We start from the raw sequence: 144,179 nt of genomic DNA, 5'->3' as shown, positions 1-144,179 counted from the left end.
TGCTAAGGCAGGTGTACTAAGGTGTATTTAGGTGCGCTAAGGCAGGTGTACTAAGGTGTGCTAAGGTGTGCTAAGGCAGGTGTATTAAGGTGTACTAAGGTGTACTAAGGCAGGTTTACTAAGGTGTGCTAAGGTGTACTAAGGCAGGTGTACTAATGTGTACTAAGGTGTGCTAAGGCAGGTGTACTAAGGTGTACTAAGGTGTACTAAGGCAGGTTTACTAAGGTGTGCTAAGGCAGGTGTACCAAGGTGTACTAAGGTGTGCTAAGGCAGATGTACTAAGGTGTACTAAGGTGTGCTAAGGCAGGTGTACCAAGGTGTACTAAGGTGTGCTATGGCAGGTGTACTAAGGTGTATTAAGGTGTATTAAGGTGTATTAAGATGTACTAAGGTGTGCTAAGGGAGGTGTACCAAGGTGTACTAAGGCAGGTGTACTAAGGTGTATAAAGGTGTGCTAAGGCAGGTGTACTAAGGTGTACTAAGGTGTGCTAAGGTGTACTAAGGTGTACTAAGGCAGGTGTACCAAGGTGTACTAAGGTGTGCTATGGCAGGTGTACTAAGGTGTACTAAGGAAGGTGTACTAAGGTGTATTAAGGTGTATTAAGGTGTACTAAGGTGTGCAAAGGCAGGTTTACTAAGGTGTACTAAGGTGTGCTAAGGGAGGTGTACTAAGGTGTGCTAAGGCAGTTGTACTAAGGTGTACTAAGGTGTGCTAAGGCAGGTGTACCAAGGTGTACTAAGGTGTGCTATGGCAGGTGTACTAAGGTGTACTTAGGCAGGTGTACTAAGGTGTATTAAGGTGTACTAAGGTGTGCTAAGGTGTGCTAAGGCAGGTTTACTAAGGTGTACTAAGGTGTGCTAAGGGAGGTGTACCAAGGTGTGCTAAGGCAGTTGTACTAAGGTGTACTAAGGTGTGCTAAGGCAGGTGTACTAAGGTGTACTAAGGTGTGCTAAGGCAGGTGTACTAATGTGTGCTAAGGCAGGTGTACCAAGGTGTACTAAGGTGTGGTAAGGGAGGTGTACCAAGGTGTGCTAAGGCAGTTGTACTAAGGTGTACTAAGGTGTGCTAAGGCAGGTTTACTAAGGTGTACTAAGGTGTGCTAAGGCAGGTGTACTAAGGTGTACTAAGGTGTGCTAAGGCCATTGTACCAAGGTGTACTAAGGCAGGTGTACTAAGGTGTACTAAGGTGTGCTAAGGCAGGTGTGCTAAGGTGTACTAAGGCAGGTGTACTAAGGTGTACTAAGGTGTGCTAAGGCAGGTGTACTAAGGTGTGCTAAGGGAGGTGTACCAAGGTGTACTTAGGTGTGCTAAGGCAGGTGTACCAAGGTGTACTAAGGTGTGCTAAGGCGTACTAAGGCAGGTGTACTAAGGCAGGTGTACTAAGGTGTACTAAGGCAGGTGTACTAAGGTGTGCTAAGGGAGGTGTACCAAGGTGTACTAAGGTGTGCTAAAGCAGGTGTACTAAGGTGTACTAAGTTGTGCTAAGGCAGGTGTACTAAGGTGTACTAAGGAGGTGTACTAAGGTGTACTAAGGTGTATTAAAGTGTGCTAAGACAGGTGTACCAAGGTATACTAAGGCAGGTGTAATAAGGCAAGTGTACTAATGTGTGCTAAGGCAGGTGTACTAAGGTGAACTAAGGTGTGCTAATGAAGCTGTAGTAAGGTGTGCTAACAAGGCAGGTGTACTAAGGTAGGTGTATTAAGGTGTATTAAGGTGTACTAAGGCCGGTGTATTAAGGTGTACTAAGGTGTACTAAGGCAGGTGTATTAAGGTGTACTAAGGTGTACTATGGCAAGTGTATTAAGGTGTACTAAGGTGTACTAAGGCAGGTGTATTAAGGTGTATCAAGGTGTATTAAGGCAGGTGTATTAAGGTGTATCAAGGTGCACTAAGGCAGGTGTACTAAGGTGTACTAAGGTGTACTAAGGCAGGTGTATTAAGGTGTACTAAGGTGTACTAAGGCAGGTGTATTAAGGTGTACTATGGTGCACTAAGGCAGGTGTATTAAGGTGCACTAAGGCAGGTGTACTAAGGTGTACTAAGGCAGGTGTACTAAGGTGTACTAAGGTGTACTAAGGCTGGTGTATTAAGGTGTACTAAGGTGTACTAAGGCAGGTGTATTAAGGTGTGCTAAGGCAGGTGTACTAAGGTGTACTAAGGTGTGCTAAGGCAGGTGTACTAAGGCAGGTGTACTAAGGTGTACTAAGGTGTGCTAAGTCAGGTGTACTAATGTGTACTATGGTGTGCTAAGGCAGGTGTACTAAGGTGTACTAAGGCAGGTGTACTAAGGAGTGCTAAGGTGTGCTAAGGCAGGTGTACTAAGGTGTTCTAAGATGTACTAAGGCAGGTGTATTAAGGTGTACTAAGGTGTACTAAGGTTGGTGTATTAAGGTGTACTAAGGTGTACTAAGGTTGGTGTATTAAGGTGCACTAAGGTGTACTAAGGCAGGTGTATTAAGGTGTACTAAGGTGTACTAAGGCAGGTGTGCGAAGATGTATTAAGGTGTACCAAGGTGTGCTGTGGCATGCTAAGGGAGGTGTACCAAGGTGTACTAAGGTGTACTAAGGCAGGTGTACTAATGTGTACTAACGTGTGCTAAGTCAGGTGTACTAAGGTGTACTAAGGTGTACTAATGCAGGTGTATTAAGGTGTACTAAGGAAGGTGTACTAAGGTGTACTAAGGTGTACTAAGGCAGGTGTACTAAGGTGTACTAAGGCAGGTGTACTAAGGTGTACTAAGGTGTGCTAAGGCAGGTGTACTAAGGTGTACTAAGGCAGGTGTACCAAGGTGTACTAAGGCAGGTGTATTAAGGTGTACTAAGGTGTGCTAAGGCAGGTGTACTAAGGTGTACTAAGGTGTGCTAAGGCATGTGTACTAAGGTGTGCTAAGGCAGGTGTACTAAGGTGTGCTAAGGTGTACTAAGGTGTGCTAAGGCAGGTGTACTAAGGTGTACCAAGGTGTACTAAGGTGTGCTAAGGCAGGTGTACTAAGGTGTACTAAGGCAGGTGTACTAAGGTGTACTAAGGTGTGCTAAGGCAGGTGTACTAAGGTGTACTAAGGTGTGCTAAGGCAGGTGTGCTAAGGCAGGTGTACTAAGGTGTGCTAAGGCAGGTGTACTAAGGTGTACTAAGGTGTGCTAAGGCAGGTGTACTAAGGTGTACTAAGGTGTGCTAATGCAGGTGTACTAAGGTGTGCTAAGGCAGGTGTACTAAGGTGTACCAAGGTGTACTAAGGCAGGTGTACTAAGGTGTACTAAGGTGTGCTTAGGCAGGTGTGCTAAGGTGTATTAAGGTGCACTAAGGTGTACTAAGGCAGGTGTACTAAGGTGTACTAAGGTGTACTAAGGCAGGTGTGCGAAGATGTATTAAGGTGTACCAAGGTGTGCTGTGGCATGCTAAGGGAGGTGTACCAAGGTGTACTAAGGTGTACTAAGGCGTATTAAGGTGTACTAAGGTGTACTAAGGTGTGCTAAGGCAGGTGTACTAAGGTGTACTAAGGTGTGCTAAGGGAGGTGTACTAAGGTGTACTAATGTGTACTAAGGCAGGTGTACTAAGGTGTGCTAAGGGAGGTGTACTAAGGTGTACTAAGGTGTGCTAAGGCAGGTGTACTAAGGTGTATTAAGGTGTACTAAGGAAGGTGTACTAAGGCAGGTGTACTAAGGTGTATTAAGGTGTACTAAGGCAGGTGTACTAAGGTGTGCTAAGGCAGGTGTACTAAGGTGTGCTAAGGCAGGTGTACTAAGGTGTATTAAGGTGTACTAAGGCAGGTGTACTAAGGCAGGTGTGCAAAAGCAGGTGTACTAAGGTGTACTAAGGTGTATTAGGCAGGTGTGCACCAAAAGGTGTACTACTTAAAAGGTGTGCTAGGCAGGTGTACTGGGAATTGTGCTAAGGCAGGTGTACTAAGAGTCTAAGGTGTGCTAAGGGAAGTGTACTAAGGTGAACTATGGTGTACTATGGTGTGCTAAGGCTTGGGTGTACTAAGGTTTACTAAGGTGTACTAAGGCAGGTGTATTAAGGTGTACTAAGAGTGTACTAAGGCAGGTGTATTAAGGTGTACTAAGATTGTACTAAGGCAGGTAATGCGAAGAAGATGTATTAAGGTGTACCAAGGTGTGCTGTGGCATGCTGGGGAGGTGTGCAGGTGTACTAAGATTGATAAAGGCAGGTGTGCTAATGTGTACTAGCATTGTGCTAAGTCAGGTGTACTAAGATTGTACTAATGCAGGTGTATTAAGGTGTACTAAAAGGAGGTGTACTTCTGCAAGGTGTACTAAGGCAGCAGGTGTACTTTAAAAGATTATTACTAAGATTATTGCTAAGGCAGGTGTACTAAGACTAGACAGGTGTACTAAAAAGGTGTATTAAAAAGGTTGCTAAGGCAGATTGTGCTAAGAGTGTACTAAGGAAGTTGTACTAAGGTGTATTAAGGTATGCTAAGGCAGGTGTACTAAGGTGTACTAAGGTGTACTAAGGCAGGTGTACTAAGGTGTGCTAAGGGAGGTGTACCAAGGTGTACTAAGGTGTGCTAAGGCAGGTGTACTAAGGTGTATTGAGGTGTACTAAGGCAGGTGTACTAAGGCAGGTGTACTAAGGCGTGCTAAGGCAGGTGTACCAAGGTGTACTAAGGTGTGCTAAGGCAGGTGTACTAAGGCAGGTGTACTAAGGCAGGTGTGCTCAGGTGTACTAATGTGTGCTAAGGAAGGTGTACTAAGGTGTACTGAGGTGTGCTAAGGCAGGTGTACTAATGTGTACTAAGGCAGGTGTACTAAGGTGTACTGAGGTGTGCTAAGGCAGGTGTGCCAAGGTGTACTAAGGTGTGCTAAGGCAGGTGTGCTCAGGTGTACTAAGGCAGGTGTACTAATGTGTACTAAGGTGTGCTAAGGCAGGTGTACTAAGGTGTACTAAGGCAGGTGTACTAAGGTGTACTAAGGTGTGCTAAGGCAGGTGTTCTAAGGTGTACTAAGGTGTACTAAGGCAGGTGTACTAATGTGTACTAAGGTGTGCTAAGGCAGGTGTACTAAGGTGTACTAAGGCAGGTGTACTAAGGTGTACTAAGGCAGGTGTACTAAGGTGTACTAAGGTGTACTAAGGCAGTTGTACTAAGGTGTACTAAGGTGTGCTAAGGCAGGTGTACTAAGGTGTACTAAGGCAGGTGTACTTATGTGTACTAAGGTGTGCTAAGGCAGGTGTACTAAGGTGTACTAAGGCAGGTGTACTAAGGTGTGCTAAGGCAGGTGTACTAAGGTGTGCTAAGGCAGGTGTACTATAGTTTACTAAGATTATTTTAAAGGCGAGGTGTACTATAGGTGTACTAGGTACTAAGGCAGTTGTACTAAAAGGTGTACTAGGTGTGCTAAGACAGGTGTACTAAGGTGTACTAAGGCAGGTGTACTTATGTGTACTAAGGTGTGCTAAGGCAGGTGTACTAAGGTGTACTAAGGCAGGTGTACTAAGGTTTACTAAGGTGTGCTAAGGCAGGTGTACTAAGGTGTACTAAGGTGTACTAAGGCAGGTGTACTAAGGTGTACTAAGGTGTGCTAAGGCAGGTGTACTAAGGTGTACTAAGGTGTGCTAAGGGAGTTTTACCAAGGTGTACTAAGGTGTGCTAAGGCAGGTGTACTAAGGTGTACTAAGGCAGGTGTACTAAGGTGTACTAAGGTGTGCTAAGGCAGGTGTACTAAGGTGTACCAAGGTGTGCTGTGGCAGTTGTACTAAGGTGTACTAAGGCAGGTGTACTTAGGCAGGTGTACTAAGGTGTACTAAGGTAGGTGTACTAAGGTGTGCTAAGGCATGTGTACTAAGGTGTACTAAGGGGGCTATGCTTTTGAGGGTCCATAACTTTGGCCCCTTTGAACCAAAATGCACCAAGCTTGGGGGGTGCCATCAAGACAGTCTCCAGATGATATCGTGACATTTTGGTGCTTCACGTCCAAAATACACTCCATGCAGGAACATTCCAGAAATTTGCCCAAGCCTCTTTTCTCTGCATTGAGTTTTCTGCATTGCCGTATCCAATGGGTGTTACCAGGTGGGGGGGGCCGCTCATTTCTGAAGGCACAATCTCAAAACTTTCAGAATCTCATGAGGGAGACTGCCTAATGATAACCCCCAGGTTTAGTGCAGTTTGGTTCCTGGGGTGCCGTTATGGACCATCAAAACTGTAGCCCCATCTCTATTAACTCCCATTGGAAACCACAAAGGGATGAGGCACTTTGGACACATTTGAGGAGTCCATAACTTTGGACTCCTAAACCAAACCTCACCAAACCTGGGCGAGTATCATCAGTAGGGGCTCACGAAAAAACTCTGAAATTTTGGTGCCTCTAGCCTAAAAACAGCTCCACCTGCAGGCCAAAAAACGGAAAACCACTAAAAATACCCCCCCAATCACGAACCCTGCATTTTTTGGTGCCTCACCACAAAGTGGTGGTGCCGTGGGCACCTTGCTTGAAAATGGGCGAGAGTATGCCCCCCTGTTTTTTTTGAGTCCCAGTAGGGCAGAAAAGCAGGGTTCAAAACTCTTTAGAAATAAATAAAAGCATCAGCCAAGAATACAATATGTTGAGGGTCACAGGCTGCACATTTGGTATCTGCATGCAGACTCAACAATTGCTTTTCCTAAGGACTGTCAGACCCACCATCAAAAAAGACACTGTTGACTGTGTGTCTGTCCAGTTGTTTTTACATTACATCCACCACAAGGTGGTCTACTTTGAGAATCACTGTGCTTCAACATGGCCTTTCGGACCACCGATTAAAACCTTCACAAGAGTTTCGCTTTTGGGGTTTCTGTGTCGTTAAAGCGCCAAACAGGTGGCTACCAGAAAATGAGCCTTTTCTGCACTAGCTTTTCCGGTCATAGCATTGCCCGCTCCAGTTAAAAAGCTGTCTGATGCCATTTTTTTACCATAAGTGAAATCTGTCCTCCTTGTCTTTGCTTTCATTAAAACATCTGCAACAGAGAGTAGCAGAGGCAAACTGTAGCCCTGGGCCAAAAAAAAAAAAAAAAAAAAACCTTCCGAGTGGATGCCCCCCCCCCCATGGTCGACCACTTCACCACCTAATTACATTTTTTTTTTGCACCAGGACATTGGTGCCTCGCAGAGGTGCATTTTTTAGACATGTCAAGCACTAAATTTACAGCATATCATCAGACTGTCCTTATGCTACCCCCCCCAAGTTTGGTGAGGTTTGGTTCAAAAGGAGTCCCAAAGGTATGGACTACCAAAGGGTGCCCCCATCCCCCCATTGTTTCCAATGGGAGCTAATCCCCAAATTAAGTGCCCTATGCAGCTCCTTTGTCTGGAGTTAGAGTCAAAACTTCATTGGAATCAGCAAGCGGCTGAGGGGCTTTTAGATTCTGGCCTGCGATGATTCATTTTCTCTCGGACTGTAATTCCGCGGTACGTCTGCTCTCTGGACACCTATTCCAACCCCTGGTTTTCCATAGTTGAAGAAAAATATGGCTCTCTATTGGACTGTCAGTGGATTCACTTTGCCCTTTGTCCTATTCAGAAGCTTATAGAAAATTAAAGAGTCAACTATTGGATAGAGAGTTCTCTACCCTAAGCAACGCGGCCAAGAAAACATGCTCCCCTGTATTTTTTTTTCTCTCCCCATTTCAACAGGGCCACTTGGCACATCTGCCTTGTTGCTTAATAAACCCTGCTCAAGCGAGAGAGAGCCATAATGCTTGCCCAGGTTTAATGTTATGCACCTTCTGCCGCATTGTTACTACATGGCAGATTTAATAAATAAAAGAAAAGGCTAAAAGATTTATTGCCCATGTAATGATGGCTCAGTTGGAATCTCTAAGCCCACCAATTGCTCTAGCATTCACCAATGTATCTCAGATTAGAAGGAAATAAGATCTAAGTATGTGAATCTTACTCCTTTACATTTACCAGATCTCCCCGTTTTAATTAGATTACACTACTTGTTGAGACGTAATCCTGATCCTTCTATCTGTATGACAGTGACAATCTTAAGAAATTACTGGCAGCTAGTAGATCTCCTTTGACCTAACATTTATTTCCTGTATTGTATATGCTTTTAATTCATTTTATTATTGTTGTACATAGTTGTCTATGTCAATAAAGGCTTGCAATGGGGAGCTAATAGGGAGATGGGGCTACAGTTTTGAGGGTCCATAACTTTGGCCCCTCTTAACCATTGCAATCTCAAACCTGGGGGGGTATCATCAGGGCAGTCCTCCTGATGTGAGTCCCCTGAATGCTTTGAGACTGTACATTCCTAGAGAAATGTGCCCCCCCAGCCTGCAACCCCCCATTGACAGGAATAAGCAGAAAACTCAATGCAGAACAAAGATTCTTGGAGGCAAATTTCTGGGATAGCTCTCCTGAAGGGGCGCATTTTTTGATGTATCAGCACCAAAATGTCAAGTATCATCTGGAAACTGTCCTAATGAGACCCCAGGTTTGGTACAGTTTGGTTCAGGGGCCAGGGTGTGGACCCTCAGCAAGGGGTACCCCATCCCACAATATTCTTTGCTAAGCAGGAGATGGGAGATGGGACTCCCTTTGGGGAGTCCATAACCTTGGAACTCCTAGAACCAAGCCTCCACCAAACATGGGGGGGTAGCATAAGGACAGTCTCCTGGTGATGGCTGAAATTTTGGTGCCACTGGCACAAAACCGCGCCCCCTGCAGGCCAAATGGGAAAACCACTAAAATACCCAAAAAAACAAAACCAGCATTTTGATCCCCCCCACAAGGTGATGCCCTGGCTTCCTTTTGAGTAAATCCATCTCATGTTGGATCTTCCTCTTTCTGCTGCCTTCAAGCTTTTCCTGTGTTATTGTCCTTTCCAGTCACTCTGATGTTCTCATAATAGTAGCCACAGTGTAGTCATTTTTAGCTTCTGGGGCAGTTCAGGCTTGATTTTGATCTAGAACCCACTCACTCATACTTCAAAGCAGTTTCACATTACAGTGTATCATCCGTTCCAGTTTACATTACAGTGTATCCATATGCCTATCCTGTTATTAGTTTTGTATACATACTCCCCTAAGGGCATGATGGCATGCAAAGGAAGGGAGCCGGAGGGGAGGGAGGTGAGGGGTGGCATGCAAGTGGAGAGGAGGGAGGGGCCCAGCATCTGGACAAGGCCCACCCGCCCTAGGAGAGGGAGGGGAGGGAGGGGTGGCATGCAAGGGAGGGGAGGGAGGAGGGAGTGAGTGAGGGGTGGCATGCAAGGGAGGGGGAGGGAGGGCCTCAGCATCTGGACATGCCCCACCAACCCTAAGAAATTGCAAAAAATCCACTCCTTGCAAACAAATCCCATACAAAGTGCATTATTTTGCATGTGTGAAAAAAACAGCAATTGGTGAGTCTTGAGCTGTTTCCACCATGTTCATTGTAACAGAGAACAAAAGGTGTGATTACATGCATGTTCTTTTGAGACCCTCGGTGGATGATTGTTGTGAAAACCTCTTTGAGTTCTGCTGGAAGGAAAGATGAGACCTTAGCAGAGAAAAAAATGGGGTTCCTTTGCCAGTGGTGTTATGTAATAATGGTCAGTCCCCGACATGTTAGTTTCAGAAGTTAGAGACTTGTCATGAGAACCAGAGGGGCCAGATCCTGTATAGCAGGAAACACTTTGAGTATCACAAATATTAAACAAATGCTAGAGGCCATTCTTGGCAAAATCATGAGTCATCAATTACCATAATCAACCCTTCCTTCTTTCTTGGCTGAAGTTCCTCCTTGCTTTTCATTTTGCAATCAGGTGTCTCTTTATGTCCCCTGATCCACTCCAAGTTCATTTTTTATGGAGACCCTTTACTCAGTGCGCTGAAAAGGAACTGCCTGCTCCTCTCAAAAAAAAGCCGGGGGCCGGCTGGAGAAAGGGACTCTTGAATTGAGACATAGAGAAATCCAGCTGATCCATGTGGCTATATGCTAGGGTTTCCCTCCTGTGAGGTTGAAGACAGACAAAGGTATAAAATGATAGCAAAGTCACTGTACCATGATAGGAGTCAGGCTTCTACAGTCTAACCTCTGCCTAGGTTCAAATCACAAATGTGAATCCTGGCAAATCAGACGAGATAGAAAAAAGTGCAGAGAAAGGGCAACAAGGATGATTGAGGGACTGGAGCACCTTCCCCTATGAGGAGAGGGCTGCAGCTGCTTGGGACTCTTTAGTTTGGAGAGGAGATGGCTGAGAGGGGGGATATGATTGAAGTCTGCGTAAAAATTATGCATGGGGTAGAAAATGTTGACAGAGTAGCACTTATCTCTTTCTCACAATACTAGAACCAGAGGGCATTCATTAGAAAATGCTGGGGGGAAGAATTAGGACTAATAAAAGGAAACACTTCTTCATAGCGTGTGATTTGAGGTGTTGGAATATGCTGCCAACAGGGAGGTGGTGATGGCCACTAACCTGGATAGCTTTAAAAGGGGCTTTATGGAGGAGAAGTCAATTTATGACTACCAATCTTGATCCTCTTTGATCATGACGATTGCAAATGCATGTAGCAGACCAGGTGCTAGGGAGCAACAGCACTTGAAGGCCATTGCTTTCACCTCCTGCATGTAGTGGCTCCCAAAAAAAAAGGCACCTGGTGGGCCACTGCGAAGTAGCAGAGAAAGCTGGACTAGATGGACTCAGATACAGATCCAGCTGGCTTGTTCTTATGTTCTTATGTTCTTATGACTTGTCCCACTACCCCTACAAAGCAAGCTATTTGTCTTTAACAACAAACAACAACGGTAAATGTTTTGAGCTGTCAGTATAGACTTGCTCATTTAAGTATTCATTTAATCCATAATTTTTTAAAAAAATAAGGAACTTTAAAACCAGCTGCAGGACTTTTTTTGAGAATGGGAGGAGGTGGCCTTTGATGTCACAGATGTTGGCCAATAAACTCCTAATCCAGATTATGATATGTAAACATGTGGAGTTGGCATTTTGGAGTTTGAATGATGTGCTGTAGGGATAGCTTTGCATTCACTCCCTGACAGGTATATTTGCCATTTTGTCTGAACAGGACATAGCCATGTACTCAAGCTGAAAAAGATGCACCGTTGCCTTATTCGAATAACAAAATTTTGACTGTGTATAGTGGGAGACTGCCAGGTAACGGTGCCTTCGGTACCAAATGGTTAGAAAATTCCAAATGTAAGGTCTGAAAATGGCTATTATAACCTCCTATACATGAAACATCTGCTAACAGCTAAACTGCAAGGCCTGAATTGTAGAACAGCAACTCTGTTGTATCCCTGTTGGCCATTTGGCCTCTAGGTGCATGCACTCTCAAACATTACATAAAATAAGGGAGGCAAAGCCTAAAAAGCCATTGGTTTCAATATGACATTGTTTATTGTAGACATTGTTAACAAGAAGGTAAAGAAGCATCTACAGCTCAGCCACCTGGCGACAACAGGTGAGAAAGCAATGAACTATTTTCATCAAAAGATTCCCACATAAGATGAGGCCAGGCATCAAAATATGGCGATCCCAATTTTTGGATTCTCTGAAAAAAGATCTGTGAAAAACAGCCACAAATCAAGAAAAGATAAGTGAATTGAGTGCAGATGTTCTCTCAACATCTGTGTATACCCACTTTTTGTAGGGAGGGGGTGCTATTTCAATGCCAGCTACTTATTGCAAAGTCATCCTGATTTTGGTCAGTTCCATACCGGGTTAGCCTGGCTCTGATGCTAATGGTACACAGATTTACTCCCACTTCCACACAATGTTAGAGGTCTGCTTTTGGATATTCTTAGCTAAAAATTAGCATTTTCCAGGTCACTCAAGATATCCAAAAAGGCCCAAATCTCTACTGACGTTCTGGGAGTAACAAAAATTTATCTCCTGGAATTTTGGGACTATTTCAGGTAGAAGTTAAGTAGAAATGTTGCATTTTCAAAGGTGGTATGCTTACCAGAAAAATCTAGGCAGGAAAGTTAGGATGCTGGGTTTTCCTTTAATGAATCTTTTTGTAGAGCTGTGAATGAGAAGGACGACAGTGGCTGTTAGCAACAATGAAAACATTAAATGTGAAAAGCGAGTGTGGTTCAGAAGATGTCAGACTAGGACCACGTAAACTTCAGTTCAAATTTCCCACTTTTTCATGCAGCTCCCTGAGTGATTTTGGCCCAGACACTCTCTGGCATCTATCTTAACAATCACACCATGCTGCGGTGGTGAGATGGTGGTGAGAATCATGAACTATCTTGGACTCTTTAAAGAGGGGCAGGATAAAAAAAATGAAACATCTCACTAGTAAAAGTGTAAAATCAGCTCAGACTAGGAATGGCAGCTTCCGTGTAGGAACTGGGGATACCCTGGAATTACAGTTCATCTCCAGTTCCCCAGAATAAAACGGATGCTTTGGAGATGATGCTCTATGGCATCATCTCCCACGGAAGTCCCTGTCCTCCCCACACGCCACCCCCAAATTTCCAGGGGTTCCAAAGCCTGGATCTGACAACTTTATGTTCCCATTCCCCACTGGTGCCAAATGGGGGACCTGTCAACCTGAGTCTAGACCAGGGATCTGCAACATGCAGCTCTCCAGATGTTCATGGACTACAATTCCCATCAGCCCCTGCCAGCATGGCCAATTGGCCATGTAGTCCATGATTTGTAGTCCATGGACATCTGGAGAGCTGCAGGTTGCAGATCCCTGGTCTAGGCTCTCAACACATCTAAAGCGCACTGTTAACAACCTTTCCCTGAATTCAGAATAATTATCACCCAGGCTGTTACTGTAACAATATGATGACTGTAACAATAGCTGCAAGCTTTAAAATGGCAGAATTTTACTTTACTATGGCCCATTCACTAGAGGGAAATTTTCAATACAGAACTTGAGAATGATATGATTCTGCAAAAATAATATTAAATAATAATAATAATAATATATTTTAACAATGAAGCTTTTGTGTATTAAAGTATAAGCTCTCACACCTTTTTATTATTTCTCACTGAAATCATGTCTATATTTTGAAATAGAATGATTTTAAAAGTAGCTGATCAATCAACATAATTTGGTCAGTAGTATAATAATAATTAATAATCCATCCCACAAACGCAAGGACTAGAAATGTAATAGCTATTTCATGTTCATAAAACATCACTTTATAACCACTTTGGTCTGGAGTCATTGACGCTTCTCTGGTTGACTACATTTCTTTTGTCCTGCTTTCTGAAGGGGCAGTTTTAGTGATGATTCTGGAGCCCTGGGGAAAAACCTCAAGGATAAGGTTCCAGAGTCACTGTGGAAGGGCTGCCCCCTATCTGGATAGGGAGAAGTAGCCAGTAGTCTATCCAGCCAGGCTGGGTACATTCCTCGAAGCAAAACTTTGACATTGGCCAAACTGGGAGGCGGGGAGGGGTTCAACCAAGTGGTACATCCTCTCATGTTGGGCTTGGACAACCAGGTGCCTCCTCTTTGGTGGGTAGATTTGTACTGACTGACTAGTTCCCTGCAGCTGATTGCTTCCTTCATTTTTCTTGAATCTCAGTCAGTGAGGGGATCACCAGCTACTGCCTGCCTGACCGTGCCACTGTGACTCCGAGATGGTAGGAGCTTCAGGGCAGCAATGGGGGCACGCAGTCTGTGCCTCAATCCATCCCTGTCTGTTTTGAAATTTAGTTTCTGTTCTGCCAGTAAGTTGAGAAGTGAATGCTGAGTACCTGTAGCGTTTCGTATTGATGAGCCAGTGCACAAAGTCCTTGGCTTTCATCTTGTCCAAATATCCGGTGAAGTCACTGGTAAAAGTACCTTCAGAATGTCGCTTGACATTGGAGGAAAAGCTACGGGCACTTTTTGTTTCATAAGATTTCCACCTGTTTGAGAGAAGTCAGGGATGGCCAAAACTGCATTCATTTGGCACAGTGAGGACATCTTCATAACCTTCGGTGCTCTATATAAAATTAAACTAAAGCTGTGTGTCTATCATATGAACTAGAGCTGACTGCTTCCACAGCAATGTGTCAGAAACCATAACTAAAAGAGAAGGACTGTTGACATTTATTTTTCAATTAGAGATTTGCTTCATGACTAGTACTCTCAAGTCTCTCAAACTGACAAGAAAATGTCATGCAGACAGCAAAATAATAAAAGAATGTAAGGCCCTTTCCGCATGGGCCAAAAACGGCGGCCTGGGGACGGCAAAAACGCCGCTTCCAGGTCGCCAGCCAGACAGGCGGCGCTGCTGTTGAAAACGCAGCAGCTCAATTCGGCTCCCCTTCCCCTCCCTCAGGGCGGCGTCAGGCCGTCCTAAAAAACACCTGTTTAAAGGGTTGTTTTTGAGAAAACAGCGTGTTCCCTGCGGCGCGGTGCGAACGGTGCGAACTGAAGATTGTTAAGTGGCGCCTGTGGAGAACAGAGTATGAGGAAAGAAGGGACTGCAGCATGGTACAATCGACCCCCAAAGTAGCCATTTTCTTTAAGGGAATAAATCTCTGTCATCCGGAGATCAGCTGTAATTCCACAAGGTCTCCAGGCCTTGCCTGGATGCTGGCAACCCTATGTGCACAGAAAAATAATGTTCCCCCCCCCATTGCCCGCACCACAGTTCTGATTCTAGAAGCGACCTGCAAATACTTAGACCCAATTTTCCCTTTGTAAATTTCCTGTCGTCAATGTAAATCTCCATTTTGCTTCTTGTTGCAATCATGCATATTTTAATTTGTGTAGGCTCAGATTTTTCTGGTTTAATTGGGCTAGCAGCAGACTACATGCATCCTGATATTTTCTTAAACTAGTTAGCTGTAACTCAGGGTTGAAATATATATTTTTTAAAACCCTAAAAGTTCTGAAAATATTGCCTGTGGGGAATAACCCGAGGTCTCAAGCTTTGTGGTTAACCCCCTCCCCCCTTGCCCAGAAGAACTCCGTAGCATTTCATATTCACGTTGCTCCTTACCTTGAGTGATTAGTTGAATCTTTCAGGACCAATTGCCAGCTAACAGGAAATAAAAGGGCAATACACAGGCCACAAATACAAAGCCGCCATGTCTTCTTCATCTGGCCTTCTGCACAAAATAAGGGTCTGAGAAGTAACATTCAAAGTGAGACTTTAATGTCGATGTAAGGCTACATTTTTCAGAGTTCCATGCCAGTATCTGAAATCATCATAAGTACATAAGAACATAAGAACAAGCCAGCTGGATCAGACCAGAGTCCATCCAGTCCAGCTCCCTGCTACTCGCAGTGGCCCACCAGGTGCCTTTGGGAGCTCACCTGCAGGATGTGAAATCAATGGCCCTCTGCGGCTGTTGCTCCCGAGCATCTGGACTGTTAAGGCATTTGCAATCCCAGATCAAAGAGGATCAAGATTGGTAGCCATAAATCGACTTCTCCTCCATAAATCTGTCCAAGCCCCTTTTAAAGTCATCCAGGTTAGTGGCCATCACCACCTCCTGTGGCAGCATATTCCAAACACCAATCACACGTTGCGTGAAGAAGTGTTTCCTTTTATTAGTCCTAATTCTTCCCCCCAGCATTTTCAATGTATGCCCCCTGGTTCTAGTATTGTGAGAAAGAGAGAAAAATTTCTCCCTGTCAACATTTTCTACCCCATGCATAATTTTATAGACTTCCATCATATCCCCCCTCAGACGTCTCCTCTCCAAACTAAAGAGTCCCAAACGCTGCAGCCTCTCCTCATAAGGAAGCCTCATCCATGTAATGGGTTGGATCCAGCCAGCTTTTTCACTCAATCTCCCCAAGATGGCTTTTGTCCACGCTGGTCCAAGCTCTCCAGAATAGCATGATGAAGTGTCAGAGGGAATCCTTCTTTTCTTTTCCACCAATAAATGGATGGAATCCATGCCTATTATTTTAATTTTAGACACTAAGGATCCTTATTCCCCCCCGCACACACATACTAGCCAAAATAACTAGCTAAATTAACTGATCAGAAACTTATATTCATTCCAGTCAGTCCAATGGGACATCACTTTCCCAAGCTCATTTTAATGGACCTGTGGTTGGAGACAATTTAGGGAACGGAGGTGATTATGTTAGGAAGGCAATATTATCCAAGTCTCAGTCCAAATATTCTTTCCAAAATCATCTCTGCTGATCGGTTTTTAAATGTTTCAAAACTGCAAAACTTTTTTGGATGAGAAAGACTAAGAGAAAGAAGAAATTCCTCCCTCCCCCCCCTTTTTGTTTTTCAAAGCAAATTTTTAAATATGATGGTTTTACTGCACAGTTGTCTATTGCCCCGGTCTATTTCCTCAGTCTTTTCTAACAGGTGCTCAGCCAACCTAAGTAAGTAAACTTTTATGTGGTGCATAGCAAGCCATACAATATTATAAATCTCTTAGAAGTCTCTGTCTGTTTTTGTTTTAGTATTAAATGTGATTCACAGTCTCAGTCCAAATACTGAACGAAATTCTTATTCCTAAGTACCGGTATACCTTTTTAAATGAGGTCTTTTTGCTATAGATTTCCAGGCCTTAATGCAAAAGAACATGTTAGAAATGTCTCATTTGTCTTCCCCCTTCCTCCTATGGTAGAACTGCGGTTTCCTTCAAGGACAATACCTGACTTCTTCTAAGGTGGAAATAACTGCAAATTCTTCCTGGGTGAGGGAGATCCAGAAAGACAAAAGTTTTCTCCTTTGACAGCAGATGTAAGATAGACCCTCTCAGTGGCGTTATGAATCTCCCCCCCCCCTCAAACCGGTGCAGTCTAATCATGATAGAAGGGGTAGATGCTAATGAAAATTAGTGCTTACCTTCCCAAATTTCTCTTTAAATCTTACGCTCTTTTTCTTTGTTTGAGTTCTTTTGCGGCTTTCTGGCTATTCCTTGCCACGGCTTTTAAGCTTGTTAGCGGTATGCTTAGAGATGACAGGTAGGTCACTGGCTGTTCCTCTTTTTGGTGGGATGGGTCATTTATGAATCATTTCCGGATCTTTCTTTCTTTCTTTTTTTCAAAAAAGTGTGTTCAAAGAGAGGACGTAGCCATGGCAGGACTCTTCAGCATTGCTTTCAGCAACATTTTTGGTGTTCAAATGGATCAAGTCAACTGTACAATTCCTTATTGCCGGCGGAATCTCTCTCTCTCTCTCTCTCTCTCTCTCTCTCTCTCTCTCTCTCTCGTTTTTTCAACATCTTCCAGACTGCTGTTCCAAACACTTCCTTTTCTTGGAACAGGAGACACACAATGCAAAACAGAAACACCTGAAAACATCTTGGAATTAGTAAGAACATTAGAATCTCTCTAGTAACTGCAGTTTTGAATGGACACTTCAGTATGAAGCTGGGGATAATTAGGAAAGGAATTGATAATAAAACTGCAAAGATTGTCAATACTTATATAGAAGCCGTGGATGCTGACCGCGCGGAATTGTGTTCAGTTCTGGGTAGCCACATCTCAAAAGGATATTGAAGAGATAGAAAGAGATGCAGAGAACCTTGAGATGATTGAGGGACTGGAGCACCTTCCTTATGAGGAAGGGCTGCAGCGTTTGGGACTCTTTAGTTTGGAGAGGAGACGTCTGAGGGGGGATATAATTGAAGTCTATAAAATTATGCATGGGGTAGAAAATGTTGACAGAGAGAAATTTTTCTCTCTTTCTCTGTCTACTAGAACCAAGGGGCATTCACTGCTGAAATGCTGGGAAGAATTAGAACTAATAAAAGGAAACACTTCTTCACCTAACGATAATGATTGGTGTTTGGAATATGCTGCCACAGGAGGTGGTGATGGCCACTAACCTGGATAGCTTTAAAAGGGCTTGGACAGATTTATGGAGAGAGGGTCAATCTATGGCTACCAATCTTGATCCTCCTTGATCTCAGATTGCAAATGCCTTAACAGACCAGGTGCTCGGGAGCAACAGCCGCAGAAGGCCACTGCTTTCCCATCCTGCACGTGAGCTCCCAAAGGCACCTGGTGGGCCACTGCAAGAAGCAGAGAGCTGGACTAGATGGACTCTGGTCTGATCCAGCTGGCTTGTTCTTATGTTCTTATGTTCCAAGCTACAATTTTTTAACGAATTCAATGATACTGAATGGGGATTTGATCTTAATACTACAGATAGAAATGGCCTCTCTTTGTATGTTAAATTAGGATAGCTAGCAAGTATTGTTGCCAGTGGCTGCTGGTGAGAAAGGGGCACTATATTTGTACTGCATGTATTTGGACTCTTTACAGAAACATGGCAGACCTGCAGTTATCCCTTGTATTTCATGATCTCATAGCCTTCACAAACTTTCTTCTCTCTTATACCCCTCTGTATAGGGATCTGACAACAATACCATGTCATACATTTAACGAAGTGGGCTCTAATCTATAGAAGTTTACATTACAAGTCATTTGCTAGGGTTTAAATTGCCATGGGAGTCATGGGTGTTTTTCTATTAGCATATAGATTATTTTCACTGATAGTGTCTTTTATACTTTCTGGAAAGAGCTCATCCACCAATCGTACCAAATATTTGGGTGCTGTGTGGTTTCCGGGCTGTATGGCCGTGTTCTAGCAGCATTCTTGCTTATGCTAGAACAAACCATATCAATCCAACCTAGCTCCGGAAACGTGAAAGCCTTCGACAATACATACCAAATATGTTTTTCTTACATAAACAAATCCCAATGTTATTTATTAATGTTAAACATTTATATGGTATCTTTTGGCCTAAATGGCACCCCCAAGGTGACAAACAATGAGGCATTGAAACATTAAAAACATTTTATACAAATACAAGTGGGAAACTGCAAGAACTTGGGGGAGGCATCTAATTCCCTAAGCTCTCAGAAGCAATTTTTAAAAGATGGTTGAGAAAGATAGGAAAGATGGTCTGAAAAATTCTATGAGGTGGACCAGTATTATTACTATCTCTCTATTATGCTGGGAGCTAGCTTTCCTGATAAAGGGCAGAGGCGGCGTTTGAACCGGGCACCTTTGGGATCACTGCTTACTAACAATCCTCATAATGCTGTCAATTAAACCCAAATAACAGTTCTGATTTGTTTCTGCCCCCCCTTTTTGATTGGTTGCACCCTCTTATGTTCTGCAAGCCTTGGTCTTAGTGCAAAGCAAGCCGCTCGGATTCTGAACTTCTCTGACGCTCACTGCGTGCACTTTTCATTCTTGACACAGTCGCTTTCTAATGAAGCAATTAGACTTCCTTCATCCACCATTTTCAAAATATCATTGTGGAGGTGAAGAAGAAGAACCTTTTTAGCTAATTAGGTATCTGGGTCGGGTGCAAGCAAACAGGCCACCACAAATACTTGCCTAATAGGATCATTAGCACCACCTCTGGCGAACTTAGTTTCCCGTTTGATGTTTTAGTGCCTCATTCGACTTCTCTGGTCATGTGTCCCACCAAATTAGGTTATGTCCGCCTTGTTTGAATACAGTATGTTAATCCTGACTAGGGGTGAGCACAGTTTTTTTTACTTGATAAATTTTGGGTTTGGGTTTTAAAAACCCAGAAATCTTCAGTCAATTTTAACCAACATTTCAGGTTTTTGAGACCGAAAACTTACTGAGTTAAAAATTCTCTCTGGCTGTTTCTGCCTGGCCAGATTTGTGGGGCTGCAATGGCATGATTCATGCCAATGCCAGCCCTGGGGCCGTTTGCACGAACGGCCCCACGGGGTTGCACAGCTGGCGGAGCAGGCTCCGCGCAGCCGCGCAGCCCCCCGAATGGCTTCTTACCTTGTCCTGGCTTCTGTTGCTCTGAGGAGGCCGGGGGACACGCCCCCATGGCCAGAGCAACAGCTGTAGTGATGGAGGCCAGGAAGCGTGTCCCCTGGCCTCCTCAGAGTGATGGAAGCCACAAGGTAAGCATATAAAAGCATTTTTAAGCATTTTCATTGTTTTTTTCCATTGTGGCACGCACAGGGCAGGAAATTTTAGGCTAGCAGCACCAAAAAAATTCCTCGATGCACACAATTTCGGGAGACTCATACTGGATCATACTCATACAAGGTTTCATGACAATTACATCCCACATACTCATACAATTTCATGGGACTCCCCGTGGGAGTACATTCATCCTCCCATTGTTCCCAATGGGAGCTAATAGGAGATGGGGCTCCCACCCAGGGTCCCTACACAGGACCCCGGAAACACATCAACCACCGAAACCCTGGCGGAGTCATGAGTAGGGTCTCATGAAGATACCACAGCTCTAGGGGAGTAGAAGCTGTCTTAATACTCTCAGCCCCCGACAGCAGGCACCCCCCCCGGACAGCAGGCATTTTCAGATTTTCCCCTTTTTTAAATCCACCCTTCCTGCCAGTTGTTTTCTTTTGTCCTAAGATTTGATAGTCCTGTATCGCCTACCAGATGGTAGCTTGGTTCAAGAAGAGGGTGTGCATGGATTTAAAGGGATCTGAGGTCTCTCAGGTTTAAATATTTTGGGCTGTTCTTTCAGGGGCTTGGGATCACTTTCAATGTTAGGGACCCCAAGATTCTTCCAAGAGAATTTAAAAGGAGAATTCGGGTTCCTCAGCCATTGAAAAATAATGCTTCTGGGTGCAGTCCAGTGATCACCCATTTAGGGAGCGCCAGATCTCCTATCGCCTTAAACTGTTAATCTGGGTCCTCAAGTTTAAAAAAACCATACACAGGATACTGTTTCCCATTGGAGGTTAAGACACCATAAAATGTTTTCTATAGCACAGTGGCGGTAAAGGGACACCATTTTGAAAATGTTTTCCAAAAATATTTCAGCTGTGTTCAGATTTCAGAGTTAACAGGTTCTATAATGTGACCAGTCTTTGAAATGACCTGGTGGAAATTTTTTTTGTTTGGTCACGGTGGGGGAGGGTGGCCACCCATGGGGGGTGCATCAAACTCAGGTTTTGCCCAGGGCTCTAGTTTGCCTAGGTACGCCACTGCCCCATGGCCAGAGCAACAGCTGTAGTGATGGAGGCCAGGAAGCGTATCCCCTGGCCTCCTCAGAGTGACGGAAGCCACAAGGTAAGAAGTTGTTTGGCAGAGGCACAGGGAATACGCTGGCTTCCACCCGCTGCTGTTCGCTTGGCAATGGGTGGAAGCCGGCGTATTCCAAAAACCTCACCCCCTGAGCGAGGTTTGAAAGTGGCGTCTTCGCACCGCTTGAGGGAGGGGCAGGACGGAGCGAACAGCACCCCAGGGATGGTGTTTTTTCTGTCCCTAGGGCGCTGTTTTTTTGCCTGTGTGGAAACGGCCTCCTTCTTCTGGCCACCATTTCCCATGTGGAACTGGGAAATGGCAGGAGGGGGAGGGGAGCGCGGACACGAGCTCCAGATGGAAAAGCTGAATCATGTTCAGCTTTTTCAGCACCAGGACTATCAGGACTATTTGATTCTGCCAAATACTCTGTGGTGTTTTTTTGGTAAAGCTTTTACCAACCCCCCCCCCTCCGAATCCTGACCTGTTGAATGCATGAGGCATGAAAGGTATTAAGAACTAGTAAGCAGTCCTGTACTGATGAATGCATGTATGTATGTTCTGTCAGGTTACAACCCATTTATGGTGGCCCCAGTGGTGGGATCCAAAAATGTTAGTAACAGGTTCCCTCGCCAGCCCCTCCCCCTCAGCAAAGGGGGCAGAGGCGTACCTAGGCAAACCTGAGCCCTGGGCAAAACCTGAGTTGGATGCCCCCCCCATGGGCAGCCACCCCACCATGACCCCAAAAATTTTTTTTGCACCAGGTCATTTCTAAATCATCATCACATTATAGAAAATGCCCCAACTCACAAATCTGAACACAGTCAGCGGTTGAAACACGCTAGGGGAAGCGTTTCTTTCGGGAATACGAGACTGGTGAGGATGCTGCCGAAAGATACGACAGGCTGAGAATCCATGAATTGCAGTACCTGGAAGGGATTAACCCAGTTCAGGGAGTTACATTGTTAGTCGCAATGGCTATATGGAACCTTCACGTTCAAAGGCAGGATGCCTCTAGGGGAGGCGAGGGCGTGGAGATGGAAAAGCGGACCCCATTAGTAACCCACTCTCAGCACACACAAATAATTAGTAACCCCCTCTCGGGAACTGGTGAGAACCTGCTGGATCCCACCTCTGAGTGGCCCCAACAAAGAGCTTTCAAGGCAAGTGAGAAGCAGAGGTGGTTTGCCATTGCCTTCCTTTGGTGGTCCCCCATCTGAGTATCAGCCTTGCTAAGTTTCTGATATCCGACAAAATCTGGTGGTCTCATACCATTCCTCTCCTGGCCTGCACTGATTAGCATGTGACAAAGATATATTCTGTATTCAAAATTGATTTTATATATTTTGCAGGGACAAAGAGGAACTGAAATCTTCCATGACCAGTGGAAAATTTACATAAATACATCCTTGGGGACTAATTTATTATTATTGATTTTATTAAAACCTTTGTATCTTATTTTTCCTCTTGGACGAAGGCCGCTTAGCAGATATTAGACACCCTGATTGGTGACTTGCACTTGAAACAGGTGGTGGTGATGATGGAGTTGTCAGAACATGTGTAAATGTTTAGATGAGCAAGATCTAAATGACAGCCGGACCCTCCTTCTAACAGGTGCCGTGTGCAGATTAGTACCGAGTGCACAGCATGTGCAAACCTTATGAAGTGTTGCCAAACCTGATGAAAAGGTGCCAGAGGTGGCACCTGATTGAGTTTCCTCGGCACCGTAAACAAATGTGCCCCCCCCTTATATAGATAGCACAGACAGCTTAAGAGCTCGATGTGTGTGCCTGATAAACCCAAGACCTGCTTTGGGGAAGCTGGCGGAAGCACTTCTTGTTAGTAGATAGCAATAAATAGGAACTGCACTGAGTGACTGTGCAGGTGGCGTAGGAGGATTAAGGCAGGCTTCGTTAGTATCTAATCTGGGAGGAAGCTCGGTTTTGATTCCCATGGGCTCTGCCGCCTGAGAAAATCCTGTGGAGGGAGCGGATTCTCACATTGGAAGGGTTGCAACGGTTGCTTCAAAGATTAGCCACAGACTACCTTCACACACGCCAGCCTGGGTGATGCACTTGGAGCCAACCATTTTTTCTAAACCAAACCCTATTCGGTTAAATGGCCATGTTGGCACTTTTACATAAATTAGTCACAGCTTCTGCAGGAATTTAAGCTCTCGAAAAGGTTCAGCCCCACGTGATAGGGCACCTCCTGCAGGGTTTTGTTGTACCACAAATGTGTGTGGGGAGCAGAGACAGGAGATGCCTAGTAAGCCCCTTTGAGTCTGGCTTAGCACTTTTGCTAGGAGAGGGGTATAAAAATCCAAACTCTTCTTCTTCTTCTGTGTGTCTGTCAGTTCTTGTCTACATTGCATCCTAAAAGGTGGTCTACTCCGAGTAACTGCTGCTTCAACAGGTGTCTCTCTTCCTAAATAAATCTTCTCTTGACCCAGGAGATTAGAACTATCATCCAGGATCACATGTACCATCCTCGAAGAAGGTGACTGAACAGGTTTGTCTGGGAACCTTCAAGGATTCTGGGATGAACGTTGTCTGGATCCTTTCCAAACTGGCTTCAGGTCTAGTTGTGGGACTGAACATGGTCTTTAGTGCCCTGGTTGATACCCTGTGCTAGGAGGGGCCCAGAGGCAGTGTGACGTTTCAGTGGCTTTCAATAACATCAATTATGGCACCTTTTTGAATGGCCTTTCAGTGATAGGACTGGCAGGCCCTGTTTGGTTGCGGTTTCAGTTCTCACCTATGAAAAGGGGGTGCAACAGTCAATATTAATAATAATAGAACTACCACTACTGTTGCACTCTGGCTATAACTAATATTTCAAATACGTATATCTATATACATGAGTTTATATCATTGTTCATATTTTTTATATATTTCATTGGTTGTAAATACAATCATTTCTTGTCAACTACATCCAACCGTAAGTTCAACTTATTTAACCGCTATAACAAATACCACAACTTGCTTAACAATTATAACAAATAAATTCAGTCATCCCGTGTTAATTCAGGTGTTATTTTGTTCACACTTCATCAATCTCAGCATCCTTAAGGTAAGTCTGTATGTATTCAATGGTAAGTCCAAAGTCCGTAATTGTGCACAAGTATCAGAAGGCCAAATTCTTTAAACACTTTTAAACACAAGGGAGGAAAACGATTGGCGCCTAATCCATGTTTTTTCGATGGCTTCATCAGCCTCACAGGTTGTAGATATAATTATATTGGCTTCATATGGGTACTTTTCTCTCAATCTGAGCTGACATTTCCCATCATGCCTAGAAGGCAGGGTATAGAAGGTGATGATGGAGGATAGCTTTTTGGTTTCTTGCCTTCTGTCTTCTGGGGACTTGCAAGGTCCCATATTGTCCTCCATCACTTTGAACCATCTACATGAAACAACTGGGTCAGGTCATCTGGAAATTTGGACTGGGTTGTCACTAACAACCAGTGTGGTGTAGTGGTTAAGCGTGGTGGACTCTAATCTGGAGACCACAATAGTGGTGGACTCTAATTGGGTGAATTGGATTTGTTTTCCTTCTCCTACCCATGATGCCAGCTGGGTGACCTTGGGCTAGTCACAATTCTCTTAGAACTCCCTCAGCCCCACCTACCTCAAAAGGTGTCTGTTGTGGGAGGGGGGGGGAAGGAAAGGAGTTTATAAGGGACTGCTTACAGGAGAGAGAGGCAGGGCATAAATCTAAACTCTTCTTCTTCAACTGCATCTCTGCTAAATGTGTTGTCCTGCACACTGGCTATCTATTGGACCATTTCGTCAACCTCCCTTCCCCAGGTTTGATTCCTTTTAAGTTGCGTCAGACGTCTTCTATTATTAATCAAATTATTTATTGAAGGCTACTACTGCTGCCGTGGTTTTATAGTTTTAAGGTTTTGTATTTTAACAGGGGTTATTCGGATGAGCTCTTATTGTATTGTTGTTTATGTTGTGCACCTACCTGAGCCCTTTGGGGTAGGCTGCTTTACCAAATCGAATAAATAAATAAATAAATAAATAAATAAATAAATAAATAAATAAATAAATAAATAAATACATACATACTCTCACATGTCTGCTGCATTCTTCACACAGCCTTCTTTTCTTGCTATCCTCTTTTGGCAGAGATGGCAGAGATCAAGTGTATTATAGATATTTGTGCAATGATGTGGAAAGATGTGGGCGTGGTTTGTTCTTTCTCCACAGGGTGCCGCTATAACACAGCAGTAACACAGGACAGCCATCGGAGCCGAAATTCACTTTGGTGTTGAAAGTCCCCTGATCTTCGGTCAATCTATTCTTTCAAGTTACACGACACCTGGTCTAGATGTCTGCATATCTTTCCAGTCTTTTTTAAAAGGGAATATTCAATCAACGGTGTTAAATTGTCTTTTACAATTGCTACTTGAATATCCATCAGCCCCTTGAATATCCATTAATGTACAAAAATGGCCTTTTCTTTAAATCAGCGAGGATGCAAACACAGTTCTAAATGAATGGAATCCAGCTTGTTAAAGGTAATTTCCCCCCTGTGTTGGAAACTACGTGGGACCAGACCCCAGTGTGCTCCTTGGGGTCAGTTCATATGAATGGCATCATGTACAGCCTATGTATGTCATGCTGGTTTATTCATGCTCACCGGTCACAGTGCAAGGGACTGGGGCTGCCGATGGGTCTCATATGCACATGCATTCCTATACTAAGGTGACCAGCCGTCCCGCTTCTGGCCGGACACTCACGCTTTTCCGGATTGTGTCCCGCATCCCGCGGGGTTTTAAAATTGTCCCGATTAGGCAATGCGCTCCTGCGGCCGCGTGCGCGCTCCCGTGCTGCCGCACTGCCTTCTGGGGCGCTTCCCTGTTTCCTGATCAGGGAGCCCCGCAAAAGGCAGTGTGCTCCTGCGGCTGCGCGGGTGCGCGCCCGCCCCATGTTACAGGAGTAAAAATCTGGTCACCTTATCCTAGACATACACATACTTTGCCCATGCATATGTCTATCTCTGTCTGTACACTTATCCCTTGCACATTGCTAGGGTTAGGGACATGGGAACCCCTCTGATATGGACATTTACATACTTTTTTGGCCCTCCATTCATACCAGTCTGAATTTTTATTTTTCTCTTATTTTAACTTCGAAAAAGAAATTGTGTATAGTTATAGTATTAAAAAGATAAAATATGTTGACGTTATACAATACTATGCATATATATTTTTTCTGCACCTCTGTAACTTGAAATAACAGAAAAATTATTTTTTTTCTGCACCTCTTGGTAGTCATGGGGTTCCTCGGAGGATGGCAATTTCCTCTGCCCAGGTTTTCACCTGAGAACTCAGCTGCAAATAAAGGAGGCCTGAGCAACTCTATACACTTGGCCCGTACAGGAGGCCTGAGAAGGAAGGGAGAATTTTTCAAAGTAAGCCAAACAAACTCCTTCTGTTTCAGCACGGCAATGTAAACCCGGCTCAAACCCGCTGGAGTTTTAACATTTGCAGCTATGGAGCACTTTCTAAAAAATCACTGTTAAAAAAGCATGACAAATAGTACTATCTGCATTCCTTTTGCCCGAAGTGACTGCAGCGCAGAAATGTACTAAGAGTAAAATAAATTAAATTCTATCTGTTGAATGCAAGATGATTCCATTTTCACAGGCCCTCAAACTGACTGGAGTCCCCTAAATTTTACACCACCTCCCCCTCAGCAGCCCTGTTCTTGGAAATAGCCAGTTCAGTCTGGCCTCACTAGCTGGTTAAGGGCAAATCATTGTTCCTTGGGCTTAGGTTAGGCTGACCAGCCGTCCCGCTTTTGGTGGGACAATCCCGCCTTCGCACAATTTGTCCCGCGTCCCACGGGTTCCTTGCATTGTCCCGATTTTGGGGAGGCTGCTGCACTGCCTTCTGGGGTGCAAGGCAGTCGCGGTACAGCGCCTCCTCGCGATGCGATGCGGCCATAGAACGCGGGAATTACTTCTGGGGTGCTGCTGTTTGTCGCCCTGTGACAGGGCCGGAAGCGGCATGGCATGAAAACGCCTCACGGTCGCGGCGCCTATCTGTGGTCGCAATGGCAGATGCGGCATATCTTTCTGGGCACTTTCATATTGCCTTCTGGGGCACTGCCGTTTTGGCAGGAAGCGTCAGCAGCGCCCAGAAGGCAGTGTGCTCTCGCGACTGTACGCGGCGCGTAATGATGTAGTCGATGTCTGCAGCAGCCGCCAAGAGCCACCCCGTCCGGGTTTACAAGGTGACCATCTGGTCACCTAGGCTTAGTTGCCTTTTCTAAGTTGCCTTAGTTGGGGATGATACAGTTCCAAGGAAAAGAGGGCAAAGTAAACCCTGCTCACAACTCAGAGGGGTGCCTGAGGCTGGCTCCTGCCCTCCCCGACCTCCCCTTACTGACAGGGGAGACCAGCTCGTGCAGGTTACAGGGGTGGCCTGCAGCTGCGGCTCATCAACTTATGGCTCAGGCAGGCACCTGAGGTTGGCTCCTGGCCTCCCTACTGACAGGGAGGTTGGCACTCGGGCAGCAGCCAGCCTGCTGCCATGGCTCACAACTCAGGGGGGGGGGGGAGCTCTTGGTAGTTCAACAACAGGCGGCTCAGGTGGAGCCTAAGGACTTCCTCATATAATGTGACCCAGGAATAAACATTACAGGCTGCTGTACTGCATACATCTTAAGGCCAAGCCCTTCCGAACCTTTGCAAAACTTATACCCAGAATGCTGTCACGTGGTTCCTGTTTCTGATTACCTAAGAATTTAATAGGCCTGCCGTCTATGTCCTCTAGCACCCTCTTTCTCTCAGTGGTCTGCCAGCTGCTTCTGGGCAGCCCATAGCAACTTGCCTCTTGCCAGCTCAACTTGATGGATATTCAGGATTAAAATTCCTCACCTGCAAACCAGTTTGGCTTGTTAATTAGCCCAGATTGCTTTTCTTTCACAGCGTAGTACAATAGCATTTCCTGGTATCATTGTGAAGAAAAATGCCTGACAAATTTCTGACAAAGCCCAAAGATTGTGAGACAAATTGATCTCCCCTTAGTTTTAACATTTTGGATAAAAGTGAAGATTAAGGGCACTTTCGCACATGCAGAATCATTCACTTTCAATCCACTTTCAAAGCATTTTGCCGCTGGATTTTACGGTGCAAAATAACAAAATCCACTTGCAAACAATTGTGGATTGAAAGTGCGTTATTTTGCATGTGTGAAAATGCCCTTAGTGCTATGGTGGGATTCAAAAAATTTAACAACCGGTTCTGGTTGAGCAGGGGTGGGGTGTTGCCTCCCCCAGCTCAGACAGGGAACCTTGCTGTCAGCTGCACCTGAGATCAACCTCCATTGCCGATGGAGCTTGAGGGAAGAGGTGAGTCGAGTCCAGTAGGGCTGCGCGGCAGCTGGAGGCCCTGCTAGAGGTCGCCCAGGCTTCCTGGCTGCTGCCCTAGCCGGGGAAGGCCACTGCCAGCAGGCTGTGTGGTTCTGGCCAGTTCTCTCCTCCCCACTCTGGGATGTTGCTCCCTCTCCCAGGGTAGGGGGAGTGAGGGGACTTTAAACAACCAGCTTGGCCGAACTGGCCGAATCCCACCTCTGCCTTAGTTTAGCATTTGTCCCGCATTCTCTCTGCTTGGGGTTGTTTGGAGAAATTCTCTTCATTCTCCTTTGCCCAGTTTCTTCCTGAAATCCAGCAATCCATTTCTGTTCCTCTTTTCAAACATTTGGAGTCAGTTTCTAATCAATTCTGTTTTGAGCAAAGATCAATTTGAAGAGAGAAGAAGCAGGAAGGGAGGTCCTGTAAAACTTCAGGATTTAACTCTGTAGATGTTCAGAGTCAGGGAATGACTTGCCAAATGATACCTCTGTGTGTGTGTGTGTGTGTGTGTGTTTGTGTGTGTGTGGGTGGGTGGTCAGGTCACAGCTGATTTATGGTGACCTTTTAGGATTTTCAAGGCAAGAGTCGTTTGGAGGTGGTTTGCCATTGCCTAACTCCATGTGAGCAGAGTTCTGAGAAAACTGTGGCTGGCCCAAGGACGCCCAGTAGGTTTAATGTGAGTGGAGAATTGAATCCAGTTCTACAGATTAGAGTCTGCTGCTCTTAGCTATGGCTGCAGCATGCTGGTTCTCAAACCATATGTATCCTGCAACCAAAACACCACTGATATGAACATATAGTTTATAATGTTTTAAGCCATATATTTAATCACATAAAGTATATTAGAGGTAATTTATAAAAAAAATCAGTAAGATGCTGTTAGTTAAACAAGAGCTATATAATTTCATTAGTAGGAATGAGGCCTTGCTTAGAATTAAGTGGGGAGATTTCTGCACTTTTTTCGAGGTAAAGTCTAGTGAACAAACTTTGCCAGAAATTTAGGAACGGACCTCTTACTAAAAGATAAGAAGTTAGTGGTTGGTACTTAGCAGCAACCATGTCAAAGAAATGACCAGATGGGCAAAAGGAGAGGTGGGGAATAGAATCTTACAGAAGGAAACAAAACTTAGTTTGCCAAGTCTTACGTAGGCTGTTGTTGATTTAAGTCCCTGTCAAATGAGGGCGAGGAGATTCAAATAGCAATGTGTCACGTTATTCCAAATCTAGCCAATGGTTAGAAGACAAGGAGGGATGTTTGTAAGGAGGGGTATAGAATTATATTACACACGACGCAACAGCCCTTTGAACCCTCCTCCCTGTTGCTACAGAGGAGAGTTCCACTCTTCTGCTTAAGAATTGGAAACAATCAATCTCTGAACACTATGAAGAAGCTTTTTGGGGATGGTTATTTTGGTAACTTTCGGGACAGAGACCTTAGCTCTGAGGACAGAGACCTTGCCACAGTGCCCTAACACCACTGCTGTAGTGTGTAACATAAAACAACTTCCTGTGCTGGAGTTATAAAAGGGTGCAGTGATTTCTCTATTTTAAATTCCTTAAGACTGTAAATAAGTATAATCTGTATTATCTTTAATTTGTAATTTCAATTGATGCATCTACATAATTTTCCACACACCCCTTTTAATTGGACTCACCATTTGAAATCATCCCTCTTCTCTTATGAAGTAAATTCTCTGTCCCAGCCCATGCCCTATTCTGCTAGGACAAACGTCTTCTGTCCTTAATGTGCTTGGGTGCTAAGGCCAAACTCTAACACTCAGATAGGCTAAACCTGACAAGTATCCTTAGCCTAACCCCGACTGGTACCACCTCAAGGGCAGAAATTAATGCCCAGGTGATGTTTTCTTTTATGTGTGAGATCTTCATTCCCCACAGGTGAGAATCTCAGCTCCATTTCCTGAGCAATAAAAATCAATTGACCAGACAAGCATGAAAAGTAAACAGGCTGTGGAAACTGTTTTCTCAGCTATGTATTTCTCCAAACTATAGGTGGAGAAAGGGAATCTTAAAAGGTAAATATACTAAATGGAACGCTCTTCCGCCAGCTGGAAGGAACTGGTGGAACGCTCTTCCGCCAGCTGTCCGGGCCCTGCAGGACCTTACTGAATTCCTAGAGGGGGCCTGCAGAGAACAGAGACTGTTCCAGCCAGGCCTTTGGAGAGGAACCAGCCGTTGATGGTGGCCCCTTCCTCCTGGCCTTCACTACATCTGTGCCCTCTTGTCATCCCTGGGATTGGCTGCTCTTACCCCCCCCTGAAGGAGGGTTTGAAACATGGAATTGTCGGAGGCCATTCTGCAAACCAATTTCAGTTATTATGCTTAGTTTTCTATTTTATCGCTGCTTTTAATAGTCTTAGTTGTTTTACTTTGTACATGTTGGATTTATTGTATATGCTTGCTTGGGAGAGCCCTCGAGAGTTAGGAGAGTAGTATAGAATGAAAAAATAAATAAATAAAAATAAACAAATAAATGTTAAGCAACTCCAGGTCAGTGGAGAACAGGGCCCTTTTGAAGTTGTTAAGTTGCCAACACTCAGAAAACAGATCTTAGGAGCTTTGCCATTATCCCCCACCAAGAACAAAATTCGAGGAGAAAAAAATAACACAAAGTTGGTAAAAAACACACAGAAAATTATGGAGATAATCGATTATCGAACTGTATTTACCAGGAAAACCTGTTTTCCTTTTTAATTTAAATTTTATTTATTTACAGAGAAGAGTACTCAGAGAATAGTAACAACATAATAAAACTAACCCCCTCCTCCAAATGTTACTAAATATGAGAGAGCCTCTATAACACAAATTTAAAAATCAACTCAGTCTGCTCAGCATTTTCCCCCAGTCAGGTAATTTTATCAATTGATAGGTCTCTAAACATTCTTGAACTCGTTCTTGAACTGATTGGGCTGTTTCTTATTTCTAGCGTAAATAATCAAACTCAAATGATAATTCACACAATCATTAACTTTAAAGTTAAGGATCCCTCGGGAGTAGAGACTTCTAAAAGAAGTCATACACATTCTAATAACGTCATACTCGGGATGGTCTCCAGTACTTTGATCCCACAGGAGACCCTTGAGAAGGATGCATCAACAAATGGAGCAGCAGTGGCGTAGGAGGTTAAGAGCTCGTGTATCTAATCTGGAGGAACCGGGTTTGATTCCCAGCTCTGCCGCCTGAGCTGTGGAGGCTTCTCTGGGGAATTCAGCTTAGCCTGTACACTCCCACCTGCGCCATGGCTGGGAGGACCTTGGGCTAGCAATCACAGCTTCGAGACTTCTCAGCAGCCCCACCACCTCACAGGGTGTTTGTTGTGAGGGGAAGGGACAAGAGATTGTAAGCCTTTGAGTCTCCTGCAGGAGAGAAAGGGGGGATCTCATAAATCCAAACCCCCCTCCTCCTCCTCCTCCTCCTCCTCCTCCTCCTCCTCCTCCTCCTCCTCTTCTTCTTCTTATTTATTAAACTTGGTATACCGCCCTATCCCCCAAGGGCTCAGGGCGGTGATATCAGCTGCTGCTGCTGCTGCTGCTGCTGCTGCTGCTGCTGCTGCTGCTGCTGCTGCTGCTTCTTCTTCTTCTTCTTCTTCTTCTTCTTCTTCTTCTTCTTCTTCTTCTTCTTCTTCTTCTTCTTCTTCTTCTTCTTCTTCTTCTTCTTCTTCTTCTAATATAGAGATATTCTAGAATCCAGATTCCCCACATTAATGCTGGTGAATGGAACATCGATTCCACAGGAGCTCTTGTCAAAATTGATCCCGTAGTTTGACTAACTCTCTCAAAACCTAAAACAGCTCTTAGCTGTTTATCTTGGAACATAGCTAGCTGGAATAGACATCTGGGGGATACAGATTTTTATGAATTCTTGTCTGACTTCAATTGAGTTTCTCTACAGGAGACATGGAACTTGTCCGAAATATATCTGAAAGGTTACACTTCATATACCCTTCCAGCCACAAGAATCTGCTCGAAAGGTCGCTACAAAGCTGGACTGTGCAGCCTATTCTTTCATAACTTGAATCTACAAATCACACCTTTAGAATTCTGCCCACCCTTGGCGCAAGCATTTTTCTGTAATTTGGGTCAATTCTCATTGAAAACACTTGTTTACCTTCTAGTCATGAAACTTCAGTTCTCACCAGTAACTGGATTAAATTTAACAAATACTTGAATGACATTGAGAGTCTGCGAACTAACCATCAAATTTTATTAATTGGGGACTTCAACGCTAGAATAGAGCAAGGTGACACGATGTTATTCAATGCTGCTGATATCACGGAAAGCAGCTCCAGCTTATCTCTCTTCCCTAACCCTAGATCCATGGTGGCGAACCTTTGGCACTCCAGATGTTATGGGATTGTTAAGACAGCCAGAAGAGAGGCGCCTGGGGGCAAGGGGTACCCCTTGTCCCTAGGTAGGTATGCCACTGGAAACAAGGATTATAGTGGGATGATAGATGGGGGAGGGATGGCAAAATAATGAATTTACAGGAAATATTAAAATGTCTAATCCTTCCCTCCATAGATCTATTTCACCGGCTGCTCTATGAATCCAGCCAGGTCACTTGGGCCTGCTGTCGTCACGGGCCGATTCACCCCTGCTCACTGGGTAAGATGCTGACAGGTTGTTTTGAATAGAGCACAACTGTAGAAAATTCGTGTCATATGATTCCCCTTTCTATTGACGCACAGCCAACATTTTGTGGCGTTCAGAACTAAGTCCAAACAAACAACAACAAAAGCAGATTATAGCGCAATCTTATAGTGCAATGCAGAATTACTCCAATCTAAACTTATTAGACCCTGACCTGAATGGCCTAACCTGAATGGCCTGGGCTAGTTTGATCTTGTCAGATCTCAGAGGCTAAGCAGAGTTGGTTAATACTTTGATGGGAGGTCACCAAGAAAATCCAGCAATGCCAAACATTGGCAAACTACTCTTGACTTGAAAACCCTGCAGGGTCGCTATAAGTCATCTGCAATTTGATGGCATTTTGTAACATCAAACCTATTACAGTAGCTAATAAAGCACCATGAAGCGTGCTGTTGTGGTGTGTTGGGAAGATATGTCTGTCATTCTATGCCGTTCCATCTTATTATAGCTGGGCCTGATTTATTTATAAATTCCATCGCAGGCCCTGCCTATTTCCTCCCCTTCTTTTTCCTTTTCTTTTTGGCCTTCGACTGGGCGCCTGTTTTAAACAACTTTGTTTCATAAATCGGGTTGTTTAATTTATAGCTTTCTTGTTGTAAACTGCTGCTTAGGTTTTAATGATTTTAGTGTTTTATGCTGTTGATTTGCTGTTCAATTTAACAGCCATGTTGTGAGCCGCCTTGAGCCCTTCGGGGATAAGGCGGCCTATAAGTTTAATAAAATAAATAAATAAAATAAATATGATAGAAGAAGTGGTAACAGAACCCAGATGATGGCTACTTCACACTCTTTTATACCACACTTGAATCTTAGCTGTTCACAATAATCACTAGGGAATCAAAACATCAGTCAACCAGTTTGGTTCATGTGTGTTCAACTAGGAAAGCCAGGCCCATGTTCAAATCCACCCTCTTGTCATGAGACACTCACTGGGAGTGCAATCCTGAATAGAATTATGCTCTTCACAGACTGCTGAGGTCTTCAATAGACTGTTTTGAATTGCACTGACAGTGACTTTGAGCACACTGTTGTCTCTCCCAGTGTCATAAGAACATAAGAACATAAGAACAAGCCAGCTGGATCAGACCAGAGTCCATCTAGTCCAGCATTCTGCTACTCGCAATGGCCCACCAGGTGCCTTTGGGAGCTCACATGTAGGATGTGAAAGCAAGGGCCTTCTGCTGCTGCTGCTGCTGCTCCTGAGCACCTGGTCTGTTAAGGCATTTGCAATCTCAGATCAAAGAGGATCAAGATTGGTAGCCATAAATCGACTTCTCCTCCATAAATCTGTCCAAGCCCCTTTTAAAGCTATCCAGGTGAGTGGCCATCACCACCTCCTGTGGCAGCATATTCCAAACACCAATCACACGTTGCGTGAAGAAGTGTTTCCTTTTATTAGTCCTAATTCTTCCCCCCAGCATTTTCAATGAATGCCCCCTGGTTCTAGTATTGTGAGAAAGAGAGAAAAATTTCTCTCTGTCAACATTTTCTACCCTACCCTATCTCTGTCAACATTTTCTACCCTATCAGTGTGAAGGACACCATGAGTGTGTAAATGACTGTAGGTTCTGAGAGCTCAAAACTCCTCCAAGGGTTTTCATTTCAGGCACCTCCCTTCACTGCACCACAGAATCTGCATCCTAGAAATGATCAGACAGTGGTAGGTTTGCTACAAAGGACTGTATTTGCTTTGTGGTGGAAGTGAGCAACTCCTGTCTCACCAACTCCTGGAGCATTGATGTGCCACTTCATTGAATTGAATAAGACGTCTGATAAAACCGCAACTCAGGCTACATGCTTAAAACTGCCAGTAATAAAAACAACATCCTTAGTCAAGAGTAGGGAGCAAACCTAAGCAGAACTACTCTGAGGTTAGTCCTATTTTACTCAACAGGGCTTACTGAGAGCCAGCGTGGTATAATGATTAAGAGAAGGTGAATTCTAATCTGGAGAACCAGGTTTGATTCCCCACTCCTTCACCTGAGTGGCAGAGCCTTACCTGGTGAACCAGATGTGTTTCCGCACTCCTACATTCCTGCTGGGTGACCTTGGGCTCAGAGGCGTAGCTATAAAGGGGCAGGGTGGGGACCGGCACACTGGGCACGCAATGGTGGGTCACACCTCCAGATCTCTCCCCCTCCCCCTTCCCGCACCTGGCAGAAGTTGCTGCCTGGCCAGTCTTATGTCTCTGCCCCAATGTAGCTATAAGGGCCAGTCCAATTATCAGTGCTAGGGTTGTTAATGAAATTTCAGCGGTGAGGCAAATTTAGGAATTCTCATGATGAGGAATTTCAAGGAAGCCAAGGGAGTTTCACAGAAGTTAGTGAAATTTATGAAAGTCAGTGAAAGTGGTCAGGGAACTTCTGCATGTGTTGGATGGATTCCCATGTATCAAAATTTAAAACAAGTCTGAAGATGAACCATCTAGGCCAGGGGTAGGGAACCTGCGGCTCGAGAGCCGCATGTGGCTCTTCTGCCCTTGCACTGTGGCTCCACGAGCTGAGCCACCGGCCCCATCCTTGCCCGCCCTGCAGGCAGCAGGGCGGGCGCACCAACTGCCCGCGGTCGGCTGGGCCGTGCCGTGGGCTTCCCCTCTCGCCCACCCCATTGGGCCGTGGGCTGGCGCTTTCGGCGGCTTGGCAAGGCCGAGCCAGCCGTTTCAGTCTCTTGCCTTCCTGCAGGCAGCAGGGCGAGCGCATCCATGCGCTTCTCAGAATGAGCGGAGTAAAAGGTAAAAAAACCCCCAATAGTGTTATCTTTATTTTAAATGTCAAAAATTATTTGCGGCTCCAAGTGTTTTCTTTTCCCGTGGAAAACGGGTCCAAATGGCTCTTTGAGTGTTAAAGGTTCCCTACCCCTGCTCTAGGCAAAGGGATTTCAATGAACCTAGTAACATTTATTACAGAGATTGCTAACAAAACCTACTCAAAATTTTAAATGTGATAATTTAATTATTTGCATTCCAATTAATTTGACCAATTTCCCCCGATATTGTACCCAGCAAGGAGAGTAGTGGGCAAAATAGTTCGTCTTCTGTTTCAAAGTCCAATATTCCTTCTCTGGTGTAGCACTATTTTCAAAATTGGTTTTGTTCTCTCCTGCTCATAGCTTTGTGCTCGTGACTGTGATGGAACTTTTAGAATAATTCTGTGATTTTATCAAAACAAAGCTGAAACAAATGGACACAAGCATCAGAAAACAGCTTATATATCAATCCACGCTGCAACCTTACAATGCTTTCCTGAGGGTAAGTCCCATTGAATTGGTTTGAGTAGGATTCCAAATAGAATCCTACTCAGGGCGAGCCTGAACCAAGTTACACCCTTCTGTAAGTCCATTGAGTTCAATGGAATTAACAGGGTGTACCTCTGCTTGTGTGGGTACTGTTACTCACGTGATGCCCATTAATCATTCTGATGGTATTAGGATCATTTCAGTCATCGGACTCCACCTATCTTTCCCATCTCTTGGTTGTCTGCTGCTATTCAGTGCAGATTTCAGGACATGACTGCAAACATAAGCGAGAGGCTGTTCACTGGCCAGTTCTTAAAATAACAGACGGATTTAAGCTGTCAAAACAACAAATAACAAAGCAGTGATTTCACAATTTTCTTCAGAGCCACGAGATTAGCCAGCAGAAATACTTTCCCCAGTTTAACACAATTAATCCATTCAAAATGAGGATGTCCGGATCACCTGAAAAGTAAACATGGCACAGAAAGGTGTATGACCGAAACTGCAGAGAGGGCCACTCAGATGGGATTAAATTGCCAGGATTGTATATTAGCTTTGGAAAGGTTTGATATGAACTTTACATTCCTCCCATCCCCTGAGGCACCCAATAGCGTAGAGTATACTGGGAAAGATACACAACATGATGATATTGACGTCTTCTCACATATTTCCATAAAACCACATTACAGGGGATAGATGGAGCGGGCTTATTGTGGGGGTGGAGTTTTCAGAAACATCCGACCTTTACTGTCGTACACTGTTCCACCCTAAAATAAAATGCTTTATCAATAAATAACTAGGAGACAAAAAAAGATCTTTCTATAGTGAGTAGCAGGGAGCCAGAGAATGTCCAGCAAGTAGAAATCTACTAGAGGTCCCTGCCCCTAAAGCGATTCAGCTAGCCTCAACCCAAGGCAGGGACTTTTTGATCCTGGCTCCAACCTGGTGGAATGCTCTCTTTAGTTAGATATAGGCTCTGAGGAATATAGTACAGTTTTGGAGGGCCTACAAGACAGAGCTGTTCGGTCAGGCATATGGTTGAGGCAGCTATAGTTTCTCCATTAAGGCATCCTCCTCCCTTTCTCTCTTCTCCTTCCCTCTCCTTCCCTTCTTCTTTCCCCCACTTCCCTTCCCTTCTCCTGTTCTGCTCCCCCTCTTTTCTCCCCCTGTTTCCATGTAGCTTACACCCTCAGTGTGGGTTTTTAAGAACGGTGTGCCATCTACAGAGATGTGCTGATTGTAGCAAGATTTTAATTGCTGTGAATTAATTGTGAAGTTGGAACTTTGTAAGTTGTAATTGTTAAATGGTAACTGGTTGTGGCGGGTTTTCCGGGCTGTGTGGCCGTGGTTTGGTAGATCTTGTTCCTAACATTTTGCCTGCATCTGTGGCTGGCATCTTGTAACGAACTAGCAAAGTCCAGGCCAAAGTAACCGTTCTCAGTTCTTTATTGGGCTGGCAGTCACAGTCAGATACAGGCAATGTGAGGTCTGAGAGCCTCAGACCTCTGATAGTAGATTTTACACAGTGGCATTTCACGCTCCCCCCAATACAGAATAAACAAATCAAATACTCAAAGCAGTACAGAATAAACAAAGCATAGTTTCACACAGGCAAGTAGAGATAACCTACAAGCAAAAATCCTCACCACATCCTGACACATCTTCAGAAGTGTATCGCAGACAGACTTCTCTCTGTGATACACCTCTAAAGATGCCAGCCATAGATGCAGGCAAAACGTTAGGAACAAGATCTACCAGACCACGGCCACACAGCCTGGAAAACCCACCACAACCAGTTGAATCCAGCCGTGAAAGCCTTCGACAAGACGTTAAATGGTAAATTTGTATTGGAAATGGTGGGAACTGCCCCAAGCCTGTATAGGGAGGGGCAGTATACAAAACGAATAAATCACATCAAAATCAAAATCCAGCCTTAAAGAGAGCAGAATTGATGACAGGCAACACAATGTAAGCACTTGAATCAAAGGAGCGGTGAGCTAAAATAAATACAACGTGGAACATGAAAGCTGTACTTGTGTGGTGGGAGAAAAGTAAAGCCACGTCCACATGCTCACTTACCCCTGATTTTATTGACAAATGATCCGCAAGCTCTGGCTTTTGTGTGGAATGAAAAGGGCCTTTTCTGCGCAAGTTGTTTACAATGAATCTTGCTGCCAAATGCTAAGTTAGATATTGTTGCTTTGAATTCTGCACATTTTTTTCCTCTGTTTGATCCTGGAAAGGTTTTCCTTTATTTTTCCTGTGTTCGTTTCTCAAGCACTTTTACTGCAACATTTTTTTCAATCTGTTTCTCAGCCAACTTCCCTTGAGCGTGTGATCATATTGAAATGGTCTTTATTTCTCTGTCCCACCAAACACCTGGCCCCTATCCAGTTGCCTGGCCTTGTCTAGTTGCCCGGCCATTTTCCATTCACCTGCAAACTACATTGTTGAAAGGAATTTATAATTTGGGTTTTTAGTAAGTCCCCATAGGCACTTTTTAAAGTAAGACTGCATAGGCAGTTGATAAGTCTGGGAATTTTAAATTTTTAATCCCTGTTCCAATCAATGTATTTTATCTACCGTTTTGCTGTTATGGTGAGATGGGATTTTAAGTACTAGTCATTGACTGCAAACAAATAATAATTATAATATTCAGTTCACGTGAATACCATCTTTGTATATACCACAGACTATGTATTACCTTTGATCTGTGTTTCTAGTGTTTTTTTCATACACATATAGTCTATGCTAATGGTACTTTGAAATTGATGTACTTTTGTTCTGTTGTACTGGTCGTTGACTGTAAATAAATGATTGATTGATTGATTGATTGATAATTTTTTCTCTTTGTCATATCAAACTATTGGTGTAATTTTGAGGCAGGGATAAGGTGTAATTTTGGTGTAATTTGGTGTAATTTTGAGGCATTTGGACCAGCTTTGTCAATTTCATCTAGAGCTTGCAATGTTAAGTTCAGGCACAGCTACAAAAATGCAGGGGCGATTGGATCAGCTTTGTCAACTTCCCGTAGAGATTGTGATGTTATTTTTTAAATGAAAGCTGGGAGTTCAGAGGCACTAGCATGGCAACAGCTACAAATTAGTGTGCTTCAGCATGGCAGTAATTTCCATTTTTTAAAGCCTCCCTGAAGCTCTCCATTGGTATTGTGGTGGGAAAAAATGCAAGAAAGAACTACTGGATGAAAATGTTTATAAACCTCCTGTGTGGCTGCTCTGTTGCCAGTGTAGATGAGGCCCTGGTCATTGTTGTTGTTTTTCTCACGTATATGATTATCTGCACCACAGGGATTTCTTTCTGCAGAATAATGTTGAATCTGAATCACTGCTGCCTGTTTCAGGTGTAAGTAGATCAGCTGCTTCATATGCTCATAATTGGTGTTCTTTTGTTAGATGATGACCATCTCTCCATACTGCCTTTTTGGGACACACTTATGTGCAATAAGGTTTAGGTTTGGTGACTATTAATCTAGGAAATTCTTATGTGTCTGTATTGTACTATGTTCCCTAATGTTTAAGTTTAAAATGTTATTTTTAAGATTTGTGTTTGTCAGCAAAAGCAGTAGCCTGTAGAGACTGATATTAAGGGACAAGGAAGTTGGCTCTGGAATGCAGCTTAGACCAACACCCAGCCAACTCCTTAGCGAAAACAAAGACCCCCTTTGGACTTGCAAATCAAATCTGTTGGCAGCACCCAGAGGTCCCCAGCCGTTGGGAGATGTGCAGGGACCACAATTGGACAGTTTAAACTTTTCTTTGTTGCACAGATGAGGAGCGGGAGCCTCAGGGCATTACTGAAGGAAACAGCCATCTGATAAAGAAGATGGCTGAGTGTGGTAGCGAGCTTACCTGGTTTTCCTGAATGGACCTTATCGGCTTTCCTTTCAGCACCATTGCGAGATCTCGCGGGATTACGCTTGACAGCGGGATTTCGTGATCCCATTCAAAGTTGTAATTGTATCTTGCTTTTGTATTGTTGTTTTCTTATTGGTGTTTGGTGAGGGACTTGCCCCCTCACCTCCCCTTTCTACCTCCCCTTTTGCCCCTTTGAAGTTTGGGAATAAAAGTTCTTGCACTTGGTTGCAAGGCACGATTCTCCTGCCTGAGCTGTGACCACCATCTCCGAATAAAATCCTTATGCTTTGAAGACCATCGACTTCCTGCACCTCATTAAGTTGCTGAGCTGAAATCACTTATTGTTACCCGAGCAGCAGCGGTAATACACACACAAAGAGGTTGTTTAAATTTGAGCCAAAATCTGTCGAGAGCTGGGCAGTTTTATCTGTCTTTCGTACATCCCCCCCCCCCCAATCTCACTTCTCTGTTTTCCATTGTACAGTCTCAGGGACAGAATAAGTTCTAGCTGTTTTGTATATGGTTGATGATTTATGGTACAACCTGTAATTTGACTTTTAATATAACGTTTTATTTACTCATATAATTTTAACTAAATAACCTTTATTTATGTAAACTTGGTTATGCAGTTGCATATTATCAGTGGCAGAGCACCAATGGGACAGGGTGGGGGGAGGCATGATGCCCCATGCAGAGCCATAGTGGAGGCGTGGCCAGACCATGGTGAGGGCGTGGCAGGGGCGTGGCATGGCATTCCAGGGGTGTTCCAGGATGGGGTTGGGGCAGGCAGTGCTGCGCCCCCCCCAGGTGCAGTTTCCCCTCACTCCACCTCTGCATATTACATACTACAGATGCCCTGAAGAAACTTGTTGGCGAAATGATTAGGGAATTCAGGGGATTTTAACTGAATAATAAAATTTATTCATACTTTGCACTGCCGACCTTGGCTTTATTTTTAACCTCACAGTGACCGTTGTGATCCTTTTATTTTCTCCATATATTGTATCATGTCATATGAATGAAGGTATTGCAAATATATTGTTATTTTACTTTTATTTATTTAATAAATTTCTATCCTGTCCTTCAAATACATTCTAGGGCAGGTGACATATACAGGGGAACCTCGGTTTTCGTTGGTAATCCATCCGAAAAGAATCGATGAAAACCGAAACCAATGAAAACTGAGGCAAGCTGTTCCATAGGAATCAATGTACATCCAATTAATCCGTTCTAGGCACTCCAAAAAACATACCAAAAACGCATTTTTGGGTGAATAAACGTAGTGTTTTATGCTGAAAACAGTAGCAAACAATAACACTAGGACCAGCTTCAGAGCCAGTGGACCAATGTCGCACCAGAAAGCTGTCCCAAGACGTCTGTTTCTGATGCCTCTTTAAGATTTGTCTGAAATGGGGCAAGACATTGTCCTTAAACAAGTTGCAGACACGGCCCGCCACAGCTTTGTCCGGGTGATTTTTCTCCAGAAACCCCTGCACCTGACTGCAAATCGATGAAAACCGAGGCAAATCAATGAAAACCGAGACAAATTTTTCACTGAAAAAATTGATGAAAACCGAAACTGGTGAAAACCGAAGGCAATGAAAACCGAGGTTTCACTGTATAACATGTGTGTGTGATTATAACAGAACAGTTGCTTTAATTTGAAAAACAATTCACAATGATTGAATTATGTTTTTAATCTGCCTTGAGTCTCAGTGAGAGAATGAGATTAATAAAATGAAATCTTTGTCATTGTTCATCCTGCAACAATGATCCTATTTCTTATTTTTTTTAAATAGAGATTGAGACAGCTTGATGAGTTGCTCAACAAATCCATGGTAAAGACGTCTCCCATATTTTTCTAGTCATGTTCCTTCAGCAGAACCTAGAGACAGGTCTGGGGGCAGATGATGGGTTGGATTCAACCTACTTTTCCATTCGTGAAAGAGGGAGGAAAGGGTTTTCTTTGATCACCCAAAAGGTCGTGGGACTCGTATGAGCAAAAGCCACACTGAACTGAGACTGTTATAAGAAATGGAAGTGAACAGGGTTGAGTGATAGATAGATAAACCTTTATTAGGCATAGAATCCATATAACAGCCAACATTGTCCAAACAAGTATCCCATCCATGAGAACCATCGCAGGTAATCATTTCAAAGTTTCTATAAGGAACCTAGCTACAAAAGTTAAAATCTCGGAGGCAGAATTGTTTAGTAGAAACGTAATCTTCCCCACAGCAGAGTATTCATTCGAGATTACAGGACAAAGAGCAAAAAGTCTGGTCCTAGATCCCTCGTATTTGGGGCAGTCAAGCAATATATGTTCCATAGTTTGTATTGCTGTGATACAATGAGGACATTTCTGCTCTAGGGAAGGAGTTACAACGAGCCCTAGTGATTATCCATCTATGCTTGGGTTCCTGAAGTAAACTCAAATAATCTGCCATGTGATTGATTTTAAATTTGATGTTAAAAAAGAGGGGGGAGCAATGGCTTCTTGCCTTGTCCTGCAGAACTTGAAACTCTTGATCTAGCAGGGTTGAGTGAAAAGCTGACTAGATCTAACCCTACGTTGTTGCATTAGTGAATCTTCTATTTTGCAAACCTCTGGCATACTGCTCTGATTGTCTTGTGAGAGGAATAGTGCAAGAAAGAAATCATGCATTTGCTTGTTTGGAGGCTCAGAGAGCAGAGGGAGGGCATCGGATCTATATATTGCCATCAAGGCACAGCTGATTTACGGCCGCTCCTCATGAGTTTTCAAGAAAAGAGACATTTATTTATTCATTTATTTATTTATTCATTCATTCATTCATTCATTCATTCATTCATTCATTCATTCATTCATTCATTCATTCATTCATTTATTTAGGCTTTTATACCGCCTCATCCCCGAAGGGCTCTGGGCGGTGTACAGCATATAAAACAACAATATGAAACAGTTAAACATTTAAAAGCAGCGATAAAACTAGAAACTTAGTTTACCCAATCTCAGTGAATAGAGATATAATTAATATGTGATTGGCGCCCCGTATTCCAGATTTAAAATTCCCTCTCCCCTGGAAAGGGAGGCATGGCGAGTCTCGTTAGATGGTATGTGGCCTAGATGTCAGGGCCACATTCAAGGCGGTTTGCTATTTTTGGCCTCCCCATCATGACCCTGGTCATCCTTGTAGGTTTCCCATTCAAATGCTTGCCAGGGGGTGACCTTGCTTAGCTCCTGAGATCTGATGAGATCAGGCTAGCCTGGACTATCCAGGTCAGGGCATCTAATACCATAGCAATGTTAAATTTCCTCTTCTGCACAGCTGTTAAAAGGAATCTAATCTGGCCAGCCAGCCAGCCAGTTTTGAGTACAGGGAGTTTCCGGGGACTTTGAGTGCATGTTGTCAAAAACAGGGGAGCCATCAGCTTGTGTTCCGATGTCAAGCAGTGCAAATAGTTTTCTCCTGCAGAAATTACTTTGTGTCTGGCCACAGTGTGGGAGAACGAAGAGGATTAAAGCCAGTCAAGCTGGTGAGTGACTCACACACCCGCAGGTGAAGAGAGGCACGTCAACGGATAACCACATAACTAATTAAACTGCCTGGCCAACATACCATTCCATTCTACTGCCAGATATCCTGGCAGCAGGTTTATGAATTTATAGTGGCCCAACCTTACCATCAATTAGTACTAGTTGTGATCCTTATCTAAGCATTATTATTCCCTAACAAAACCCCTTTCACTGGTTATAATGAACTCACATTCAATCCATTTACAGTGTATACTTGATTTTTCTTGATATGAGAGGGTGGAAATAGAGAGTGGAATTAGACTGATTTGTGTTATCCAAGACCCTTGGGTCATCAGATTGTAATTTTAAAATGGTCCCTTCATTTCTCTTCACCACAACCCAGTGATATGGGTAAGGCTGACTGAGTCAAATTCACACAGGCCGTTTCCGCATGGCCGTAAGGGCGCCTCCACGCGAGGCGGAGGCTGTTCGCATGCAGGCATGCGGACGGCCTCTGGAGAGGCCAGCAGACGGCAGGCGGCTCCGCATGGAGCCGCCTCTTCCCCCCTTCCCTTTCCCATGTACCTCTCATGTCGCCGTCCTGCTGGCCTCCTCAGCCCTGCCCACGCTGCCCTCCGACCTCCAGGGGTCGGAGGACAGCGAGGGAGGGACTTAGGAGGCCAGCAGGATGGCAACACGAGAGGTACATGGGAAAGGGAAGGGGAAACAGCGTGTTCCCGGCGGCGCGGTTCGCACCGCACCGCCGGGAAGACGCTTTCCCCTCAACAACAACCCTTTAAAGGGTTGTTGTTTAGGGCAGCCTGACGCCGCCCTGGGGGAGGGGGAGCGCAGTCAGGTCGGCGCTGCTGTGTTGCAGCAGCGCTGCCTGTGCAAACGGCGGCCTGGGGGCGGCGTTTTTACCACCCCCAGGCCGTCGTTTTTGGCCCGTGCGGAAAGGGCCACAGTGAAGTAGAATAAGGACCAAATACGGTCTCCTCAGTCCTCATCCAGCACCCTAACCCAGGGATCAGCAATCTATGGCCCAGGAGCCAAATGTAGCTTCATATGGAATCACCTGTGACTCAGTATGTGTGGGTATTCACCTCCAACCTTGCGCTAGGAAGGGAAGGAGGAAGTGAGGGGTAGAGGCTAACAAGCAGGGGTGGGAGTTCAGTCACACAAGTCTGAGGGAGGCTTTGCAGTTTACATTACAAGTCTGAGGGAGGCTTTGCAGTTTGCCATCCAGCTTGAGTTTCTACAAGGATATTCATCTGACATAACCACAAGCCTTTGAAGTCTGTATTCGAGGTCAGATTTTATCTGGAGGACCAACTAGCTCTGCTTTTTTGAGGGTTTTTTGTTATTATTGTTCTATAGTACGTTGCTGTATAGAACAGTGTGTGAATTTGAAAATCTGCTTCTATTTCTTAACCATTTATGCCACTGACCGCATGGTGGTGAATATTGCTTGAGTTTCATTACTATGAATATATAATCACAACACATGTTTCCTGGATGTTGTGATTGATATATAACAGGTGAGCCTATTTTTAGTGCAAATTCTTTGTGTTGCTACTGGTGCACTAACCCTGCCCCCCCCCCCCAAATTCTTCTTTTACCATGGTGAATTGTCCGACCTTGAAAAGGTTCCCGCCTGAGGTTTTTGGCTTAATGCCTGGGAAGCGGAATTTCGCTGTTTTGGTTATCTTTCACTTGCTTGCTTGTCTGTGTGACACTCTGTGTGAAATCCTGCCTTGTTTATACTCTTTGGGCGGGAGCCTGTCTGTTACCTTTTAAAAGCTGTTGATCGAGATCTGGGTTTCAGTTCCCGCATTGCTTGTTTCCGACTAAGAATGCCAGCTCAATAAAGAACTCATAACGGTTGCTTTTGCCTGGACTTTACTAGTTCGTTACAGTGATAGCCAGTATCTTGAGTTTAACTTGGTAACTGATGGGCTCACATAGATGAAAAAGAGTTCTCCAAGTTGAGGCTCCCTCTTTCCTCCAAAAATTAATTGTGGAATACTAAGCAGAGAGTGACACCTTTCTAAGTCTATTGAAATCAATGAGCTTAGAAGGGTATATTGGATTGCATTGCCAATGTCTTGAGTTGAAGGGTTCCATAAACGGAAATGGCATTCCTATGGGTCCTTGGAACAACTTGGCTTGATTTGGATGATACAATAGTCCTATTATGGGAAGCCAAAGGGGTGTGTGCAGGATGTGGTGCCAATGTATATTGCTTAGCATGTCACTCTATGTCCCAGGAGGTCCAGGTTCAAATTCCTAGTCAGCCATGAAGCTCCCTGGGTGACCTTGGTCAATTACTCTCTCTCAACTTCACAGGATTTGTACTAGAACAGAATGGAGAGGGTGAGGAGAACCAGCAGCACATCTCCAGATCTTCTTGGGGGAAGGTTAGAATAAAATATGCAAGCTGACGGATGCCTTGCCTCCACACTCACCAATGCAGGCCAACAGGCATTTGACACATTGTCATATCTGAAGGGCAAGAGGTACATTTGGAATATATAATCCTGTCAAGCAAAGTTGTGGGTGGAAATGTGGATTGTGTGGCACATCAAATTAGAATCGTTATCTGTCAAAAGACCAGCCATTTTACCTCAGAAGTTCATAATAAAACAAGCAGAATTTTACTTGAACTGAGAGAGAAACATACAGTATATACATTAACAAAGTATCACCAATAATAGTGACATGCACGGCTCATGGCTAGTTACAGTTCGGTTGTGTTACAAGATATTTTAGTCTATATCAGGGGTAGGGAACCTGCGGCTCTCCAGATGTTCAGGAACTACAATTCCCATCAGCCCCTACCAGCATGGCCAATTGGCCATGCTGACAGAGGCTGATGGGAATTGTAGTTCCTGAACATCTGGAGAGCCGCAGGTTCCCTACCCCTGGTCTATATAGTCAGAGCACTTTCTATATATCATTTGGTTTACAACAGTATACAGAGCATCTTTCTTTCAGTCAGTCAGTCAGTCAGTCAGTCAGTCAGTCAGTCAGTCAGTCAGTCAGTCAGTCAGTCAGTCAGTCAGTCAGTCAGTCAGTCAGTCAGTCAGTCAGTCAGTCAGTCAGTCTCTCTAGAGCAGACCTGGGCATTATACGGCCCGCGGGCCACATCCGGCCCGCCGGATGACCCTGACTGCCCCCCCTACCGTGCTGGGGAGCGAGGCGCCTTTGAAAGCCCCGCAGAAGCCCATTGCCTTGGCTGCCGGCTTCTGCGGGGCTTTCAAAAGCGCCTCACCCCCCTGCCTTTTGGCCCGGCCCTCCACAATATTTTCTGTTTCTTATGCGGCCCCATGGAAAAAATAATTGCCCACCCCTGCTCTAGAGTGTGGTGAGGGAACAGAGCACTATCAATGGATTTTAACAGTCACCCTTGGAATGTTCGTGCAGCTTCCCAGAATTTCCTCCATGGGGTTCCACATTGTTTTTACCCCCAAACGTTTTATTTCGTATCTCAAAACGATTTAAATGAATCCCCTTTTGAAACGATTCTCTGGTTGAAATGTTTTCAAAATGTCTTCAGTTGCCATGCGGTCTATTTATTACATTTCCCATGCTTCTCTGCTTCCCTGAACTTCCTCCTTGGTGCTATCTTCTGAGCTCACTCAGATCTGTTAGGAGTGGGACTGCAGTCTACAGTCGCTGGAAGAGTTGGGAAGAGCTGAATGGGGATTGGTGGGGACTGTTGTGCTTCTGTTGCTAGGCTACCACGTTGGAGCCTATGACTGTTAAAGCAGAAGAGCCCGATCCCTGATTGGAGGTGATCATGACGTTTAGCATATAAAGCTCGGAGCTGAGCAGTTCTGGCACCCTGTGCCTTGGATTCACCAACTCAATAAAATCGTTGATAACGAAGCAGTTTGTTGGAGTGGCATTGATTCTAGCAAGATCCCTCTTGCCCGTTTATTTGCAACATTTCTCTGTTTGTTCTTTTATTTGGGGGCGTGTGTGCAATCTTCAAAGCATCGAGTATATGAGTAGAGAACAAAGCACAAGACTGTGAAATATTGAAGCATCAATTCAATACAGAACTAAAAAAAAAAGAGGAAAAATTACGTAATGGCTGCCAGAAATCATTTTGAGGGGGAATGAAAATGGTTTAGAAATATTTTAGGGGATTTGTGCAGAAAGGGCTATTGTTAAGATGTATGTATTGTTTTTTATTCTCTAGTACAACTATAGTAGGGTGACCATCCGTCCCTATTTTCGCGGGACACTCACGCTTTTGCATAGAGTGTCCCGCATCCCGCTTGGCTTATGCCATTGTCCCGATTACGGACAATGGCCCCAGCAGCACACTGCCTTTTGTGGCGGCGCTCCCCAGTCAGGAAACAGGGAAGTGCCCCAGAAAGCTTCTGGGGCGCTTCCCTGTTTCCTGACCAGGGAGCGCCGCCGCAAAAGGCAGCCTTTTGCGCGGAGCTCCCCGGTCAGAAACAGGGAAGCGCCCCAGAAGGCACTGCGGCAGCCGCAGTGTCTTCTGGGGCGCTTCCCTGTTTCTGACCGGAGAGCGCTGCGCAAAAGGCTGCCTTTTGCTCCTGCGGCCGCGCGCAGGCTTCTGAGGCTTGCCGTTTGCCACCTTGTCACAGGGCGGCAAACGGCAAGCCGCAGAAGCCTGTGCGCTTCTGCGGCAGCGCGGGCGGGCTTCTGAGGCTTGCTTGCTTGAGGCTGTGACAGGGCGGCAAACGGCAAGCTGCAGAAGCTTGTGTGCTTCTGCTTCTGCGGCTGCGCAAGCGCACGCGCGCACACAGCCACTTCCCCGTCCCGGTATGGAAAGGTGACCATCTGGTCACCTTAAACAATAGTTGCCAGTGGGTAGAGTTGGGAATTTTCTGAAGATTTGAGAATGGAACCTGAAGAGGACAGGGACTTCACTGAGATAGTCCACCCTTCAAAATATCAATTTCTCCAGATCAGTAGTTTGGAGGCGAGCTGTAATTCCTGAGCCCCACCCGGCAGCCCTTCCAACAGGTGTAGCAAAAAATGTCTTGCCCTGTAAATACAGGCTTAACGTGTGGGAAAGGGAAGTTGAAGCTTTAATGGCATGCAGGTAAATGACATGACCTGGTATATATCACCTCATTAAGCTTCTGTTTAAGGGACAGGGCATTTTTCTCCTGACGGGCTGGCAACCTTTGGTGCCACCAGAATCGGAAAAATAATAAATGCCAGCTTAATGCAAGTTCCTGGCAATTAACAGTGAAAAGTTTCAGCTTGGCCCAATTTAATTTTTCCTATGCTGATTAAAAATGGCCTCTAGTGATCATTCCGTGGAAGCTTAACTTTCTTAAAGGCCAATCCTCTGTGTGAGTACTTAGAAGCAAGTCCCGCTGACCTTAAAGGAAGTTTATTCCCTAATCATCAGGCATCGGATTACAGACTTAATATCAGCCGACTAATTGGATTTAAAACTTGCTGTCCTAATTATCATAATTAGCACAAGAAGACAACTGACGGATGATATCATTAAAGATGCTCTCGTTTCTACCTTGATGATAAGGGAGAGAAGGATGCTTCTTTGAAGCCAATTCATGTATGGATTCTGGATGGTAAAGGATTAGAATTAGTCAAACTCTTTCAATAATTAGGCACTGGGCTTTTTTGTAGCTTAGGTATGTGTGATACTACTTCGGACTAACACTGAAAATTTGAACTTCTGGTCTATAGTGGAAGGCACCGAATATTTTCCTCTTCTTACTTTCAGTCCTAATCCATTGATTTCAGGGAATGCAGGATTCACCGGAAATTATTTACTTAAATTGTTTGTTTGTTTATTTATTTATTTATTTGCATTTATTCCCTGCCCTTTTGCATGGCCTCAGGGTGGGTTACAATTGCACCATACAACATCTCCAACAATGGTATAATCACAATCAAATCCCAGCCTAAAACCCCCAGAGCATTCTAAAATCTCAATCACCCACCCATAAAAAGGGCAGTACATGGACTCCTCGGGGCCCTGGACACCTCTGGACCCCACCCACCCAGTGGAGTCTGTGAAAATATGTAGTCTGTGAAACCATCCCCCCACCCCCCATTCTGTCTTGTGTGACTGCATTCACAATTTCCTGCTGCTTAGGAGCAATTTGTTATTATTGTTGCTGTTTGTTATTATTGTTGCTATTCCTTTCTTCTTCCTGGGATACCTATCAGCCACAGAGACCTACCGCACAGTGGCTACTGAAAACAATCTCAAATATATATTGAGTAGAGTTAAGGAAAACAAATATACGCAGGACAGCCAGACCATTGGCGAAAAATAATCCTAAAAAGCAGCGTGCTGAGAAGGCACGGACATATCTCTACAAGCTGAAGAGCAAGGTAAGTGTTGTAACCATACAGTTCAAGACAGGTAAGTGCAGACCAAATGAAGGAAAAGTGCTCATGCGTGATATACGGTCTTTAGATACAGCTACTAATGAAGAAACAAAGGGACAAGATGAGCTGGGTCATCTTCCTGTTCCTCAGGCCGTTTCCGCACGGGCGGAATATGGCGGCCTGGGGACGGCAAAAACGGCATCCCCAGGCCGCCATTCGCACAGGGGGCGCAGCTGCGTCGCAGCCACGCCGCCCTCACACCGCCCGACCGGCGCGAAGCCGGCATTTCCAGAGTGTGCTGGGAAGCGCACTTTTCCGGAAACGCCGGCTTGAAGCCGCTGCCGTGCGAACAGCAGTGGCTTCAAGGCGCCTCCCCCCACTCTCTCCCTGCACTTACCTTGTCCCCGGGCCTCCGGCGCATCGCCGAGGCCTGGGGACACGCCCCCCTGCCCTGCGACGCTGGAGCAGGCGCGCAGGGCTGGGGGGGGGCGTGTCCACAGGCCTCGGCGACGTGCCGGAGGCCCAGGGACATGCCGGGTCGGTCGGGTGACGGCGCTCTGCGGCGCCGTCGTCCCGGCTCTTTCTGGGACCGTTCATGCGAACGGTCCCAGCGTCGTCGGGTCGGTGTCGAGTACGCCGACCTGGCCGCTTCCGCCTCCGTGCGGAAACGGCCTCAGTTCCCAGACTGCTTCATTAGCAGCGCAGTTGTTAATGCCTGCCCATTACTGGGTATACTTAGCCAATACACAAATATGGCGAATTTAACATCTCGAATATTTCAAGCCTAGGCACTCAATATGTCTGCAAGAGGTTTGCTCCAGGCTATTCCAAGAATCTTGGAATAGTGAGAGGGGAACTGCTGTATGAGTGCACCATTCCAGCTTTAATGCCTCTGTATTCATGGCAGCCATGAGCTACACAGACTATTGTCACCACACAACCCAAGAGTTAAGTTGCACCATAACAATTGAGAAGGGGACTGTAGCTTCTGTTTCCTTACAGGTAGGTAGCCTCAGGTTATGAATGTTCAGGCTGCACTTGATGTGCTGGTCTTTAAGAAGCATCAGGAGTTTCTGTTGCTTTTTTCCAAACATGAATGGAATTCTCCTTCTACATATAATTGAGGCTCTTTTCTCTAATGTTCTCAAAACACAGTGAAGCTATTATTACAGACCAAAAGGTTTATCGATCACAAAGATCAAGATTATGTCAAAGGTCCTTGTCACAAGGTTAAATGTGATTATTTTTTTAACATAAACCACCTTCATCAGTTTAAATTTGTAAAGAAGGACAAGGGAGCCGATGATATCACTACTTTGATAAATGCATTTTTGATATTTCATTAGGACTTGGGATAATCACCGCATGACAGTACCCAACTCCAAATAGCAAACATTAGTGCTTTGCAAACAAAATAAAGCAAAACAAAAACCGACAACCAAAAAACTGCTCACATGTCTTCCCAAATAGGCTCAAGTGTTCAAAATGCTTCCAGATAAAGGGAGTCTTGAATATCTGAAGCAACTACCAAAATGGCTAAATTTGCAGTTTCAAGTCTTGCAGCTCAATGCTGTTTACAATTCCCAATATTGTACTGTATCTCAAAGTACAGTAAAATCTCATTTACCTCCCTCCTCAACAAAATGCCTGCAGCTTCAACCCCATTTTGAAAATAGAACAAAGTGTCTTAAAAATGGTGTCTCCCCACATCCTAAGGGAGTCCATTCCATAAGGTGGGGGTTGTTATAGAAAAGCAATAGGTTCTAGTAGTGGAGGAACAACTGGAAGGTGATTAACTATTCTGACACACAGGAATTTAATGGCTCAAACTTAGATTCTGGGGTTTGGTTCTTAACTAAGGGAAGAAACAATACTGAAAAGTACCTCAGACCATATGCCAGACACCTTTTAGTTCATCAGGCTGATTTCACACACTTCACACTTTTTCACAAAGGAAGTTTCTAAGGCCAATTGCAGGTTTGAACCCCAGTACCGCTCTTCTTAGACATTAAACCTTGCCTCGGCCAGGCATCATGGAGACAAACAGGTAGGCTTAAGAAATGGCTGTTGGTTCCATAAACCAATAGCTCTTTTGGTTAGTGGAGATAATTTACCAGCAAATCCAGCCGAGACTTTCAAATAAATGTCCATAATCCCTTTGGCCTGTGATCAGGTGACACTAAAGCATTATTTTTGTTTCCACTGACTTATATAAGGAGATAATTTCAGGTTGGTCAGCAGTAGATGAGCTAGATGTGAGTCCACTGGCATCTCGGAGACCAACAAGAAACCCTGACTAAGGAAGTTTTGACTCTTGACATCTTATATCCTGAAAATCTTGTAGTTCTCTATAGTGCTAGTGGACTCAGATCTATTATTTATGTCAGGAGGACTATCAGTCTGGGTAACTTGCTGTTGGGGGGAAGCCACAAAATCAACCTGCGTACACACTACCCACCTGTCCCCTTCCCACCTGCCTGCTTCCTAAGGCTGCACAATTAGAGATTTACTAATGATAATTCGGAAACAAGAATATCTTCCTTCACAGTCTGCATCTGAAGAATTGTGGCACAATCAGTGCTGGATTTTGAGGTGGAAGTCCAAGGCCAGGCTTAGTGAGGGGTTCCCAATGCAAAATATGCCCTTCTACGCGGGCCTCCCCTTGCGGTTGATCCGGAAATTAAAATTGGTCCAGCATGCGGTGGCACGTCTGCTCACAGGCGGTGCCTTTAGAGACAACATTATGCCCGTGTTGCGTCGCCTGCACTGGCTCCCAGTTGAATTCCGAATCGTCTTCAAGGTATTGGTTTTAACCTTTAAGGCCTTGCGCGGCTTGGGACCCTCGTACCTACGAGACCGTCTGGCCCCATATGTCTCACGCCGGTCTCTGCGTTCTGCGGAGGCCAATCTGCTGGTGATCCCCGCCCCCTCTATGATGCGGCTGGCCTCCACCAGGGCCAGGGCTTTCACGGCCCTGGCCCCTGCCTGGTAGAATGCTCTCCCTCCAGCTGTCCGGGCCCTGTGGGACCTTAATGAGTTCTGCAGGGCCTGTAAGACTGGGCTTTTCCACCGGGCCTTTGGGGAGACCAGCCGCTGATGTGGGTGCCCGAAACAAACATGCTGAGAAACATTCTAGACCCACTGTCCCTCTCTTAAGAGGAGGTTTTAATAGTCGGATGCCATCTATTTTAAAACTTAAATAAGGTTTGATATTGAATGCTGCATTTTAAGTCTTAATTTATTTTTATCTTGTTTTACTTTCTGTTTGTTAATGTTGTACACCGCCCTGAGCCCTCCGGGGGAGGGCGGTATAAAAATGCAACAATAAATAAATAAATAAATTCCTATTGAGCATGTGAGACTTAGTTATGGACATGCACGCTTGAATTAAAAGGTACACCACAAGTTTTAACCAGTAAAATAGCTATATACCTAGTATAACCATATATGGAGTAAAGAGAACTATAGATTATAGGTGAAAATTCACTGCATTGAATAATGCCTTACATATTTCTCTGTTTTCTTCCTTTTGCTGGCAAAATAAGAGGGTTTTGTTTTGTTTTGTGTTTTGCTATGCTTGTCTCCTGTGTCTCTGCATTAGAGGGAGATTCAGGACCAGATTTCTGGCTAACAACAGTTAGATCCTGTGTAATGCCTAAAACAGCATGGTCAGCTAACACTGCACTTCTTTGGAGAGCATTCCATACCTTCACGGGGAAAAAACTGAGGTGGTCTTCCACATGATGGTCACAACTGGTATGTACCTTTGTAGTGCCCTCTAATTTACTCTAAGTTATATTTTCCTCACAAGAATCCAGACACAGCAGTAGCAGACCTGCTCAGAGCAGAGTACACCTCTGAGGACCAGTTGCAGAAGTAATAAACTAGTGGTACCAACTCTGGATTTGGACATTCCTCGAGATTTGGACATCGGGGGCGGGGGGAGATTGGGTTGTTACTGGGAATGGATTGGAACCAGTATTTGGGACTTGGCAGTTGACCAATACCGAGTGTGAAAAGTCAACGTTTATTCAAGATCTTGAATAAAGACCAATTGCATTAATAAGCCCAAGATGCAGAAGGCGGTGTCTGCACGCAGGAAGCTTTGTTTTTATGCTATTACGTTTGCCTGAGCTCTACCTCCCATTGGATCTTGCAGTGGTACAACTGACATATACATGCAACGTACGTAGCTCAAATTCCACAAAATGGCAGTTGAGGGTGTGAATACAATTTAAATGAGGGAACTTTTGACCCTGACTCCATAGTTCGCAAGCACTTGTGAAACCACAAACACCTGCTTCTTAGCGGAAAATCCCCAAAGGTACTATTTTTGCAACAGCCTACTTCCTGTTATTGTTCTAACTTCTCGTCTGTGCACCCTACTTGCAATAAGATGGTTTTCCCTCGCCCCCAAGCTGTTTGTCTAGCGAACCCACAAATAGCAAGGCCTGGCTGTATACGGAAAATCCCCAGTTTTTCTGGCCTATGCGTCCTCACACAAGTGATGATCTTTAATACGAGAAAGACAAGGCAGATGGCTAAGCAGATGCTCAGTGCATTTTTTTCTACTGTAGACAGGCTGCAGGGTTCAGAGAGGGAATCGGATGTCAGTAGGGTGTTATGCTTCAGAATCCCCCCTCCAACGTAGCCATTTTCTCCAGGGGAAATGATCTCTTTCGTCTGCAGATCAGTTGGAATTCTGGGCGATCTCCAGGCCCTACCTGGAGACTGGCAACCCTAGTAACAACTCATCCTCCCCAAATGCCATTGACACTTTAGTGGCAGAATTTTGTTTTTATTGATAATAAATAATGCATGGTATTACACATGAACAAAGGCCCTAAACATGAATATTCTTTGCCAAACAAAACAGCCCCCCCTAAAAGGAAATGCAATAACAGCCAGTGCAGGAAACAGCAGCCCCTCTCTTTGTCTGCCATGTTACCCAATTTTGGGATGACCTTTTCGGATTCATTTTATCTCGTGTTCTTCAGAAGCTCCTGATTCCAGTGAAAGGTGGGCCTTGATGGAGCTCCGTACCGTGCCCCATTCAGCAACTGGATATTCCAAGACAACCTCACAAGTCTCTCTGTCTTGATAGAGTTGCCAACTCAAAAATAAAGAGGCCTTCACCGTTTTTCTTTTCCTAGCCATTGCCAGCATGTTTTGAGCTAGCATTAGTAGTGCTATATTTACTAGGTGTGTGCATGTTTTAACTAAGTGCACATGCTCACTGAAGCAGGTTGCTGAGCTCAGCACTCCATGGGATTTGGCCGCTACCTTCCCTGAATCGATGGTCCCCATGGAACCAAGATAGTTGTGGCAAAGTGACCTGGTTAGCTTGGCACAGAAGAAGAGAAGAAGAAGAAGAGTTTGGATTTATGTCCCCCCTTTCTCTCCTGCAGGAGACTCAAAGGGGCTGACAATCTCCTTGCCCTTCCCCCCTCACAACAAACACCCTGTGAGGTAGGTGGGGCTGAGAGAGCTCCGAGAAGCTGTGACTAGCCCAAGGTCACCCAGCTGGCGTGTGTGGGAGTTCACAGGCTAATCTGAATTCCCCAGATAAGCCTCCACAGCTCAGGCAGCAGAGCTGGGAATCAAACCCGGTTCCTCCAGATTAGATACACGAGCTCAGCCTCCTACGCCACTGCTGCTCATAGAGACAGCTATGGAGATAGACTTTCCCCTAACCCCCTTTTCCGTCTAGTCAAGAACTCAAGCACAGGTTTAACCCTCCTAAGCCTAACTCAAGAACATGCTTAACCCTCTAATTCTGCCAGCATCTGCTACTGATAAAACTAAATGTTTGCTATTGGTTCTGTTCCTACTGGGCCAGCCAGTTTTTCTTCCTGATCTGTCCTAGCCTTGCACAGCCTTGCACAGGTGTAACAAGTTATTTTAAAATGCCATGTTGGCAACCTTATCTGTCTTTTCCTCCTCTCCTTCCCTGTCACAGAGCAGACTGGAACAACAGAACTATGGCAGTATCTCCTGAGCTTCACAAGGACTTTTTGTCTAGGTAGAGCAGGTTGGAAATTAATCTGCTTTACTTGCTCGAACGGACAGAAGATGGCTGTTGAGTCAACGCAATGCTCTTCACTCTTCATTTACTCCAAACCATGTTGAAAAAAAGTGAAAAGACTAGACAGAAACGTGGTGGTAGAAAGTGCCATCCAGTCACAGGTGACTTATGGTGCTCCTGCAAGGTTTTTAAAGCAAGCGGCATTAGGAAGTGGTTTGCCATTACCTGCCTCCAGAGCAGGAACATACTGCCCAGGGGGACATCTGGGATCAAATGTCCCTGGGCTGTGACCATTTAGTCACGTGGGGGGGCCGGAAAAATCACCCCTACACCGCTCCTCCTTCCCTGATGACCTGGAGCCAAAAAAGTTGTTTGGTCATGGAGGGTGAAGGAGGCCATCCGGGGGGGGGGGGGGGGGACGACTTAGATTCTGCACTGGGCTACATTTTCCCTAGATACGCCTCTGCTCCAGAAACTGTCTTCTACAGGCTGTTTTATCTTTGTAGGGTCATCCAAATTTCTCACATATTCAAGACTAAAACTGCTCTCAAATTGTTCTCTTTCATAACTGTCTGAAATCTCTTCCTTTAAAGTTCTTGTTAGTATTTATGCGGTATGTAAAATGGATGAGGAGTTAAACATAAAAAAAGCCAACGGCATGCATTATTATGCATATGAGACAGGACCAAAGCCAAGGAAACTCAGTTCAGGTTGCCTCGCCCCTAAGCCACCAAAGCCCAGGGTAAATACAGCTCCCAGAAGGTTTGGTCTTAGGCCCAGCAGAAAGTCAAATGCAAATAACTAGGAGACTTACTGAAAACTCCAACCAATTGCAAAGGCTAAGAGCCCAGCCTAGATACAGTTCTAGAATGCTCCTACTCTTTTGCCAGTTCCAAGAGGTAAACAACCAACCGTGTTTGATGGTGGTTGTTGGAATGCATCACTTCTGAAAGGGGCCATGTTGGAACAGCTCCTTCTTACGTGTTGGGTTTATCTTGTGCATCTGTAGTGGGCTGCAACCACACATTCAATGTAGACACAAATTATACACAAATAAAGTCTATCCCCATTCCATCTTCAACCCCTTGGCACAAGCAGAAAATATGTTGTTTTGGACTATGTGTGGCATCAGGAGTGTTGGATTCGTCTCCTTTTCCTTCCTGTCCCAAGCTCTTTCCATTAGGGTGAGGTCATTTCCATGCTCTTCTCCTTCTCCTCCCACTCTCCTTCCGACTCGTAAGTGCCTTTCACAATTGCCACTCTTGTAGACATGCTCATTGAGCGGGGAAATAGCAGGTAGTTGTAAAGCAAGGAAGCCAGGATGCCTCCGCCGATTGGTCCCACCCAGAAGACCTGAGAAATTTCAAGGAAAGGGTTAAGACATTTTCCAGACACAGAAAAAAGAAAAAGAATCAGATTTGAGATTATCAGTTGAGATTTACTACTTAAGAACATAAGAACATGAGAACTAGCCTGCTGGATCAGACCAGAGTCCATCTAGTCCAGCATTCTGCTACTCGCAGTGGCCCACCAGGTGCCTTTGGGAGCTCACATGCAGGAGGTGAACGCAATGGCCTTCTGCTGCTGCTGCTGCTCCTGAGCACCTGGTCTGCTAAGGCATTTGCAATCTGAGATCAAGGAGGATCAAGATTGGTAGCCATAGATTGACTTCTCCTCCATTAATCTGTCCAAGCCCTTTTTAAAGCTATCCAGGGCCGCTGCGGCCGTTTTACGGCTGACCTGGGAGGCAAAGGGGCCCAGCTTCTGCATCGGCCGAGCACGAGCGGCGCTGGCCGCAAAAGGCAGCAAGCGGCGACTGCTCTAGGTCAGCTGTTTCAAGATATAGCTACTGGCTGCTGCAACGCAGTAAAGGCGACCTGACGCTTTCTTCCTCCCTCAGGGTCATTGTCAGCTTTCAAACAACAACCCTTTAAAGGGGGGTTGTTGTTGAGGGAGCAGTCATAAGGCTAAAAGCAACTGGCTGGGCTGGAAGAGGTTGTTCTCCTCTTCTTCTTCTCTATTCTTCACACTCAGGGATCAGAGTCTTCACACACTGTCCTCCCACCTCCAGGGCCAGCGTCGGAGGGCAGCCTAAACTTAACAACCCTTTAAAGGGGGGTTGTTGTTGGGGAAGGCGTCTCCCTGCGGCCTTGGTCGAACCCAGCGCCGCCCGGAAAAGCGCTGTCTCCCTCCCTTCCACCACGGTGTCCCTCCCTGCGTCACCTGCGGGGCGTAGCCATCGCGGCCGCCCACGCATCCTCTCCGACCTCCAGGGTGGGAGTGACAGTATCGAAGACTGCGGCCTCTGAAGAAGCTGACTGAAGGACCTAAGATGAAGAGGAGAACGAGGCGGTGACTCCCATCGCGGAACCTTGCCAGCCTGCCGTCACCGCCGACCTCCCGCTTTAAAAAAGCCCACTTTTAAAGCTGCCCAGGATTAGTGTGGCCATCCCACTCACCTCACTGTGGCAGCATATTCCAAACACCAATCACACGTTGCGTGAAGAAGTGTTTTCCAACTTTTATTAGTCTAATGGTCGTTCCCCCCCCAGCATTTTTTCAATGGAATGCCCCTGGTTTCTAGTATTGTTGGCAGAAAGAGAGAAAAATTTCTCTCTGTCAACATTTTCTACCCCATGCATAATTTTATAGACTTCAATCATATCCCCCCTCAGACGTCTCCTCTCCAAACTAAAGAGTCCCAAACGCTGCAGCCTCTCCTCATAAGGAAGGTGCTCCAATCCTACTTAGATGCTTTTGGTGTCTGCCCATGATTTAGCTCTTGGACTGAGACAAAACTGTGTTTCCCAATATGTGGATTGGGACCCCAAAGTGTTATTATGAAGCTTCTGAAAGTGGATTGTGGGCTAGCCTTCCCTATGGGCCACTCCTTCCATTCTAATTGCTCTGTTCTGCATTTTGGAAACCAAAATGTAATCCTGAAAACGGTATCTTCCATTTATGGATCTCTCACACCCACCCCCCTCACCCTGGTGTACATGTTCATCAAATAAATCCTGATAGTTATTAGAACAAGTTTCTTGGCACATTAAGGTGGATTAAAATGAGTTGAGTTCCGAATCATTCATAAGGTGTGGGTACTTACCTTTAAAGCCTTACGCGGTCTGGGACCTTCGTACCTTCGGGACCGTCTCACCCCATATGTCCCTCTGCGGCCTCTGCGTTCGGCAGAGGCCAACTTGCTGGTTGTCCCTAGCCCCTCGATGATGCGGTTGGCCTCTACCCAGGCCAGGGCCTTTACAGCCCTGGCCCCTGCCTGGTGGAACACTTTACCACCAGCTATTCAGGCCCTGCGGGACCTTGGAGAGTTCCGCAGGGCCTGTAAGACTGAATTGTTCCACCGGGCGTTTGGGGGGGCCGACCGCTGATGTGCGCCCTCCCCCTCCTTCTCCTCCCCTCCTTTTCTATGCTCTGGGCCCTTAATTCTTATGGGACCCTCAGCTTTTTGGGTTTGTTTTCCAGGGTGGGTGAAGTTTTATGAAGTTTGTCGGATGCCGCTGTAATTTTATTTAATCTGCTGTTTTAATCGGGGTTTTAATATTATTGCTGTTATTATTCTGTTGTTCACCACCCAGAGCCCTTCGGGGGAGGGGCGGTATATAAAATTAAGTATAAATAAATAAATAAATAAAATTAAAGAATGGAGAACGGAGAAGGAGAGGGTGGTGAAATGCCCGGATATAATTTTAAGGGCACCAGCCCCAGGTTTGGAAATACCTGAAGATTTTGGGGGTGGAGCTTGGGGAGGGCAGGGCTTGGGGAAGAGAGGGACTTCCAATGGGGTATAATTCCGTTGTCCACCTTCTGAAGTGACTATTTTGTCCAGGTGAACTGATCTCTGTTGCCTGAAATGCTCCAGCCACCACTTGGAGGTTGGCAACTCTACATAACCTCCATACACAAAGACTGTATATGTCGGAATGCTACTTGCTTGGAGTTCATAGTGAAGGAGTTCACTGTTCCTTTCTGTAGTCTTTGCTGGTTTCTCCAAAAGATCTGTTTAGCCACTGTTGAAAATGGAATGCTGAACTAGATGGATGCCGATGTCATAGCTTATCTAGGGTGCCCAAAAACCTTGGGCCAGCCCAAGTAAATTTGGACTTGTGGGTCACTGCACGGGAAAGGCTGGAAATCAGTGCATTTATGGCATTTATGGTTACTGCCAGTCCTGCTTGGTATTGGTTTGGAATGAACATTGAGGCTATCTGAGCAGGATGTCAGGAATCTGAGGGAACTAAATTCCCCCAACAGTTGTGCTTGTGTTGGAGATTGCCATATGTCTAGGCTTCTGTTCAAGGATGTAGGTAAGGAGGGGGTTTTCTTGGGTCCAACCCCCCATGTCCGAAGCTCCACCCCCGTTTGTGGGGTTTTTGTATTTTTAAGTGGGTTTTTTTGCTTTTTGGCCTGCAGGGGGCGCTGCTTTTAATCTAGAAGCACCAAAATTTCAGGGAGTTGTTGGGAGACTCTCCTGAGGGTACACAGTTATGGACTCCCAAAGGGAGTGCCCCATCCCCTATTGTTTCCAATGGGAGTTAATAGGAGATGGGGGATACACATTTGAGGGTCCATGACTTTGGCCCTCATGAACCAAACTTCACCAAATCTAGGTGGTATCATCAGGAGGGTCTCCTAAAGATACACTGAAAGTTTGGTGCTGCTAGATTAACAATGGCACCCCTGACAGCAGGCACCCCCCAAATTTCCCCAGATTCTCCTATTAAATCCACCCCCTTCAGCATGGATTTAAAGGGAGAATCTGAGGTCCCCAGTTTAAACATTGAAAGTGATGCTGTTTAAGGGTGCGGCATAATCCACCCCCAAACAGCATCACTTTCAATGTTGTTTTAACTGGGGACCCCAGATTCTCCCTTTAAGGTGGATTGAAAAGGAGAATCTGGGCTCCCTAGTTTAAACACCATTGAAAGTGATGCTGTTTGGGGGTGGATTCCAGTGGCTGCCCATGGGGAGGGGCGCGCAAAACTCAGATTTTGCACTGGGCTCCATTTTCCCTAGCTACACCTCTGCCCAGAGGAGAGGGCAGAAGGGACTGCAGACTTGGGGGGGGGGGGGCAGGGCAGGGGAGTCTGCCATCCCTGGCCTTGGAGAGCTGCTTTTATATAATTACCCCAGGCCAGAGGCGGGGAGACTTAAGGAGAGCATGGCCAGGCCCAGGTGGGAGCTACTGGCCCCCATCCCAACCCACATAAAAATCTATACCTATGTCCCTGCTTCTGTTTTGTGATGATGTCTTACAAGGCCCGCCTTCCATATGGCCAGAAGGTAATTTGGGGTAGGAGGAAAACAATTCCTTCTCTTTTGGCCAACCTGATTAAGTTCTGAAACCGGAATGGACAGTTCTGAAACCCGATTCCGGGATTAGAGTTAACAGCTCTTGGCAAAAGAATTTTTTTGAGATGCATTTGATTGTTACTGCTCAAGCCAAAACTTTAGAGAAACGACAATGGAAGCAAAGAGAACCAACATGAAAACCTTTCTTAAAGGATAGTTCATCCCTATGTTTTAGGTAAGCACTTTTCTTGGTGAATTTGGTGGAAGTCATTGCTTAGGTCAGAGGTCTTCAAACTATTGCCCTCCAGATGTTCAGGAACTACAATTCCCATCAACCTCTGCCAGCATGGCTAAGTAGCAGGGCTGATGGGAATTGTAGTTCCTGAACATCTGGAGGGCCATAGTTTGAAGACCCCTGGCTTAGGTTAAAAGATTCTGAGGGAAGCCAGGAGTAGTAGCAGTAGTAGTTTGAATTTATACCCAACTTTCCTCAACCATAAGGAGTCTTCAAGTGGCTTACAAACTCCTTCCCTTCCTCTCCCCACAACAGACACCTTGTGAGGTAGATGAGACAGAGAGAGTTCTGAGAGAACTGTGACTGGCCCAAGGTCAACCAACTGGCGTCATATGTGGGAGCGGGGAAACAATTCCAGCTCACCAGTTTAGGTCTTGTGGAAAAGTGGGGGATCCAACTTGGTTCTCCAGATTAGAGTCCACCACTCTTAACCACTAAACCACACTGACTCTTGTGCAGTTCTTGGGGAAATGGTTCAGTTTCAGGGCACCATACACGAATCCCCGTTACTACCATTTTCCTCATAACAACCGTGAGAAGTGTATGACACTGGGAGAGACAACAGTGTGCTCGAAGTCACTGTCAGTGCAATTCAAAACAGTCTACTGAAGACCTCAGCAGTCTGAGAAGAGCATGATTCTATTCAGGATTGCACTCCCAGTGAGTGTCTCATGACAAGAGGGTGGATTTGAACACGGGCCTGGCTTTCCTAGTTGAACACACATGCACCAAACTGGTTGACTGATGTTTTGATTCCCCAGTGATTATTGTGAACATCTAAGATTCAAGTGTGGTATAAAAGAGTGTGAAATACCCATTGGTCCTTCAGGATAATTTTCAGTCCAGCTGGCATAAGAAAGTCCAAACCACCATACAACAGATGGGACTCTCCATACAAGCTCTAATAGCCATGGGAGCTGATAGGGCCCGTATACAGGTCAAGCAGAGAATTTTTGATATTGAGAGACAAACAGATCTCCTAAAAACACCTAAATACATTGCACCGGAACACCTAAGATGGCAAGTAACAACAGCTCCGTATCTGTTTTTCCTTGAAAACAGCAACACAAGAAGAGCTTTCTCATTGGCCAGATGTAATTCTCTTCCCTCCTCGCTGTTAGAGGGGAAATACAAGAAAATCCCTTATGAAAAGAGGCTGTGCCCCTGCCCTCTAGGCGAAATAGATACATTAGAACACATGTTATTTAGATGTCCCACTTTTGAAAAGCCCCGAAAGGAAATCCTCAGCCCAGCCATGACAGGTCTAATAGGTCTAAACTACAAAGATGTACTGGCCTACATATTGACAGGTAGGGACCAGAAAATTACACGGGCAACGGCGGCGAACATGTTCTCTAATCTACAAAACACAATAAGAGACATCTGCAGGTTGAATAGTTTAGGGAGGGAAGAACTGAAGAAAGCTGTGATCCTTAGAAGATATGGTCGGAGGCCGGAGTTTTCTAGTAATGTTACTATAGGTTTTAGCAAGACAGCACAGGCACTTTACAAGTGTAGTTATATTAACTTTTTAATCTTTTGACATAATCAAATGTATTTTATCTACTACTTGCTTTTTCGCGAGTTGACCTTTTAGTAAACGGTCACCGACTGTGTATAAGTGCACTTCTCAGTTTGTATTATTATGTGCTGGTCTTTGACTGCAATAAAGAATTTGAATTTGAGTGTGAAGTAGCCATCATCTGGGTTCTGTTACCACTTCTTCTATCATAGCATGACAGACATATCTTCCCAGCACACCACAACAGCACGCTTCATGGTGCTTTATTAGCTACTGTAATAGGTTTGATGTTACAAAATGCCATCAAATTGCAGATGACTTATAGCGACCCTGCAGGGTTTTCAAGTCAAGAGTAGTTTGCCAATGTTTGGCATTGCTGGATTTTCTTGGTGACCTCCCATCAAAGTATTATCTATCTATCTATCTATCTATCTATCTATCTATCTATCTATCTATCTATCTATCTATCTATCTATCTATCTATCTATCTATCTATCTATCTATCTATCTATCTATCTATCTATCTATCTATCTATCTATCTATCTATCTATCTATCATCTATCATCTATCTATCTATCTATCTATCTATCTATCTATCTATCTATCTATCTATCTATCTATCTATCTATCTATCTATCAATCTATCAATCTATCAATCAATCAATCAATCAATCAACTAGGCTTCTATACCGCCCCATCCCTGAAGGGCTCTGGGCGGTGTACAGCATATAAAAATAACAGTATAAAACAATCAAACATTAAAGCAGCAGTAAAAGCTAAAATTTCAGTTGTGCAATACATTGGCGTCCAATTTTCCAGATTAAAGTTCCCCCTCCCCCCAAAAAGGGGAGAGTTAACCAACTCTGCTTAGCTTCTGAGATCTGACAAGATCAAACTAGCCCGGGCCATTCAGATCAGGGTCTAATAAGTTTAGATTGGAGTAATTCTGCATTGCACTATAAGATTGCGCTATAATCTGCTTTTGTTGTTGTTTGTTTGGACTTTGTTCTGAACGCCACAAAATGTTGGCTGTGCGTCAATAGAAAGGGGAATCATATGACACGAATTTTCTACAGTTGTGCTCTATTCAAAACAACCTGTCAGCATCTTACCCAGTGAGCAGGGGTGAATCGGCCCGTGACGACAGCAGGCCCAAATGACCTGGCTGGATTCATAGAGCAGCCGGTGAAATAGATCTATGGAGGGAAGGATTAGACATTTTAATATTTCCTGTAAATTCATTATTTTGCCATCCCTCCCCCATCTATCATCCCACTATAATCCTTGTTTCCAGTGGCATACCTACCTAGGGACAAGGGGTACCCCTTGCCCCCAGGCGCCTCTCTTCTGGTCACGTGGGGGTGCAAAATCGCCCCCCCCCAAGTGACCAGGAAGTTCTGCAGCCTCATCGTTTTTGCGTGCCCTTGACCCCACCCATGTCGATGACACAGTGGTCGGGTCAGGGGAGCTTGAAGACCACGAGGCAGCAGGACTTCTTGCTGCCTCATTGGCTCCGAGCACCCCTGCCCCCATCCATGCCAATGACACATGGGCAAGGGTGCGCGAAAACGATGAGGCAGCAGGACTTGCTGCTGCCACGGAGCACCCTCGACCTCACCCATGTCGCCATGGACATGGGCAAGGTCTAGGTGCCCTGCACTTCCCCCTCCCTTCCCCACTGCCAGCTGGACTCCCAGCCTGCAGCCTGCAGTCCCTTCTGATCTCCCTTCCGGACAGGCCAAAAGGGACTGCAGTCCCCGGCCTCGGAGACCTGCTTTTATAAACACTGAGGCTGGGTGTGGGACTTGGGGAGCAGGAAGTCCCACCCCTTCCTGCTCCCCAAGCCCCACCCCCGGCCTCAGTGCTTATAAAAGCAGGTCTCCGAGGCCGGGGACTGCAGTCTCTTCTGGCCTGCCCGGAGGGGAGGTCAGAAGGGACTGCAGGCTGCAGGCTGGGAGTCCAGCAGGCAGGGGGAAAGGGGGGGGGAAGTCGGGCACCCTAGACCTTGCCCATGTCCATGGCGACATGGGCAAGGTTGAGGGCACTTGGAGCCGAGGAGGCAGCAGGAAGTCCTGCTGCCCTGTTGTGTTTGAGTGCTCTCGCCCCTGACCATGTGTCATTGAAAAGGGCAGGGTGGAGGGCACCCAGCAGCAGTGGGGGGTGGGGTGCAGTCTGGGGCGCCATTTACCCCGGTACACCTCTGCCTGTTTCCTTCTTTATATTTGTGATGTTGTCTTGGAAAGAGTTTCAGACAATGCTCATAGGCTTTCTGATGTTTTTCTGATGGCTGGTTCCCTTAACAACAGTATTAAGGAACCCACTACAAGGGCTGAAACCACATGTTATGGGTAACACATTACTTAGATCAAGTATTTCAGTGTTGTCCTATCTGGAATAGGGTCAATGAGCAGTGGCTTGAAAAGTTACGAACATAAGAACGAGCCTGCTGGATCAGACCAGAGTCCATCTAGTCCAGGGGTAGGGAACCTGCGGCTCTCCAGATGTTCAGGAACTACAATTCCCATCAGCCCCTACCAGCATGGCCAATTGGCCATGCTGTAGTTCCTGAACATCTGAACCAAACTGCACCAAAGTTGGGGGGTGCCATCATCTCCAGATGATACCCTGAAATTTTGGTGCCAACACATCCAAAAATGCACCCCCTGCAGGAACATCCTAGAAATTTGCCCAAGAATCTTTGTTCTGCATTGAGTTTTCTGCATTGCTTTCAATGGGGGTTGCAGGCTGTGGGGGGGCACATTTCTGAAGGCACACTCTCAAAACTTTCAGGGTCTCATCAGGAGACTTCCCTAATGATACCCCCCAAGTTTGGTGCAGTTTGGTTCAAGGGGGCCAAAGTTATGGACCCTCAAAACTGTAGCCCCCATCTCCTATTAGCTCCCAATGGAAACAATGGGGGATAGGGGCACCCCCTTTGGGAGTCCCTAACTTTGGACTCCCTGAACCAAACTTCACCAAACTTGGGGCGTAGCATAAGGACAGTCGTCGGATGATACGCTGAAATTTTGGTGTTGCTAGCCTAAAAACTGCGCCCCCTGCAGGCCAAAAATGGAAAACCACTAAAATACCTCAAAACGAAACCCAGCATTTTGATGCCCCCCACAAGGTGATGCCCTGGGCAGCTGCCCACCTTGCCCAATGGGCATTACGCCAGTGGCTACCGGGCTGTATGAACCAGGCCCATGACATCACAATCATTCACATTCCATCTCCATTTGGCACAAAGTAAAAAGCTTGTAATAGTAACTGAAATACTCACCCCCACCAGGTGACCCAGGGTTACAGACAGTCCAATAGACAGGGCAGGAGAACCTACGTTGTCACGTCTGCGGCTGTCAGTCGAGGCAAAAATGCACATAACAAGCTGGAAAGTGAGGATTATCTCCACCACCACAGCCTGGCCTGCGGTTGTGTTGTTAGAAAGCTAAGAAGACAAGAAAGCAGAGAGGCTTAGGGTAGTGACACTCATTGACCTCAAGGGTAACCTTCTTCCAACTATATAAACATACACAAGGGGGGATGCTAATTAAAAACAACTTTTTGAAAATGCCCAAAAGCCTTCAGTAGTTGTCATTACCTTCCAAGCCTTTAAGGAAGGGACCTGCATTCTCTAGCAACCTTGGACACGTCCAAACATGGTGGGGGTGCTGTTCCTCACAGTAAAAATATGGCTGAATCTCTATGCTGACTGGATCAGGACACAGGAATACCCCCCCTCCTATTACCTAAGAGACGCATAGCCCCATCCAAATGAGGTGGGGAATCTGCTGTGGGAGGTGGCATAGACCGCATCACCCCATATGTCCCTGCACAGCCTCTTCGGTCGATGGAGGCCAATCTACTGGTGGTCTCCGGCCCCTCAGCGATGGGGCCTCCACACGGGCCAGGGCCTACGCTCTTCCCCCAGCTGTCCGGGCCCTGCGGGACCTTGGCGAGTTCCGCAGAGCCTGTAAGACGGAGCTGTTCCGCCGGGCCTTTGGAGGAGCCGACCGCTAATGGTGCCCCCCCTTTTCTGTGGCCTGTCGTCTAGCCCATGTACCATCTGTTGAGACTCACCATGCCTCCCTTTTTCGGGGGAGGGGGAATTTTAATCTGGGAAATTGGACGCCAACGTATTGCATAATTTAAATTTTAGCCTTTGCTGCTTTCAATGTTTGATTGTTTTATACTGTATCTTATATGCTGTACACCGCCCAGAGCCCTTCGGGGATGGGGCGGTATAGAAGCCTAAAAAATAAATAAATAAAAATAAATAAATAGGGTAGTGACACTCATTTGCTCTCCCTGGGCCACTTACCCTGGTGGAAGAGTGGGTCTGCTGGCGGGCTGCTACTGCAGCCCTTCACAATGGTCAAACGTGGTGCAGATTGCTGTCCCAGTGTCCCCGCGGTGCTGCTGCCACTGGTGTAGCAGGTTTGGTCTGGAGGCAGTGGCGTATCTGCCTAGGGACAAGGGGTACCCCTTGCCCCCGGGCGCCACTCTACTGGTCACGTGGGGGGGCGCAAAATCAGCCCCCCACGTGACCAGGAAGTCCTGCTGTCTCGTCCGAGGCACACAAAAAACGATGAGACAGCAGGACTTCCTGCTGCCTCCAAGCGCCCTCAACCCCATCCTGGACTCCACCCCTTCCTGCTCCCTAAGCCCCACCCCCTAGCCTCAGTGCTTATAAAAGAAGGTCTCCAAGGCCGGGACTGCAGTCTCTTCTGGCCTGCCCGGAGGGGAGGTCAGAAGAGACTGCAGGCTGCCGGCTGGAAGCCCAGCCGGCAGGGGGAGTCAGGGGGCAGGAAATGGGAAACCTAGACCTTGCCCATGTCCATGGTGACATGGGCAGGGTCGAGGGCAGTGGGGGTGGAGCCTGGAGGCATCAGGGGTGGAGCCTGGGGGGGCAGAGCCTGGGGGGGCGTCCTGGAGACAATTTGTCTCCGGGCACCATTTACCCCTGGTACGCTTCTGTCTGGAGGCATGGCTGGGGAAACAGCCAACACTAGTCAGCCATTGCCTCCACAATGCCATTGCCTGGGGCTCTGGACTTAAGCCACCATTTCAGTAGAGTAAGTCCATTAAGCCCAGTGGGGGCTTTCTAGCAGTGGGCAGGGTTCTTTGTGTTTTTGGCCCCGCCCCGTGCCACCAGAAAGCCCTCTTGGGAATGACGGGACAGAGCAGCTGTGGCCCTGTATCCAGGCACCTGGCCCTTTGGATGGAGCTGGCGGACTGACTACTGCAAAGGAACCTGTAAGAACTGAGTTAGAAGATGGTGTCAGATGAACAGCTGTGTTTAGAATAACCTCCAGAACAGAAGATTCTCCCTTTTAACTGTCAGCTGCACAGCTTCTTGGACGCTGCCGTCTCCTGCATATGCCATCTTGACTACTGCAAAAGTCCATCTCTCTGTCCCTCTTACTCCCTGCAGTTATCTCTCTCTTTTTATTTATTTTTATTTATTTATTTCTCAGTCTTATAGACCGCCCAACCCCTGAAGGGCTCTGGGCGGTGAACAACATAAAATAACAGTTACATAATAGACTGTAAATAAGTTAAGTTAAAATGCAGCAGTTAAGAACGACTAATAACAGCAATGCCCGCAACAATCCCTGTTAAACTCTCCCAGAAGGGGAGAAAAAGAGTGGGCCCATAGATGGTAATGGGCCCAAAATGTAGGAGGAGGCGGGGGCACTTATATCAGCGGCTGGACACTCCAAAGGCCCGGTGGAACAGCTCCGCCTTGCAGGCCCTGCGGAACTCACCAAGATCCCGCAGGGCCCGGACAGCTGGAGGGAGAGTGTTTCACCAGGCAGGGGCCAGGGTTGAAAAGGTCCTGGCCCGCGTGGAGGCCAGCCGCATCATTGAGGGGCCAGGGACTACCAGTAAATTGGCCTCCGCTGAACGTAGAGGCCTAGTAGGGACATATGGGGTAATGTGGTCCCGAAGGTATGAGGCCATCAGGCCATTAGGCCATTTTTAGCCATCAGGAGCACATAGCTGCCACTCTGGTGATGAATTGTGCCATCAAGTCACAGAGATCTTCTGACAACCCCAAAGGGTTTTCAAAGCAAGAGACTAACACAGGTGGCTGCCTCTGAGCAGCAATGCTACACTTCCTTGACGGTCTCACATCTAAGTATTAATCAGAGCTGACTCTTCCTTAGCTTTTAACATCTGATCAGGCCAACGTGGGTCATTCAGGTTACGTCTGTTCCTTCTGGTTCTTTGAGAATGGTTCGCCCTCTTCTATTTGATCCTCTCAACAACTTTGTGAGCTAGGCTGGGCTGAAACCGAGTGACTTGCCAAAGGCAACCGACTGAAACCATACACCAACCAAGGGAGGAAAGTATAGACACCCCTTGCTAGAAGCAAGAGATGCTGGGGGAACTCGACCTCCAACAGTAATAGAACTTTCCCAGTTCCAATCTAATTTAACCCCAAACAATCTAATCTAGTCCTTGGGTCCCATGGAAAATTTCTACTAATTGAAGTTTGTGTGTGGAGGGGGTGATGTTTTCAAGTGCCCCTCTCACTTCATACCTCTAATTCTTCTCTCATGTGTTCCCAAGAGTCCCTTGGCCCCCAGGTGGCATGCAAGGGAGGGGAGTGAGTGAAGGGTGGCATGCAAGGGAGGGGAGGGGCCCCGGCATCTGGCCCTGGCCTACCCACCCTAGTGAAGGGTGGGGGAGGGGAGGGAGGGGTGGCATGCAAGAGGAGGGGAGGGGGCCCGGCATCTGGACCTGGCCCACCCACCCTAGTGGAGGGAGGGATGGCATGCAAGGGAGAAGAGGGGAGGGGGCCCGGCATCTGGACCTGGCCTACCCACCCCAGTGGAGGGAGGGGGAGGGGAGGGAGGGGTAGCATGAAAGGGGAGGCGATGGGGCCCGGCATCTGGACCTGGCCCACCCACCCTAGCGGAGAGAGAGGGGAGGGAGGGGTGGCATGCAAGGTGTGTTTGTAGATGCATTACCATGCTATGGTCTACTTAAGACATTTCAAAAAATAAAACAGAAACTTTTCTATTGTGATTCATGAATTATATAAGTGGATTGTGGGCTGGATGCATTAGAATGTTGTACTATGCGGAGAAATTCTTTCCTGGTTGGGATAAATGGGTTAGTTGAGATTCACACCCCAGTCTCTCCAACTGCTCAACTGGGAGCACCGTCTGCTTTTTGTAAGTAATTGGAGCCATTGTTTATATTTTTATTTTTAAATTTTAAACTGAAATATCTATTTGTATTTATTATTTTTATCATCTTGCTGTTTCTGTTTTTTGAAGGACCTATATAAAACACACAGGGTTGTAAATAAGATTTTATGTATGGATATTAGTTCTAGGCGTGAAGGCGTTATTTATTGGCCTCTGAAGAACATCCAGTAGGATCAAAACATGTTAGGTCTTTTTGTGCTAGTTCCTGGAATATTTGCTATGTCGTCCTAACAACTATGGTTTTGTGGTTATTTGTGCTATGTTTTCTGATATAATGATGTTTTACATCTTTTTAGATATGGATGTATATTTTCTATTGAGTTTTCTATGCACAGTTTTTTATTAAGAACAGTGCAATAAAATGTATATTGAATATATTTTAACAGATAACTATTCAATTTCTCAATCATTTTGGTTCTTAGTCGGGATTCGCACGCAGATCTCCCCAGTCCTAGTCCAATACATTAGCAGTTTAGTCCTGAAATGGCTGGGGTTTTTTTTGCTAAAACTGTACCTGCTCCAAATTGCCATAAAGCAATTAAAACTTGCTAATGGTGCCCCAGAGAAGACAGGGAAATAGTAAGTATTTGGAGAAGGTTTAGGATGCACCCTATGGAGACTCATATTTAGTGCAAAAATTGGGCAGAAAGACTCACAACCATTTGGAATCTAGGTTTGCAAGACACTAACTGCAAAAAATCAGACTGTAAGCTCTCTGGGCATGAATGAAACTCATGTCTTCTTAGGTTTATCATGCAAATGTAATGACACAGAATGTTTGTTTGCATTAAAAATTCCTCTGCATTGTTTCCTTTTCTCCATGAATAGCAATCAGATAGAAATTGTGCAGGAGAGGCTCCCAAGGAATGTAAAATCCCTGCAGAAAATAGCTGGAGTCACTTTTAGCGTTTTGTGCATCTTTTATGGTCTTGCATCACTAGCGTAACGTCCATTGGGCAGGATGGGCGGCTGCCCAGGGCATGAGACCGTTTAGTCACGTGGGGGGCATGCGAGGGATGTAGTCACGTGCAGAGGTGGGATGCAGCCGGCTCCCGAGAGGTGGTTACTCATTTTTTTTCAGTGCCGTGAAGGGGTTGCTAAGGGCTAGCCTGGCCCCTCCCCCTTCCCCCCTCACCCCTCACCGGCCGCTCGCATCCCTGCCCTGCCAGGCAAACAGACTTGCAGCCAGCAGCACCTTCAGAGTTCAGGCTGTGAAGGAAGTTGAAGGTAAACAAAAGGAGGGGGTGGGGCGGCCAGTCAGCAGTCAAGCTCTCAGCAGTCTGACTTTCAGCTCTCTCCGCCCCCTCCCTTCATACACACAGAGGCCTCTCTGGAGCCAGGAGGCTGAAGGCCAGCTGCATTTTAACACGATCATCTGGAGTCTGGAAAAGAAGCGATTAAAAAAAGGGAAGAGACAAGGTGTGGCTTCAAGACTCAAGTGGGTCCAGAGCTGACCAGGGACCTTTCCTCCAGCTAAAGTTTGCTCCTCTCCCTCTGGGATGCAAAGCAAATCCCCCCCCCCCTTTTCTCTTTCCCCTCTCTTCTGTGTGCACCACCATGGGCTTTGCATTTGCTATGGGGACGAAAAGGAGGAGCAGCAGGTCCTGAACTCAGTGGTTGGCAAACACAGAGACAGGCATTCCTCCCAGTGACCTGCAATACCCAGCTCCTACAGGATTTCCCTGAAAATTGCAGCATTATCCCTCTTTGGAAAAGATCCTCCCCTTCCTGCTTTGTGTTGTTTATCAGATAGACTCTGTCTTTTTGAGTCAGAAAGGATTAATGACACATCAACCCTCTGGATTTTTGTGATCCATCATCCTTGGGATTCTAGGTTTCCATTTCAATTCCCACTGGCTCTACAACCCTGTACACAATCATTGAATTGCCCACTTTGTACTCAAGAAACAAATTTTTTAAAATATCCATTTTATTTACACTGTAAGACCCCTTGAGTTCTACCAAAATACAGAAAGGAGGTTAAAGAAACATTTAAAATAAATAAGTAAAAAATTAATAAAGAGCTGTGACATTTTCTAAAACTTTATGTTGCTATTCATTTTCCATTGGTCTAATTACAGAAGGAGAGGCCTACACCTCTGATTGGGTGGGAGGACTTGCTGCCAGAACTTATACTGCCAATGGCGAGGGGTGGAGTGGGGATGCTGGCAGCTTTGCTTTTGTTCAGAGCCCTTGCAGCCCTTAGGTGGGTTACCCAGAGCTGCCAGGTAACTAGCTGAGTTCTGGGCAGGTTGGAGTCCAGCATCTTTTGACTGGATGGTGTTTTTGGGAGTCTGGAGGATGGTGGGAGGGGGGCTGAAGGATTTCTCCTGCTTCCTGAGACTTAGAGCTCTTTTTCAGTGGTTTCTGTTGGTGAGGAAAATAACAGTTCATTTGGGGGACTTTTGTACCTGGATTTCTGTTAATGTAATGGCTCATTCACTCTTTAATTGTTGTCCCTTGCAGTGGGTATTATTCACAGGGTGATGGCCTCACCTAAATATTCCCCCTACTTCTGGTTGTGGTGGGTTTTCCAGACTGTGTGGCCTTGGTCTGGTAGATCTTGTTCCTAAACGTTTCACCAGCATCTGTGGCTGGCATCTTCAGAGGTGTATCCCAGAGAAACTGGTTGTTGTGGAGTTTTCTGGGCTGTGTGGCGATGGTATGGTAGATCTGGTTCGTAACGTGTTGCTTGCATCTGTGGTTGGCATCTTTAGAGGTGTATCACAGAGAAACTGGTTGTGGTAGTTTTTTCAGGCTGTGTGGCCGTCGTCTAGTAGATCTAGTGAATGAGCCTATAATTATTTATAGTGAATGAGCCTAATGACTTTGTCATTAATATCCTTTTGATGTATCTGTGCCTGAGCCTGTGTGTGGTGCGGTCGCGTTTTCCTATTTGTCACTGCTACGCATCGCAGCACCATTGTTTGTTTTGTTGGTATTATTGAACAATTGTAAACAGCTTTTGGTTTCTCTCCTTACCCAAGAACATGAGAACTAGCCTGCTGGATCAGACCAGAGTCCATCTAGTCCAGCACTCTGCTACTCGCAGTGGCCTGGAATTGCCTTTGGGAGCTCTCACATGCAGGAGGTGAAAGCAATGGCCTTCTCGCGGCTGCTGCTCCTAAGCACCTGGTCTGCTAAGGCATTTGCAATCTGAGATCAGGGATTATCAAGATTGGTAGCTACTCATCGACTTCTCCTCCATAAATCTGTCCAACCTTAAAGCTATCCAGGTTAGTGGCCATCACCACCTCCTGTGGCAGCATATTCCAAACACCAATCACCGCGTTGCATGAAGAAGTGTTTCCTTTTATTAGTCCTAATTCTTCCCCCCAGCATTTTCAATGAATGCCCCCTAGTTCTAGAGTATTGTGAGAAAGAGAGAAAAATTTCTCTCTGTCCAGCATTTTCTACCCCATGCATAATTTTATGGAGCTTCAATCATATCCCTCCTCAACCCGTCTCCCTCTCCAAAATAAAGAGTCCCAAAGCGCTGCAAGCCTCTCCTCGCGGGAAGGTGCTGCAGTCCCTCAATCATCCTAGATTTGCCCTTCTCTGCACTTTTTCTGTCTCTTAGATATCCTTTTTGAGATGTGGTGACCAGAGACTAAGACACAGTACTCCAAGTGTGATTAGCACCGCGTATTTATATAAGGGCATGACAATCCTTGTAGTTTTATTATCAACTCCTTTCCTAATTATCCCCCGCATAGAGTTTGCCTTTTTCAAAGCTGCCATGCATTGAGTTGACATTCCCATGGAACTATCAACTAAGGCAGCCCAAATCCCTTTCTTGGTCTGTGACTGATAGCACTGACCCACTTATGTATGTAATGGTTGGATTTTTTTTTGCCCCTATGTGCATCACTTTGCATTTTTCCTACATTGAACTGCATTTGCCATTTCTTAGCCCACTCACCCTGAATTTATCAAGGTCCGCTTGGAGCTCTTTGCAATCCTTTGTGGTTCTCACCACCCTACATAATTTGGTATCATCTGCAAACTTGGCCACCACACTACCCACCCCTACTTCCAGGTCATTTATGAATAGGTTAAAGAGCACTGGTCCCAAAACGGATCCTTGGGGGACACCACTCCCTACATCTCTCCATTGTGAGAACTTCCCATTTGTACCCACCCTTTGTTTCCTGTTCCTCAACCAGTTTTTAATCCATAGGAGGACTTCCCCTCTTATTCCTTCATTGCTGAGTTTTCTCAACAGTCTCTGGTGAGGAACTTTGTCAAAAGCCTTTTGGAAATCAGAGTAGACGTGTCCACTGGTTCCCCATTATCCACATGCCTGTTTACACCCTCAAAGAACTCTGAAGTAAGTTTGTAAGACAGGACTTGCACCTCTCCACAAAAGCCATGCTGACTCTCTTCCTCAGCAGGTCTTGCTTTTCTACATGTTTAATAATTTTATCTGTAATGATAGATTCTACTAATTTACCAGGAACAGATGTCAAACTGACTGGCCTGTAATTTCCTGGGTCCCCCCTAGGCCCTTTGTTAAAGATTGGTGTGACATGGGCCATCTTCCAGTCTTATTTATTTATTTATTTATTGTTTAAACTTTTATACCGCTCCCCATCCCCGAAGGAATCTGGGTCTTCAGGGATGGAGGCTGATTTCAGGGATAAGTTGCATATTAAAGGAGTGAGAAGGTCAGTAATTTTATTGGCAGGCTCTTTAAAGAACTCTTGGATGAATACAGTCTGGAGCCAGGGGATTTGGTAGCATTTAGTTTATCAATGGCTGCTGGAACTTCTTCCTTGTCTACCACTATCTTAGCTGGTTCACCAGATTCCCCTCCTAAAGAGCTTGGTTCAGGTGCAGGAATTTTCCTCACCCTCTTCTTGGGTGAAGACAGATGCAAAGAATTTGTTCAGCTTCTCTGCAATCTCCCTGTCATCTTTTAGCACACCTTTTATTCCTTTGTCATCTAAACGGACCTACCGCTTCCCTAGCTAGCTTCCTGCTTTTTGATGTACTTGAAGAACTGTTTGTTACTAGTCTTGATGTTCGTATCCATGCGTTCCTCATAATTCTTTTTTGTCTCCCTTACAGCTAACTTGCTTCTCTTTTTACCACCATTTGTGTTCTCTCTGGTATTCTTCATCAGTTAGGTTGAACTTCCAAACACTAAAAGACATCTTTTTCCCCCTAATAATTTCCTCCAACCTCCCTTGTTAACCATGGTAGCTTTCTTTTGGACTGTGCGCTGCCTTTCCAAACCTGCGGAACACATTCCAGCTGAGCTTTGAAGACTGTATTTTTAAATAACCTCCAAGCATCTTGGACAGTTTTGATTCTCTTGATTTTCCCTTTCAGCTTCCCTCGCATGCTATCCCCCTCATCTTTGAGAAATTTCCCTTTCTGAAGGCAAATGTAGCTACATTAGTAGTTGTCACTTGTTCACATGCAGAGAGACTGAATCTGACAGCATTGTGTTAGCTATTCATTATAGGCTCAACAACACTTACTTCCAGCACCAGGTCCTGGAGTGCCTTCGAATTAGATCTAGGATCACCTCTCCCCTGGTTGGTGCCACAACCATCTGCTCTAAGTCACAGACATTTTAGCATATCAAGGAATATTCTCTCCTTACCTATGACCCGCAGGGATGCATTTTTCCTGTTTATATGGGGATAGTTAAAATCGCCCATTACCACTACATTTTTGCTTTTATTGGCCTCTCTGATTTCTTTTTCCATCTCAGAATCCTCTTGTGCACTTTGGGCAGGGGGGCGATAATATATTCCTAATGTTAAACTATGGCACACCCTGATATTGATATCCACAGTGCTTCACGTAGAGGAATCAGCTCCCCCTGCATTGTCTATTTTATGTGACACTATGCTTCTCTTTTGATGTAGAGGGCCACCCCACCCCCAATAAGCCCTGTCCTATCCATATTCCTGTAGGAGCCTGCCAACCTGGGATAACAGCATCCCACTGGTTCTCCTCATTCCACCATGTCTCTGTGATGCCCACTATATCAATGTCCTCCTTCAAAACTCTGTACTCCAGCTCTCCCCATTTTTTAGATTGAAGGCTTCTACTATTAGCATAGAGACACTTGTATGTTCATCTCTGTCCCTAACCTGGGATTTATGTGTTTTCCACTCTAGCCTTTTGTAGACACTATCACTTATCACATTGCTATGCTCCTTGCTTGTATGTGGTCGATTTCGAAAACTCGCTCTCTCTGTCGGCATCCCCATAGATACTGTATTCTGAACCGAAGTCACCTCTGCTCCTGTCGGCTTTCCCCCAGGGATCAGTTTAAAAGCTGTTCTGCCACCTTTTTTTTTAATGTTGAAGCCAGCAGCCTGGTTCCTCTTTGGATTTAAAGATGAAGCCACGTCCCTTTTGTACAGGCCTGCCTTGTCCCAAAAGGTTCCCCAGTTCCTGACAAATCTGAAACCCTCTGCCTTACACCACCTTCTCATCCACACATTGAGACCCTGTATCTCAGCTTGCCCTAGCTTCATGCGATGGAGACAGGTAGCATTTAGGAGAATGCCACTTATGGGGGTCCTGGATTTTAACCTGTTTCCTAGCAGCCTAAATTTAGCTTCCAGAACCTCCCGGCTGCATTTCCCAATGTCATTGATGCCCATGTGGACCACAACTGCTGACTCATGCTTGCACTGTCTAACAGCCTATCTAAACGAAGCATTGACATCCGCAACCGGCACCAGGCAGGCAAGTCCACCATCTTTTGGTCATCATGCCTCTCCTAAACCCAACTCTCTATATTCCTAATGATCAAATCACCCACTACAAGGAGCCCCCCACCTCCCCGAGGGGTATCCTCAATGCGAGAGGATATCTGACTACCAGCTAAGGAAGGGGTCCCATCTAAGGGAGCTTCTTCCACCACCTCAGACTGGCACCCTCTGTCTCACAGAACTTATTTCCAAAGACTAAGTTATTGTTGTTGTATTTTCTAAAGTTATTTTCTAAAGCACTTTTCACAGTAAAAAAATTTTTTTAAAGCATTTTTTTATTTCTGCTGTGTTGCATGGCCCATTGCTGTGCTCAGATTTGTGAGTTGGGGCATATTCTATAATGTGATGATTTAGAAATGACCACCAGTTGCAGAAATTGAAAAAATTGCCGTGGTGGGGTGGCGGCCGGGCATACAACTCAGGTTTTGCCCAGGGCTACAGTTTGCCTCGTTACGCCCCTGGTCCAAGCCCTTTTTAAAGCTATCCAGGTGAGTGGCCATCCCCACCTCCTGCGGCAGCATATTCCAAACACCCATCACACGTCGCGTGAAGAAGTGTTTCCTTTGATTAGTCCTCATTCTTCCCCCCGCAGCATTTTCAGGTGTCAATCAGGTGTAATTCCAGAAAATCTCCAGGCACTACCTAGAAGTTCCACCATGTTGCAATATTGGGAGGGTTAGTGCAACTTAAGCCAAACTAGAGCAATTTGCATCAAAAAAAGGCTCGCAGTCACAGGTCTGGATACCTTATAAAAGCTTTGAAACACTGTACTACTATATACTTTACTACTATGTACAATGCCATTTCTAAAGTTTCAACACAGTGTACAATTGTGCGGGATGTTTTCTTCAAGTCTCCACTATGACACTTAAATAGCATCACTATTGTATACAAAATGTCCCCACAAAGATGCTTTATCATATTAATACTATATACAACTGTTTTCACCCAGGCCACAAGTTTTATTTTAGGAGCAGCAGTGGCGTAGGAGGTTAAGAGCTCGTGTACCTAATCTGGAGGAACCGGGTTTGATTCCCCGCTCTGCCACCTGAGCTGTGGAGGCTTCTCTGGGGAATTCAGATTAGCCTGGGCACTCCCCCACACGCCAGCTGGGTGACCTTGGGCTAGTCACAGCTTCTCGGAGCTCTCTCAGCCCCACCCACCTCACAGGGTGTTTGTTGTGAGGGGGGAAGGGCAAGGAGATTGTCAGCCCCTTTGAGTCTCCTACAGGAGAGAAAAGGGGGATATAAATCCAAACTCTCCTTCTTCTTCTTATCTGGGGAATTCAGATTAGCCTGTACACTCCCACACACGCCAGCTGGGTGACCTTGGGCTAGTCACAGCTCTACGGAGCTCTCTCAGCCCCACCTACCTCACAGGGTGTTTGTTGTGAGGGGGGAAGGGCAAGGAGATTGTCAGCCCCTTTGAGTCTCCTGCAGGAGAGAAAGGGGGGATATAAATCCAAACTCTTCTTCTCCTTCTTCTTCTTTATGGTGTGCTGTTCTTGAGTTTGAAATAAGTAATATCGAGCTCGTCGGCTCCCAGGTGTTGCCTGATCTCATCCTATATTTGTTCAATTGCAGAGTCTCTAGCCACCATTTATATCCCATTGAAGTCTCTCCCCTTCACAATTAAAAGCAAAAACCATGACCATGACCACACAGCCTGGAAAACCTACACAGCCTGTTAATTCTGTCCATGAAAGCATGCCACAATGCCGTGTCTGAAGGCCTTGTCAACTTTGTGAGAGATGCATGTGAAAATAAAGTATCTTCATTGACACCAAAGTCCTAGGCTCAGTTTCCATCTTTCATTTGATTAGTACTACAGTGACCTGTTGGGCATTCTAAATAGGGTAGAACCCTTGGACTTCATGGTCTTGCTCACAGGATGGCCGGTGATTTGAGTCTCTGTTGCAACTCCTTGACTTTATAGTGCTGGGATTCAAATGGCAAGCTCACTCTAGGGTGGATTTCACACAGTAGAAATATAACAGGTTGATGAAGGTAAATTAATTAATTAATTTATCTATCTATCTATCTATCTATCTATCTATCTATCTATCTGTCTGTCTGTCTGTCTGTCTGTCTGTCTGTCTGTCTGTCTGTCTGTCTATTTATTTATTTATTTATTTATTGGATTTTTATACCGCCCAACCCCCGAAGGGCTCTAAATATCCCTGTTTGGGGAAGAACTTCGTATGGGTCCCTTCCCTAAAACGGGATTGGCCTGTGATATTTCCCTCAACCAGAGTTTTTTTAAAAAAAATGCCAAAATCACAATGTTTTTGAAAAATTCGGGTTTGAAACTGCTACCAAGGGAATGGCATGGGTGTAGTGGTGAAGAGCAGGTGGACTCTGATTGGGAGAACTGGATTTGTTTCCCCGCTCCTCCACATGAACCCTGCTGGGTGACCTGGGGCTAGTCACAGTTCTCTCGGAACTCTCTCCGTCTCGCCTACCTCCCAAGGCATCTGTTGTGGGGAGAGGAAGGGAAAATGAGTTTGTGAGCTGGCTTGAGTCTCCTTACAGGAGAGAATGACGGGGTATAAATCCAAACTCTTCTTTCCCCTCCTTGCTGTGCTCAGTATTTAAATCAGTAGCCATACTCTGTGGAATACAGTTTCACTGGCTAGAACCATTTCTGAGACCACTGCAAATATCACCTTAGGCTCAGAGAACACCTTTATTGTGTGTCATCATGAACTCCAAATATAGGACAATTCCTCAATGTGTCATCTAGAAAATCCCAAAATTATAGTGCTGACAGAGATGACAACTCTACGAAAGCAGCAGTATTCTCAGTAAGCCGTTGGTTCCGTTTATGAAATTGAAATCTCTGTACAGTGACTGATGGTATTGGTGATAGGTTTGCCATCAGTAAACTCCACACAAGTTCATCGGAAGTCTCAGTCTTGGGAGAATCAGGTGCAATAAGTGATCATATTATTGCAAAAATTTGGGCTTAACAGGTTTCCAGGAGAGCGTCTTATTTCTGTTCAGGGCTATCTTTCTTGTTTGTGTCCAATGCCAAAATGTATTTCTTTGCTTCATTGATAGTCCACCTTTTTCTCACTGATATTTAAGGTGGGTTACAATTAAAAACTATACAGTAATAATAAAATGGACAACGAACGCTGAGAACAATGATCTTAAAAGCCCAATGTAAAAAGCGCACCAGGACTTACCCTGGGCGCCATTGCGGCAGGGGAGGAAGAAGCGATCGGCTCACCTCCCTGTCGTCGGATCGACGGGTCACGTGACGGGGGTGGGAACCGTCACGTGACGAGGGAGCCGGGCAGGCTATTTAAGCCCATGCCCGGTTCAGCCCAGCCTCCTTACAAGGCTGCCGGCAAGCGGAACCCACCCTCCCGCCCTGAGTTTTGGGCTGTTGTTTTGTGGTAGGTTGTTTATGTCAGACATTTGTCGCAGTCTGGGCGGATTCAGGGCATAGGGGCACATCCGTTGGGGGAGGCAGGCTTGCATGCCAGACCTCCCTAGGCGGGGGCCTCAATAAGAGGTCTGGGGGTAGGGCTGGGCTTGAGGATGCAGGCCTGGAAGCCCTGTTTCAAGCTCGCTACCCCTGGCAGGAGGGGGTGTCACAAATGGGTAGGCGCCCAAGTGACATCTAGTAACCTTCTGTCCCGGTCCCCATTGGGGGACGGTGCCGGGTTCAGCGGTGTGCTGCCCGAAGGGCCAGGGGTCAGCTGTGGAGCTGACAGTGACCAGGTTCAGCGGTGCGCTGCCTGGTGGCCAGGATGTGCCCCGATATGCCTGCCCAGCTTCCAAAAGAGTTATGCATTATTTGTTAATAAACCGGGCTGCGGCCATTTCTTTTCCAACGAATTTAAGTGTGTGTTTGGTTTGTGAGAGAAGCGGAATCCGCACATCTGCCCGCAATAGAACAATAAAGCAGAATTAGAAGATCTGAGAATGGTGTAGTGAAACATTGTATCGCATAAATGACACAGAAAAATAAAGTTTGAATTACAAAACTGGAGAACACCAGGAGGAGGGTGTGAAAGTTACAGGGGGAGTAACTTGGGTTTGCACAAATATCTGTATAGCACTGGTGTGGCCCCAATCCATGGATTTAGGTATCCACCGGGGGGGGGGTGTCACACATCACTATTATTTATATATATTTGAAGAAGGGAAACAGTATAAAATACACAATGAAGAATACCTTAAATTCCACAGGCATTAACAACTTTAATATTATTTTAACCTTATTCACTTCATAAAAATGCTCCCCTGGGCAGTTCCAGTTCATATTTCTCAGCATATGAAGCCCAAAAAGCAGTCTGACTACCATCCAATACCTCAGTATGCCTCATTTCCGTCACTTTAAATACAAGGGCATTTCTGCCATTTTAAGTATAATACCTTATTGGTTCAGCGAAGTTGCTTGCACGAACCAGTAAATCTACTCTGCCTGCTGGGTTGTTCATCTTCTCAAGAAAATGCCAAACTTGTAGCCAGGAAACATTGTGTAGGAGGCACCTTGTAGCCAGAAAATGTTTGAGGGAACAAAAATCAAAGAGGCCTGTGTGTGTGTGTGTGTGTGTGTGTGTGTGAAGTGCTGTAAAGTTGCAACCAACCTACGGCAACCCTAGTAAGGGGTTTTCAAGGCAAATGAGATGCAGAGGTCAGAGGTGTTCCTCTCATTGGGCAAAGTGGGCAGTTGCCCTGGGCACCGCCTTATGGGGGGCGCAAAAACTGCAAGTTCGTTTGTGGGATTTTTTATATTTTCAGTGTTTTTCTGTTTTTGGCCTGCAGAGGGTGCAGGTTTTAGGATAGCAGCACCAAAATTTCAGGAATTTTTCGGGAGACTGTCCTGATGATACCACCCAGGTTTGGTGAGGTTTGGTTCAGGGAGTCCAAAGCTATGGACTCCCAAAGGGAGTGCCCCCATCCCCCATTGTTTCCAATGGGAGCTAATAGGAGATGGGGGCTACACATTTGAGGGTCCATAACTTTGGACCCCCTGAACCAAACTTCACCAAACCTGGGTAGTATCATCAGTAGGGTCTCACGAAGATACTCTGAAATTTTGGTGCTGCTATCTTAATAATTGCACCCCTGACAGCAGGCACCCCCTGACCACAGGCATTTCCCCAGATTTTCCTTTTAAATCCACCCCCTTCCTGCCAATGCTTGTTTTCTTTCTTTCTTTCTCAGGTTTTGCCCAGGGCTCCAGTTTGCCTAGGTACGCCACTGGCAGAGGTGGTTTGCCATTGCCTTCCTCTGCAGAGCCCTCCTTGGTGGTTCTTACTGGCCTTGCTAAGCTTCCAAAATCTTATGATGTCAAGCTATGCCATGCTGCCTTCCTTCCAAAAAGACCTTCAAAACCCAGTAAAAATTGATTGCAACGGATCTAAAAAAAAAAAAGAAATTCCACCCAACAAGCGCTACAACAGTCCACAGCATCAAAATGTTACCGCCAGGAAAATATGAAAATATTTTCCGAAGTCTATTGCTAAACTACACTGGCTAAGGACCAGAGCAAAGAGACCAGTGTTACCCAAAAGTCTCCATAGGGCTTGGAAAGGATGTGTATATGTGGTTGTGCCAATGTTTTACATGGTTTTCTTCCTGCTTTTATTTCTGTTAAGACTTAGGCCGTTTCTGCACGGCGACGATGGGGGTTGGGTCGGCGTATTCCATGCCGACCCAACCCCCCTGGGACCGTAAGTGGTGGCTACAGCAGCTCAGGCAGGGGGGGGTGGCTCTAGTAGCCAAGCGCGGGACTTTTTTATACACAAAGATCAAAGGGGGCAAGGGGGGGGGGGGGCAGGTGGGGGGCAGATCCCTTACCTTGCAACAATAAAGAAACATCAACACATAAAAGAAAGGTACAGTTACAACAACTTTGTGAGTGGGACCATGAGATCTCACTGTCAGGCGTCTTCCCTCAAGACTTTAAGATAGTGCAGAAACAGGGAGCAGAGAGTATCCATTCATAAAACTGGGTTATCAGATGGGCTGGTTATCAGATGGGCTGCTTCCTTGGTCATCCTGGGAATCCCTGAGTGCGCCAGTCCCTTAATAAAGGAAGTTCCAAATGGTCCAATGGCGATCTTAGTTCATTCCTCAACTGCAAGGACCTCTGGGGGTGTGCGTCATCAGATTCCAATTTGCAATTCCAAAGAGGTACTAAAAGTTACCAGGTGTTGGCCCAAACTGAATTCCAAGACTAACTTCCTTGGGTCTTAATATCAGCTTCTACAAGCTATTGCTTTTACTAAAAGATACAAATATCTAAAATAACATTTCTAATTTTAATGTTAGAAGCAATCCTACAGAACTTACAATATATTAAAAGCACGAACAAGAATATCTAAACTAATAAAACTTAATAAACCTTAGCAAATGGAGCTGGAAAACCCTGGCTAAGACCTTAAGCATACACATTGGACCAAACAATAAATCCAACACTGGGGGGCTCGCACAGGGCCTTCCGCCTGTTGAAACGCCGTCCCGGAACCATTTGCACAGAGGCGCTGCTGCGGCTGCACCTTCTCGCACCGCCCGACCGGTGCAAAGCCCGGTTTTCTGACCTAAGCTTGGGAAACAAGGGTTTTCAAGCTTAGCGGCTTGGAGCTGCTGCCATGCTGACGGCAGCGGCTCCAAGCCCTCTAACCTCATACCTGCATTGGCCGTGGCAGGTCTGCCCGCATCCGCGAGGGCCTGGGGACCATTGCCCTGCGACACGAGACACTTTCGGCTGTAGACGAGAGTGATGTCCCGAACCTCGGTGTTAACGGATGACCAGGACACTGTATGGAATCGGCTAGTCGATGGCGCTCATCTTGGTGGTCCCAGGGGGGGTTGGGTGCGGCATGGAATGCCGACCCAACCCCCACTCGTCGCCGATAGAAGCGGCCTAGAATCTGCTGAAATAAAGCAGGAGAAAGCCATGGCAAAACATTGGCACAACCACATATACACATCCTTTGCCAAAGCCCTATGGAGACTTTTTTGGGTAACACTGAGATGCTGCTCTGAGATCCTTAGCCAGTGTGGTTTAATAATGAACTTGAGGAAAATATTTTCATATTTTTTTCCTGGCGGTAGCTGTTACGATGCACTGTGGACTGTTGTAAGCGCTTGTTGGGTGGAATTTCTTTTTTTTTTTAGATCCGTTACAGTAATTTTTTACTGGGTTTGAAGGTCTTTTTTGGAGAAGGCAGCATGGCATAGCTTGACGTAAGATTTTGGAAACAGCAAGGCCAGTAAGAACCACCAAGGAGGGGCTCTGGAGAGGAGGGCAATGGCAAACCACCTCTGCCAGGTGGCGTGCCTAGGCAAACTAAGACCCTGGGCAAAACCACAGAAGAAAGAAAGAAAACAAGCATTGGCAGGAAGGGGTGGATTTAAAGGAAAATCTGGGGGAAATGCCTGTGGTCAGGGGTGCCTGCTGTCAGGGGTGCAATTATTAAGATAGCAGCACCAAATTTCAGAGTATGTAGACCCTACGAGTAATTACTACCCAGTTTGGTGAAGTTTGGTTCAGGAGGTCCAAAAGTTATGGACCCTCAAATGTGTAACCCCATCTCTTACTAGCTCTCATTGGAAACAATGGGGGGATGGGGAGCACTCCTTTGGGGAGTCCATAGCTGGACTCCCTGAACCAAACCTCCACCAAACCTGGGTGGCTATCATCAGGACAATCTCCCGAAAATTCCTGAAATTACGGTGCTGCCCTATCTAAACTCCTACACCCTCTGCAGATAAAACAGAAAAAACACTGAAAATATAAAAAAAATCCCGCAGCGAACTTTGCGGTTTTGCGCCCCCCATAAGGCCAGTTACTTGGGGCAACTACCCACTTTGCTTAATGGGAAGACACCTCTGACCTCTGCATCTCATTTGCTTGAAACCCCTTACTACAGGGGTTGCGGTGGGTTGGTTGCAACTTTACAGCACTTCACACACACACACACACACACACACACACACAGGCCTCTTTGATTTTTGTTCCCTCAAACATTTTTTCTGGCTACAAAGGTGCCTCCTACACGAAATGTTTCCTGGCTACAAGTTTGGCATTTTCTTGAGAGATGAACAACCCAGCAGGCAGAGTGGAATTTACTGGTTAGAATTGCAAGCAACCCGGCTGAACCAATAGATTATTATATGCAAAATGGCAGAAATGCCCTTGTATTTAAAGTGGCGAATATAGGGCATACTGAGGGTATTGGATGGTAGTCAGACTGCTTTTGGGCTAGCAATGGCACAGCGAGAAATATGAACTGGAACTGCCCAAGGGGGGCATTTTTTATGAAGTGAATAGGTTAAAAATAATATTAAAGTTGTTAATGCCTGTGGAATTTAAGGTATTCTTCATTGTGTGTATTTTATACTGTTTCCCTTCTTCCAAATATATATAAATATGGTGATGTGTGACACCCCCGGTGGATACCTAAAATCCATGGATTGGGGACCACACCAGTGCTATACAGATATTTGTGCAAACCCAAGTTACTCCCCTGTAGCTTTCACACCCTCCTCCTGGTGTTCTCAGTTTTGTAATTCAAACTTTATTTTTCTGTGTCATTTATGCGATACAATGTTTCACTACACCATTCTCAGATCTTCTAATTCTGCTTTTGTGTGTTCTATTAGCGGGCAGATAATGCGGTTCAGCTTCTCTCACAAACCAAACACACACACTTAAATTACGTTGGAAAAGGAAATGGCGCAGCCGGTTTATTAACAAATAATGCATAACTCTTTTGGAAGCTGGGCGGGCATATGCGGGGCACATCCTGGCCACCCAGGCAGCACACGCTGAACCCTGGTCACTGTCAGCTCCACAGCTGACCCCTGGCCACCAGGGCAGCACACGCTGAACCGGCACCCGTCCCCAATGGGGACCCGGGACAGAAGGTTACTAGATGTCGCAGAGCCTACCCATTTTGTGACACCCCACTCCTGCCAGGGGGGGTGGCGAGGAGCCCCGAAACAAGGGCTTCCAGGCCTGCATCCTCAAGCCAGCCCTACCCCCCAGACCTCTTGTGAGGCTCCCGCCTAGGGTGGTGGGTCTGGCCTGCCTCCCCCAGCGAGGATGTGCCCCTATGCCCTGAATCACCCAGACTGCGACAAATGGCCACAGCATAAACAACCTACCTCAAAACAACAGCCCCAAAGGCTCAGGGTGGGAGGTGGGTTCAGCTTGCCGGCAACCCATAAGGAGGCTGGGCTGAACCGGGCATGGGCTTAAATGGCCACCACCCGGCTCCCTCGTCACGTGACGGTTCCCACCCGATCAGTGACCCGTCGATCGAGGACAGGGGAGGTGAGCCGATGGCTCCTTCCTCCCCTGCATAATGGCCCAGGAGTAGAAGTCCTGGTGCGCTTTTTTTTACATTCCCCAGACTTTTAAGATCATTGTTCTCAGCGTTAGATTGTCCATTTATTATTACTGTATGGTTTTAATTGTAACCCACCTTAAATATCGGTGAGAAAGATTGGACTATCAATGAAGCAAAGAAATACATTTTGGCATTGGACACAAACAAGAAAGATAGCCCTGAACAGAAATAAGGCAGCTCTCCTGACCTGTTAAGCCCAAATTTTTGCAATAATATGATCACTTATTGCACTGATTCTCCCAAGACTGAGACTTCCGATGAACTTGTGTGGGTTTACTGATAGCAAACCTATCCTGTACCATCAGTCCTGTACAGAGATTTCAATTTCATAAAGCGGAACCAGCGGCTTACTGGGTATACTGCTGCTTCGTAGAGTTGTCATCTCTGTCAGCACTATAATTTTTGGGATTTTCTAGATGACACATTGAGGAATTGTCCTATATTTGGAGTTCATGATGACACACAATAAAGGTGTTCTCTGAGCCTAAGGTGATATTTGCAGTGGTCTCAGAAATGGTTCTAATGGTGAAACTGTATTCCCACAGAGGTATGGCTACTGATTTAAATACTAGGCACAGCAAGGGAGGAGGGAAAGAGAGTTTGGATTTATACCCGTCATTTCTCTGTAAGGAGACTCAAACCAACTCACTGGAAATATTCCCTTCCTCTCCCCACAACAGATGCCTTGGGAGGTAGGCGAGACCGAGAGAGTTCTGAGAGAACTGTGACTAGCCCCAGGTCACCCAGCAGGGTTCATGTGAAGGAGTGGGTCCCCGCATTGTGTCCCCTATGGTGTTCTTTGTTTGGAATCAGGGGAACATTTATTAGAAACAAGGGCATGGGTTGTAACTTTTAAGTTTTGGCTGCGTCTTTGTTTCTGCACTGACCCTAACAGTTTGTCCCAGTTAGAAATGAGAGAGCTTCAGTTTTCGAAATGGTGGCTACATATTGAAAAAAAAGATCTTTTCCTTGGGCTTCTCTTGGGAGGCCTACAAATGCTCACCGCTCAATTTACCACCCGGCAAAGACTAGATTATTTGATCAACAGTACCAATTTCTCCTGAGCAAGAAGCATAGAAGCTGCACTCTCAATATTCTTGGGATTATCCTCAGAAGAAACTAGCCCTGCTATATACCTTCAACAACTTATTAATTACAATTGCAGATGGGTCATGACTAGAGCAAGGTGTAGCCTTTTCCATCAGCACATCTTTCAAAGATTAAGCTTCTCTGGTATTCCACAAAATGAGCGTCGCTGTCGATTTTGTCCTGATACAACTGATACACTTTCTCATATTCTGCTCCATTGTTCAAAGTACAACAACATCAGAACCGATTTGAGAACTGTGTTACCAACAGGATTTATGCTCTTTTCTGATAAAATAAAAATGGCTAAGCTTCTAAATAGCTCTAGTGTTGAAATCTCTGAAGCTGTTGCTATGTTTTTGCTCTGTGTACTGCAAGTTGAGCAATAATGATCTTTTTATTGTATTTGAAATTCTTGGCACTGGTTTTATGCCTAATAAAGGTTTTTTGGATTTGGATTTGGTGGAGGAGTGGGGAAACAAATCCAGTTCTCCCAGTTAGAGTCCACCTGCTCTTAACCACTACACCCGTGCCATTCCCTTGGTAGCAGTTTCAAACCAGAATTTTTCAAAAACATTGTGATTTTGGCATTTTTTTAAAAAAAACTCTAAGGGAAATATCACAGGCCAATCCTGTTTTGGGGAAGGGACCCATAAGAAGTTCTTCCCCAAACAGGGGCCCTTTCCGCATGGGCCAAAAACGACGGCCTGGGGGCGGTAAAGCAGCCCCCCAGACGTGTCACTACAGCGCCGACCCTGACTTCGCAGCTCCCCTCCCCCCCAGAGAGGCGGTAAAAGCGCCACCCAGACCGCCGTTCAGCAGGCGCCGACCCACAACTGCTCTCCCCTCCCCAGAGCGTCAGGCAGCCTAAACAACAACCAACTTTAAGAGGGTTGTTGTTGAGAGAAAGTGTCTTCAATGGCCAGTGCGAACCGCTACCGCCCGAGAATGCCTGTCTCCTGCCCGTCCACTCACCTTGTCCCGTCCTTAGCCTGCTGGCCATTGACCCTGCCCGCTGTCCTCCGACCCCTGGAGGTGAGGAGGGGCAGGCCTGTGAAGCGAATACGGCAATGGCAACAGTGAAATGAATGAAGACGAACGAAGAAGCGACTCCGATGCGGGCCATGCCGTTACCGACCTCTGCTGGGAGCCCGCCTGCATCGCGTCTGTCACGAACAGCCTCGCCTCCGCGCCCGGCCCGAATTCTTGCGGCGTGGAGGCGACAAAGGCTTACGTCTTGAAGCGGCCAGGGGATATTTACCTTCATCAACATGTTATATTTCTACTGTGTGGAATCCCACCCTAGAAGTGAGGCTGCCATTTTGAATCCCAGCACTATAAAGTCAAGGAATTGCAACAGAGACTCAAATCACCTGCCATCCTATGAGCAAGACCATGAAGTCCAAGGGTTCTACCATATTTAGAATGCCCAACAGGTCACTGTAGTACTAATCAAATGTAAGATGGAAACTGAGCCTAGGACTTTGGTGTCAATGAAGATATTTTATTTTCTCATGCATCTCTCACAAAGTTGACAAGGCTTTCACACACTGCATTGTGGAAGGCTCTCATGGACAGAATTAACAGGTTGTGTAGGTTTTCCAGGCTGTGTGGTCATGGTTTTTGCTTTTAATGTTTGTGAAGGGACTTCAATGGGATATAAATGGTGGCTAGAGACTCTGCAATTGAACAAATATAGGATGAGATCAGGCCACACCTGGGAGCCGACGAGCTCGATATTACTTATTTCAAACTCAAGAACAGCACACCATATACCTTGTGGGCTGGGTGAAAGCAGTCGTATATAGTATTAATATGATAAAGCGTCTTTGTGGGGACATTTTGTATACAATATTGATGCTATTTAAGTGTCATAGTGGAGACTTGAAGAAAACATCCGACACAATTGTACACTGTGTTGAAATTTTGGAATTTGCATTGTACATAGTAGTAAAGTATATAGTGGTACAGTATTTCAAAGCTTTTATAAGATATCCAGACCTGGGACTGCGAGCCTTTTTTGATGCAAATTGCTCTAGTTTGGCTTAAGTTGCACTAACCCTCCCAGTATTGCAACATGGTGGAGCTTCTAGGTCAGTGGTGGCGAACCTTTGGCACTCCAGATGTTATGGACTACAATTCCCATCAGCCCCTGCCAGGATGGCCAATTGGCAGGGGCTGATGGGGCTCAGTCCATAACTGGAATATGGAAGTCCTCCCTCAAAATTCCTAGGTAGTGCCTGGAGATTTTCTGGAATTACACCTGATCTCCAGACTATACAGATCAGTTGCCATACAGAAAATGTCTGCTTTGGAGGATGGACACTATGGCATTATAGTCTGTTGGCATTATACTCTTCCCCAAACCCTGCCCTTTGCTTAGGGTTACCTGGGAATCTCCTGGTATTATAGCTAATTCCCAGTTGACAGAGCTGCTTCAAAGGGTGGAATCTATGGCATTATATCCGGCTGGGGTCCCCCCCTCCCCAAATTCTGCCCTCCTTAGGCTCCACCCTGCAAAACCTCCAGGTTTTTTGCAACCCAAAGTTGGCAACCCTACCTCTCCAGGCTCCACTCACAGTCTCCAGGAATTTCCCAACCTGGAGCTGGCAGTTCTAGGAATTTCTCAAGCTGGAGGTGAAAGCCCAAAACTAACAAGTGTCTGACTGAAAGTCAGGTCAGGAAGACCAGACAGAACCCAGGGAAAGCTCTAAAATGTTTGATTTGTTTGCAAATGGCTGAAGCCTCCTTTGACCTCAGTGCTGCCACTTGGCTGGTGTGAAACTGCATGGCTGGAAGAGATCTTTTTTTGCAACCTGGCCAGATTTAGTTTTTGTTTAGCTTAGCATCGGTATTCAACGGTGTCCTCGACAGTGCCGTTTAAAATGTCCACACAGTTAAATGTATTGACAATAAAACAACTGCATTTTATTCCCTGGAAGAGAGGGAATCATCGTATCTGATCCAGTCTGGAGACTCCAGTGCTATAAGAGATCTGTAGACAAAAAAAAGAAGTGATTCTCCTCTATTATATACCTGTTTCCTTTCTCTTTAGTTACAAACAAAATTCTGCCTTACCAATTCTCATCGGTCCCTTCTGCACAGGCAACACAAATGGGTTAAATGAACCTGTGTTACCTGTCTCACCGTTCGCATGGCAGGTGCAGGGGGCCCAGCCTCTGGGACCGTCTCCAGGCCGCCATTAATTGCCCGTGCGGAAACGGCCTCTGTTTTGCTGTGAAATACACATCCAAGAATCCCCCTACCTGAGAATTCCCCCAACAAACCAGCACTAGAGAATCCATTCTAGTGGTGGTGGTCTACAGAATCCACCATAATGGTGGACAGAATGGGAGGAAAAGGAACGCTTCCTGCTTGCTGTAGATCCCCCAGGCAAGCAGGAAGCATGTGAAACCTGGGTTAAAGGGGAAAAGTCGCTAATTTAGTGACTTTCATTTAACCCAGGTTCAGCAAAACAAGTTAAAAGCATTTGAGGGGTGAGTTCTGTGGGAACTTCTCCCCCATAATGCTTTTTTCTACACCCCCTTAACCCATTATATTTTGTCTGTGCAGAATCACTCATTGTCTCTCCATGAATTATATAAGCACAAGGATATACTCAAGCTCCCAGCATATCAGAAATGCAGTAACTATCAGCAGAGTTTAAAGTGTAGTCACTCTGGTCAGATGAGAGTGTTTAGTAGTCTTCTTGCACTCACTGCAACCTTCTAACACATTTGGAAAATAATACTCTCCACGCAAGATGTTCTTTCCATAGGAAGGCTTTTACTTTAGCAGTTGCAAGGTTACACAAATCTATTCTATACAAGACTATATGGCTATACAGAACTCTTCAGCAAGGACTAAGTTCAACACACACAGAACTCAACTCAGTTTCTATCTCTATCTCAGCATAGCATATACAAAGCATACATCCCATGGATATTTTCCCCCCCGCCCAGGCAACAACCTCTCTTTGTTCTAGAATTACAGGACTTGAATTCTGAAATCCCGTATTCAAAGGAGGTCCAATGTTATTTTTGCTTCACTTTTTTGCAACTCGGGCCGAGCTGTCTCACTCCCCGTCCTCTGGGTTTTGCAAACTTCTGCTAACTTAGAAGATGACCTTTATGTGAACTTTTTACTTTCTTTTTTATACATCATGACAGTAACACCATATAAACTTAAGTTTTAATTTAATCAAGTAAGACTCTAGTCCTTATAGCTGAAGTGTTAAAGCTGGGGCAGGGATAATCATTTTGTAACAAGATCTTGGACCTTTCCAAAAGAATGAGGTTTTTATTTTTTTTAAATCTCATATGTACTGTGTTTGAAAAAAGTCAACATTCGATAAAGCCAGACTAAAAAAACTCTTACTCCTTAATTCATAGCTGTTTATCAAGGAAGTAGGGGGAGAGAGATAATTCTACTGCAGATACAAACTTTTTAAATCAAGAAGGATCCAGTTCATTTTGAACTGCTATCCTAACGTTACTCCTCTACATAAAAATTTATATCATGGATAGGTGTGGCTGTGATTGTCATGTTGATATTAAAGGGGTTTTTTTATGTATGTCAGATCTGAAAACGCCTAACACTGCCAGCTCAGTTGACTGAGAGGGGATTGTCTTGCGAGCTGGTTCTCCAGGTTGCCCTAGATAAATTCTATACCTTGGTCATTGTTTCTCTCCTTCTCAAAAACACTTTTTAATTCTTGTCATTCATTGTGGTCACACTTTGCTCCGCTTTCACAGATTTGCAGAATTAGCTGGAACAAAAAGCTGATCTGGCCCAATCCCTTGGCCCCGGTGAAAAAACCATCCACTGCCACTCGGTTTTACCTGAAGCCAACCGTGGAAGTAAATTCGGCTGCGTAGGTGAAACAGATAAGAACTGTCAAACAGAGCTAAAAAGAGCTTCTATGAGTCTGTCAAAACTGGTTGCTTAGGGAGAAGATCCGCACATCTATACACACACCTAATTATCAACAGATCCAACTGCTGTGCCATTGTGGAGGGAAAGGATTAGTTCTAGAGACAGTGGTGGTTGAAAACTGTGTTTTTTGGAACACAACTAACCAGAACGTAGCAAGACCTCAGTAACTGTGACTCTTCCACCAGTGATGGTCACAAGACCTGAGCCTTTTTATTCTAGAAAGCCTCTGGGAGTTGCCCTTAAAGCAACAAGAAGAGAATGGTTGCACCACTCAAGGTTCTTGCATATTGTATTGTTCTGATAACTCAATTTTTCTGAGCAGAAAAAATTATTTCCACAGAGAACTGGGGGTGGGGAGTGAACATTCTTGGCCCTGCTTCTTGCTGGTAGAAAGTTGTATCCAACTCACAGCCTAGTAGGGTTTTCAAAGTGAGAAAGAATGAAGGTGGCTTGCTGTTGCCTTTCTCCATGTAGCAAGCCAGGAACTCACTCGGTGGTCTCTCATCCAGCCACTAACCAGGAGGGAGCCTGAGTGGCTTCTAAGATCTGACAAGATTTGGCCAGGCCGAGCCATCAAAGTCAGAGCAACCTGACAATTTGATTTCTTAGTATTTTACGTTCTGGTACAGAGATCTGGAGAGCTGACAGCTAGAGAATTGCTTTATGGGCAGCCACTTCAGAAAGCAACTTTGGAGGCTTCAGCCCCTAAAATATTTCACCATTCTTTTGTGTTAAAAGACTATCTGCCTCAGACACAAGAGTGTTGGGTGTAACCTTTCCAGCCTGTGAGGGATTTGAATTCCTTTCTTTTCTTCTCGTTAAGGCAGCTGCTAAAAGCATGATACCAATGGCAGGCAATAGCAAACCTGCTGATACTGATACCCTTTTCCACTGAAAGATGTCATATACTTTCCCAAAAGCACTAGGGCCCACGAGGGTCAAGTCCCTGCCTACAAGGGCAAACAGTGAACGAGGAGAACATGCAGAAGAGGCTCTTTGTGTGAGAATCAGCCCCGGTGAAGGGAAAAGATTTCTGTGGAGGGGAAAGCCTGCCTGAGTCTCTAAACTAAATGGGTGGATCCTACCCAACACATGCAAATCAAGCTCAAGTTTTGTCTTTGTGCACCACCCAGAGCCCTTTGGGGATAGGGTGGTATACAAAAACCAAAAATAAATAAATAAAATAAGCTTGCTAATTGCACCCTTTACACCTGTTAACAGGAAAATGGTTAACAGGCAAAAGGGAGCAGCAGTGGCATAGGAGCTTAAGAGCTCGTGTATCTAATCTGGAGGAACCGGGTTTGATTAAAAACTCACCGCCTGAGCTTTGGAGGCTTCTCTGGGGAATTCAGATTAGCCTGTACACTCCCACACACGCCAGCTGGGTGACCTTGGGCTAGTCACAGCTTCTGGAGCTCTCTCAGCCCCACCTACCTCACAGGGTGTTTGTTGTGAGGGGGGAATGGCAAGGAGATTGTCAGCCCCTTTGAGTCTCCTGCAGGAGAGAAAAGGGGGATATAAATCCAAACTCCTCCTCAGAGGAGTTCCTCCCATTGGGCAAAGTGGGCAGTTGCCCTGGGCGCAGCCCTGTGGGGGGCTCAAAAACTGCAGGTTCGTCTGTGGGATTTTTTGTATTTTCAGTGTTTTTCCTATGGACTCCCAAAGGGGGTGCCCCATCATCCATTGTTTCCAATGGGAGCTACAGAAGATGGGGGCTACACCTTTGAGGGTCCATAACTTTGAACCCCCTGAACCAAACTTCACCAAACCTGGGTGGTATAATTGGGAGAGTCTCCTAAAGATACCCTGAAAGTTTGGTGCTGCTAGCTTAACAATTGCACCCCTGAAAGCAGGCACCCCCCAAATTTTCCCAGATTTTCCTTTTAAACCGTACCCCTTCCAGCATGGATTTAAAGGGGAGAATACAAGTCTAGTTTAAACATTGAAAGTGATGCTGTTTCAGGGTGGGGGGAGAATCAACCCCAAAATGGCCATCACACTTTCAATGTTGTTTTTAAACTAGGAATTCCAGATGCTCCCTCTAAAAGGTGGATTTAAAAAGGAGAATCTGGGCTCCCTAGTTTAAACACCATTGAAAATGATGCTGATAAGGGTGGATTCCAGCATCACTTGTTTAAACTAGGGAGCCCAGATTCTCCTTTTAAATCCACCTTAAAGGGAGAATCTGGGGTTCCCAGTTTAAATAACATTGAAAGTGATGCTGTTTTCCCCAATTGGGGGGACAGGATACATAAAATGTTTTCATAGCAGTAATAAAACATTTTGACAGCATTTTGAAAATGTTTTCAAAAATTATTTCTGCTGTTTGGCATGGCTTATTGCTGTGTTCATATTTGTGAGTTGGGGCATGTTCTATAATGTGATGGTGACTTTGAAACGACCTGGTATAAAAAATCATTGCTTGGTCACAGTGGGGGAGGGTGGCTGTCCATTGGGGGCGCCAAACTCCCATTTGCCTAGATATGCCACTGGGCGTAGCTACAAGGGGGGGTGCGCATTGCATTGGGCACGCGCCTGGGGGGGGGCATCAAACTCAGGTTTTGCCCAGGGCTCCAGTTTGCCTAGTTACGCCACTGCTCCTTCTCCTCCTCCTCCTCCTCCTCCCTGGACATTGCACAGGTATATATAGTAGTAAAACAAGTAGAGACTTGTTTTACTACCATCAGATCCTCTGAAGATGCTAGCCACAGATGCAGGCGAAAGGTCAGGAGAAAATGCTACTAGAACACAACCATACAGGAAACCCCACAACACCCCAGTGATTCCGGCCGTGAAAACCTTCGACAATACACTGCACCACTGACTTGACTGTAAGAGCACCTCTGAGTTCCAAAAGGCAAGCCGACAGGAGAACCAGAACGCCGTTTTTGCAGTGGTGATGAAGTAAATTTATTATTGGTTGTTGCGTGAAGGGATTGTCGTGTGCAAGCCTCTGTTCGCTAAGTGTTAGGCCAGGTTGCACTGAAGCTACACATGCCCCTTTCTCTTAGGCCGTTTCCGCACGAAGGCGGAAGCAGCCGGGTCGGCATTTATGATGCCGACCCGACGACGCTGGGACCGTCCGCACGCCCCCCTGGCCCTGCGTGCCTGCTCGGCAGCGGCTTCTAGGCGGCGTTTCCCCCAAAAAGAGCGCTTCCAAGCGCTCTGGGGAAACGCCGGCTTTGCGATGGGTGGGCGGCGTGAGGGCGGCGTGGCTGCGATGCAGCTGCGCCCCCTGTGTGAATGGCGGCCTGGAGATGGCGTTTTTACCGTCTCCAGGCCGCCATTCATTGCCCGTGCGGAAATGGCCTTTGATTTGTTGTGTCTTACCTCGTTTTCCAGCAGTATGCTTCATGGCAGCTTTACAGCAGTTTTGCAGCACGGTAATTCAGCAAGTGGCATATTGCTCTTTAGCCAATAGTTGGCTGCTCTTTTTTCTTTTAAGGGTTCAGGCGTGAGCTAGGCACAAAGACAAAACTTGAACTGGTATTGTCTTGTGCTGAGTCTTTTTATGCTCCAACTTTTGTTCTGGGTCTTTCCAAGTGAAGGAAAGAAGTTTCTGTTTGTTCGTGTTCTTACAATACAATACGAAGCCATACAATTCTGGGTATGGAGGTATTGTTCTGAATACATGAGGCCTGAGGAAAGCTTCTGTTTTACTCAGATTTCACTTAATGCCCTTCACAATGCTGAGTGTATAAAATCACAATATTCTTTATAATGTATAGTGCAGGGGTAGGAAAATTGAGGAGTTGCAGCATTATTGCTGTCCCTCTGTTGAGATTTGAGGGTTGAATTTCTCCCTGAACTGCTGAAAAGAAGCATTGTTGGCATTTTTCAAAGGGTAATTTTTGCTGACAGATAATGACGAGGTTAATCAGACGAGGCTAAAGTTTCCATTTACATTAAGTTTGGCCAAAGCAAGCCAAAAAAAAGTTGTGGTTGTCCATTTACCCGACTGAATATTATTTGGATCAATGAACTTTGCGGAAAGCAATCTTGTGGATTCGGAATGAACCAGTTGTATACTGTTTCCATGTTTAGAATTAAAGTCATCTCGTAGAAACCTATTATGACTTAGGGTGGAAATGAATACGTCTGACCTGAGAGGAAAACAAAAAGAGATAACTGTCGCTGCAGAACGTTCTAGGATTCTGAGATATGTAACTGAGATTTCCATCAAAATTCCCACCTTCAAAATTGCACTTCAGGACTGAAGCAGATCACTAACACACATCCCCTCATTGAGAAGAGTTCCACATGTCATACAAGTGAGTATCTCGGTAATATTTGGTGTTCAAAAGCAGATATTGGAGCTCTAGATGACCTTTCTTGCCAAAAAACCAAACTAGGCCTACAGACTTGTGTTCTGGGGATATCTTCCTGTCAGCATACCGTATATACTCATGTATAAGTCGAATTTTTCAGCACATTTTTAATGCTGAAAAAGCTCCCCTCGACTTATACGCGGGTCATTAAATTTTTGTGTGTGTTTTTACTTTGCCGGCCAGCAGGGGGTGCAGTTTTTATGCTAGCGGCACCAAAATTTCAGGGTACCCTCAGAAGACACTCCTGATGATACCAGCCAAGTTTGGTAAAGTTTGGTTCAGGGGGTCCAAGGTTATGGACCCCCAAAGGAGGTGACCCATTCCCCATTGTTTTCAATGGGAGCTATTAGTAGATGGGGCTACCCTTTTGAGGGCCCATAACTTTGGACCCTCTGAACCAAACTTCACCAAACCTGGCTGGTCTCATCAGGAGAGTCTCTTTATGATACCAGCCAGGTTTGGTGAAGTTTGGGTCAGGGGATCCAAAGTTATGGACCCCCAAAGGGGATGCCCCATCCCCCATTGTTTACAATGGAAGCTAATAGTAGATTTTTCATTTCTGATAATATCCCTCTTAAAATCTAAGTTGGGTTACATTTGGACATACAGATGATGATGAGGAATCCAGTTTTGAAGGATTTTAACTCTTGTGTTTTAGCTTGGTTGCTGGTTGAGCTAAGATTTTTGTACTTTTAAAGTTATTGTTGATACCATATTGTTCTTGTTGACCCTTTTTTCCACTTACAGAGCTAGTTTACTGTTTTTCTTTGAAATAAATATTCAAAAGCATTTAACCTACTGATGCCTCAATTGATGTAATTTTATTGGCATCTATTTTTATTTTTGAAATTTACCAGCAGCTGCTGCATTTCCCACCCTCGACTTATACGCGAGTCAATAAGTTTTCCCAGTTTTTTGTGGTAAAATTAGGTGCCTCGACTTATATGCGGGTCGACTTATACACGAGTATATACGGTAGTTGCTAATTTGTGACATTATAACATGTTGGTATCTGTGTGGGACTCACTGGAATCAGAACCCAGATTTTTTTTCCATGTAGGTCAACGGCCACCACAAAAGCAGTCTGTAAACTTGTTGATTGGGTAAACAAAATTAGATACGCTTGGGTTTGTTCAACTCTTAGCCGCTCTTACTGACTGACTGTTTTTTTACTACTTCCCTGGAACATCTGTCTAATTGTCTTCAAGACAATTCAATCCAATTTTATTTCTCAACATCCAAGATATGTTTCACTTTTTAAAAGCTTATTGCACGGGGGGGTCAGAAGGAAAGAATGCAGCAAAATCCAACCTCTCCAAAATCTCCAAAACTTGAATATTTTTTTCAATAAACCTCAGTTTAGAGGATTCATACCATCCAAGCAAGAAAACAAAGATCAGTCTCTTCACTCAATGAATATAGCAAAAATCCTCGTCTTAATCACAATCTACCCAGTTACTGAGGGTCTTGAATCCTAATGTTAACATGCAGACTTGAAATTTGAGTCACATATGGTGTTTCCCCACCGGACATTCAGTTGAGCTCGACTTGAATTCGCCGGAATTTCTCATCAGGAATTCGACTTGCTGTCGTTCCGCACAGCGGCAGAGCTTGATCCTCCTTAGCTGAGCTCAGAGGGCGGGATGAGCTGGGCACGCCTCCTCTTGCTTCGCATTCTATTGGCTGCCATTAATCCACCCATTGTTGAGCTTGGCTCTCCTTACCAGAGCTCAGTGGGCGGGCTGAACTCTGTGCGTCATCCACCCCTCTGCCCCGATTGGTTCCCTTTCCCATGATGGGAAACATGAAATTCCTTTTGTTCCGTGCATGTCGCAAGGTCGGAGGAACTTTGCGACACCGTCGTGAAGTTGCGACTTTACTTGCTTCCACACAAACTGGCTGGTGAACCATCATGCATCCTGAATTGGAGGAGCTCTTTGCTGCCTTGTGATACCCTTTCATGCCTTTTCCTTCCTTCCTTCCTTCCTTCCTTCCTTCCTTCCTTCCTTCCTTCCTTCCTTCCTTCCTTCCTTCCTTCCTTCCTTCCTTCCTTCCTTCCTTCCTTCCTTCCTTCCTTCCTTCCTTCCTTCCTTCCTTGATCTCACATCTCATTTGATGCATCTCCCTCCTGTCATTTAATAGCTCTATCAAGGCAGTGTCTTCCTACTCTGCTGTGCGTCATACGCCCCTCTTCCCCGATTGGTTACCTTTCACTGCCTCCCCCCACCAAGCCTCCCTGCACAAGGATCCTTTGATCCTCTTGCAATGTCACAATTCAGTATTTCTTAGTACTTCCCAGTACTGCTGCCTGTTCCAAGTCAACTATCCCTTCTGGAGTAATCATCCTCCAGCCATTCTCTCTCGCCTCCTGCCCTCCAGATCAGCCCCAGTCCCTTCCGCCTGTCGGCCTGGAAGAGAGACGGGGCCGTTTTTAATGCTAATAACTAAGGGCAGCTTCCACTGTGGAGTTTAAGCAGCTGCCAGGTTAAATCACCCGGAAGATCCTAAAAACTATCTTAGCCAGTCTACCAGGAAAATTTTTTGTAAAAACTGCAAAGGGAGGAGGGAGAGCACAGGATAAATCGCCTGAGTGTTAAGTCAATTGGGGGATGGGGGCAATTTTGGCAGACGTGAACCCCGATCGGAACCGTGTTTACTCAGAAGTAAACCCCAGTAGAACTTCTGTTTCGGACTCCTTGCAGATGAAATGGGACCCCCAAAGGCTTGCAGCCGCTGGAGAGTTATGAGATATTGGGGAGGGGGCGCTGGGGGAAGGGGGGTAGTTGCAAGTCGCTTTCCAAGGAAACCTGGGACGGGACTTGCCAAGAAAGCGATTCCTACAGAAGCCGCACGCCTTGGAGTGACTTCTGGCTCACCCCCACCTGGGATTCAAACTGCACTGTGGTTTGGAGTTGACAGGCGGCGTCCTCCCCCCACCCCCCAACCCACCCCGGGTTCCCTTGAGATATTTCCCAACTCCTCTCGGCTTCCAAGCCAAGACCCCCTTTAGTCTTTTCTGAGTTTATTGTCCTCTGCATTTTTTCCTATCCACTCCTCCCCTCCCCCCAAAAAATCTTATGCTCTTTGCATATGCTTGGTCTTTGTAGCAGGGATATTTGGAAGCAAGTCTTGTTTGCTTCCGCCGGGCTGAGGGCTCCATCCTTAATCCTTTCCTTCCCCTCCCCCCATTCTGTCCTTCTCCCCTCCCTTTTCTTTCATCCTTGCATAAGGATGCGTTGTATTTGGAAAGCTGGGCCACACCTACAGTTTATTGAGCGAATGTTTGTTTGCTGTCACCGTTTCTTTCCAAAATAGTTTTTAAAAGTATTTCTCCACCCGCTGGGCAGTTTAATTCACTGGCCCGTTGATGCTTGCTTTACGGCGCCGCCAGTTTCCGGCTGTACACATGCTCTCAATGGTCGATTATGATTGGCTGGCCGAAAGCGCGCCGTGATTGGTTAAAGGGAAACTAAGCCCTGATTGGGCAGAGACAGGAACAACACGATTGGCTGGAGGGGTGAGTTGAGTCGAGTCGAGCTCAACAGACTGTCTGCGAAAGTGTGAGCTTGACACGAGTTCATCAAAAAGTACTAGGTCAGAGCAGGGATCGAGAAGACCCGGCTTAGGCGAGTCGAAGGAGAGTCGGACTTGCGTCGAAAACTGTGCCAGTGTGGACAACCCAAGTCGGACACAAGTCGAGCTCTGCTGGCAATGTGCTGTGCGGAAACGCCCATAGGGTGGCAGCTCTGGTTTAGGAAATCCCTGGAGATGTGGGGGCAGAGCATGGCAAAGGCAGAATCTGGGGAGAGAACAACAAGGATAGGATTCCATGGCGACCTTCCTTCCATAGATGCCAGGAAAACTGTTCTGTGGTGCCTGGAGATCAATTAGAACTGCAGGAGATCTCCTGTCACCAGCTGGAACTTGGCAGCCCGAGATGCTATAAGATCCATGCCTAGATCTTCCCCGCATATTTTAAAGCAAAATTAACTTGTGCAGACAGCTAGCCTTAGGGACATTAAGGGGGGAAGTAGTGGGTTTAACTCCTGTCCTTGCACAGAAGAAGAAATGGTCCCAATGTGCTTATCATTTGCTCTGCAAAGGCCCCGGGTTTATTTTCATCTCTATAAAGGTGATATGCTGATGTTCATGAAGCTAGACCAAAGTCCTGCACAGAATTGGTTCTAGTGGGTTTTCCGGGCTGTGTGGCCGTGGTCTGGTGGATCTTGTTCCTAACGTTTTGCCTGCATCTGTGGCTGGCATCTTCAGAGGTGTATCACAGAGGGAAGTCTGTTGCACACTGTGTCTAGTCTAGAAACCAGTTGAATCCGGCCGTGAAAGCCTTCGACAATACATTGAACACCTCCTGCACAGGAGTTATTTGAGTTCTTTCCCGTTGCCTCCAGGACTAGTCTTACATTGATTGTCTTACAGCTCCAAGTATCCACTGTTATTTTCATTCACTTCCCTTTGACCTGGCAACTTGTGGCACATAGAGACTGGTATAATGAAGGCCAATGACACGGCTGCCTAGCAGAGATTATCTGTGAAAGAAAAAAAAAAGACTTTGCAATGCCATTGTGTCCTCTGCTGCTCTCATTATTGGAATCTGTGCTGTTCTGGCTTGTTTAAAAAACTATAATGGAGATTAGTCATTCGAATGGGCATCAGAGCGGTGATCCCAAGTTTCCTTCGAGGTTTACAAGGTTACAACGCATGCTAGATGGGTATTTTGCAAAAGGGGGATCTGCCACACAGAGATCAAAATTAGAGCCTGCTGGTCTAGAACCCGTGAGCAGCTGTCCTAGGGCCACTCCCCACTTACCCCGTCTGAGTGCCACCCCGCAGCGACCCCTCGTAGAAAAGCCTCCATGGCTTTTGACCATGGAGAAGACATTTGTTCCCCACTCATTTTCCATTCAGGAAATAGCGCGGGGTTCCACATCACGAGTCAAAGAGGCAATCGAGCGTTCTGATTGGCTGGCACGCGTGTGCGTCATTTACACGTGGGAGTTGCAGCCAGCCGAAGGCGGGGGCTCCATTTTGATTGGCTGACCCGAAAAGTTCGTGTGGATCAGCTGAACGCATTGTTTTGAGACGTCTGCACATGCTGACGTCACTGCCTGTTGCAAATTGCGTGGGCAGAAAAATGAAAGTGAATATCGGTTTCGGTTTGCACCGCCGACAACCCTGTGCTCAGCGGCACTTTGCCAAGCTGCAAAACAGTGGAGCTCGAGCAAAAAAGAGCAAAAAAGGAGCAATGTTGGCACGTCTTGTTGTGCACACGTCTCAATTTCCAAGCACTTTCTGACGGGAATACCCTCCCTAAACAAAATGACGGTTCCTGTTTCCTGATTGGCCGGAAGCTGCGCGTCAGAGCGAATCAGCCACGCGTAAACAGCTGAGGTTCCCCACCCCCCTGCGGCACCTGCAGGGTTTTTGAAAATGTTGCTCTTTTCAGAGGAGCTAATTTGCCGCGCAACAAGGAGGTGGGAGAGCGGCAAATTAAGGGCAGCTGCGCAGTGGGCGCTGGTGACGTGGGGAACGTCCATCCTCCTCGTGTCATGCTTCCTCCCCCATCAACTCCAATGATTTAGAACAGCGGTGTCAAACTTATTTGTTGTGAGGGCCGGATCTAACATAAATGTGCCTTTGCTTGGTGAAGAGGGGAGGGATGGCTGCCTCAGCTGGTGAACCCCTGGTAGACCTGCCAGCCCAGAACGGCACTGGGGCAGGTGGCTAGCACTGGGGGAGGATTGCTTCCGCTGGTAAGCCTGCAGCGGGCTCGCCAGCCTGGATTGGAATGGTGGGGTGGTTCACCAGGACAGATTGGGAGTGGGATGGGTGCCTGGACTGGCCAGGCCAGGAGCAAGAGGGAGGGTTGCCTCAGCTGGCTTGCAGGCCCGACAAGCCCTCTCAAGCAGTGGCATACCTAGGCAAACTGGAGCCCTGGGCAAAACCCGAGTTTGATGCCCCCCATGGGCAGCCACCCTCCCCCACCATGACCAAACATGACCAAATTTTTTCCACCAGGTCGTTTCAAAGTCACCATTACATTATAGAACATTATAGAATATAATCTGAACACAGCAGAAATATTTTTGAAAACATTTTCAAAATGCTTTCAAAATAGTAATAATAACCTTTATTAGGCATTGAGAGAATAAAAGAAATAAAGAAAACAAGCATTGGCAGGAAGGGGGTGGATTTATAAGGAAAATCTGGGGAAATGCCTGCTGTCAGGGGGTGCCTGCTGTCAGGGGTGAAATTATTAAGATAGCAGCACCAAAATGTCCAAGTATCTTCATGAGACCCTACTCATGATACCACCCAGGTTTGGTGAAGTTTGGTTCAGGGGGTCCAAAGTTATCGACCCTCAAAGGTGTAGCCCCCATCTCCTATTACAGTGGTGGCGAACCTTTGGCACTCCAGATGTTATGGACTACAATTCCCAATTGGCCATGCTGGCAGGGGCTGATGGGAATTGTAGTCCATAACATCTGGAGTGCCAAAGGTTCGCCACCATGGTCCTATTAGCTCCCATTGGAAACAATGGGGGATGAGGCACTACCTTTGGGAGTCCATAACTTTGGACTCCCTGAACCAAACCTCACCAAACCTGGGTGATATAATCTGGATAGTCTCCCAAAAAATCCCTGAAATTTTGGTGCTGATAGCCTAAAAACTGCACCATCTGCAGGCCAAAAATCCCACAGACAAACCTGCAGTTTTTGTGCCCCCCATAAGGCGGCGCCCAGGGCAACTGCCCACTTTGCCCAATGGGAGGAACGCCTCTGCTCTCAAGCATCCATCTGTGGCTCCCGGGCCAGACGTTTGACATCCCTGATCCAGAATGTTTGCGCTGCACTGATCACAAAGTTCATTCACCTCTTGTTCTAAGCAAGCCTGTCCTTGTCATGAGTGTCCGCATAATTGGATGCTGGCAGCCACTAATAATAAGCAGGCACACCCTTTCCATTGGCAACTGCCGGGTGGCTTGTGATTCTAAGAGTCAAGTTTCCAACGACGAGCTGGCACGAGAGCAAATACCAGTGGGGTTTAAGTTTCCTTCTTATCCTCCTGTATATTTAGTCCCATAGTGTACCATTCATATGAGACATTAATAGCATAGCCATGTTGTCACAAGAGATGCAATGGCTCATCTTTAACCATACTTTTGCAAAAATTTCAAGGCACTCCCGTTTTCAGCAGTTTGAAGAGAGGAAGGTGTTGGGGGGACCAGATCCAGGTGCTATCAAAACAGCTCACTGGTTGTGTCACTGACATTCTGACAGGGCACAAGTAGCTGGGCTGAGAGAGAAACAACACCGCCTAAGAAGCAGAGGCGTATTGGGGGGAAGTGGTGCCCAGGTAGAACACCTGCTGAGGGTGTAACCTCTTTCTGTGGGTTCTGTGGGGCAGAACTTGGAAGGAGTTGCAAAGAACTAAATTTAAAACAAAATGGTTTACTTCCTTAACAAATAACACTTTTTAACATTAACATTTAACAGTCCTTTTAGGTTGCATTTCAAGTCCTTATATTTACAGTCTACTGATATTGCCAAGTCCAGTTCCTCTTTGCTGGTGGTTGGCTTTTGACGACTTCAGAGGCCTGGTGAATGGGATTCAAGATGATGAAGGTTCCCAGAAAACTCTCACCATTTACATACACAAAAAACCCCAAAACAATAAATTCTAAAATTTACAATATAGCAAAAATAAACACTCCCTTCCCACTAGTTCCCAACAACATTGCAGTTACCTTAAACAAGGTGTCAATCAAGGTCCCAGCCTGTTAGCCTTGCTTCCTCCAACCTCATGAGTTCTGCAGCCTTCTGCTTCTTTTCAGACTCCACCCCTTTCTGGGTCATCCCATTCTTCATAGGGGTTACATGGGCACCCCCCGGCCCCACGCCCCCTGCACTTGGGGGCAGGGCTCAGGGGCAGGGGCAGCTCAGATGGGCACCACAGCAGCAGACCAGCTCCTGGGCCAGCCTGCTACAACGGTGCCTGTCTGAGCCGCCTCCCCACAAGCCGCCTCCCCTTGCCTCCCTGCAGGCCACCTCCTACCCTCGCCAGGCCTTGGGGAGGGCAGAAGCCAGCCTGCAGGGAGTTGGAGGGGCAGAGCGCCAAATTGGTCCAGGAGGTGGCCTGCTGCCATGGTGCCCGTCCGAGCCACCTCCACCCCCGCCTCTGAGCCCTGCCCCGAGGGTCTAAGGAGGGAAGGAGGTGTTTTGGATGGGGGCCGGCTTTGTCTTTAGGGGCGTCCCCCAGGCCAACCCAACTCTTTTGAGCTGGGTCGGTACGGGGGAGGAGAGGGGTGGGGGTGATTTTGTGCCCCTTCCGCCGGTGCGCCCTGGGTAATTTGACCCCCTCTGTCCCCGTGAGCGGTATGCCCCTACCAAGAACAGAAATAATACCATGCTAAGTTGGACAAAAGGCCCATGTAATTTTTCCAGCAGGCAGAGGTCTCTGGTAGTCTTACCAGCTGTGTGTCAGAACATGGCAAACCTCTCTATAAACACTTGATGGAATTTGGAGTTACAGTTTTGTCCACTGAGCTCCAGCAAACGAGCAGACCTTATGGATCCCATCGAGCTTCCCTTGAAATTTAATTCTTGTGGAGTCAACGGACTTGCAGTTCGCAGCAGAGGGAAGAATGGCGCTGCAACAGGAGGGAAAATTGGTGGGAGTTTCTGTCCCCCTCTTCTGAAGATGGAACTGTCCTCAAATCTTCTTAACTAGCCTGATACAAATATTATTTTCATCCCTTTAAGAGGCATAATTGAAGTCCATAATAGCAGCACTTGTCCCAATTAATTATCCAGCATCCATTTTGGTCTGTCCCGCAAAATACAAATAAGATGTCCTAAGGACACACACACAAAAAAGGCATCTTGGGAAGGAATTCCGCATGCCCCCCCCCCCCAGACATCCTCAGGATGCCTTATTTACGCGCAAGGCATCTTTAAGGCCATTTCCACACGGCCATCGAGGCGCCTCCACGCCGGCAAGAATTCTGCTGGCGTGGAGGTGGAGGCCGTTCGCATGCAAGCATGCGGACGGCCTCTGGAGAGGCCAGCAGACGGCAGGCGGCTCCGCATGGAGCCGCCTCTTCCCCCCTCCCCGTCCCATTTACCTCTCATTAGCCGCCCGTCCTCTGCAGGCCTCCCTCCCAGCCCCGCCCACGCTGCCCTCCGACCTCCAGGGGTCGGAGGACAGCAAGGGAGGGACAAGGAGGCCAGCAGAACGGTGATGATGTAAATGCATCGAAAAAAAAAAGGAAACAACGTCATTCAGCCGGTGCTGTTGGCACTGCGCTTAGCGAGGAAAACGCTTTCCCATGTGCAACCCTTTAAAAGGTTGTTTTTTAGAGCCAATCCTAACCCTTACCGCCCTGGGGGAGGGCCTTAGTCAGGTGTTAAAGCTGCTAACGTTTCAGCAAGCGCCGCATGTCTGAACAACAGCCACAAGTGATGTTTTTACAGCCCCCAGGCCGTCGTCGTTTAACCCGTCTTGAGAAAGGGCCTAAAAAAAATGCTTTGAGGTGTGCCTTTTTTCCTTAAGGTGCCTGCAAGATATCCTCTGCCTGGCTATGCAGAATGCAGAGCTCAGGAGGCGTCTTACTGTTTGCTCTCCCCCAGCGTACACTCAACTTTTTGCTGCTGGTGGGATTCTCCCTGCTTCCATTCGCTGAAGGTTGCCTCAGGAAGTTTGCTCTGTAGGTTCCGACCCTGGGAGCCTTTTCAGGCTGAAAAGGAAATGACTTGGAAGGGCTGATTTGTGATGGTTATGCAGCACATAGTGTAGAGATGCTGGACCCAAACTGTGATGCTCTGAAATGTGGAACCCAAACATTGAGACTGATAGAACAGGTATATGTTTTGCTTACCTACTCACTTAAGCACCTGTAACTGCTCTGCACGGGTAGCAGCTCAGTTTAAATTGAATGCAAAATCTCCCCAAGGTAAGTTCTGATGCCTTGCCTCCTTCACCTTTAAACTTGGCCTCTTCAGGAACATTTCGTCCCTCCTTCTCTGACCTAGCTTCAATATAACCGTGAGAAAATATTTTCATCTATCCAGCCACCCATTCATTCTCACACATGTAGCAATTGAGGAATGGTCATGCACCAGTGAATCAGAAAGAGCCATAATGTAATTTCTGTTAAGATACTGGCAGGTGAGCAATATAGGATGTAAAACTTGGTATGATGAACGCCTCTCCGAAGTGGCTGATAATCCATCTCGCCCTTTGTAAGGATGTGAAAAGGAGCCAACATCTGCCCCTAACTTAGATGGTCTGCTGCCTGCAGTACTGCAACTTGCTTCTTTATTTTTATTTTTATTTTATTATTGCATTTTTATACCGCCCTCCCCCGAAGGGCTCAGGGCGGTGTACAACAATAACAAACACAATAAAACAAGATAAAAATAAATGAAGACTTAAAATGCAGCATTCAAATATCAAACCCGATTTAAGTTTAAAATAGATGGCATCCGACTATTAAAACCTCCTCTTAAGAGAGGGACAGTGGGTCTTGTTTCTCAGCATGTTTGTTTCGGGCACCCACATCAGCGGCTGGTCTCCCCAAAGGCCCGGTGGAAAAGCTCAGTCTTACAGGCCCTGCGGAACTCATTGAGGTCCCGCAGGGCCCGGACAGCTGCTTGCCATGGGTTGGGTTGCAGAAACAAGCGACCCATGCCTTGTGACTATTACCTGCATTAGTTATTGTTATTTTGTGCCCCTTCCACCGGTGCGCCCTGTTACTGTTACTGTTATTCCTTCTTCAGGAATTACATGCAGACACCCAGGCTAGGATTAGAGTTACCTGAATTAGTGGGGGTCTATCCCGTTTTCAGTTGGGGAATTGATGGGGACAGACCTTGCAATGTGTGTGTGGGGTGGGGGAGATGTAACAGATCTTTACCATCAATTTATACAGGGGTTTTTCCTTCAGAACTTGGCAGGAAACCATAATTTAAGTAAAGTTTAACCATTTTGTTAAAGAACAAAAATAATAAAAGGTACTCGCCCAGTTTGGCAAAACACATACAGAGAGTTTCAAGGAAACTAGGCTATAGATAGAGATGAAGGATAGATTGGGAATAGCAGAGGGCATTGAAGGAAGAGAAATATTTACTAATCTAGGAGGTCAAAGGAAGAGGGGTCCAGCGTCTGCACTGCTCCCACCCTCAATGGAGCGAGACCCAATGGTGGCACCAAGTCCAAAGGCGAGGAACCTTTGTTTGGGATGGCTGGATATAGGAAAATTTAGCTCTCTGGCCCTTTCCACGCAGCAAATGTAACATGGGTTGCAGCTGGGATAAATGAACCTGGCATAGCACCAAGCTGTTCGCATGGCAGTCTGTCCTGCAGTCAGCGAGCAAATCGGCCAGGGTGCATGCCTTTGCATGAAGGAATGTATTTTTCTTAATTTACCCCTCCCCCCCCACTGATGCGTAGCTACACAGGCATGCATGCGTGAGCCCCCACAGCCATGCTGTCAGACCTCACAATCCTTTGCGGCTGTGTTGGAAAAAAAACTTTTTTAAAGGAACATGTGGCAGGAAAAAAAATGCCTCCCAGCCCGGCCATTTACTTGGAAGTGGCTGCAACCCAGGATTTAAAAAAAGAATTGCGGATAGTGCGATTCTAGAATACCCCGCTTTGGGGGAAATAACACAGGGAAGAGTTGCGTTAGGGGTGGGAACTGTGCTAAGTTCCCACCCACAACGAGTTTTTTTTACCGTAGTTATTCCAGATTTATTGGCCTGTGTGGAAAGGGCCCAAGGGAGGCAGTCTTCTTGAACAAGACAAGTTTCTGTTCTCAGGAGAGAACAATACAGTGGGTCATTGCTTGAATGAGTCAGAGTCAGGGAGAGTCCAGTTTTTTAATTAGATTTTAGGCAGAGTTGTTGAATTTACCACTCAGGGTATTTCAATTCAAAGTAAAGTTTGATGATTTTCCTATAGCTGGACAGGAAGGGAATCAGCTAGGGAAGAAAGAAATCAGGAAGGGAAGGGAATCAGTTAGGGAAGAAAGGAATCAGGAAAGCTAATGGTGTTGATGCTGAGTAGTACTTGCATACCCTTTGTGAGCTAGAGGTCAGGAGTATCTTCCTAAGATTGTGGCCTTTGTTATCCAGACTGAAATGACAGAGACTTCAGGGAAGGCATTGTTTGTTACTATGCACAGTGAGGTGGAGAGGAATGTGCGCAAGCAGAGCGCCCCTCACGTTTAGTATCAAAGTCTAGAATTAAGATTTGGCATCCATCTTTTTCTGAACTGGCTACCACACCAATAGAGAAGTGACTGGTAGAGCACATCTCAGAAGCTGGCCCTCTGTCTTGCCATGGGCTTGCATGCCAATAGTGACCACTACTTGGTGATGCAATGATTCACGTGCATGCCATTCTGCAGCCTCTAAGCTCAAGTCATTTTAACAGTGGGCAGGTCAACTCATCTATGTGCAGTCATAACGGACTTCACACCCTTATGGAAGGTGAACCAGACTGTCGTGCATTTACAAGACATTTTCTTTTGCAAGATCCGACTGTCAGACTCTCGAACCTGATGCGAAGAATAACAATGTACAGCAGGATGTGAGCTAGAGAGCTCAGATCCAGGACTTATATCTTTTAATCCCCCCCATTTCGCCCCACACCAAATGTCCATTACAGTTTCTACTGCAAAGCTACAAAGGATCTGGGAACCTTTCACACCTCTTTGAGGATGGGCTGGTGCCAGGAGATTGCTAACAGGAGATTGCTAGGAAGGGAAGAGGGAAACAGGAAAACAATTGCAAACCACACACAGCAAGACATCAAGATACTGACAGGCATGGTCCTGACATTCCGCCCCCCTTAAGACCTTCCCCCCATTTCGGCCGATCGGGGAAAGCCCGGTGAAACACCTTCACCAAGTGAGGGGTTTGGACATGTACAGAATCGACCAGTGGCGTACCTAGGCAAACCTGAGCCCTGGGCAAAACCTGAGTCTGGTGCCCCCCGCTCCCCGAACAGATAAGACCTTCAGCCTGGAAGGGCAAAAAGCCTTCAGGCTGCTGCCGATGCTCCTGCTGTTTTCCTTGGACTTCGAACAAATGGGGGGGGGAGGGGTGCCGGTGGAACAGGTTTCCATTCCCTCCGAGCCGCTTGGGGATTACGTCAAGTAAGTTGGAGAGGAGGATCCTCCTGGAAATGAAAACTTACCAACCCCCCCACCCCTGCTTTGAAGCTCGTCTCTCCGCGCTCGCTCCTCCCCTCCTCCCCCTCCTCCCTCCTCTGTTTTGAAATGGGATCCAGGTTCCAGCCGCTGCCTTTCGCCAGGGCTTTATCGCCTTCTGCCCAGCTCCGATGTGCACCAGCCGCAGCAAGAGCGCCTCAGTCCTCCGCCTCCTCCTCCGCACTCTGCTGAGCGCTCCCACCTCGGCAGCCGTAGGCGGCTGGAGCGGACAGCCTACGTGAGGACAAGCTCACAGGCTGGGGCGGCTCCCAGCCCGAGGCAGCAACCCTCTTGCCTGCGGCTGGTGAGCATGAGGAGCTGGGCAGAAGCTGATAAAACCCTAGTGAAAGGCAGTGGCTGGAGCCTGTATCCCCTTTCAAAACAGGAGCAGGGAGGAGGAGGGAGGGGAGGGAGGAGAGGGAGGAAGCGAGTGCAGAGAGATGGAAGCTTCGAAGCAGGGGTTTCACGGGGAGGTTTTTTTGGTGAAGTTTTCATTTCCAGTAGGATCCTCCTCTCCAACTTACTTAGCCTTAATCCCGAGGCGGCTCAGAGGGGGTGGAAACCTGTTCCTGGCAGCCCTCCCCCCCCCCCGCATTTTATTTCAAAGTCCAAGAGGAAACAGCAGGAGCACCGGCAGCAGCCTGAAGGCTTTTTGCCCTTCCAGAACTGTGTGTGGACTGGGGTGGAGACCTCTGCCTCCTCCCCAGTCTCCGAACTCAGCTGCGCACTTCCTCAATGGCCGGTCTGCTGGCTGCCAGCACTGAACAACCAGGGGACAAGCTCACCAGCCCGGGAGGCCCCAGCGGAGTGTAGCAGAGTACCCTCACTGCTCACTTGGAGGGGAGAGTGGTAGTCTGGTTCCCGGCGTTCCTTCAGCTTGTGGGCGGCGCTAGCAGGCAGAGCCTGGCAGGGGAAGTGTAACTCAGCCTGCAGGCTTTCGGCCGAGCCAAGAGTGGGTAGGAGCCAGCTCAGACATTTTAATAGCCCATCCGCGTGGCCGCCTGAATTTCTACGCCCAAGGCAGCTGCCCCTTCTGCCCAATGGGTGGTCCGCCTCTGGAATCGACCCATTCATTGTCCCCAGCTGGGAAATGGGTCCAAGCGATCAAATACTGTAGCCGTCCACAATGCACCCGGGAATCCAACACCTCTTTCACCTCATGGTGAGGCTCGCCCCTCACCTCAACAGGGGCGGGCGCCGCCAGACAAGGGTGCCAGTCATCCGGGGGAGACGCCTTCTTGAGGAGGCTGCAATGGAAAACAGGATGTACAGACTTCAAGTTTTTAGGCAACTGCAACTCGGCTGTCACATCATTAATCACTCTGAGCACCTGAAAAGGTCCGATATATTTTCCCACAGTTTTCTACACCCCTGCAGACCCCGCAAGTTCTTGGTGGACAAATACATCCAATCCCCAACCGCAAGGGTGAACGGCTGCCGTTTTTTATCGGCCTGCCGTTTGTAATCCTTTCCACCAGCATTAAATTGCCTTTGCAGTTGCATGTATGCCACAGTCCAGGACTGACGTCAGCACACCCTCAAGAGGGACAGCTGCAAGGGTCCAGAGCTTCTTGCAGGGGCCACTGCTGTTGAGCCCCTGTGCCCTCCACCTGCCTGCTCATTTGCAAGTGTAACCTACTTATCCTTTCCATTGGAGACCTAGGACATAATAAAACAGAAGACCAGCAGCATCTTCAAGACAACAACATTTATTCCAGCATGAATTTTCACTACTTTAGATGTGATGAAGAGGAAAACACATTTCATATTTTTATAGGGAAAATTACCAGAGGGGAAAATAGAAGGTTTGGGGGTTGGGGAGTGGCTCTGTATAAATCTTGTCGTAAATCTTTCAGGTGTGAAACTGATTAGGTTGTTACACATAATGGAGGATGAGAGATGTCAGCTGCTCCAGACTTTCTCTCATGGGGTTGAAATGGAGAAAAGTGTAATTAAGTAGGATAAACAACAATTAATACAGGAAGAACTAGTCTGAAGCATGAGTAAAATAACTAACATCAGGAAAAGGTTATAATATCGCACATTAACATTTGAAAAAATGACTCTCTCTCTCTCTCTCTCTCTCTCTCTCTGGCCCTTTCTGCATGGGCTGGAATGACCGATTCTGGCCCAGAAAAACATCGTTGGGGGGGGGGGGAACACTTCGCACAGGTGGTGCTGCGAATACAATGCAGCGCCACTTTCCCCCTCCCCAAACGATGTATTCAAACCACACTCAGGGAGCGAGGTTTTCAGAATACGCTGGCTTCCACCCATTGCTGAGTGAATGGCAGTGCGTGGAAGCCGGCGTATTCCCTGCGCCAGCCCCAAATGCCTTCCTACCTTGTCCGGGCGTCCGTCACTCTGAGGAGGCCAGGGGACACGCCTCCTGGCCTCTGTCGTTGCAATCATCGTGCTGTCCATGGGAGATTGCTCCGCCAGCTGCGCAGCCCGTGGGGCCATTCATGTGAATGGCCCCAGGGCTGGCATCGGCATTAATCATGTCGATGCAGCCCTGCAAATCTGGCCGTGCAGAAACAGCCCGAGTGTGTTCGTGTGTGTGTGTGTGTGTGTGTGTGTGTGTGTGTGTGTGTGTGTGTGTGTGAGAGAGAGAGAGTGTAAAGTGCCATCAAGCTGCAATGGACCTTTAGTGATCACACTGTGTTTTCAAGGCAAGTGATTAAACAGAGGTGATTTGCCATCACCTTCCTCTGCAAATTGTTCCTTGGTGGTCTCTAATCCAGGTACCAGCCCTGCTCAGCTTCCAAAATCTAATGAGATCGGGCCATATTAAACCATTCCACATCCCAATTGTGAAGCAATTGTGAAGCAATTGTGGTGAAATGTCATCCATGGTGCACAAGAACAACCCTCCCTCCTTTTTTCTTTTGTGCAGGCACTCAGGTGTTACTGCACAGTCACATTTTGAAGCAGCCATGCAAAAATATCTCAGCGTCCATTTCTACCACTGACAACTTCCAACTCAAAATGGAAGCCAAAACAACCTCTAGAGAAGGCATCATTATCTGAAAGAACAGAAACACATACCCCCCCCACACAAAATGAACCAAATTTGTCAGCCAAATTTGATCTGTAGTAACACACCATTGCTACTGCAGCAGTCCCTGATTACATGCACTGATTACTCCTAGTACTCTTTTAATCATTTCAAAATTGCTCTCTGCCCTAATGTTACATTGGTAGTTTGATATGAAATTGACAACACTGGTCCAATCAACCATGCCAGTTTTTAAAATCTCTGTCTGAATTTTAGGATCACAAGTTCTATGTGAAATTGACAAAGCTGATCCAACCAATCATGCTAGTAACTTTGTATCTCATCCTCAACAGTATATTGCCGGTTCACTATAATAAAAAGAAAAAAAAACTTTTGAAAATGGAGGAGGCGGGGGAGGAGAAATTACTGAAGGGAGATCCGGCAGCTACTACATGAGGCTAGTAGAGCACCATTATCTAAAGGAACAGAAACACTGAGTCCATTCACCCCCACAAAGAAGCACATTTTTTGGGTCAAATTGGAGCTGCAGTAACACACAACCTGAACTGCAGCAGTCCCTTGTCAATTTTCTCCTGCAAAAACAACTTTCCTTGTCAATTTCGCTTGCTCCTAACTGTGGACACAGTGTAAGGTAAAGTTTCTCCTTCAGCTGTGTTCAACCCTGGGGTACCACTGCAAGCAGTGATTTTAAAGGCAAGCCATTTTTGTGGGGTAGTTTGCCATTGCTTCCCCCTGTTATTCTTTCACCCCCTAGCTATGAGCTAGGTACTCATTTACCGACCAAGAAATCGATGGATGGCTGAGGTGACCATGAACCAGCTGCCAGGATATCTGACCCACAGGGGGCTTGAACCCCTGACCGTGTGAGTGGCAGTGCGAGCACTTAACCACTATGCCGCGTGGCTCCTAGGACACAGAGTATCTTCGCCTTAATGTTACATTGATAATTCAAGGTGAAACTGACAATGCTGATACAATTGACCTGGCTTGTAACTGTGCCCTAAGATGTTACAGCACTGATTTGATATGACAGAGAAATTTTGGTTAAAAAAAATAAAAAATGGAGGATGAGGGGGAGGGTGAGGGGGAGAGGGAGGAAACATAATGGAAGGGGAGATTAGGTGACTACACAGGGGTGTAGATAAGGGCCGGTTGTTTGGTGGGGCAAAGAAATAGACACTGTTTTAACATGATTGCCTATGCAAGGGAAGCTGGCTTGGGAATGGATCGAAATGCTGGGGGAAGTGGAGGAAAAACGAAGGGAAAAGTTTTCAGCAACCAAACGGAGGGGGAAAAACATGCAGAAGTAAAAGAAAAATGTAGCATTTGGCTGCAAAAATATGTTGTAAACAACTCATGTAGGAAAGGTCAATGTTTGTGATTTTTTTGCGCTTCTCTGAAATGGCATTTCAAACAAAAGCAACATTTGGCAAAAAAAATTTGCAAGAGAAATGGGATGTAATTTTGTAAATTTCATTTTTGAAATGTGATATGTCAATCCAGTGCTTTTCAATGGGCGGTAGACCTGTTTTCCGAGTGGCTAAGATTCTCTTATGTGTGTCTGCACAGCTACGAAGATGGCCATCGAGAAAAACCTCTTTCCTTTGGTTTTTGCAAACTGCCCCATCCTGCAGCCTCAGACCCAAAATGAACTGGATTGACCCAATAAAGGAAGCCTCTGCCCTCAGTTTGCAAGATCTCAGCAAGGCTGTTAATAAGAAGATTTGGAGGTAATTAATTCAAATCAGCTTGATGGCACTTGACACACACTCACAAACCCACACACAACCTCAGTGTTTCCAGAAAGGGTGAAACAAGGTCAGCCTTCACCGGCATTGGGTTACTTTGGTTCCCTAGATGCATGACGTAGCAGCCAAAAGCAATGTATGTTGTGTGGGTAGAAAGAAGCTGAAATAGATTGGTGATGTTTCAAGTCTTTCCTTTGTAAAATTCCCCACTTGGAAATGCAGTCCCAAGGTGCTTTAAAGATAGGGACCATGCAAGTTACATGTCTTTATTTCCCTAACAGACTTCAAGCAGCTGGAGGCATACATTGAAAATGCTGGGGGGAAGAATTAGAACTAATACAAGGAAACATTTCTTCACACAACGTGTGATTGGTGTTTGGAATACGCTGCCACAGGAGGTGGTGATGGCCACTAACCTGGATAGCTTTAAAAGGGGCTTGGACAGATTTATGGAGGAGAAGTCGATTTATGGCTACCAATCTTGATCCTCCTTGATCTGAGATTGCAAATGCCTTAACAGACCAGGTGATCGGGAGCAACAGCTGCAGAAGGCCATTGCGTTCACATCCTACATGTGAGCTCCCAAAGGCACCTGGTGGGCCACTGCGAGTAGCAGAGAGCTGGACTAGATGGACTCTGGTCTGATCCAGCTGGCTTGTTCTTATGTTCTTATGGAGGGAGGCATTTTTGATCAGAGAAATAGCATCAAGAACAGTTAGCCCCATCCTTGTCTAGGACCATGGTCCTTCCCTTATGGCTGTTATTTTTTCTCAGTTAAGTTATCAATCTGAGATCCAAGCATGGATCACTAGTGTCACAGGCATGCTTCAAAAAGTGCACTTTATCTCTTTCATGCAGAGGAAGAGACAAGAAAATATCTCTTGAAATCACCGAGAAAGGCTTTGATCGGTATGAGCTTATTCTAGGCTTGGCAGTCCAATTTGGTTTGGCAATACAGTTTGCTTCCATACCAAAAGAGGAAAGCACATTGAAATGAAATTCATTTTAATCAATGGTATAAAGCTGACAAAAAAGGGATTCATTGTATGTAGGGAGGGATGAGAAGCCGGATAATCGGCTACCCTCTGAGAATTAAACTCACGCTTCCCGAGTTTGCCAGTCCATCATTTCAGATAGCAGACTTGTAAAGCTTGCGGACTTCAAAGAAAATGGCCTTTTTTTGTTTCACATCAACTGATTGTTGTGACCAGTGCATTCTCTGCTTCAATCAGAACGTTAGCAATTCAAGAAAAAAAATGGTAATGCAGACATGAGAGAAAAATGGTGTTTGGATGCATTTTATAAACCTTTAAGGTGCTGTTGACTTTTCTTAATTTTGTTAGGCAGAAGAGGGTGCCTCAGAGTCCATTAGTGCTCTTTAATGAGTCCTCTGCAGCAGATATAAAGGCATGTGTCTTACACCTTGAACTAAAGAGTTAGGTTCCATGGATGCTCCATCACAGATATGCATACTGCCCTTTGACGGGGGAAGAATAACATGCAAAGTTTCTTTGCAGCAAGTATGAATGTAAATTTGGCTCTGAGAGCATGCTTTGTTATGGCCTGTTCCTTTCACAGACTGCTAGAGTTGGCTTAGACTTTCTCCATCACACCCCGAGGTAGCGTTTGTGGGGAATGCAGCTCCATCGATTGCCGCCTGCGGACTTCACGCTCCTCCCAGTCTTCCTCCGGCTCATAACCTTTGAAGACGGCTAACCTCTCAGAAAGGGTCTTTGCATGGGGGAAGAGAGCATAGTTGTAGATCAAGGAAGCCACCACTGCTCCAACCATTGGTCCCAACCAGAAGACCTGGGGGAAGAAATGAGAGAAAGTGTTCAAGGGTCCTCTGCAAGCACTCTCAGTTAAACTTGACAGAATCTCATAGAACTGTGGTGGCAAACCTTTGGCACTCCAGATGTTATGGACTACAATTCCCATCAGCCTCAGCCAGCATGGCCAATTGGCCATGCTGGCCGGGGCTGATGGGAATTGTAGTCCATAACATCTGGAGTGCCAAAGGTTCGCCACCACTGTCATAGAATATAGACTCCCCCCGCCAAACTCTTCTTCACAATCCCAACTTATGTACATGTTTTAACTATGTAGTTTAGCCATCCCAACTCTGGCTGGGGAGGCAGGATATCAAATAAATAAACAAACAAAAAACCCTATTATTTAATTTTATTTAATATCACTACTGCCAATTCTTTAGCAGGTTGTTGGCCTTTCAGCAGTGGCATAAGAGGTTAAGAGCTCGTGTATCTAATCTGGAGGAACCGGGTTTGATTCCCAGCTCTGCCTGAGCTGTGGAGGCTTATCTGGGGAATTCAGATTAGCCTGTACACTCCCACACACGCCAGCTGGGTGACCTTGGGTTAGTCACAGCTTCTCGGAGCTCTCTCAGCCCCACCTACCTCACAGGGTGTTTGTTGTGAGGGGGGAAGGGCAAGGAGATTGTCAGCCCCTTTGAGTCTCCTGCAGGAGAGAAAGGGGGGATATAAATCCAAACTCTTCTTCCTCTTCTTCTTCTTTTCTGGCATCCACCAAGTGTTTGAGGAAGCGCGTGGAGCTGGGTAGGGCATTTACCCAACAAGTCTTCTGATTCACTATTGAAAATTTGATGGGCTGTGAAGATTTTTTAAAATCACAACACAAGGATCAGCACTGGTACTGATGGTAGCCATACATCTGCAATCATTTTGCAGTTGGCTCCATCTCCTCTGGCAGCCATTTTGTCAAAACAATGTGTGAAAATAAACCAACAATTTATTTTGCATGTAATTCTTTGTTATCCACTATAATACAAAGTTTTTTGACTGAAGGAACAAAAATTCAGCAGTCTTAATTGATACTGTGCAACTAACATACGTTCATATGCATTCTAATAGAGGCTTTTAGTACATAATTTCATACTTTATATCTCATACATAAACATAGCAACTTATAATCAGTTGAATTCTTTTTCTTATAGATACCCTGGAATTCTAGCTTTTTTTCCAGACCGCAGAGATCTGTTCCCCTGGAGAAAATGGATACGTTGGAGGGTGGGCTCTTGGCCAGTGGTGGCGAACCTTTTTGAGACCAAGTGCCCAAATTGCAACCCAAACCCCACTTATTTATCGCAAAGTGCCAACCGGGCAATTTAACCTGAATGCTGAGGTTTTAGTTTAGAAAAAAACGGTTGGCTCCCTCTTCCTCTGCCCCACCTGCTCGAGCAGGGGCCAGCCTTCTCTAGCCTCCAGCAAGTCACACATGCACCGCTCTGTGCCTCTTTAGCATCCTCTGTGCCCCCCTCCCCTCGGGCAGCAGCCATCCAGAGCACAGGCATCAGGCCAGCCAAGTCCTCCCTGCTCACCGCAGTGCTTGCACATCATGCTCAGTGGCCCAGGGCAGCCTAGATGTGTGTGGTGTGTGTGTGTGTGTGTGATTTTCTGCCCCCCACATGATGAACTCTGTGTGCGCGTGCCCACAGAGAGGGCTCCAAATGCCACCTCTGGCACCCGTGCCATAGGTTCGCCATCACTGCTCTATGCCCTCAGGCCCCACCAGGGGCGTAACGAGGCAGCCCTGGGCAAACTGTAGCCCTGGGCAAAACTTGAGTTGGATGCCCCCCCCATGGGCGGCCACTCCACCATGACCAAATGGACTCCCAAAGGGGGTGCCCCATCCCCCATTGTTTCCAGTGGTAGCTAATAGGAGATGGGGGCTACAGTTTTGAGGGTCCATAACTTTGGCCCCCCTGAACCAAACTGCACCAAACTTGGGGGGTGCCATCATCTCCAGATGATACCCTGAAATTTTGGTGCTGATACATCCAAAAATGCACCCCCTGCAGGAACATCCTAGAAATTTGCCCAAGAATCTTTGTTCTGCATTGAGTTTTCTGCATTGCTGTCAATGAGGGTTGCAGGCTGTGGGGGGCACATTTCTGAAGGCACAGTCTCAAAACTTTCAAGATCTCATCAGGAGACTGCCCTAATGATACCCCCCAAGTTTGGTGCAGTTTGGTTCAGGGGGGCCAACCTACACGGCCCTTGCCACATGTGGAAAGATCAGGGAAGATATCTGCTGGCTGGTGAAAGAGGAAAAGTAACACAAAACGCAGTCCCGGTTTCCTCATCTGAATAAAACTTTCCCCGGTTTGATGAAACAAAACCAAAAACACATCTCACATATTTCTGAAATTATTAGTTATGGTTGCCCTAACCTGGACTCCGTATCTGATTCTGATTAGCACAATTACATACAGGCGAAAGGAACCATCTATGATGTTTGTTGTTTGACCCTTGAAGTGTGAAATTTAATGCGTTCATGGACCTTTGCCAAAAATAACTAAGTGGTTTTTCTTCCTCCATTCTTTCACTTCATTGAACACAAATGGCAAGTTGTCTCCAAACACACAAAAGCCAGAGCCACTGGGAGAACTGCCCTGAAGCTGGCTCAGACGCGAATGCAAAGAGTTCACACCGCTAGAACCAAAGAGGGGTTCTCCATCCGTTGCCAAGTCACGAAGAGCAAACTACTGAAATCTCTTCCTGTTGTAACTCAGCCCAGACATCAAAATAATTGCTTACGGTGCAATGCTCCTGCCAATCACTGTGAAGTGGGAGCTCTCACCCCATGTAACATTATTATACTATCACTGAAACACCAAGAGGTTTTGTGATTCTAGGAATGCAGCGCCCTACAATGTGCTACTTTAGCAGAGACCCCAATAAGCCCTATTTATCAAGGACAATCTGGCTTTTCTGACAATTGTCTCTGGGAGAGTGGGAACAGGGGTTTCCAACAGGTGAGCTACCAGTAGCTCTCTGGTTGCAGCAGAATAATTCATGTATCCTATAGAAGACCCGGGACAAGCTTTTTAAATTTATTTATTTATTTATTTATTTATCAAATTTATAAACCGCCCACCCCCGAAGGGCTCTGGGTGGTGTACACTGGGCCAAACATACAATGGCCAAAACAACATACACCAAAAAATCAGTTAAACAAGTTAAAACAATATATAAAAATTCATAAAACTAGCAGCATCAATACAATATACACAACAGCAAGATTATAAAAGTGTGTGTGGCGCCCGATCCCAAGGCCGGGCGGGGGTAGCAGTGTCAGTCAGATATTATATATTAGGCGTGCTGGTGGTAAGATGGCACGTAGCATGGGGGCATCCTGGAGGGGGGGTCCGCGGCTGGCCTCACCAAAAGCCCGGTGGAACAAAACCGTTTTACAGGCCCTGCAGAATTCTCCAAGGTCCCACAGGGCCCGCACGTCTGATGGAAGGGCGTTCCACCAGGCAGGGGCCAGGGCCGTGAAAGCCCTGGCCCGGGTAGAGGCCAGTCGCATAATGGAGGGGCCAGGGACCACCAGTAAATTGGCCTCTGCCGACCGCAGAGGCCTACTTGGGACATATGGGGTGAGGCGGTCTTTTATTTAGGAGGAATTTTTCTCTATGCTATTTAGCTGATAGCTTTATTTCTGGTATTTTTTATAGTCCACATTTTGTTTCTGGGACAGAAACCTGGTAAGGACAAGCATATTTCCCCCTTACTCAGAGGGAGCTCTCATGAAAGGAATGATTGGGGACCCCTGATGAAGAACTTCTGTCTTACTGAACTGAATGTATTTTGTTTGCAGTTCACTGGCATGTATTAGCAGAAGCAGAAACCAAGCCATGTCCAAGCTGGTGTTTTGCATGCGGCAACAGGTGACATTTATTTTGAACTTTTCATCTGCTATTTAGGATATGCATGTTCTTTTCTAGCATATTTTTGACAAAGGAATATTCTGCTTCTAAATCAGAACACGGCTGACTCTGGTTAGTACTCATGAATGCAGCACACAACAGGCGGAAAAGAGCCTTCGAAAATGTGCAGTAAGGATATTTTGAGACACCTGAAATGTTCCCTGAATTTCTCTCCGGAGTATAAAACTCTAAATTACCTACACACCACAGCCTTCTTTGCGTGGCCCAACCGTTCCTTTTCCTCGTTCAGTTGCAAGTGAAGTTGAAATATGCATATCCACATAGCGTATAACAAAGTGCTCTATCGCCTACGCTCATCATTCCATGGAGATACAGTATTACTACTGGGAAGGAACAGCGTAATGCTAAGGCATGCAATTTTGGCTGGCAATCTTTGCAAACTGGCCCTCCCGCCCATTGTTGCTTCTGGACTGGTGGAAGAAGGATGGTAGGACTGGCATAGCGAGGTGCAACAGATTTTAGAATTGGTTCTGGTGGGTTTTCTGGGCTGTGTGGCCATGGTTTGGTGGATCTTGTTCCTAATGTTTCTCCTGCATCTGTGGCTGGCATCTTCAGAGGTGTATCACAGAGAAAAGTCTAGTGTCTAGTGTGTCTAGTGAGGAAAAGTCTAGTGTCTTGTGAGGAACAAGATCCACCAGATCACGGCCACACAGCCCGGAAAACCCACCAGAACCAGTTGAATCCGGTCATGAAAGCCTTCGACAAAAGCTTCTAATGTTCTTTCAAAAGTTTCTGTGTGGGGGATTTGGTTCGGGCTCATGTTGTGTGGGAAGGAGGGTCGATTGCATCTCTCAACACTGTTTCCCAGAGCTGAAATGATCTCGGGGGGAGCTATCTGCCCCATTTCCAAGCTTCACATATAGTATGCCAAGAGAACCAGGACATGGCTAGTTAAAAACATAACGTGTAGTTTGGACCTGGGTCAAAGGGAGTCATAGGCCCCTTCCGCACACGAAAAATAATGCGTTTTCAAACCACTTTCACAACTGTTTGCAAGTGGATTTTTGCCGTTCCGCACAGCTTCAAAGAGCACTGAAAGCAGTTTGAAAGTGCATTATTCTGCATGTGCGGAATGAGCCATAGGCTCTGACACCTCGTCCTTTCTGCACAAAGGAGTTATTCCTGATGTGGTTGGCAGTTAAGCCACAAACATTGGAATCAATTAGGGCAGGGCATTTCCGCACGCGAAGAACTCCCTGTGAAGTTTTACAATAGTGCAATTATTTTCTTCCATGTACGGCTTAAATAATGGGGATTTTCAAAGGAGGGTGCTGTCATCATTGGTGTTGTGATTGGCAGCAGAGAACCCCCCCTCCCGTATTTTAAAGAGGCCCGAAAGTATGGATTTATCACTGGCCCCTTCCGAACAGCATAGGCAGAGCAGGTTGCAGGCAGGATAAAGTAACCCGCTCTCCTGTTTTCCTGTTCGCATGCCTCCACGCAGGCAGCGACTGGAGCCTGAGGACGCAATGCAGGTGGCTGTCACCCCATTGCATGGAGACATGACCCTCCCTTATCTCCTTCACTGCATAGCCACGTGAACAGGCTGGCATGGACCCTCACAGCCATGCTGCTGTCCCTGCAACCCCATGTGGCTGCGCAGCCGTGAGGCAGGGACCTTTACAAAACGGGAAGTGTGGCCAAGTACAGCACATCCTGAGGCAGCCGTTTGCAAGCAAGTGGCTGCAACACACAGTAAAACAAAGGAATCACAGATAGCATGATTCTCGAATAACCCATTTTGAGGGAGGGCCTTTCCCCACTTACCGTAAGCCCCGCGCTACTTGAGGAGAGTAGCGCGGGGTTCCTCCTCCCTCCCCACGGCAGGGGCGGCCACAGCGCAGCCGCCCCGCCGCTGCCGCTGTCACGCCCCCTTAGCGCGTGGCATCCCAGGCGCTCTTCCGAACGGCGCCTTTTGACGACCCCGCACAGAGCGCGGGGTCGTGGGGACGCCTGGGTGCGTGCCTGGGATGCCGCGCACTAAGAGCAGCGCGCGGCATAGGGGGGATGGAAGGGAGTGGGGAAAGGCCCGGAGATAGCACGGGGCAGCCTCACTTAGAGGCGGGAGCCATGCAAAGTTCCCCCTCAGAACAGGTTTTGTCCCTGTCCCCAGCTTGGGTTTATTGGCTCGTGTGGGAGGGGCCATTGTGTTGTAATGGATAGTTTAAGCAGATTCTCTGAATTCATAGCTTTTATGAAAACAAAAGTAAGTCTCCAGCACTTTGCTTCATGGAGATATAAGGAAAAAGGCAAAACTTTGTGAGGCAAGAGACTATAGACTTTTTTTTTCAAATGAAAGCTGGAGATTCAAAGAACCTGCTTAAACTATCAAGACAGCACTACAGGATTATATATTTTAGGGCCCTTTAAAACATTGAAATCACATTCTTGGGGTGTGTAAAAGGGGTGGGTTAATGATGACAACTGTCCAATCATCTAACAGTGGGTTGGAGGTAGGTGGCTGGAGGTGGGACAAAAAACCCCCAATAGTGTTAAAGTAAATACCGAGCTGGAAAAGAACAGAATAGAGATTGACAGTTTAAAAATTAAAGAATGTACTAGAATTCCAGAGAACCACAGAGGCTCGATTAATAATTTTAGAAGAATACAATAGAGAATACTTCTGCAATGGGAAGGCCAGCATATAAATATCTATATATATAAAAATCTAACAGTGTGTTTGTCCCTGATGGTGTCCCTCAGAAGCTGCTGGACGGATCGCCCCCAAATTTTCACAGGACGTCCCTCCCTGTTGCTGGCAGGTACTCGGACCTTCAAACCTCCAAAAGTCCATACCTGAGCCAGGTAAAACATCTTTTTCCTGTCACACCAGGCCATGAAGCTGCCTCTGTTTAACTGTCACCCTTAGAATGTCCGTGCAGCCTGTCTGTCTGTGGCCTGAGGGCTTAGAATGTTCGTGCAGATGGGCAGAGATGAGCAGTGAAAACAGTACATAGGTAACACTGTTAGGTAATACGAGTGGAAGTGAAACACATACACACTTTGCCGTGTGAGACGTCAGGTGGGGGTCCCCCCCCCTCATATGCAGGTAACTTTCTCTCTCTGTGCCTCACTCACAGCTACCACACAACACACATCCAGCTCATCCACATCCAGCTCATCCTCACACACCTCACTCTGCCCTCCCTCACATCCAATCACCACTTACCCACTTCCTCACCCATATTCACCACAGCACTCTTTTACTAAAAGCGAGCTGGAGTTTGCCCTCTTATTCTAACAAACTCCGCGGGGTGGGGAGACAAACCAACCTCACTGGCTCCCACTTCTTTTGCACATGGCCCTTTAAGAACCAGGGAGCTGGCCTTTAGCCTGCGATCTGGCGCCCTCACCACCCTGCCTCTGGTGCCTGACTGGGATACCCTCCTTGCCCCAGTTCTGCCTTACCCAAGCCAGGACTGTGCGTGTCAACCAGCCTCATGGACAGCAGGATTCGCACTCTGGACAGTTCCGTTGTGAATGGGAAGGGTTACCCTATACTAAAAAAAACAATGCAGCACCATATAACAATGTGCATTGAAAAGGGAAAGAGGGATTCCATTTGACCACCCCAAAAGGCTATGCTGGGAATCATTGGACCTGCATGGACATTTGTGTAATGGAGTTGCCAGACTGTGATAAGGAAGGGACAATTGCCTGCACAGCTTAGCGTGGCTGGGGCCGCTAGTAATAAATAAAATAAATAAATAGAACAAACGTTTCTGTTCCTGAATTATTGCAGCAAAGTTCTGTTTAGTACTGAGCCAAGGCACTTATAAGGAACTCATCAATTGCACCTAGGGTAATTGAACTTTAGGGCACCATGTATTTTGCTTTGTTTGTCACAGAATGGAGTAGAGTAGAGGAAATACACTCATCCCTAATAGGATATAAGCAATCCAATAATACTTTGTGTGAGAAGAGTAACTTATGACTAGCCACAATTACCCCAGGCTTCATCTCTTGAAAATGTCAGAAGCTGTACTTAGCTTTGTAAATTGTTTGAAGACTTACCCACTGGCTGTCAAAGTCGCCCATTACCACAGCGGCAGCGAAAGATCTAGCAGGGTTCATGGAGCAGCCCGTGTGATAGATCTGGAAAACAGAGGGATGCATTTTATTGGCGTGGGCAAATATAACATTTAAGTGGGCGTGGTCATGCTGAGTTAAAGAAAGCAATATAGGGGAAAGAATTTCCGAAGCAAGTAGAGGAAAATAAAATTGGACCCCTTGATCCAATCTATGGCCGTTTCCGCACGGCCTTTTTATGGCGCCCTGGGAAAGGTAAAAACGCCGTTCCCAGGGAGCCATTCGCACAGTGGCTGCTGCCTGCTTGTAGCGCCGACCTGGCGTCTCTCCCCCTCCCCCAGGGCGGCGTCAGGCCGCCCTGAAAAACAACCCTTTAAAGGGTTGTTTTTCCCGCAACAGCGTGTTCCCGGCGGCATGGTGCGAACAGCACCACCGGGAACACACTGTTTCCCTTCCCCGTCCGACTCACCGTGTCCCCGTCGTCGGCCTGCTGGCCGTCGAAGCCCCGCCCACGCTGTCCTCCGACCCTCCGACCCATGCGGAGCCGCCTGCCATCTGCCGGCCTCTCCTGAGGCCGCCCGCACGCGTGCGTGCGAACGGCCTCCGCCTCCACTCCGGCAGAATTCTTGCTGGCGTGGAGGCGCATCGACAGCCGTGCGGAAACGGCCTTTATTAAACTCAGGGTATTCATGGAAGGAGAGTCACCGGCAACTATGCTGAAAATTGGTGCCTCTACCTTGAAAAATAACCCTTCCCAAAAGCCCTGAAAAGGTTTCCCATAAATTACAATGAGGCCATTTCAACCAGTTTGTATACTTGCTTTTCTCTGCAAGATTCTCCAGTCTGACAGGTTCATGGTCCATGTAGTCTATGAAAACCTCTGTGGTGCTCTGTGTGGGCTGTTTTTAAGGTATAGGCACCAAATTTGCAGCATAGCTGCTGGTGACTCTCCTTACAAGAATCCCCAGGTTTGGTAAAGGACAATATCAAAATGTAAACATATATGAACAATAGCTACTTCACTTATAACGGTGCTCAAAAGGGTTAATCCTCCATTAGTTACTCCTGGTTTGCTTCAAAGTTGTTGTCTTATCCTGATAGGCCAGAAGGATTTGGCTAAGTAGTCTATTCATGTATTTCCTTTTCTTTGATGGTTAAGAGCCCAGTTAGATGAGAACGAATCTCTTTATGTAAAGGGTAATTTAAGATGATCATGTGATATTGTATCTGGTATTCCACTGCACCAAGAGCATAGAGTCTTATGAAAAGAATTGTGGTGAAGTCTGCCTGTTGTTACTGATGAATCTTTCTAATGAAAATGCTATTTGCTGTAAAGATGTACTTAGAGAGAGCAGATAGTTTGCTCACAAGCTGTACTGAGATGGGTTGCTCAAGTGCCTGGTGAATATCACCTTGGCAAATGTGGCAACAGTTTCTGTCTTTTATGATCAAGAAATCTTTGTTTTATCATTTAGAACTTGAAGGCATAGGATTCTCCACGGATTGCAAGATCGTCCAGTGCTATTCCTATCCTGCCTATTTTGGTATAGATTATTTTGGTCCATTGGGCGAATTTTGGATCACCCTGTAAAAAGTCAGGAAGTAATTAAGGCACTATTGACAACTATATTGCCTTTGTTTGGTTCCCGTGGGAGGGAATCAACAGTGATAATAAGGAGACCATTTATTGCTGAAGCATATGTGCAATGGGTTATTTAAAAAAAATGAAATTAGCTAAAGCTGTTGAAACAACTCTATTCAGAGAATATTTCTGGCAGTGCTGAAATATAGCCCACTTTTGCTATATTGTGGGATAATCCTTGCCAAAAAATTTTCACACATTCAATTCACCCACACTGCCCATGTCACATGGCCAGATATGACTGGTACCAATTTGTGATCATCTGTTCATGAATTCTCTTGAATTGGATGGGATTAATTATGTGATTAATGTCATGACATATAAAAAAGAGAGTAAAGGTTCACTACAAGGTCATTTCAAGTTAGCAGAAGTTTGCCCACCCCAGAGGCTGGAGACAGTCAGTCTAGGGGCAAGAAGTAACAATAGTTAACCTTTAACATGATTGGTTAGTTCAACTGTGACTCTAGACCAATGAGAAGCTGTTGCCTGGGTGGGGAAAAGTATCCTGTTGGATGTATAAGCAATGCTTTGTATATTCTATGCTAAGTTCAGATAGTTGAGATAGAGTTGAGTGTCTAGTTCTGTGTATGTGCTGAAGAGTTCTGTATAGTTATATAGTCTTGTATAGCATCGACTTGTGTAACCTTGCAACTGCTAAAGTAAAACCTTCCTATGGAAAGAACATCTTGCGTGGAGAGTATTCTTTTCCAAGTGTGGTAGAAGGTTGCAGTGAGTGCAAGAAGACTACTAAACCTTCTAATCTTACCAGAGTGACTCCGCTTTAAACTCTGCTGATAATTAAGTCAGGTAAGTGACAAAAGAAGTAGCTGTGTGTGTGTGTAGAGGGGACGGGGTCTGCTACTGAAGAAGATGTACGTTTGTAAAATCACACTGGAAGTTGCATCGTTCTCATTGGAACATTGATCAGTCAGGACCAGCACTGTCCGCTGTGACTGGTAGCAGCATTCCAAGATCTCAAGTGAGACGGGTCTTTCTCATCACTTCCTACCTGTTGCTTTCAACCAGAGATGCCGGGAATTGAAACCATGGCCTTCTCCATGCAAAGCAAATGCTCTGCCACTGTGCCACCGCCCCACTAGTGAAGGAAGAAATTTCTAGCCTGCCCAAATGACTCATTTTGTCTGAAAGAAATGGATGCTGATTATTACCTGGTGCAGGCCTAATATTTCCCACTGATTTGACCACAGGGAGCCGAGAGCTGGTTTTTTCCATTCTCTCAAACCCCAAACAGACATCCCACAGCAAGGTCTTCCACACCTATCAAGCTGCTGCCTAGGAATTAGGGTGAGAGACGTACCCCAAGTAGGTGACCCAGAGTGACAGAGAACCCAATGGACAAGGCTGGGGTTCCCACGGTATCGCTTCTGCGGTCATCGGTGGAGGCAAAAATGCACAGGACCAATTGGAAAGTGAGGAACATCTCCATGGTGACCGCCTGTCCCGATGTTGTATTGTTGTGCACCTGAAAGAAAGCAGAAGAGCGTTCAATGTCTTCTGACCACGTGCAGCTTCAACTAGAGTTCGAACAAGAGAAAGTTGCCGAGCAATGTAGCAGTTTTTCATGTCTGGATCTGTCCTTCCCATGCACACCACTATGGCCAATTCTGCACAAGTAACTGAAAACTGTAGTGATGCACTGCTGACCCAGCAGCACCGTGGTAGAACGTTGGGACGCCAATGGACCTACGGCCTTGCTGGTCGCACCGCACCCCCACTCCTCATCCCCCTATGAGTCACGGGTCATGAACTGTCTGGCTCAGTCACCGGGCGCAGGGACAATGGTCTTGCCCCCAGGTGTGGATTAGGCTCAGACGCTTACGCTCCTCTCCGCACGTAGCCAGGTGAGATCATGCATCACATGATGATCTCCAGGTCTCCCCGGGTCTCCGGCTCCATCTCTCCCTACCCACCCTCCCTTTACACGCCCACAATGAAACCTCTAATAAAAGGTGCGAGGTGAGAGCCAGCACAGGGCAGAGGATTAAGTCCAGGATCCACGAAAACCAGCGCTTCCTGTTGCTGGCGCTCTCCGCCAGAATAGAAACCTCCTCCGCTCGCCTCCTCGGCCTATTCCTTAGCGACGACCCTGCGGGGTTGACTACAGAAAACGTTTTGAAAACGTTTGTGGTCATTCTGGATCTGATGCAGTGAGGCTTCAAAACCTCATGCTGTGATTCTCTAGGGTCCATATTTAAACTGTGGGCTCTGCCTCTGAAGCCCACAGCTTAAAGGTGGACCCAGCCAGTCCGATCCTACTATTGAACGGCATGCTTGGCCTGGCTGGGTCTAGCTTTATACCGCTGGCTCCACCTCCAAAAGTTTCTTTAAAATGCCCTGGTTTAATAAAACTTTGAATCCAAAAAATACCATTTTTTTGGCCCACCACTAGTTTTCATTAGAAGTCTGCCGTCTGCCTCATAGTCCCTTCTCACATTAGCACTGTTCCAATTTTTTGGAAGGGTAGTAATGCAGTGGACTTCTCCTATAGGACCTTGGCTTTTGATATTATCAAGGAGCAGCAGTGGCGTAGTGGCTAAGAGCAGGTGCACTCTGATCTGGAGGAACCGGGTTTGATTCCCAGCTCTGCCGGTTGAGCTGTGGAGGCTTCTCTGGGGAATTCAGATTAGCCTGTGCACTCCCACACATGCCAGCTGGTGACCTTGGGCTAGTCACAGCTTTTCGGAGCTCTCTCAGCCCCACCCACCTCACAGGGTGTTTGTTGTGAGAGGGGAAAGGAAAGGAGGTTGTAAGCCCCTTTGAGTCTCCTTATAGGAGAGAAAGGGGGGGTATAAATCCAAACTCCTCCTCCTGCTCCTGCTCCTCCTGCTCCTCCACCTCCTCCTCCTTCTTCCGAGAAGGAGCAATGCATCTAGTGGTTTCCACACTCTTGAGAGGCAGATGAGGTTGAGAGAGTTCTGAGAGAACTGTGACTAGCCCAACGTCATTCAGCAGGCTTGATGCTGAAACTGCAGCTATGGTGGGAAGGGGAGTGAGGGAGGAATTGGGAGGGAGTGAGGGGTGGCATGCAAGGGAGGGGAGGGAGGAGGAGCGAGCCTGGCATCTGGACATAACCCACCCACCCTAGTGGAGGGAAGGGAGGGGGAGCGGTGCCATGCAAGGGAAGGGGAGGGAGGGAGGGGAGGGAGTGAGGGGTGGCATGCAAGGGAGGTGAGGGAGAGGAGCAGGAGAGAAAGGGGGGATATAAATCCAAACTCCTCCTCCTCCTCCTCCTCCTCCTCCTCCTCCTCCTCCTCCTCCTCCTCCTCTTCTTCTTCTTCTTCTTCTTCTTCTTCTTCTTCTTCTTCTTCTTCTTCTTCTTCTTCTTCTTCTTCTTCTTCTTCTTCTTCTTCTTCTTCCGAGGAGCAATGCATCTAGTGGTTTCCACACTATGTAAACACCGAAAGTCTAATTGACTGAATTGGATTGTAATTTAACACCCACAATTCAGTTCAGTCAATTAGATTGGGTCTCTTCCTAAGCTGTTTTCATGCTTGCAAGTCAAAGTTTTAAACATTCCTTCAAAATGAAGCTCTGTGATTTCTTGTTGCCCAGTCCACATTTATGTCTGTCACTCTCCCAGATCTGGGCAGTCGGGGTTGATGAAACAAATTAATGGGCATCTATAAATGCCAAGAGATGGGGGTTGCCATAATCTGCTTGCAAGGCTAGGACCAAGAAGATGATCATTATTACACATTTGAAAAAAGAAAGATCTGTTGATTCCTGCACTGGTATTTGGCAGTCTAGAATTGGCATGTCCAACACAATTGTCAGCACTGCACAAACCACATAAACAGCATCATGGAAACAAGCTGCCGTGGTGATGGGATGCGCAGAAATGACGATAACTCTAGTGGAGGCTTCAATCTATCGTTCTGGTGTCGAAATGGTTGATTCTGTCTAAACTCCTTTGGTTGGAATCAGGACAAGGAGTTCAATGGTTAGGAGTATCACCTTTTTTCTCTCATCATAGCAGACAGAAATTCCCAAGGGAGACTAGATTGCAGCATGGAATTCAGAAGTGGGGAAAGCTATACATGCTGAATTTCCGTCTGCTCCGCTGATCTTATGCAGCCGAAACCATAGATGTAGTTGTAATAAAACGGACTGCTTTGAGGGTAGCAGAGCCTGTTGCTTTGAGGGTAGCAGAGTTGGTGTAATTTGATTGTGTCATGGGAAACAAATTTAAGCCAGGGATGGGAGACATGAGGTTCCTTTTGGGGGTATCATTAGGGCAGTCTCCTGATGAGACCCTGAAAGTTTTGAGATTGTGCCTTCAGAAATGTGCCCCCCCCCCCACAGCCTGCAACCCCCATTGACAGCAATGCAGAAAACTCAATGCAGAACAAAGATTCTTGGGCAAATTTCTAGGATGTTCCTGCAGGGGGTGCATTTTTGGATGTATTGGCACCAAAATTTCAGGGTATCATCTGGAGATGATGGCACCCCCCAAGTTTGGTGCAGTTTGGTTCAGGGGGGCCAAAGTTATGGACCCTCAAAACTGTAGCCCCCATCTCCTATTAGCTCCCATTGGAAACAATGGGGGATGGGGCACCCCCTTTGGGAGTCCATAACTTTGGACTCCTTGAACCAAACCTCACCAAACTTGGGGGGTAGCATAAGGACAGTCTCTTGACGATATGCTGAAATTATGGTGCTGATATGTCTAAAAATGCAACCCCTGCAGGCACCAATGTCCTGGTGCAAAAAAAAATTTGGTCGTGGTGGAGTGGCCGCCCATGGGGGGGGGGGGGGACATCCAACTCAGGTTTTGCCCAGGGCTACAGTTTGCCCAGGGCTGCCTCATTACGCCCCTGCCAGTAGCCCAATTTGATCACTTTGAGAGCTGCTCTCACACTTACCAATGGACTAGCCTCATGCATCCCCCTCTCCCTGCCTCGTTACGCCCCTGCTCGGTGCAGTTTTGCAGGGCCTGTAAGACAGAACTGTTCCACCAGGCTTATAATTGGGGGCAGCAATGATATCAATCTACTGGCCTCTGCTTCCCCTTCCCCTTTCTCATTCCCATTCCTTTCCCCCCTCCCTTTCCTCCTTTTTTCTTCCAATTGAAATGAATGTGATTTTAAGGGATATAGTTAACTGTAATAGTTATTCCTTAGTGGAATAATGGCGCTGGGATATAATTGTGGAATTGTACTGATTTTATTGATGTCTGATTGATGCTGTATGCCACCCTGAGTCCATCTGGGGACTGGCAGCCCATAAACTGAGTAAACATAAACAGTCCTTAGCATACTTAATACATTTGAATCAAATGTGAGTGATTCATTGAGGGATGTCGTAGTTTTGTTATTGATTGCTAGATGGAGTGAGTGACAACTGAAGGCTGTGGCAACCTATGGGAGTCAAATCAATTGTTTGCCCATTTCCTCGCCCCCTATCCCTTGCTCTGTGTTAGGTGCCACTCTAACAAACTCTGGGCTCTGTTGGTGGGTTTCCAGTCAGGTCTGTGGAGAGGTGTATAGGAATGGCACTTTTGATGAGTCAATTTGGACTAAACTATTGATAAGACTCTGAATGGCTGCTGTATCTATCTGCCTTTTATGGACAATTGTTTTATTGTTTTATTGCATTTATTGTATTTTGGAATGCCAATAAAGGCTATCATGATGATACATTTGAATCAGGACCATGTTGTACCCGGAGCAGGGGCCAAAGCAGTTTTCCTAATCCTAAGGAGCAGCTATTTGCCCCAGTTATGCATAGTTCATTCAAGCATATGTATAGTTTATTAGTACACACAAGTTGCCCCAGAGGGCAAATATCAGTTATCTGGGGCCAGTTCAGTTCAGGTAAATGGCATTTGGGAGCGTAAGCCTTTCCCCAAATTCCACAGTCTGAATCGGGCTCCTGACACCAGGGGATTCAGTTTCGAAATGGAACTCCTAGAGCATGTTTTTTTCTACAGAGCCTGGAGCAAACACTGTATGGTGCTGTAAACAGTGTAATGTCTAGTTAGGTCCTTAGATGGGCAGATTGCCTGGTTCAATGGAATGCTGGGAAATGATCAAGAGAACCTGGAATCTAATCTCAGATCAGTCACATAAAATGTAGTTATAGTGACCTTCGCTCAGCAGTTTTCCATGAAAATGCAACATTCAATTTATTACAGCTTTCAGAGTGGGAGCTAAGACTCCTGAGTGGAATTGGAGCATCACCAGTTCCAAAGTCCATTCTGTAAATCAAAGATAGAAGAAGAAGAAGAAGAAGAAGAAGAAGAAGAAGAAGAAGAAGAAGAAGAAGAGGAGGAGGAGGAGGAGGAGGAGGAGGAGGAGGAGGAGGAGGAGGAGGAGGAGGAGGAGTTGTTTGGATTTATATCCCCCCTTCTCTCCTGCAGGAGACTCAAAGGGGCTTACAATCTCCTTTCCGTTCCCCCCTCACAACAAACACCCTGTGAGGTGGGTGGGGCTGAGAGAGCTCAGAAGAGCTGTGACTAGCCCAAGGTCACCCAGCTGGCGTGTGTGGCTAATCTGAATTCCCCAGATAAGTCTACACAGCTCAGGCGGCAGCTCAGGCGGCAGAGCGGGGAATCAAACCCGGTTCCTCCAGATTAGATACATGAGCTCTTAACCTCCTACACCACTGCTGAAGAAGAAGAAGAAGAAGAAGACCCCCAGCAAGCTTCATGTGGAAAAGTGGGGAATCAAATCCCATTCTTCTTAACCACAACACCATGCTGGCTCTCAATAGTTCCCTACCCAATTCCAAACAGTTAGTAAATACAATGCCAGCAGAGCAGTTGGCACCAGCTTTGCCAGCAAGCTAAACCCACACATTATAACCCTTTTACAAATCAGCAGTTATTCTGATGCAGGTGAAAATAACCCCAATGATACATGCCCTTAAATGACACAGATTTACCTTGGAAGACCCTGACTCTTCACATTCTGTAAATTATAACCTTGCAACATCACCAAAGATTCTCAGTTGCTTGGCAACAGCACTAAGTTTCAAGATTTTACCTTCTTTTCTCGCCATAGGTGCATGGTCCAAAGAAGTTCCTACTTCCTAAATATGGACTGACACACAAGCAGTTTCCTTTAATTCAGTACAACATGACTAGATCATATTTCCAGTATTATAGTGAAGGGTAAGATTAAGTTGTAATCAAGAGATCTAGTATAATACAGCTGTTTGAGGAGAGGAAGAAGAAGAAGAAGAAGAAGAAGAAGAAGAAGAAGAAGAAGAAGAAGAAGAAGAAGAAGAAGAGTAGGAGTAGGAGTGTGGATTTATATCTTACCTTTCTCTTCTGTAAGGAGACTCAAGATGGCTTACAAGCTCCTTTCCCTTCCTCTCTCCACAAAAGACACCTTGTGAGGTAGGTGGGGCTGAGAGAGTTCTGAAGAACTGTGACTGGCCCAAGGTCACCCAGCAGGAATGTAGGGCCCCTTCCGCACACGCAAAATAATGCGTTTTCAAACCACTTTCACAACTGTTTGCAAGTGGATTTTGCCATTCTGCACAGCTTCAAAGAGCATTGAAAGTGCATTATTCTGCATGTGTGGAATGAGCCTAGGAGTGGGGAAACACATCTAGTTCACCAGGTAAGCCTCTGCCACTCAGGTGGAGGGATGGGGAATCAAACCTGGTTCTCCAGATTAGAATCCACCTGCTCTTAACCACTACACCACGCTGGCTCTCATTGACTCCTCCTAATCTAGATTTCTTGAAGACCCTGTTACAGACACACGAGGCTGCTATCTTCCTCCTCTCAAATGACGATTGAATTCTTACCCTGTTGATGGCCAAGCTGCCTCGAACGTGTGGCGGTGTGAGCTGATGCAGAATGGCAGCTCCCGTCACAGCTCCCACGACCTGCGCCACCACGTAAAAGACGGCCCTCAGGAAGGAGACATGAGAGCCCACCAGGCAGGCCACGGTCACAGCAGGGTTGATGTGGGCCCCACTGATATGTCCCACAGCTTGGACCATCGTGGCTATGGCCAAACCAAAGGCCAGTGAGATCTGGAGGACATTTGGCGGGGCAGCAGGCCAGTTGAGAGAGGAACCCAGGCCAAAGAAGATGAAGATAAGTGTGGCCAGGAATTCGGCCAGTACAGCTCGGGTGAAGGCCACGGAGCGGAGTTCCCACATCATGGATGACCAGAGAAATAGGAGAAGAGCCAAGATCAAGTAGCTTCAGCCTGGCAATTGGCACCTTCTCCTGGAAGGATGTTGTTGGACAAGTGTTTGTATTTATACACTTGCAGAACAGCCAGGCCTTTTCAAGGGGAGGTGGGGTTTGGAAAATAGATGCTTTTTTTTCTCATTTCTGTTCCAGTTCAGGAGGTTTCAAACCCAACCTTCCTCTCTGATCATCAGAGATATTAACGTTTCTTTTACATTTTTAAAAAATCTCGAGAGTCCAAGTTGTCCCAGCCTCAGGCTGAATTGCAATATTCCTTCCATGGAGCGTATTTGAATATGGTAATTTCCCACCGCCGTCCTTTGTTTACCAGGTTTGACTTTTTCCCTTGAGTTGGTTCAACAGGCACTTCTCAGCTTCTGTTGTTGCACGTTGTGATTTAACCATGTTAGGGGAGGATTGAAGAGGAAATGGACTGGCGGATAGAATGCACGGCCTTCCAGCGACCGCGCACAACTCTGTGCTTTGACAAACTGAAATGCAGGTCTGCAGTATGGATTTGCAAGTTTATGAAACAACCATCACATGTTTAACCTTCTGACTGCATTCAGAAATTGGTCCTCAGTCTACTGTTTCACCAAAGGTGGGCTTTTCTCTTTCCAGTGTTGTAATAATGGCACGGAGGGCCCATTATTGATGATCATCAATTAGCCTCCAGGAAATGGGAAGATAATTTATAATTACACAAGCATCCTCAAAAATCAGTGAACATTTTAGTACAAAATTGATCTATTAACTTTCCAGAAAAACCTAAGTATTAAGGAAGGAATGTTTATCAAGACGACTTAAGTTTTAATTGTTAAATAATAAGGGGAGATAGAGAATTAATTCGCACCATTAGCTATAGAAATATAACATGGTAATTATATATCTATCACTTGGGAACCAAAATACAAACTGGATGATTTGAAATCCAAAGAAACAGCTAGAGAAATTACGGCATAGAACTAAAATAGCCAATTGAGACTGAAGGAGAAGTCCACCTTTTCTTTTTTCTTTTTTCTCTTTTTCTTTTTTTTAAGGTTAATACAATGAAATGTAAACTGATGATGATATCAATTCGATATAATTTTTTTGTTTTCTTAATACTGTAATTCCTTTATCTTTGTTTTCTTTTCCTTTCTAACCCCTATCTTTCAAATTTCTAACTATTTATTAATACGATATGGAAATGATTTTGCTTATAAGGATGTTTGAACCTTGTCCTTATGTTTTAATCAATAAAGATACTTTAAACAAAAAAAAACTTTCCAGAAAAACCAAATGACTGGACATACCCAAGCATGCAACACCAAAATTTAGACACCTTAACCTTTGCTAAAGTGTCACTCTGGTGTACAGCGTATCTTAAACATAATTGTTTGCTGAATGCTGCAACTTCAGACCCCTGAATAGAGCAAATATAAATGTTAAGGCCATATCCCATAATTTTGGTAAAATAGGGTGAGCTGAGATACGCAATGCTGCAGGGCCATATTTAGATACCAACAGATGTTGGCAGTTCCAAATATTGCAATTCAACAAAAGTTGATAAGTCATATCTAGGCCTTAGCAGAGAAAATTACCACAGCTCATTATCACAGTCTATCTATTGATCCAGTGTAAAAACAAACAAACCTCTATTGGTTGTAGCCTTCCATAAAAAAGATTTCTGCCACAATTTTAGGTCTGGATTGGTCCATCATGTTAATGTAGAGTGTGAAACTGGATCAAATTGGGGCAGACTAGACATGACAGTATCCTCATGGCCACCCAGAGGATGCCACTGTTATTTTTAAGGGATTTTAAAATGCCTCAAGGCAAGGATTATGTGGGACAAGACTGCCTTGGCCCACTGTGGTGCAGGCCTGACTAGGATCTGACCCTTGTGGCACTTTAAATTCACTTTAAAATGGCAGCAGTGTTCTTGTGGCAGCTACAGGGTTGCTGTCAATGGCCCTTTCCCCACTTACCTTAACCCCCGCGCTACTCGAGGAGAGTAGTGCGGGGTCCCTCGATGCTCCCCACTGAGAGGGGCGGCGACAGCGCAGCCGCCCCGACGCTGCTGCTGTCGCGCCCCTCAGCGCGAGGCATTCCTGCCGCTCTTTCAAAGGGCGCCTTTTGATGACCCCATGCTCTGCGTCGTGGGGACGCCCGGGCGCACGCCAGGGATGCCTCGTGCTGGGAATTGCGCGACGCAACCCTCGGAAAAGGGTAAGTGGGGAAAGGGCCATTGTAACCTTAGTCCCTTGAAGCCAATTATTTACATATAGTTATTCTAATAATTTTAGGGTAACCAGTCCTCCCCCCCCACCCCTTGGAACAGACAATCTTCTTTGGGCCTCCCTTGGAGCTGTCCAGATGTCCAACTAAGGGTGAGGCAGTGGTGTTGATGGAAAGGCAACAAGCCGCAGCATCAAAGGAAGCCTCTCATTGGCACAGAAGCATGCAGCCCAACCAGTGCTTCCATTGCCCACCCAGCAAACAGAGCCTGGGGGGGGGGGCAGTACGGGCCCTGGCAGGGCCAGGCTGCAGCAGCAAAGGACATCTCCTGCTGGCCCATCAGTTCGCAACCTGGCCAGTCCTCCCATGGCCTGCCCAGCTACCTTTCTCTCCCTTTCCCCCCATTCTATTTCCCCCTCGTTCTCTCCATTCCCCTCATTCTACCGCCCTTCCTCTCTATCTCCCTTTCTCTTCCTTTCACCCTCATTCCACCCCCTTCTTGTTTGCCTTTGGGGAAAATGACAGAGTATGAAGCAGAGGAGCAGTTCTGGGGAGAGGCAACATCTACTCTTCACCTATTTCAATCTGGCTTTAGGTCTGGTTTTGCAGTCAGGATGGCTTTAGTTGCTCTAGTCACAGTGGATGATCTTCGTTTAAAGTTTGACATGAGACAAGTCGTCCCTGTTGATACTGATACATCCATCAGCAACTACTGGCACAGTTGACTATTCCATCCCTATTTATTGGTTAGACAATGGGGTTCGTGTCTTTTCTGTGGTTTTAGCCTGCTCAGTAGCTTCTAGTATGGTTTTTCTAGTAGCTTTTATATGGTTTTATGATTCTTTTTAGTAGCTTTTCTATGGTTTTACCCTGTTTTGTCTGATCACACAGAGCTGTTTTGTCTGATCACCCAGAGGGGGGAAAATGGTGGGTTGGAACCTGTTTTGTGGAGTGCCTCAGAGTGCAATTTTTCTCACCCCTGTCTCAGATCAAGATGTTAGCATGGTCAGTTGAAACTGTATGCTCATGCATTAGAATATAGTCCCGAATGAATGCGAGAATCATCATTCATTTTCTGCACTGAGTTCATCAGCAGCCCGGTAACAGCTTGACCTTGACCGTTCTTCCAGGTCTCACGGTGTACGTATAGTTTTCCTAGTGTGTTGCAAGGTTTCAATCAGTCCTTTGGCTGTCCCAATGCTCCAAAAGATGAAGTCTCCTCCCGGACTGTGGTCTGCTTCTGGCAGCCTGGATGCCAACTAGCTCATTGGTTTTAGAAGTGATTTGCGTGTTTATGAACTACACTTCTAGACTTACATTCAAGATAGTTTACACAGTGTTTATTTGTGGCATAGGAGGTTAAGAGCTCGTGCATCTAATCTGGAGGAACCAGGTTTGATTCCCAGCTCTGCCGCCTGAGCTGTGGAGGCTTATCTGGGGAATTCAGATTAGCCTGTACACTCCCACACACACCAGCTGGGTGACCTTGGGCTAGTCACAGCTTCTCGGAGCTCTCTCAGCCCCACCCACCTCACAGGGTGTTTGTTGTGAGGGGGGAAGGGCAAGGAGATTGTAAGCCCCTTTGAGTCTCCTGCAGGAGAGAAAGGGGGGATATAAATCCAAACTCTTCTTCTTCTTCTTTTGTCCATAGTGCATATCAGAGCTGTCTTCACTTACGTTTTAAATGTTTTTAGTTGGGGAATCACTGAGATATAAGACCAGAGAATCAATTTTCAAGCGGCCCTGCTTTTTGTTGACTTCTAGGGATACTTTGTGTTCCTCTGAGATGTTTGTGAGTGATTCAACTGTTTGGATTGCCAGCCACACAACTGTGCTTTCGGCTATGCCCTAAAATTAGCCGATGAAGCCCTTCTAGTAATACCACCGCCTTCGGTAATAAAAAAAAAGGTAGAGATCCAAGATAGGACTTTTTTCAGTGGTAGCCCTGCAATTGTGGAATGATCCATCTCTCACCCCCAAGGAATGATCCATCTCTCACCCCCAAGGTGTGTCAAGCATCTTCTCTACATGTATTTAGATAATTGGTATTTACCCTGACCTTTGGCTGGTTTCCCGCTTTGGAAATTTCAGGACTTTTAATAGGCTTGTAGGAATTTTAATAGACGTGTAGGAATGTTAAACAGGTTTTATTGTGCGCAGTTTATAATTGTTTTTAGGTGATTTGTATGCCTTATGTTGTAACCCATCCTTTGGGTATAGGGCGGGATAGAAATGTGTACAAATAGAAATAGAAAAAAATACCCTGGTGCTGGCATAGGGGACTATCTTTATTTTTGCAATGCAAAGTATCCAGGCTAAATTTTGGATGAAAGGCAGGAACCAGATGGCTTAGCCTCCCTACCAGGGTTGCGGTGCAAGAGGTCTGCCATCATTCTTTTCTATCGCCTTAACTCAGCTTGTATCCTCTGGCGGGTCTTTATTGACAGCCATCTTAGCCTCCCCTTTTCATGCATCTCGTACATTTGCCGCTCTTGCCTACAAAAAGCTCCTGCCGCCATAGAACAGTTAATTGCGGAGTCATCGCTGTGTTTTACGATTTCTAGGAAAGCAAGATTACACCCACGGCTAATTGAGGATGATGACTGCAAACTCATCAGCACTGTGGTCATTGTTCCTCAAAATAGCTAGCAACACAATAAGGAACTATATGGATTTCCCTATGGACAAAGTCACCCCCTGATATATTGTTTACAAGGCTCGCAAACTTTGTTTTTGACTCTCTTGGGAATGCACCTGTTTATTTAACTTATGTTTATCATCGTAGTCCTAAACTACATTCTACCCATGTTCCTTTTCTCTTGTATGCAGATGATGCTGTGTTATTTTTTTTTTGTCCAGCACTGGCCTTAAACGCTTAAACGTGGTTAAGAGCAGGTGTACTCTAATCTGGAGGAACTGGGTTTGATTCCCAGCTCTGCCGCCTGAGCTGTGGAGGCTTATCTGGGGAATTCAGATTAGCCTGTACACTCCCACACACGCCAGCTGGGTGACCTTGGGCTAGTCACAGCTTCTCGGAGCTCTCTCAGCCCCACCTACCTCACAGGGTGTTTGTTGTGAGGGGGGAAGGGCAAGGAGATTGTAAGCCCCTTTGAGTCTCCTACAGGAGAGAAAGGGGGGATAGAAATCCAAACTCTTCTTCTTCTTCTCTTCTTAATACACTGCTTTGCCAATTAGCTATGTTAAATCTAAAATTCTCATATTTGCCAAGAAGTGGAAGCCCATGTCTTGGCACATTAAGGGCCACAAAATAGAACAGGTCAAATACTTTCGATGCCTTGGCATTTGCTTTAGATATCATTTGTCATGGCTCTCACAACAACAAGCAGTAATTACTTCTGCACATGCTAACGTTATGGCAATATACCGCTTTTTCTACAGCAAGGGTAACCAATACATTCCTGCTGCCCCGAAGATTTCTGAGGCTAGTATTGGTTTCCTGTTATGATATGGCTCCCCGGTCTGGATTTCGGCAATAAATAAATCACTTAATATATTACATTCCAAGTTTCTTTGGAAACTAATGGGGTCCCTAGATGTGTGCGTTATGCTGTGCTGTGCATAGAGATGGGCCAAACTACTCTTGAAACTTTGGCATGGATGAGGGTCATAACATTTTGGCTGCATATACACTTTCAAGCAGGTTCTAATAGCTATATTTCCTCTCTGTTATGTGTTTTGGTTGGGCAGGGCCTGTGGGTTTTTATGGCAGGGATTCTGGGGGGGATAAATGTAACTGTGCGTCCATAGCCTGGCAGAACTGGCTTTGCAAGAGTCAGATACTAGCTGTGTTCAATAAAGACTTCTGATCAGAGTCCACTTATTGACTTCAGTCTGAAGACCTGACACCAGCCCAGATCAGTGTTGGGGGGTGGGGGTGGGGGTGGGGGGGTGAGGGTGGCTGCCTCAGCTGGGGAACCTCAATTAGGCTGTCCAGCACAGATTAGAACTGGTGTGTGTGTGGCTACCTTGGCTAGTGAACCCGTAAGGAGCTCACTAGCCCAGAATGGCTCCGGGGGAGGTGGTTGGTGCTAGGGGGGATTGCTGCCTCAGCTGCCTCAGGGGCCTGATAAGCCCTCTCAAGGGGCTGAATTTGGCCCGTGGCCTGTTTGTTTGACACCCCTGCTTTAAGGAACTCCAGGCAATGTACACAAAGCTACCTGATTTTTAATCACAATGGAGGAGAAGTCACAATGGCTACCAGTCTTGATCTGCCTTGATCTCAGATTGCAAATGCCTTAGCAGACCAGATGCTCAGGAGCAGCAGCAGCAGCAGCAGGCCATTGCTTTCACCTCCTGCATGTGAGCTCCCAAAGGCACCTGGTGGGCCATTGCGAGTAGCAGAGTGCTGGACTAGATGGACTCTGGTCTGATCCAGCAGGCTCTTTCTTATGTTCTTAAGGCCATTGCTTTCACCTCCTGCATGTGAGCTCCCAAAGGCACCTGGTGGGCCATTGCGAGTAGCAGAGTGCTGGACTAGATGGACTCTGGTCTGATCCACCAGGCTCTTTCTTATGTTCTTAAGGCCATTGCTTTCACCTCCTGCATGTGAGCTCCCAAAGGCACCTGGTGGGCCATTGCGAGTAGCAGAGTGCTGGACTAGATGGACTCTGGTCTGATCCAGCAGGCCAGTTCTTATGTTCTTATGTTCTTAACTGAAGACTCATTCCAAAGACTGCTTCTCTCCTTTCAGGAACATGAATCTATGAACTTGTCTACCATTGTTTCCTCTAGCTGGAGAATCTGATTTGGGGAATCTAAACATATTGGACAGGCTCACATTTAATATATAACCGGACACTGGCTTTTGGCTGTACATGCTCATGCTAGGAGAAGGAAAAGCGAGCCATGAAACGGTAGTGTGCTGTAGTGTGCTGTAGCATGTCAAACAAGGACCTGGGAGACCAAGGTTTGAATCACTATTCTGTCATGGAACATTGAGCCCCTTACACACTATTAGCCTAACCTACCTAACAGGGTTGTTGTCTGGATAAAATGGAGAGCAGGACAGCGTAAGCTCCCCATTAGGGAGAAAGGTGAAGTATAAATTAACTAAAACTGACTGACTGACTGACTGACTGACTGACTGACTGACTGACTGACTGAGGTCGTTTCCGCATGGGCCTCTATGCACTCCCACGCCGGCAAGAATTCTGCCGGCGTGGGGGTGGAGGCCATTCGCACGCAAGCGTGCGAGCGGGCCCAGCAGAGGCCGGCGCAGGAGAGGTGGCTCCGCACGGGGTCGGAGGACAGTGAGGGAGGGACTTAGGAGGCCAGCAGGACGACAACAGCGAGAGGTAAGTGGGAGAGGGAAGGGGAAACAGCGTGTTCCCGGCGGTGCTGTTCGCACCGCGCCGCTGGGAAGACGCTGTTCCCTCAAAAACAACCCTTTAAAGGGTTGTTTTTTAGGACGGCCTGACGCCGCCCTGAGGGAGGGGAAGGGCAGCCAGGTTGGCGCTGCTGCGTTTCAGCAGCGCCGCCTGTGCGAACGGCAGCCTGGGGGCGGCGTTTTTACCGCCCCCAGGCCGCCGTTTTTGGCCCATGCGGAAACGGCCTCACTCACTCACTCACTCACTCACTCACTCACTCACTCACTCACTCACTCACTCACTCACTCACTCACTCACTCACTCACTCACTCACTCACTCACTCACTCACTTTAGGTTTAGCCTAAACACACATTCATGCAATTACTAGGATGGAAACTAAGGAATTGTCCACCGAGTGGAAAACTGATGTTTACATGTTTGTTTCATCTTCAGGGTAAGTTCCACATGTAAAACGATTCTTGATATTACAAAAGCACGAATGGTGGTGTCAAGACTAGGTTTTGTTTTCACAACAAGAATTTAACTCGGTCGGGTGAAAAGTTCCAGCCTGGTTTCCTGATCATTTGACCAATGGAATACCATTCCCATGAGCCTCTGGAGCGTGAGTTAAGCATGCTTAACAGAGATCAATCATTAATGGTTGATAGCTTTATTACATTTGAGAGGCTTCCCCAGACTGTAGAAATCAAGGAAGTGGGTAAATAATGGGCTTTTGATAGCCATTTTGCAATGCTAACGGTGGCTTAGATTGTGGCGATAGGTTTGCTTCTCTGCTCGAGGGAAAACAAATACCTGTCACTATCTGCATTCCACAAAATCTGCTGAGGCTCAATATCCTTGCAAGGGGTGTGTGTATGTGAGTGTTCCCATTTCCCTTCTTGTATTCAGTCAACCAGGTATGGGGGAGGTAGTAGAAATACCCGAGTACTGGGCCTCTTATCAACAAGACGCCCAATTTAGCTGAAAGCTCATTCTCAACAGCGTGGGAAGGGCTTCCTCTTTTCCAAATGATTGTTTGACATATTTTAGAGACAAAGAATTCAAGGGCTTAGATCTGTCAGGTACCTGCACTTCTCCTTCAATTTGCCATGCAGAAATATGTATTCCGGGTTCCAGCTGCAGCCGTATTCTGGCAGGTGGCGAGGAGGAAAAGTGAATTGTCAGTGAATTGAATATTTGTTCAATGAAAGTTTTCCTGCATTTTTCAGCATTAAACGTACATCAACAAATCAACGTAATAGGTGCAAATGGTGTGTATTATTCCTATATAAATACCATCTTCGTGGCAGATAAAAACTGTACCACATGTATACATAATGTGACATGAACAAATCTAGAAACCAAACAGGAGAAAACAGAGACACAAAATTGACGGGGGGGGGGGGGGGAGAAATTGATCACTTCTGTTCTCCCCTGAAACTTCTAAGCCTTCCTTGGAGAGCGTTTTTTTTTCTGGGGAAGCATGGGCCTTTCCCCACTCCCTTCCATCCCCCCTATGCCACGCGCTGCTCTCTGCGCGCGGCATCCCAGGCGCGCTCCCAGGCGTCCCCACGACCCCGCGCTCTGTGCGGGGTCGTCAAAAGGCGCCGTTCGGAAGAGCGCTAAGGGGGCGCATCAGCGTCAGTGTCGGGGCGGCTGCACTGTGGCCGCCCCTGCCGTGGGGAGGGAGGAGGAACCCCGCGCTACTCTCCTCAAGTAGCGCGGGGCTTACGGTAAGTGGGGAAAGGCCCATGAATCAGAAACCTACTACCACTCTCCATAAAAAAAATGCTGGGACCAATTTTTCATTCTAGATAAAGGAGTACACCAAACAAGATTACTACTGGTAGAAGTGTTTATAGAAAACTGGCAGCCATGGATTACTTACTTAAAAGGAAATATGGATGCAGATTTCTCTCCAATTGATTATTAATTGAAAAGATATTGATATTGATAAAATATTACTTTCTAAGATAACAACAAGTTGTGAATAGAAGTCATTCTATGGATTATAAGAATTACTGAATTTACTGTACCGATGTGTTCAGGGCATATATTTGGCTAGTAGTGCCTATATCGTACGCCTTTTCCTTTTGATAATTTGTACGTTTGGTGTTTGACATGTGTTTATTGCATTTTACTCAATAAAATAAATGACTTCAGGGGAAAAAAGAAAGAAAAGAAATGGAAAAAAACGGAGCAGTAGGGAAAAATTATTCCAATAACAACCCTTATGAGTTTCATATTAAGCTTCTCCATGTCGATCTGTGGAATATAAAAGAAGAAATTCAGGTTTAGGGGGATCATTGCTGCTTCTTGTGAG

The 144,179-nt window shown here is 46.1% G+C and overlaps 1 protein-coding gene across 2 annotated transcripts; it reads right to left on the bottom strand.

Moving 5' to 3' along the window:
• Nucleotides 1-55,413: 55,413 nt before the first annotated feature.
• Nucleotides 55,414-134,277, bottom strand: LOC125429937 (aquaporin-2-like). Of its 2 annotated transcripts, none has more exons than XM_048491546.1 (4): nucleotides 133,915-134,277; nucleotides 66,307-66,471; nucleotides 64,139-64,222; nucleotides 55,414-57,251 (listed from the first exon to the last, which is right to left on the bottom strand). In XM_048491546.1, exons 1-4 carry the CDS (start codon nucleotides 134,275-134,277, stop codon nucleotides 57,078-57,080), a joined length of 786 nt encoding a protein of 261 aa, XP_048347503.1. In that variant the 3' UTR covers nucleotides 55,414-57,077. The 2 variants fall into 2 exon arrangements, with proteins under 2 accessions (XP_048347503.1, XP_048347504.1); XM_048491547.1 differs by lacking the exons at nucleotides 55,414-57,251; nucleotides 64,139-64,222; nucleotides 66,307-66,471 and adding exons at nucleotides 116,294-116,509; nucleotides 124,482-124,562; nucleotides 127,457-127,621.
• Nucleotides 134,278-144,179: the final 9,902 nt, after the last annotated feature.

Source organism: Sphaerodactylus townsendi, linkage group LG03 (genome assembly GCF_021028975.2).
Source record: "Sphaerodactylus townsendi isolate TG3544 linkage group LG03, MPM_Stown_v2.3, whole genome shotgun sequence".
In the NCBI taxonomy this organism is placed as follows: Eukaryota; Metazoa; Chordata; class Lepidosauria; order Squamata; family Sphaerodactylidae; genus Sphaerodactylus; species Sphaerodactylus townsendi.
The sequence above is the reverse complement of the archived record's forward strand: the minus strand, read 5'-3'. Positions and strand labels throughout refer to the sequence as shown.

Excerpts from the sequence above, each read along its gene's own strand:
- LOC125429937 (XM_048491547.1), bottom strand. The coding sequence starts at position 134,277 with ATGATGTGGGAACTCCGCTCCGTGGCCTTCACCCGAGCTGTACTGGCC. Across the intron at positions 124,563-127,456 it reads CTCTGGGTCACCTACTTGGG|ATCTATCACACGGGCTGCTC; the intron begins GTACGTCTCTCA and ends TCTGTTTTCCAG. Across the intron at positions 116,510-124,481 it reads GCGACTTTGACAGCCAGTGG|GTCTTCTGGTTGGGACCAAT; the intron begins GTAAGTCTTCAA and ends TTCTTCCCCCAG.